At 39.6% G+C, this 144,179-nt stretch overlaps 1 protein-coding gene across 3 annotated transcripts; it reads left to right on the top strand.

Moving 5' to 3' along the window:
* The first annotated feature begins 23,326 nt into the window (after positions 1 to 23,326).
* COL12A1 (collagen type XII alpha 1 chain) lies at positions 23,327 to 133,067 on the top strand. 3 transcript variants are annotated; one of them, XM_081139997.1, is made up of 66 exons: positions 23,327 to 23,761; positions 26,730 to 26,843; positions 33,387 to 33,503; positions 35,485 to 35,628; positions 36,285 to 36,344; positions 38,488 to 38,751; positions 38,924 to 39,088; positions 39,748 to 39,921; positions 41,942 to 42,232; positions 42,437 to 43,039; positions 44,352 to 44,624; positions 47,197 to 47,469; positions 49,088 to 49,360; positions 57,849 to 58,121; positions 63,672 to 63,938; positions 64,394 to 64,586; positions 65,631 to 65,752; positions 67,495 to 67,644; positions 67,726 to 67,845; positions 67,941 to 68,105; positions 68,646 to 68,792; positions 71,047 to 71,186; positions 71,728 to 71,857; positions 73,156 to 73,298; positions 73,602 to 73,731; positions 75,601 to 75,737; positions 76,616 to 76,745; positions 79,378 to 79,517; positions 79,758 to 79,890; positions 79,986 to 80,012; positions 80,353 to 80,495; positions 82,790 to 82,919; positions 83,603 to 83,742; positions 84,346 to 84,475; positions 85,679 to 85,821; positions 86,893 to 87,022; positions 87,453 to 87,595; positions 89,230 to 89,359; positions 91,131 to 91,250; positions 92,381 to 92,527; positions 93,248 to 93,364; positions 93,519 to 93,665; positions 94,220 to 94,294; positions 95,882 to 96,021; positions 98,033 to 98,156; positions 98,272 to 98,415; positions 100,064 to 100,228; positions 101,558 to 101,596; positions 101,693 to 101,831; positions 104,060 to 104,202; positions 104,609 to 104,718; positions 108,433 to 108,582; positions 110,258 to 110,335; positions 111,687 to 111,773; positions 113,179 to 113,232; positions 114,249 to 114,344; positions 115,542 to 115,595; positions 115,959 to 116,012; positions 120,477 to 120,530; positions 122,080 to 122,151; positions 125,562 to 125,597; positions 125,703 to 125,769; positions 126,884 to 127,072; positions 127,981 to 128,049; positions 129,647 to 129,817; positions 132,023 to 133,067. In XM_081139997.1, the coding sequence occupies exons 2-66, from the start codon at positions 26,771 to 26,773 to the stop codon at positions 132,205 to 132,207; spliced, it is 9,372 nt and encodes a 3,123-aa protein (XP_080996123.1). In that variant the 5' UTR covers positions 23,327 to 23,761; positions 26,730 to 26,770; the 3' UTR covers positions 132,208 to 133,067. The 3 variants fall into 3 exon arrangements, with proteins under 3 accessions (XP_080996123.1, XP_080996124.1, XP_080996125.1); XM_081139998.1 differs by having other exon boundaries at positions 130,823 to 133,067; XM_081139999.1 differs by lacking the exons at positions 33,387 to 33,503; positions 35,485 to 35,628; positions 36,285 to 36,344; ... (10 more) ...; positions 64,394 to 64,586; positions 65,631 to 65,752 and having other exon boundaries at positions 23,331 to 23,761.
* Positions 133,068 to 144,179: the final 11,112 nt, after the last annotated feature.

Genomic DNA, 144,179 nt, shown 5'->3' with positions numbered 1-144,179 from the left:
TGCTTTTTCTTAAGACAGTATCTGCTTTGGGAAATCAGTATGTGATTAACCATTTTGACTGTTTCAGTAAAAAAAATACATCTTTACAGGTTGGTCATTTTTCCACCTTGATTTTATCCTAATGCTATCAATGATTTTTTAAAAAGATTTCTTTCGCGTTAGTTGGAACATAGTAAGAAGAAATAGACCATAAATTCCTGTCATGCATGAGGAGCTAGGAGTCTCTTTTTTTGATTACCTCTGTTGATATTTATCAATAAAAGTCTAGACAAAGGGCAATTAACAGAATCCCTTCACAGGATTGAAAGATAGAAAAGCAAACAAAATAAAAAGATACATTTCTCAAGAAGCAGTTTTGAATATCAATTTATTTTTCAAGTCTTTAAAGATATGCTGATTTCCCAAAGTGGCAGCAGCCTAGCTTAAGTAATAAATTTGTGATAATTGGTTTCCAAATCAAGCTTTTTAACTGGTAGTTTATTATGGCTGATTATTAAGCATGCTGAGAAAGTTCTGGAGGGTAGGAGTCCTAGGTAAAGGTGGTGTTAGCCAATTCAGTTCCTGGTGGAGCCCTCTTCCTGGCTTCTTGCTGTGTCCTCACATAGGCTGCTTCTGTGACACCAGAGCGAGTGAACTCTGCTGTGTTTTCCTCTTAAAAGGACACAGATCTTACTGGATTAAGGCCCAACTCTTAAGACCTCATTTAACCATAATTACCTCCATAAAGACCCTATCTCCAAATACACTCACGTTGAGGGATAGGGCTTCAACCTATGCATTTTAAGGGGAACACGCCTGAAAGAAAATGAAAGTTATTTTTGGTCCCACATTTTAAAATTTCAAGAAAGGGTTTTGACTGGCCTAGGATCCATTAACTGAAAGGTACCATTACTCCTTGCCAACATATGGCTTCTATAAGGAGCTAATGCTCTGAAAAGTTTTCACATGTTAAATACATGCATAGTATTATAAAGATCTAGTAGTATAAGTCTATACACTTAATACTGTATGCACTCAATGTGTTCAATCAAGGGTAAGTGTTAAACATACATAAAGAATACTTTTTTCCCCCAAGAATAAAATATATAGAAAATATCTTGGTAGGTGAGAGAAATGAGTTAATTGCAGAATATCTTGTTCAAGGTTTTAGTGGCAGGAGAAATAGAAATTCTGAAATATAAGGTGTCTGAAATTCATGTTTTGGCATCTGAAGATCCATTGCAGCATTTCTTGATTTTTTTGATGGGGTGTTATTGAGGGCAGGGGGAGACATGATTGGAGAAATTCGAAGATTTAGGCAGTTGCATTTAAGATGGACCAGAGTGGAGATAAAATGGCTTATGAGGAGGATGTTATACTAGACTAAACAAGATTTTAAAACATTAGGGGAAGTGAATTGTCCTCTTGAGTGAGAGTAAAGATGGCAGGAGGTGCTAATAAGGATGTATTAACAATAATGTCTTCTAAGTTAGGTTTTGTATGAGGAACGGAATATCTGCCACAAAGAGCAGAATTAAGGAAGAATGGGTAAATTTGTAAACACAACCTGATGCGTTATACTTAGATTTCTACTTTCAATAATAAGAGGAAAAAGAAAAATTGATGATGGAGACGATCTAGGACTAGACGTTATAATTTGAGTTGGAAGCATTTTTCTTCAAGCAGTGAACCCAACCTCCACATGTGAGAATATGAGAATGGTAGAACAGCTAAGAGCTGCTCAGGAGACATGAAGTGTTCAGTGCTGTGTTGTACTAGTTATGCTGAAGGTCACACCAACCTGGGAGCCGTCAAGGTCACATTTACATGAATGTCCAAATGACCGTGATTCTAAGCTCCTAACTGCACTGCTATCCTTCAAGATGTCCTAATTCATTTTTGTGTCATTGGCATATCACATATGCCCAGGAACATGATTTTCCATATTCCTCTCTTCTTCCCTTCTTGTCAAACTGCTTCACCAACACCAAGAGAAATCAACTCAGCCAGGCACTGCTCCGCCCAAGATCCAAACCTACCTCCCCGTGTCCCAGGGCAGAATTGGTATACGAGGAAAAGGGGAGCACTCTTTATGTATTCATTTAACAAACATTGAAATGCTTACTATGAACCTGGCAAGGTTCTTGGCCCTGAAGTGTATGTACATTCATAAACAGACAAAATCCCTGCCCTCAGTGAGTTATATCCTGAGCCATGCTCCCTCAGCAAGGCCTTGAGACAGCAGTTTTCTAAGCGTCTTGCTAAATTTTTGGTGAAGAAGGATGTTTCTGCTTTGGGCTTCTGTTAGCTCGTCTCCAGTAAGAACCTCATGTGCCACAGAAGAACCAACCAGTTTTAGGCACAATGTCCCAACCCATACATAGAAAATAATCGACATTTTTGATTTGTTGATGGAACAAAAAGTATTCAAAGCTTTAACTCTGCTGCATTTTCAACATTTCACATGGCTCTAGAGCAGTGATTTTCAACCTTTTTCAGCTCATGGCACACGCAAACTAATAAAAATTCTGCAGCACACCAAAAAAATATGCCGTTTGCTGACCTGACAAAAGGATAGGTATAATTTTAATTCACCCTGGATGGCTATTGTTGTGCCGTTTTTTTATATGACAATCTAAGGGAAAAGAGGTCAGTGCCCCTGACTGAGTAGTCAGGTATTGCATGTTTCAAAAATTCTTGTGGCACAGCAGTGTGCCCTGGCACACGGGTTGACAATCACTGTTCTAGAGCCTCAGCTTTGTCCTTGAATAGTTACTTGGCCTATTGTGAGGATCTTCCCGGAACAAGATAACAGTTTGTCCCCAAAAGAGTACCTAAGTAGTCACCTCTTGAAAAACAGCACTTTTTGCATAACAAGGATTTTTGGCATTTGATATATGCATCAGGATTTCAAGGTTTTTAGCACCATGTTTCAATCAGATTCAAATTCAGGAAACTGTGACCTTCTTCTTCCCTTTCCATCTCTGCAAAGAGGCTGCTCTTGATAGCAGCCTGGGGACAGGAATTGGCCCTTCCTGTGTTTTTCAGAGGTCGTTGCCTTTTCTCAGCACACCTGGTGATAAAAGGCTAGGACCCACAGGACAGGATGGTTTTATGGTAGGTCATTGTTCTCCTGGACGGGAAAAACAAGGGAAATAAAAACGGCTCAACTTGAAATGAATGTTCACAAGTCAATTCAGATTCGGTAACAATTTGTTGATGGAGTGTTTTCATTTCTTTTTCTGTACCCCCTTGAGGATCTGAGAGGTGCTGTAAAGCAGCCACGGCACCACTAGGGGGCAGTATTAGATAGGGAGAAAAAGGAAAACTTCCTATTCGTCTTTTACCATAAAATTAAATCATATTTCAGTAAAGCTAAATTTAAAAATATCAGGCTGTTGCCACTCAGAAGTTACTGTCTCTGAATTCCTATAACACTGCTCCAGGTACAGGTGATAACACCTGGCTGAGGGAAAGACTATTCATAATGACCACGTGGTTCAGCAAGTGTAACATGCCTATCTGTCGTTAGTACTGAAGCATCATCTTTCATGTCCCTACCAATCTATCATTGCCTCTCACTGAGTGCTTGATAAATGTTAGGCATCATTATTACTATTATAATGTTACTCATTGTTACATCATAGCAGAGGCTTGTTCTGATCGCTTGATCGGTTTAGTTTGGGAATCAGAAACACTGAAACCAAGAAAGAAATTCCAACACTTTTTACCTCTGGTGGATTTGGTTGGCTCCAGGGTAACCCCTCGTTGTCCTTTCAGCGTGACATACACGATGAAGGCACTGTTGGCATTGCACTGTCCAGCACAGAAATCTGAGGGTGATCCAAAATTCTGAGTTTTGTTTTAATGAAAAACACTTTACTATACTTGGTCTTTTTTGAAGTTACAGGACCAACCTTCTTAAGCTAGCTTTAACATGCCTTTCTTATTTAAAGAATATTTAAAATTTGGAGACAGGAATAATATTTTTAAAAAGCATTTATTTTGAAAAATTTCAAAGATGGGAAAATTAGAAAAAAAGAGTGTAATCAACAGTTGTATACCTACTATCTATATCAGAAAATTGTTATAATCTTGCACATATGCTTTATCTCTGTGTTTCTTTACTAAACTATTTTGAATTGTAGACTATATGAAATTTCACTCCAAAATACTTCATATTATGTTATAACATAGTAGCATTATTATGTTATTTCCCAATATACTGGCTATATATTCTGTTGCCTCAACTAACCCCCCAAATATCTTTTTTTTTTTCAAGTCAGGCTCTTACCAAAGACCATACACTATATCTGTTTGTTATGTCCAAGGCTCTTATAAGCTGAAACAGTGCTCCTCCTCCCTTTTTCTTTTGTCAATTTGTGAAGACACTGGGTTGATTGTCTTGTAGCATTACCCTAACTCCTGTGTCCTTGAACTTCATTGCAACTACAATGCTCGGTGTTGGAAGTGGGGAGCACTCTCTGACAGTGGTGTTGGGAATCTTCATGAGGTACTTATGGATTTCCATTGTTTTCAGTTTCAGTAATGATGTAAGTTTTACACGGTCACAAAATAGGACTGTGACATATTTCATAATTCCCTGTATTATCGCTTTTCATTTTCTATCATGTTTCTAAGATTTTCACAAACTTGTCTTTTGAGATTGACCCACCCTCCAATCATCTGCCACATGAGCTTCTTATTCAAGTTTGATATGTACCAGGCAGAATGTTAGAAAATCAGAGTGGCAGGGGATTCCACCAGGGCTCACCTGATAAAATAAATGGTTCAGATCATGGTTATGGCAAAACAAGATTCTGCATTGTGTTTTAAAGTTTGTCTGTTAATGTTATTTTGTAGAATACAGTTTTTGTAAGTAGGAATACTTTTAGCAATGTTCCTAATTTTAAAAAACCCCTAAAACTATACCATAGTGTTTTTGTTGTTGATTAACTAGATTGGCAAAGTCAAAGATCAGTGGGCCAGTTTTCCAAGGTAGGTGGATAAAATCAACAGTCCTCAGTTTACAACTCTCTATGAACAGTTTCCTGCAACACTTTAACAAATGCAGTTTCTAAAAACAAGTATTTATGACATCAGGGATACAAATAGAAGCCCTAAACACTAGTAAGACTGGAAAACTCTCTCCTCTTAGTCACAGAGTTAGACAGAAACTCAATTTTGTGATGACAAAATACAGAATAAGTGTAGGTTTTACTTATAATTTATGGCAACTGGTATGTACATATGCTCCATTTAATTTTATACAAAGCTAGTTGTAAATCCTGAATTTGTATTCTCAAATGTACTTACAAAAAATAACTTAAAAATTCCCCTCAACATTTCCTGCTTAAAACAAAAACAAAAACAAAAGAAGCAAATGAACACAAAATAACTTTAACATAAAGTAAGACTGAATCGAAGATATTTGGAACTTGAATAATTTATTCCCACATAGTGGACTCTGTGTCCCAGATTGAACATCATTGAATTCCTTTCCTCCTACGAACATGTGTAACATACATAAGGTTCTGTTTCTTCCTAAATGGTTAATCTGTGTCTGGAAATTTTATTTATTTTTGTGCGTGTGAAGTTGTTTTGAGGAATACTCTACTCCAGGCTCTCACTTGAATCTTTTATTCAAGGAAAGTTTGGTGAGCTTGATTGATACTGAATGGAGAGGCACTGGGGAGAGAGAAATAAGATTCCAGATGCTCATCCTAGGTGGACAAAACAATATAAAACGAATCCTCTGCTTTCAGAGAGAGAAGGAGGACAGTCTGAGAATGGCCTACCCAGACAGGCATTCCTTCCACACCGGCCTGCCTACGTTTTGTTTTTCTGCTCTTGTCTATTGGGCACGTCTAATAGCCAGGAAGCCTAGGACCAAGTTGGTGTAGGACAACCTTCCATGTTGCTAGTTGGATATCTGCATTTTCCTTCTCCTTTGGAGACCAAAAAGTGTGAGAAAAAATAAGGTCTATACATTTACTTGTTTGAAACATTGGTTATGAGAGTCTTTGTCTTAGTTGCGTTGATTTTGGCTTTATCAAAATAACTAGGGGTTAACCAAAAGTCCCGGTCCCTTCTCACAAAGACCATGACCTCTCCCTCTAAACAGCTGATCTTGGGAATGGAGGTCTGTGGAGGGAGAGTGGGAAATAACTGCAGGGGGAACGATGGGAGATGAGGGACTGGAGGTTCAGACGTCTATGGACAGCGAGTTCTGTGGACTCAGAGGTAAATTAAGGGTGGTCCAGCTGAGCAGATGACAGGAGGGCCAACCTTTAGGGTGGGTGGAGTCTGTGTTCCCTCCCCTTGAACCTGGGAGGCGTTGTGGCCGCCTTGATGAACAAAATGTAGCTGAAGTGTTGCCGTGTGACTTCAAGGCTAGGTTAGAAAAGGCCAAGCGGCTTCTGACAGTTTCTCACTCGCTAACGAAGCTTCAGCTGCCATGTAAAAGGACTCCTGAGGTCACCAAGCAGGGAGACCGCCTAGAGAGAAAGAGAGAGACATGTCCAAGGAGCCCCAGCTGTCCTAGCCGCAGATGTGTGAGTGGCTGCAGCCCAGGCTCCAGATCCGGGTGAGGAAGCCTTCAGGTGACCCCGGCCCCAGCCGCCCTGGGCGGTCACTGCGTAGACTCCGCGTGAGAACTGCTTAGCTGAGTTCATGCAGCCCAAGATCAGTGAGCAAAGGAAATAAATATTACTTTAAGCTATGTTTGGGGTAATTCTTTATGTAGCAATAGGTAATTGGAACGTAACACTAAAACATGACAGAATATGTTGGAAGAAGGGTGCTGATAACTAAACTCTCATGAACATTCTGGGAAAATGCAAACTAATTCCATTCCTGCTGAAGTGGCTGGTGCCCTTGTGAGGCAACTAGTTAAAAAGCACTTCTCTCTAGCATGTGTTCATCTCTGCTGTGTATTTGAGAGAAAAGCAATGAGATGAATTTCATTTCCCTGTACCTGGCATGGCTTGGGGGAAGTTGGGCCTGTAGGGGAGGAACAAGCTTTCCCTCTACCCTTCTGAGTTCTTGTCTGAACTCCCTGTAATAAAAGGCAGATTAACAGAGAAAAACAAATAAGTTTATTAATCTATTTACCTCATGTCTACATGGGAGATACCCAGGGAAAAATGATTAGCTTCCTGTGGTGGCTTAGAATTCAGGCTTAAAAGACAATCAAAAGGGGAGAGGAGATTTAGGTCTCTTGGGGGAGAGTAAAATGATTTTTAGGAAAGATAAATGGGCCCTTAGAATAGTAGACAAGATTTGTGTGGTATCGACTTCTCGTCTTTTCTCCTGTGACAAGAGCAAATCTTTCCTGGTGATGAAACTCCTGGACAGGGAATTTATGACAGTTGAGTTCCTTTTGGAGGATCTGTTTTTAGGCAGAAAAGGTGGATTCAGAGAAAGCCTCTCCCTGTGTTTGAGGTTTCTCAAGTGCCCACAGCTCAAACTATCAATTACCGAAGCAGCATATATAAGGGTGATATGTCCTGAAATCCTACAGTTGTATTTTGGGATGGTATATTCTGCTGCCCTTGAGGACCAGAAAGTATAAGGGGCAATCTTCTGGGCAACGCTTTCCTCCTTGGTGGAAAGGGAACCAGCAGGATAAAAGCTTCCCTTCCAGCCTCCGCATGCACCTGTGTGAGGGGCTGGTGCCTGGCATCCACTTTGCAACCATGAGGCGACAGAAACCAACTCCTGACACAAACCAACTCCTGACAGCAGAAGGGAGTGATGGGAAGCCACCAGTTCCATCTTCATTTTGCTGCTGAATGAAGTTCACCAACTTGGAACTGCCAGCCACTGGGCTTCTTACTAGATAATAAATGTCCTTAAGGTTTAAATTCCTCTTAGTAAGATTTTCTTTTATTTAGAGCCCAAAATGTAACTGATACACTTGACATAATGTTGCTTCCAAGGAATGACTAAAAAAAATTTATTTTTAAATCCTTTAGTGTATCTCCCAAGAGGTTACCTTGCAAAAGCCACAAACGAAAGCTCAAGAGAGAATGAGCACTTGACAAAAACAGGGACTATTTTGCTGTTTTTTTCCCCTTTCTCAGGATACTGCTTTAGCAAGTAGAAGTAAATTAGCGGATGAATCTTTTATTCCTCCTGTTTCTGCAAATTTTCTTGTGTAGAAGAAAATGATTTGAATCCAAAAGTGAAGCATGAAATGCCATGTCAAATAGTTACTTTTAGGATTTGGTAATCAAAAGTTGTCAGGGATTGAAATAAAATCCTTCCCTGTCTGATTTTAACATTCTGAGATGGCCAGCGGTTATGGGCTGAATTATGTCTCCCCACAGTTCATATGTTGGAACCCTACCCCCCAGTACCTCAGAATATCAGTAGGGCCCTAGAGAGGTAATTAAATTGAAGGGGGGGGGTCCTTAGGGTGGGCCCTAATCCAATATGCTTGGTGTCCTTATAAGAAGAAGAGATTGGAGGCCAGCCAGGGCGTCTGTTGATCTGAATGTGCTTCTGCAGAAGTTTAGAGAAAGCTGACAATAGGAAAGCCATGTTATAAGCCTTAAAGACACGGGAGTCATTAAGGTCCCTGAAAATGGGTATAAGAAAAAAAGAAGAGGAGATTGGGATACGGAGAGGGACCCCACAGGCGCATGGAGAGAGAGGCCATGTGAACACTGGGAAAGCAGCGGCACACAGCCTGCACGCCCAGGAGCCAGGCCGCAGGAGACCCCAAGCCTGTCAGCATTTTGATCTCGGGCTTCCAGCCATTAGAACTGTGAGAAAATAAATCTCTTGATTTAAGTCATCCAGTCTGCAGTATTTTGTCATGGAAGCCCTAGCAAACCAATGCAACAGGTATATGAATTTGACTTCTGGTGATGTAGGTTTCCGTTTCTTTATCCCTTTATTTCATCACTAATAAACGAAGGGATGAAAAAACTGCAACTCAGGAAACATTTCCAAATAAGTTCAAGTACTATGTTATACCCAGTGCCACTTCTTTTGAAGGGCAGACCATTTTTAATTGGTATCAGCTTCATCCTGCCGGTACTGTGTGCTTAGTAGATGTTCACAAATTACGGCTGAAGGCGGCATTAAGTTATTGGGCTTCCCGTTTCCCCCCAGGTCTCAATCTAACCTTGGAAAGAAGAAGGAGCCTGGAGGAGGAGGAGACTGAGAGAAGGGTTATTCGTGGAGGGAGGCCTTGGGGCCACCTCCTGTGACAGTGAGGTCTTTGGAAGGGAGGAGATGGAATAAAATTGGAGTTATTGATTTTAGTCTGTGCTTAGCTGTGAGATGATGTCAGGGACACTGTGAACACTTTACACTTATTAGTTGATAAGGAAACACTTGAAAGATTTTATTTTTGCTGAGAGTGTGAAAATATAAATTAGTGTCTTAAAGAACATAACCCAAGTTCTATTGGATTGATTCCTTTTTAAGGTTGCTTGGAGGCAAATTTGTCTCCTTTGTATAATAATTCAGGTGATTAGTCTTTGGCCCAATCATAAATTCAGTTCTCAAAACAGTTTGTTCCTAAGTAAATCGCAATGCTGTTTTCCATTTAATTTTCTAAAAAAATAAAATAGAATGGAAACGCCCTCGCTAGTATTTATTTGTTATTACATTGCAATTAATGGAAATATGTAGCTATCCCTCCCCCCCCAGGTTATGTTGATGCTATGGAAATTACTCGGGGTGTTTTCTAATAAAATAAAACAATAGATCAACAACCTTATCTAGTTTTCTCAGGTCTGTCTTGCAAAATTAGCCATCAGGACATATCTAACAAAATAGAACACTATATATGTAATAAAATGGTAATTCTTTTTTTAATCTTCACCAGAGGTATTTTTTTCCCCCTTTGATTTTTTAGAGAGAGTGGAGTGGAGGGGAGGGAGGACGAGAGAGAGAGAGAGAGAGAAACATGGATTGGTGCCTCCTGCATGCACTCCCAACGGGACTGGGGATTGAGCCTGCAACCCAGGTACGTGCCCTTGACCAGGAATTGAACCCGAGACACTTTGGTCCACAAGCCGATGCTCTAACTGCTGAGCCAAACTGGTCCGGGCAAAAATGGTAATTCTTGAACTGTGGTTCACAGCAAAAGATGCACAGAAAACTGTAATTTAAAAGTATTTTCTCATCTACTTTTTAGTGACATTTTTGGATATACAAACCTGAATTTATAAAAGAAAGCCAATTCTCTTTGATATATTGCTGTGCAAATTTGGGAAAGACTACCGGGTAAATACCGGAAAAGGCAACCAATTTCGTTTTGTGACCAAGAGTGTAGCCAATCTGTTAGAAAATGTGCCTGATTATAATATTAATGATCAACAATTAGAAAATAAACATTTACAAATAGAACTTTTTATTGGGAAATTTTTGGCACTGTCATGCACAGGAATACGAATTTTAACCTTTGTAAATGAGGAAAGAATTCATACAAAAAACTGCAGTTAGTAGAGGCAGATCCAATGAGGCATATTTGACAAGCAACCTGCCATAGATGCTTGAAGGAAGGCCTAAGATATGGAATTTGATGGGATAAAAAATATTTTTAAAAGAAAACACAGCTCTACCAAAGACCTTCCCCCCATTTTATAAATATATTATTAAATGCTATTTGCTTTTGTACAGCATTCTACCAAATTCACCTCATTATTATTATTATTTTTTAAATCCTCACCCGAGGATATTTTTTTCCATTGCTTTTCAGAGAGAGTAGAAGGGAAAGAGAGAGAGACATCAATGTGAGGAAGACACATAGACTGGTTGCCTCTCGCACACGACACAATTGGGGCCAGGGATAGAGCCCAAAATCGAGGTGCGTGCCCTTGGCTGGAATTGAACCCCGGACCCTTCAGTCTGGGGTCCGAAGCTCTAACCACTGAACCAAACCAGCTAGGGCACCTCCTTATTTTTAACTAGCTTACCAAGGCTGTAAGTGAACAACTGCATTCGGGTTTGGGGGAGGGGGCGAAGATTAGACTAAATTATCTCTTTTGCAGCTGTAAGGTTTTATGGCTTCATGACAAAGAGACCATGGCCATAATAGCCAATATTTATCTATCACTTACTCTGTGCCAGGAACTGTCTTTAGTGCTTTGTAAAGTAATCTGCAATGTTCCAGGGTTATACTGGATGAAAAAACATATGGCTCCAAATCAGAGGAAAATTTTGATAAATTCTAGTGTCCATGTTTTAACTAGAAAATGCCTTATCTCTGTGGCCCCAGTACTCTGAGGGATAAAGGGACCTCATCTTTCACTCAGGGACTCCTGATTATCCCACAGTACCCATTCTTTCCACTTCTAGCAGCTGCCACTTGAGCGCTTGAACCAAAGACTATTTCTCAGCATTCCTTCCAGCTAGGCATGGCCATGGGACTGTTCTGGCCACTGGAACAGAATCGGGAGTATTGTGGGACAGCTTGCAGGAACGTACATGCTTTGGTTAGGTGATCAGATTGTACTGTTTCCGTTGCCTCTTTGGGAAGGGATTTTTGTACTATGAAGTAACCCATCATGCTAAATGATTTCTCTGCGTCCCACAAGGATGCAGTATGACAGCCAAACAGAGTTTTGTGTGGATAATTTTTTTTAAAATGTGGAAACAATAGGGAGAAGAAAGTTGAAATCAAGCTATTAAATCAACAAACTGAAGTAAACAGATAGGGCGCGGAGTAGCAACGTAGTAGGTATTAGAAATGGAACACACCAGTGAAGGCTGTGTTGATCTTTGAGACACTGAAGAATTGATAGGCCACTGGGCTAAAGCAAAGCATGCATGTTCTTAGTATGTAACAGTCCTCTTTGTTTATTAACTTTATTAATTATCAAGATCATCTAACTTCCTTAGAAAGAACTCACATTTTAATATATCTTACTGCCACAGAATTTACTTTCTGACATATTGTCTAATTTTTTTTTAATCCTCACTTGAGGATATGCTTTTTAAAATTTTTATTGATTTTTAGAGAGAGAGGAAGGGAGGGAGGGAGAGACAGAGAGAGAAACATCAATGTGAGAGAAACGTTGATTGGTTGCCTCCTGTATGTGTTCTGACAGGGGATTGAACCCGAAACCTCGGTATGTGCCCTGACCTAGAGTCCTGTAACCACACCACAATAATGACACAGGACATTTCCATCACCCCAAAGTCCTATTTACTCCTTTGCAGTCAATCTACCCCAGCCCCAGCCCCTGGAGACCACTAATTTCTGTCTATAGTTTTGCCAGTGCTGCACTGTCACATAAGTGGAATCATATGTAGTGTATATTCCGTTGTGTCTGACTTTTCCACTGAGCGCAATGAGGCAGACCCATTTGTGCTGCACATATCAATAGTTTATTCCTATTCATGTCTAAGTAGTATCTGTTATATGCATGGTCTAAAAGTGTTTATCCACTCGATGGACATTATAGTTGTTTTCAGTTTTTTACTATTATGGATAATGCTGCTATAAATATTCACCTACAGGTCTTTAAATGAACAAATATCATCATTTTTCCTGGCTAAATACTTAAGAGTGCGATTTCTGGGTTGTATGGTGTGCGTTTAACTTTATAATGAAATGCTTACCTTTTCCAAAACAATTGTACCACTTTACACTCTACCAGCTGTATGTGCATTCTTCAGTTCATTAGTGCTTTAAAAATGACTATCATAAGTATACTTGTATTAGATTTTTGGTTTTATAGTTGTCAAATATTACTAAGTTACTAAAAAAATAAACACGTGAAAATAAATGGGTAGGTGTGCCCAAGTCTAGCTTTTTTTGGATGCTAGAGTAGAAAAATGTTGAATAAGACCCATTCCTCCCCAAATAATTCCTCCACTGTTTTAGTTAGCAATACTTGAAATTCCTTCTTTGCAGTGTCATTCCCTGCCCCGCCCCCCAGTACTGTGTTAGAATTCAAAGTCCCCGGGAAGCTGATCTGGGAGGATCACTCCATCAAGGACCATCAGGGCCATTTTGCAAAGGTCTAGCTAAGCGCTGAGTGGGCAGAGCCATTCTGGGAATGGAGAGCCCCAGTCCAGGGACGAGCGAAAGGCAGGAAGAACAGACAAGGGAGACACACAGCAACGACCAGCAACCAGGGTGGAAGGAGCCTCGAGCAAGAAGCCCGTTACTCCTCCGAGCGCTGTGGCAGTAAATACGGGTTTGCGAGCTAGAGATGCCCCTTTCTAGCCCCGTGGCTTTAAGCAAATCATGGAACCTCCTTTCTAAACATCAGCTTTTTATGTTTTTGCCTGGGATGCCGAGGAAATAATATTAGCTCCACCTGTGTCAAATGACTGTTGTGGGAGTTGCACTGAGATGTGTTGTGAAGTGCACTATATATACTTCACGAATGTCATTTTCATTTGGACAATTTTTTAAGTGGCTTTTCTGCCCTTTAAGTGGTGTCCCCTCTCAGATTCATTTACTCTCCTTTCCTGCCCCTTTAAAACACCCTGCCCCTTTAGAGTACGTGACCCGTGGCACTTTCACAAACCCCTTTCCACTACAGTTCGTCTCAGACCCAGAGAACAAAGTGGTGAGGTTTTAGATGTGACTGGGATGTGCCGTTCACCTTCAGGTTCTGTGATATGTCAAAAAATACTCAAATTGCATTTCAATGAACTCGAAGCAGGATTCAAGGTAATCTGAGACGCTGGAAGGAGCCTCCTTAGTTTCTGAGGGGATATAGTTATCCTTCTGTGACTTTTCTCTTGTCTCTAAGACAAGCACAAGCATCTTTTTTACAAGAGAAGTTCAGTCATAGTCATTTATAAAACGCCTACATTTTCCTGGAAATGTTCCTATATTCCCTTTCTATTTATAACTGCATTTGTTTTGCCTTCTTTGTGTTCCAGCATAATGTTTGTTTATATAAAAGATGTCATGTAATCCTTTCAGTGCCCTCTGATAGGAAAGATGAAATGAAATTTTAATGGAGTAAATGACTCTCGAGGGAAAACACATGTCTCTACAATGATGTCATCAGATGATGATTCCACGGCCCCATTGTTCTCTGGGGACCTGCTGTTTCCATAAGCCGTCTAGCTCACTGGATGGCTTTTCTTTCAAGTAAAGCCATTTCAGAATTACGCTAAGTGTGAGGGCCAGGAGTTAAGAGGAGCTAAGGAATTTCTGAAGACAACCGTGCAAAGGAGATTCCTCTGTGCTTGGCAGCTAGTTCTGACTGAATGGAATGAGTTAAAGTTTCAATTAAAGTCTTGTTAAATGTGATGTCAGTGACCAGCACTATTTGACACCTTGGACAGGGCTTGGCTTGCTTTTCGGCTGTCAACAGCCCAGCACAGATGTCCACAGAAGGTGGATATTTATCACTGGAATGCTCTCTATCAGTGGTAGAGTCTGCTGACCGTCCTTCACGATCCCTTCTCCCCTTCTTCCATAATAATAGAAGCTTGGAGATTTAGAGGACACATGAGTGGCCAGAATAAACTATACCATCAAGCCACCCTTGCAGCTAGATGTGCCCATGTGGCCAAATTCGGGCTAATGAGATATAATCTCAATTATCAAAGAGGAGCTTGGGGGAACCTTCCTCAGAAGACGGCAGAGATCACCATGGGATGCCCTCCCCCATCTTTTTGTTTGTCTTTTACTTTTTCCTTCTGGATAACATTTTTATGTTATGTCTTAAGCTGGAGCAACCAACTTGGACCATCTGGTAACTTGAAATAGAGGCCACTTCTGTGGAGTAATGAGATGGAAGGAGCCTGGGTGTCTGAGGACTCCATGGAACAAAGACACCGTTATCAGCTGTGGACGACCTACCTCTTGACTTTCATGAGTGTTTTAGTCCATGTTATTTCTGTTCTCTGTTGCTTGCAGCAGAGCACTTCTGATGAAGTCAGTTGCTAGTTATACGCACTTTTGTGGGTGTGGCAATGTTCTCATGGATTTCCAGAGGTGGTCTTTGGAAGAGAAACAGCAGACACTGGCTGTCATGCACCTGCACTCGGAACACATGGACACCGCTCTGGTGCTGCAGCAAGTGGACACTGGAGCTGCCTCCTTAACTTGCTCACTCTGGAGCAGGAATCAATGGCCCTGAGGCATGTGGCCTCATTAGCAGCTCTGTCAGCTGTGCTGGTGGGTGCTGGGTGGGCCAGGTGCATGTGGTTGCATATGTCACTGCCTATTTGTGGCAAGTTTTGTTTTGCTTTAATTTTAAAAGATGGAAGGTGTAGATATGTTGTGATAGGTGGCAGCCTTCCACTGCTTTTGTCCAATTTCATTCTTGAGACAGTGAGGCAATGAGTCCCAACACGTTTTGCAAAATTACTGACAGGCCTAGGAATAGGGTACTCAGAATACCGGAAAGAAGACCTACTAGGCAGCCGGTACCTGGCGCTGCTGATAGAAATATGACATTGAGCGAGCTACTTAACAGCTCTGGTTTTCAGGTTTTATAGATGAAAAATGTGGAAGTGGGTTATAGGATTTCTAAGATTTTTTTTAGTTCCATCACTGATAATTCCTATCACTAATAGATGAGCACTACCTTGCAGTTTTATTTCTTTCTCTGAAGGTATTCAATGCTTCTGTTAAGTATAAATACAATAGAAAAATATCAATATTTTCATCAGAAGAAATAAAACAAATTTTTCTTATCTTTGGATATTTGTCTTAGCATCAACATTAGTAAGAACAGAAACAAATAGCATCTTGAATGTCCTTTGGCAAGTGAAACTACCATGTTTTTGTCTGATTTAACTTTAAAGCCAATGGCAACAATGAACCAGATTCCCTCCAGGTGTAACCTGGAAGTGAGAGTCCTGAAGGCTCGGGGCTGTTCCATTTACCAGCCCCATGACCGCGGACAATCCATGTTCCCTCAGTTTGCTGGTTTCCTCATAATAATATTCCTTACTACTGCTGGCAAGACTGAACCCAAATTTAAACACCCATTTCAACCACTGATTTGAGGACCAGCCCTGTAGCTGGTTAGTCTGTCTTACTTGCCGGTTCTAGATGACCCCTCTCAATCTTCCCAGAGGCAGCTGAGTTCCCAGCAAGCCTTAGCACAGACTTCATGAACAGCAAAGGGAGCTTGGCTTAGATGAGCTTGTGTCAACCCTCACTGGCCATCAGAATTATCCAGGCCCCACCTGGGGGGTCAGAATTAAATGGTCTAGGGGTGGTGCTCAGACATCAGTACAGAAGTTTTTCAGTCTCCCTTAGTGATTCATTTGTGCAGGCAGGCTTGCAAGACTCATTAGCTTAGACCGCACAGGGGCATGGTGGCCTTGCAGTGGAGCAGAGGTGGGAGCAATATCGCCGAGCCAACCACAGAGCCCACACAATGGCCATATTGTGGAAGCCCATTACTTATCAGCCAAGACCACCTTAGCTCCAGTGTAAAAATCTGAATGAACACCAGGCCCTGCTAGAAAATGCAAAACCAGACACACAATTTCATTCTCATAGGTAGTAATAAAAACAGTAAAGGCACAAGGCTTCATTTGAAAATGCCTGATTTTCTAACTACTTCCCTGCTGTAAACATGGCCTTAAGTGTTCCTAACATCAGAGATTAGAATCTTTTATTATGGGGGTGGTTAGTGGTTTTGTTCCAAAGCTATTGCTACCAGGAAAAAAACAAAAATAAAGTAAAAGAAACCGTTTGATAAATAAAACTATACTTTTTTTTTTTTTTTTAAACTAGACCATGTGTGAGAGTTGAAATGATTTTCCTAATTTAAACAACGAGTGAGGACTTGATGTACTTTCAGCCTGATGATTCCAACACTTAGGCAGCAGATAGACAGGGGGAGGCTGGAGAAAATTGTTTAAGCATTTCCCAGATGCTTTTTGTATCACATGCAATGTTGTGTATTCAGCCACCCATGAGCAAGCTTGCAGGAGAGCCAAGGAACAACAATGCTGTCGTTTTCCCTTTGAATAACTACTTGTCGCAGAGAGTGCAAATGTGACTCTTTAGTAGTTTTTCAGTTTGCAAAATCAAAAAAACAAAACAAAACATTTCTCTCTAAAAAAAAAATCTGTATTTGAATCTCAGATACTATTTTAATTTTATTAATATAGCAGAAAGTTACCAATAAACTTAAAAAAAAAACAACCCCAAGGATTTTGATCATATAATAAGGCAATAAAAGCCATTTTTGTCACAGTCCCTTAAAACTGGCCTGCCCGTCCACTTCTCTATGGTGTCATCATTCTTTCAATCACGAAAGAATGAATGCTCGGCCATCTGAAGCTATTTTCCCATCCTCAGTTGCTAAAGCTGGTCCCCTTCCTGCTTTCACGCCACCCTAATCAGACCCTCTGTGTCCCTGCCTGGCTCTGCCACAGCCTCTCCCAGTGTCCTTGCCTGCAGGCTGTCTTCCCAGCAAGTTACTGTGCGCTTAGTTGGCAGATTAGGTTACTTCTACAAGATTTTTTTTTTTTTTTAAATCACTCTTTTGTTTAACAAGCATTAATTTTTGTATAGCGAAAAGACCATGGACTTACATGGCAGAGAGCTCTGAGTTCAGATCCCGACTCCAAACTTACCAGCAAATCCCTTGCATTCTCAGAGCCTCAATTCCTTATCTATAGCATGAAAATTAAAGTTCACAGGTTGATGTATGTAAAATGCCACGTGCAGTGTCTGGAATACATTCTGTAAATTATAGTTAGGAGATTAAATTCCAGAAACTCGGCGACTTCCAAGTTCCACAGCTATTCCAGTTGTGTTCACAGACTTTCTGCTAAAGTATCTCTGCTTTATTTATTGCCCAAGATATTTCCTATCCTCTGCTATTTTTTTCCCCCCAACTACTCATTTTGAATTTTGGGCTTAGAATGCCCACTCCTAGTCCTTTAAAGTCTTCCTCCTCTAGAAATTCTTCAGGAACCACTGTAACATACAGTGCTTTCTCCTTCCCATGGAGTCCAAACAGTTCTTATTATTGGGAGACATTTCTTCATGGGTCTCCCATGTTTCTGCGTATCTGTTGAGCAGAGACGCTGCTTTTGTCCCAAATGACCTCCTCTAGGGTATGTGTATACTAGCAGCCTTGGAGGACAGCGATAATTTCTCCCTCCGGAGCAAAGGGCAAGTCTGTTTACTGTCCACTGTAACAAAGATAATGTTTCCTTTCAGGGCAAAAGTCAAGCAGGCCTACTGTCCTTATAAAAAACTTGGGTTCCCCAAGCTCAGATTCCATTCCTGCAATGCCACTCACTGTGCACGTCAGGGTCACTGGGCTGTCTCTGCATCGCCCTGTGGGACCTGGGGAACCGGCCCAAATGATGACACTGGGGCTACCGCTGCTGCTGTGAGTGACACGCCCATGACTCTGGTTCCTTTGCGTTCTGCCAGCGCTCAGGAAACTGTAGCGTGTTGACTTGTTAGCTTGCAAGTAGGATAAAGTTTCAGACCCTTCACAGTTCCTGACAACTATTATTATTGTTGTTATTATTTGGTTGTCAAGGCTCCTAAATATATTTTCATAACAATCTCCTCTTTCCCCTCTTTTTTCTTGCCATTGGTTTGTAGAGAGATTGGTTTATAGAGAAATAGGTTTTGTGAGAAATTGATTTTTTTCCTGCGGAATGTTCTGAATGGTGGATTCAACTGATTGCTTCCTGCGCTGTCATTTATATTGTTTCTCTATACCATGTATTTTCCCCCATATTATTTTTCACATTGGTCTTTTCAGCTTTCAATTACACACTCTTTCCACACCTCTCAAATCATTGGACTTTTGCTTATGTTTATTTCTGGTCTCTGTTACTACATTTACATTTTTATGGGACCAGATTATTTTGATTTGCCTTTAAGAACCTCCAACCTTTATTAGGGAACATCACGACTAGGGTAACAGCATTTGCTGAACTAATGCTCAAGATAAAAATGACTTAACAATGAGTCTGCCCAGATGATGGCCATCCTTCCCCCACCCCCCCCAGAGTGCGCACCCCACACTGGATTTGGAGCACTCCAAAGTCTGGGATCTTGCCTGCTTTGAATACTTGGATATTGGCGCTCTGTAAATACAGCTGAATTAATTAGTGTATAAAAATACACTGTCAAGTGGAGCCTTGGTCTGGTTACACTTCATCCGACACAGGAGCTCCAACTGAGAACAATGAAACCTCTTTTCATAGTTCCTGTGACTGTGACTTCATCATTACTACATTTCAGAGTACTAAGTAGGAAGTTTGAAGACCAAAACCAAGTCTTGAAAAACGAATTCCTATGATTTTTCACATTTTCCACAGTTCTGAAAGTGTATGTCAGTGTACACATACCAACTGCTGACACACAGAGCAGTGGCCTGGCTAGATATTCTGGACCTTGTGCTACTTTGATAGTTACAAAACAGATAGATTCCAAGTCCCCTGTGGTGGTAAGCATGATTTGAACAGTGCTGAATCTTATAGAAATGAAGGAAGAAATACATGGCAAAGGGTTGCTTTCTTAACTCCTAACTGAATTTATTTCCTTTTGTCTTTTACACTTGGCTCAAGGAAGTCAGAACTAACCGAATGATCAACTCCTAGCAGCACCTGACTTTCATTAAATCTAAATAGTTTATCCGAAGAAGCTATTTTATTTAGATGCAATGTTTTTTAAAGCTTTGTAGCTTTTCACGCAACCACGACATTTGAGGTCACACAAGATGTGAGCTGGCCACCTTGTGTAGAAGGACGAATAGTACGCAGTTACAGTTTTCTGCCAGGGTTGCTCACACTCTGATGGGGGAGGTTGTTTCAGGACTGGTGAGAAGGTCTGGGGGAAGTGCTCACGAAACCTGTGGGTGTCACCCAAATAGTCCTTTTTGAAGAACCAGAATCAGTCAAGAAGGCAGAAGGAGGGCAATGCACCCCTCTTCCGCTCTTAGGGATGGCTTCAGTGTCTGGGCTCCTCAGCTTTGCTAGTGCAGAGAGGGTAGTTAGTTGTCTGTTGCTTCTCACTTTTAATGTTAAAATTTTTTGAAGGCATAAGCTCTTGGGAGATTTAAGTAGCGCATGTGAAGTTGCTTCAGGTGCCCCATGTGTTCCTTGACAGAGTTTTGAGGGCAAAGCCCCATCTTATCTTTGTATCCCTTGCTTTGAGCTTGGCACTGTACAGGCACATAAAAGGTGACCTTTACGTGTGTTTTACTTGCCTGGCTCACAGGGATCTAAAGGAGAGGATTCAGATGCAGTGTTTCTGGCTCTTTGCTGGACACTGCCTCTCTGCTTGAGAAATAGTGCAGGTGGAGCACTGCCTCCTCTCTCTCTACCCTTATCTGGAAGGGATTGTGAGGGCTTTCTTCCCTTAAACCCTTAAAGTCCACTCTCCCTACCGCCCATGTGCAGTCCCAAGTGCTGGACAGTCAGTGCAGATTCAGACCAGGTATCTCTTTCCCCCCCCCACAAGGTAAATCAGCAAGAAGATGAAAGGGAAACACTCTCACCTGTCGCTAGGAACCTAAGCAAATCAGTGAGGAGGCCGCTTTTGCCTCTAGAAGGTGAGGGCTGGGCCCCAATCTAAAGTTTGGGAAACCAGCACCTCTTCCCTTGCCTACCCAGAACCTTGCAGCAACCTTGGGGCAAGCATTTCTATAGGCGGCTAATTAAGGGGCACAAGGAAAGTGTATGTCACCTTCACACTGGTTCTTCTCTCCTGTCGCCTGTCAGTCCTGGGAATCAGACAGACCAATGACACTTTTCAAAAACTCACAACGGTTCGCTCCCAGGCTGTAACTCTGACCGCCGACTCCAGGGCTCGGCCAGCCGCTAGAGCGCGCTGTCGGACAAGAAATCTGAGCTCGGGAGCCTCCGGGAACGCAGGCGTCGGAGGGAGAAGAGGTGGGAGCCGCAGCTGGCGGAGAGGGGTGCAGCTCAGGGGTATAACCTCAGGAGCATGGGCCACAGAGAGCAGCCACACTGAATAAATGCAACCAACTCTGCCTCAGTCGAGAAATATCATCGCTTTTTTTGCAAACATTAGCGGATTCCAGGGGGACTGGATGTGTTTGGATTAGCTGGTGGATGCGTCTGTGCACTCCCCACCCGGGTGTCCCCTCCTTCCTCCTCTCGTCCTGCTCTGGAAACTTTGCGTAGGAATCCTTTCTCTGAGGGCCAGAGGACGTGTGCAGCCCTTGGTTTATATGCCCTACATTCCTTTGCAACAACTATTTGCGAATGCACTGAGTCTAAGTACGTGAGCGAGAATGCCTGGAACGGGAGAGGACGGCCGCGTGGGTCCCCAACACGCAGCTCTGGTTTGGAGACAGCGGCGCGAAGCGCGTGCTCTCGGGGGCAGAAGGCTCTTGCACCCAGTTGGCCTTCTCCAGCCTCAGCGCGGGAAGCCAGCCACTGCCCTGGGCTCCGCGGAGGTGGACTGCCTGCGCCACTCCCGGCTAATAGATGCATTTGCAGCTCTCAGCCAAATGAACAGCAGGGAACTCTTTTTAAATTAAGGATATCAGCACCCAGGGTTACATTGCTCCCTAGTCAACACCATCATCACAAATAATAAAAAAAAAAGTTGCAAAAAAAGAAGGAATGGCGCGCGCACCCCCAACCTCCACCCCGGGCTAAATGCAAATTCCGGGTTCCCCAGGCGGACGTGCTGCGGTTCTTTCCTAGACCAGGGGTGGGGCTGTGGGGGTGTGGGGGGAGGTCGCGTCCCAAGGGAGGCCCTGGTCGCTCTAGGCCTTTCCAGGCGGCGGCGGCCAGGACGTCTGCGGGTGCGCTGGGAGCACTACTGGGCGCCGGGAAGGTGGCTGCGGGGACTTGTCCGCTCAGCTTGGCCGCGGAGGCTGCCCTCCTCCCACAGGCGCCAGTCTGAGAGAGGGGAGCAAAGTGGGGCTGGGGGGGGGGGCGGCGTAGAGCAGACCAGGGTGCGGAGGCCGATGCTCTAGAGGCTCAAAAACCGTGCGCCCTGCGGTGCCAGTCAGGCGGATCGCCCGGGACGCGCTCGCGCCGGCGGCGCGCGCCAGGCACCGGCTGTGAGAGTCTGAAAGGGAAAAGCCTGCGCTGTGCGTGTGTGGGCTCCTCGTGCGAGCTGCCCAGCTGGACTTCGAGTGGGCCGTGTGTACTCGGAATGTGCAAAGGTGGCGAGTTCCACTCCCCCCCCCCCCCGGGTCTTCTCTGCCTTTGGCTGGAGGCAGCCTAAGCCTGGGGCTGAGAGCAGGGGGCCGCCCTGCAAGTTCCTGTCCTTCTAAAAGCAAGTTCGGAGACGATCACGCTTGAGGGAGGGACGGCCAAGTTATCAGGCGTCAGGTCAAACAGGGAAGAGAGGTTCACGTTGGCGACTAGACCTCCGCTAGATCGCAGGCGGTTAGTTACAGGGACGCCGCCGCCGCCTTCCCCTCCATCCCAGGTGGCTCAACCTTGCAGGGGTGACCCTGAGCTTAAAGGGGCCAAAGGGCGGAGGGCGCGTGCTGAGCGCACAGGCGTGTGCCACCTGAAGCGCTCTTCAGATGCCACAGCCTAAGAGCCCCGCGCTTCCTCCGGCGCGTCTAGTACAATTTGGCAACTCTGAGTGCCAGGCTCGCTGCTCGGGGCCAAGGGGTGGAGTGGAGCGGAGAGGAGGCGGCAAAGAGAGGAGATGCTGCTGGCAGAGTGACAGCCCCACATTTGGCCTCCATCTCTCCAGCACGGGGGGAAACTCGCTCCCCTCCGTTGCCTTGAGCCCACAGGGTTTACAGGGCAGAGCTTTTGGTCAGAGCCCTCCACTCGCGGCCAGGTGTTGCTCTGGCCCGGGTGAGACGTGTCCACAGTGGACGGAACCTGTTCCTGAACGGCTCCCCGTCGGGAGGACCCCTAGGTTTCAGGGCGGGTGTCGCCCTCTGTCTCGGCTCCCACTCAGCCTCTCAGTTCCGTCCCGAAGCGTCGGGGGAGACAGACGCGGCTGGGAAACCCATCGCGTCGCTCGGCACCGCGCGGGCGGCCGTCCGGGTTTCCAATCGCCGCTCCGAGACTGAAACGGACAGAAGGCAGCCGCGTGCGCAGACAGTTAGTTAATGGAAACGCTGTAAATCGGTTTTAAGTGCACCCAGGACGGAGGGGGAGGAAGGTGTAGAGGGTGACCATGAGGGATGGGGCCAGGCTGAGACGGGGTCGGTCACACGTTCGTGCAGCTTTGCAAATGAGTCGCTACTCTCCCTCCCATGGTTCTTAATTTAGAAAAATAAATTCATTAAAGAAAATCGCACGCACAGGGAAACCCGAGCTCCCTAGCCCGCCCCACGCGGAGGCGCGCGCGGCTTCCCTTGGCAGCGCACCGAGCTGCGGCTGTCCCCCGCCCCGCTTCCCCCCCCCCCCAGCTCCCTGCACCCCCTCCCCCGCTCCCCGGCGGGGCACTGCTACTACCGCGATCGCCACCTCACGCCGAAGGAATGCTCGAAGTATGCACACGTTCCCAAAAGTAGACCTCCTTCACCGCCGGAGGAGCATACATCACCCCGTGGCAGCCGTCCACCTTCCCAGGCGTTTCGTAACCGAGTAAACTGAGAGCTGGGAACAGCCCTCTATTAAGTAGCCCGCGGCGCGGAGCCTCTTCTCACTCGGCGAAGGCGAGCCGCCCCAGACGCGTCCGCACGCCCGCCGCCCGCTCCGCCGCCGCCGCCGCGCTCCCCGCGGCCTCCCCGCCTCCTCCGCCTCCTTCCCGGGGGCCCCGGCGCTGCCCTACTCTCGGCGGCCGACAGGTACCCCCGGAGAGCTGCGCCAGCCGTCGGGACGCGCGGGGGTCCCGGGGCGCAGTCTCCTGCGACGTGGGAAATCCTCCGCGGGACAGCCTCTACGTGCACCGCAGCCGCCCCAGGTCGGTTCGGCTTCCAGCCCCTTTCCCTCCACCCATCCCTCCCCAAGATAACGAGGGAAACTCGCTTTCTAGCCTGCTGCTTGCTCCGCCCTCAGCCATTAAGGATCCCGGGCGAGGACCGTTTGGACTTGTAAGTGTGGAGATAGATGTGCCTGGGACTTGCCAGGTACGTTGGGGTTTTGCGATACATTTGTATCTTTGAGAAAGAGAGAATTGTAGCTTTTCTTAAGAGCTGATGCCGGCGGCCGTGTGCGTAAAGCATCCCGTTCCAAGTTGCTCTTTGTAAGATGACTTTCATCTACAGATGTTGTCGACTTCAGCGAAGGGGGCGACCGGTTTTGTGGCCACCGGTCCCCTCATTGTCTCGCGACTGTAGTTTTGCCGGGGGTGCCGTCGCGCAGTCCGGGCGCAGGAAGGTATTTTGGTGACGCACGGTGTGGAATTCTTTGGAGGGCCGACTGAGAGCTCTGCAGCTCGTCCAAGCTGCCCGGGTGTGTGTGGCATCTTGAGACAGATTCCTGGTCGAGTGTTCTGGCTCGTTCCTTTGCTTTTCAAAGCATCCGAGATGGCGGGTTGGTCTAGTTCTAAGGGAACTGAGCCTTGGCCGAATTTCCCTAGCTTCTGGAAAAGGTCCCTCTCCCGACTTCTTCCCGAATGCAGGGGTGGAGGCCCTGCTCGGGGACGGTGGAGCCTCTTAGGTAGATCCCATCCCAAACCCTAGAGAGTGCAGGGATCAGGGAGTGTGGGCGCCGGGTTCGTTCACGGATCGGAGACCGGTAGCCAGGGAACAGAAAAGGTACCTCAAATCGAGCGCCCTCGGGGACCCTCCGGGGACCATTTCGGGGCTTTCCAGGAACCCCCTGCCCCCCACCTCAGCCCTGACCCTCTAGTATGCTGGTATGCTGGGGTTGGGAGGGGGCAAAATAGGAAATGAGAGCTAAACTCGCCCTTGACCGGCGAATGTCAGGATTGTGGTGGGGGATCTAGAAGGACCCCCGAGGGGTGGTGGTGGTGGGGAGGCTTAATTTCCTTTTTAAACTTTAAATTATGGAATTGGCCTCTTCCACTGGGGTGGGGAGGGGGCGAGCTGGCAGAAGGGGAGGTATCCCAGAAGACTCCCCGCCCCCCCCCAACTGACTCATTTTCATTCATGAGGGTGAAGTGGGGGAATCCTCGCTGCCACGTAGGGGCGGCCCATTTCAGACATTTATGTCTAAGAATGCTCAATGAAGTGTTGCTAAGCATTCAGATAAATGTTTTGGCTAAAAGGAGAGAAAACTTAAGGGGAAAAAAAAAAGACATATGGACAGAATGCCTGGCTGGCTGGCTGAACTGCCTGTATGTTCAGATCCCCGGCCGCAACGTGATTCATTCTTGTCACCGAACCAGGCAGCCGATAGGTGGCGCTCTAGACCCAGACAAAAGCGCCTCCACTGCTCAGGTTTTTTTTCGTAAGACTAGCGGTTTTAAGAAATATCTGCACACAGCTTTTCGGTGGGTAGCTTGTCTGCCTTTAACTTTTCGCGAGCACGACTGCCAGCGGAGTTGGAAATTATTATAGCAAAGTAAAGGCCAGATGACGGGAACAATGGGCCAGCCTCACTGCTTGCTTTTCACTGATGTAGAAGAGGGTTAGAAATGTCAAACAGTTGTTAATTAGGGAGAAAGAAATCGCTAGAGCCCTTGGATCTCCAGAGCAGCGCCAAAATTTTAATTTTGGCTTCATAAAAAGTGCTCCGGGCAAATTTGGCGCGGCTGCTTAGCAGACATTTAAAATGCAATTTACACTCAGGCTGAGGAAAGCTGCCCTGATACATTGTGCCAATAATTTGGAAAGACCTGGTTGGAGCTTGTCAGGTTTTTTTTTTTCTCAAAGAGGGCTCGACCTTTGGCTCATTTTTGGATTCCCAAGCATGAGGCCTAGTCTGTTGCCTTACAATAATTTATGTACCCAGAGTCAACTCTCTTTTTATGTTTTACCTCTGGCAGCTTCCCAGTTCAGTTCACTGCTAGCAGCTTTTGTCTCTGGATTGGACCTTAGAATGTTTTAGAAGACTCCCTTCTGCCTTCATGGATTAAGCACCTACTGTGTGCTGGGAACCACAAAAGAAGAATAAGCCTCTTTGTCTTTAGGAATTAATAATCTAGTTACAGAGTCAGGAAAAATCAGAATAAGACATATTCTCTGGGGTACATATATGTGTAATCTTCTGGGATAAGTGACCAGTTAAATGAAAAGATTAATTATTACTGAGAATTTTTATAAACAATATCATTGGGAAACAGACAAGAAAGTTTTGTCTCTTCTATTGCTCGTCCCTTTTTTATTATGTATTTTAGAATTGTTTTCCCCTAACTTTGGATAAAGGATTTATCAGATGTGAAGACAACACAGCTCGCAGGAGGGTCAGATTTCAGTTGGACCTTACCTACTTCTGTATAATCCATTTCAGACCTAAAGAGCTGCATATTTGTAGGCAGAACAAAATGAAGAAAAAAGAGAGTAAAAGAGGTTTATTATACTTTTCCAAATTACCCTGAGACCACTAAAGTACAGTTACCTAAAGAGTTCAGCAGCTAGGAAAAAGTGGCCGGCCAAATAAAATCCCCAGCTGGAAGAGGCATTTGGTTGAGTCAGGGATAAAATGACCTCTGAATTAGCCATCACCCAGGCAGGATGAAGTCATGTGGGGCCTGGTAGGGCCTTCACCCTGGATGCTAAGCTGGACCAGCCTGAGGAAAACAGGACCCTCTTTAAACTTGAACCCCCGCGGAGGGCCAGGGTGAAACTGCTCTGGATGGACGTGACCTCCGCTGCTCCACGACAAGCCCATTATGTGCTGGGCTCTGCCCTGTTGGTTATTAAGGCGGATCTGGTTGGGCCCTGGCCCAAGGCCGGGTTCCAGTTCTAACCTGGTTCTAGGCCTGCCCGGCCCGGTTCTGATGCGGCCACCGCTTCCTCCCGCAGATCCCTTCATGCGGCTGTGAGCTCCGGGGCCCAGGCCAAGCATGAGGACCCGGCTTCCCCCAGCGCTCGCCATCCTGGGCGCCGCCCTGCTCCTGGCTTCCACTGAGGCAGAAGGTAAAAAAGACTCCTCCCGCACGCTCCCCAGGGACGATGCAGAGTTATAGACCAGAAAAAAGAACAAGTGCATCTTCTTTCTATTGCTTGCTCTGTTTCCCCGCACTTTGTCTTTTCTCCAGGGGTTCTCTCCTCCAGAGAAACCCTCCCTTCTGAGGTTTGTCCGTTTCCCAGCTCTCGGGTCCAGCTCTTTCGTGCTCTGCTTAACCCATTCCGTACAGTGCTGTGTGGTCTCCCTGCGCTTGTCCCTGCGGTGTGCTGTCCACACCGCCACCCGCGCTGCGCCTGCGGAGAAGACCTGCTGGCGGAGGGCGCCGCGCCGCTGCGCCTCACCAGGACCCCGGCCACCCGCGCGCCCCGGGCGCGGCGGGCGCGCTCCAGCGGCTGGATCCGCCTGGCCTGGGCCGCCACCTCGGGGACCGCACAAAAATAAAAGACTCCAACAGCGCCGGCTCTGCGCGTCTGTGTGTTTTGTGGGGACCTCCGTCGGACAGGCGGACGGTGGCAAGGAGAGACCCCGAACCCGGGGTGTGTTCGGAAGGCCCAGGGCTGGGGCTGGTTTGGGTTCGCGTGGCTCGGAGTCGCGTGGCCCTGGCCCAGCCCTGCGCAGACGGGTTGGGTCTGGGCCAAAGTCCCCCCCCAGGAAGCCAGTGGGCACCAGGCCAGCGGGCACCACCTCCCCTCCCTGTCCTTCCAGCATCAGGTCTGAGCGCAGAGCTGGTCAGGGGCCGGGAGATGGCTGGTCTGCGCCCCCGGGTCTGCAGAATGGCTCTGAGGAGCCTCCCCTCTGAAAACGAAGGACTTTAGATAGATTTCCAACCTCACTTCTTTTTCTCCTGTGCACTTGCTGCCCTAATTTCTCAGTATTTGCCAAACAGGCCATTTCTATGCATTAACCCAACGGGCGTCTGCATGCCCTCAGTTATCACCGAAGACCCGGCAAACTAGATGCTCTTGTCAGGCAAGGTGAATGGAGCAATGCCGTAACAGACAGCTTAAGCTTCTCCTTGCTTTTCAATAAAGAGGTGCCCCTGGTGGAGTTAAGGGCACTTGTGGAAGTTCAGGGTGGGCTCTGCCTTTTCAGAGGTCGTGGGAAAGAGTAAAGCTGTTCCGTGGCAGCGCTGAGATCTTCAGACACTTTCTATTGTGTTTACTTGCCTACTTCAAGGTCGCAGGTACAGCCAATTAAGGTTAGGAAGGGCGGAGAGTCTCCCAAATGTATGGCATGTTTAAAAAAACGACAGAAACGTGCTGGCTCTTATGGGATGACTGTGTGTGAATGGAGAGGCTTTCGAGCGGCCTCTGGGAAGTAATGGTCAAATGAGGCTGCCTTTCCTGCTCCTCTCTGGGTCATCCTCAGGAAGGAATTTTATTGGAGGGACTCCGGAAACCTTACTAAAGATATTTTTAGACAATTCACTGAAGTGGCCTATTTAGTGCTCATTAAGAAAATAGCTGTTTGAAAATCAGAAAGATTTGAGGATTCGTAGGAAAAGAATTGGGTTGGAAATGATGTAAGTGGAAAAACTCAGTTCTGAGTTGGATAATGGGTGGTTAGCAAAGTGCAGTTAAAAAAGAACATTTTATTATCTATTACTGATTATTTCCATATTTCTCGCATTTTGTCTTTTTAATTTGTGTTTATTTCCATATGGTACAGCTCTTTCTTTTGCTTTCTTAAGCTGTGTCTTTTTTAGCTTCTCACCCCCCTTTACATCAGCATTTAATAATTATATTTTAATAGGATTCATTTTTTTCTTTATTCTCTAGTTTGGAGCTGTTAAATAGAAATATATCGTGAGCCACAAATGCAAGTCACATATGTAACTTACAATTTTTTGGTTGTCACATTAAAAAAGGGGAAAAAAGCAGGAAATACTAATTTTTATAATATATTTAACATAACTTTATGTATCCTAATATTATCACAATATCGTTTCAACATATAATCAATGTAGAAATTATTAGTAAAATATTTTACATTTTTTTGTACTAGGTCTTTTTAAAAAAATATGATTTAATTGATTTCAGAGAGAGGAAGGGAGAGGGAGAGAGATAGAAACATCAATGATGAGAGTCATTCATTGGTTGCCTCCTGCATGCCCTCTACTGGGGTTCGAGCCCCAAACCCAGGCACCTGCTCTGACCAGGAATTGAACCCTGACCTCCTGGTTCATAGGTTGACACTCAACCACTGAGTCATACCAGCTGGGCTGTACTAAGTTTTTGAGGTTGGGTGTGTGTTTTACGCTTGCAGTGCGTTTCATTTTGGACAGGCCACGTTTCAAGTGCTTGAGAGCCACATGTGGCTGGGGGCTCCTGTCCTGGACAGCACAGCCTCTGTGTTAACTACCAGCTAATGGTCCCAAGAGCCTGTGAAGGGCTAACAAAATTTGTGGCCAAGACCTTTCTGGGGACACTGGGCTAGAAAGCGAATTTCTTTGAAATATTTCTGTTGGGGACATTTCAAAATTTTAACTTGCACCCGTTTCCTGCTATGTCATTTTAATTTTAGTTCTAAAGTAGCCATAGTTACTTTCTTTCCCTTTTGCAATTCATACTTGTACTCTTGTATTTCTACTATTTTCCAACTGTTTTCTATTTACTTAATTTCTTATATGTTGAAAACCCAATACTTTTTTTTGATACTACTTAAAAGTTTTGGCATTCACTTTTTGCATTTCTTTTTTTAATAAGTGGTACCATTTCATCTTGTTTTCCTTCTATCTACTTATACAAGGAACTTTACTTTTCATAATATAGTAGTTTGTTCAATGGAAATAAGGGTGAAAGTGATTTTTTGCCTTTTGTATTCGTAATTTTTAGCCACAACACAGACTTTATTAACCTTGTCACTTGGCCAGTACAATGTATGACCTAGAATTATAATATATAATGAACAATTTGATATTGCCAATTCATTAGTGAGTTGAGGCCATATGCTTTAACTATCTGTGTTTAGGTTAAGAGGCTAATTAATATATGTTTTTATAATCTTATGTCAAATTTATATCAGAAATTTCAGACTAGAGAACTCAAAGATTATCTCTTCCAGTTCTCTCCTCTTCCACATGAGAAAATGAGGAGCAGAGAGGCTGAATAATTCAGTCAACTAACATGGATACTTAGGAACAAGCATAAGCAGACAAGACCCAGATCTAGTCCTGATTTACTGCTAGCTTGCCCATACTGTACTTTCTTGCTCGAAAATTGGCCAACCCAGTCAGTTTAATGAGGGAATACATAATATAATGTGTATAAATGATTCATTACTTGTTTGAAATATGAACTTTTCAACTGGCTATTTTTAATATCTTAGAAACACAAATGAAATTAACATCTATATCATGACAAAGGTTATTAAATTTATAATAGCTTTGGGTGGAAAATTTAAATTAATGCCTATTGAATATAGTAAAATCACTCTTTGCACACTTCCAAGTTCTCTACCATTAGGGTAGCATTGTTTTCAGTGTTATTATCACAAAGATTAGACTAAAGTTCTTACTAGTTTATCAAGGTTACATTTTATAGTGTTTTCTCAACTTTTTTTTATATTCAACATATTTTATATACTTACCAAGACTTTTTAGGCTATTCTCCTCCCACCTGTCCATCTTTCCATCCATCCATCCATCCATCCATCCATCCATCCATCATCCATCCATCCATCCATCCATCCATTCATCCATCCATCCATCCATCTCTGCACAGTTGGTAAACTCTTGGATGTCTCTTCCCTTTGGGTACCATGATTTAAAATAATTATTTTTTAAAAATTATGTATCAAGATAGTCACTTTAGTTTTAAAATTACTTGAACCATTGTGTAAAGTTAATTTGCCAAATTCTATCTATATCTGAATTGGAGATATCTGAGTACCATATATTTATTATTGAATAGCATCAAATAATAGTTTTTTGTAGAGTAGAGAAATAGATATATATTAATAGTTAACTATGTACAAATAGTGGTTTTTAAAGTTAATCTTTTACTCAAACATTTCTTATTCTTTACATTTAACTCAGTTTGAAAGAAAATTGTATATGTTGAGTCAGACCATGGAATGGGAGCTTTGCTGCTTATTAGCTGTGTGAACCCATCAGTTTCACTGACTGCTCTATGAAGTGAGGATAATAAGAACCGCCATGCTGAGTTGTTATGAGAAGAAAAAGAGACAATTGTTAAGTGTTTGGGGGAACACAAGATGCTGTTTGTCACAATACAAGGGCGGATGTGAATTATTTTTATGTAAAAGAAAAGATTTCCAAAATTAATGAAAATACATTTTGCATTGATTTAAATTGATAGGGTCCATTCTCACACCTACTTTGTTATCTTTTTTTTAAAATGAAACAAACCAAAAATATATAAATAGCATGGCAATCCTGAAAGGTTTTATATGTGACAAAAGTGGCAAGAAGGAAAGTGGGGTGGGCTGTCTGTTGTACACATGCCGGTTGGCCCTTCTTTCCTACTTTTGATCCCTAAGTACCACATCTGAGTTTCTGTGAACACCTTAAATTCCTCTGAAATGTTAAAGACTTTTCCCAACAGTCAATTTTTCAGTTTTTCTGGAATCCTGGTCATTTGGAAATCAACAAGGTGGGCCGCTGCTGCCCTTCAGCAGTTTTAACCTAATGTCTGCTGCTTCAGGTCAATTTCCTTACAAGGTTGGTGGTACTGTTTTTCCATGTACTGATTTTTTTTAAAAGCATGCTCAGGCCAGTTGTGTCTGCCTTTGCATTAAATTTGTCCTGAGCCATTGCTACTGGAACAATATTTTATAATGATATTCTTCATAGCTATTGTCCTATTAACATTTGTTGCATGCTTGTTATATACTAAGTGATGATGACAGCTGAACCTCGCAATACGGTTACAGACAGCAGAATGTTGGATAATTAAACTATGCATGTAGATTAATAGTCTAATCTCACTGCCTGTGTATGGATAGTAAGACAATAACCTTCATTCCATTACTAGTGTATCCAATAAAAATAAAAAAGCCATCTCCTACAGCTGTAAGCAGCAGTCTATTAAAGCAAATGGTTGCTTAATTTGTTTTACTTCCATTAAAGCGTATTAATATTACATAAATTGCTAACCCCAGTTAAATTCTATGACTCATGTCTCAGAGCTACTGCTGTATTTCAGTTGACCTCTGTGAAAACCTGCAAAGAGATTTTAATCTCTCAAAAATTCTGACTCACAAGGAAGACTTTCAGACTTAAACACTTTAAGAAGAATATTTTGAAAGTCTTCTTACTTTGTTGACCTGCTTCAAGAGTAATAATAATTTGTAATGCATTGACCATGCACTGACAGTGAGTCAGTACAATGCTGCATGATGAGGCATGAACATTGCAGAGAGAATATCATTATAAAATATTTCTGAAACGTCTTTGTGTAATGACTATTGTACATGGAGGCTTTTGTTCATTGTGGGAAACTAAAAACAAGTCAACATTTCATTGACACATGCATGATGCTGTACAGTTTTGTATGTAAACTATTTCTTTCTGTACTTTTCGATTATTCCTTTCATTGACTTCTCCAAGTTTTTATGCGCAGTCATCGCTGATCCTTCTTCACTGTTTTCTTTAAGTTCTGTAAATAAATGTCCATAAATATACATTGATGTTGTCTTTTCATAATTAACCATTGTTTTGTAGAGGACCATACTGGCATTTTAATTTAAAATGCCACTTCTAGTATGGAGTATACCTGCTGCAAAGGAAAAGAACAGTGTTGGTTTACACCTTGCAAGCATACAGCAAATTGGTGTAAACAGGCAGAATATTCCTTTTATAAACATCTGTATACCACTCTTTATATATTTATAAATTATTAACATCTCATTAGTAGCTGAATATTTTTATATGAATATGAATATACATTAAATGTATATTTACTTGTGAAATATAAGTGCTAAATTTCCTATGATTCCTCCTTTTTATTAAAGTACAGTTTCATCTCTGCCACAGATTGAGATTTTTCAAACAAAAATTAATAGCAAGACTTTGATGCAGAGAATGAACTAAAAACATAATTGATTCTTTCCTACATTATGGAAAGAAAGTATTATGTCAATGTTCTAAATGAATGTCCGTGGTTGTAAGCAGGTTGTGATATGGCATGCCTATTCAAAATGCACTCAGCATGTATTGAAATTCTTTTAATTGTTATGTGAATTGTTTGCATATGTGGTTATTTTATGTGATCTCATTGTACTTGTATGTACTTGTATCCAAACATGTTTCTATTATGCTTGATTTTGCTGGCCATTCTTGGATGACCTAGCAACTCAAGAATCAAAAGTGTTTTGTGCTGTCTTCTGTAATATGTATACTCTCTGATGTTTTGTCATATCTCGTCAGCTTTTAATTTTATTCTTATCCAACAAGATATCTTTTATATTTGTTGGAAACAAATTTATGCAAAGACAATTTAGTAAGCTTTGCTCAACACAATTCTTATTAATTAAATGGACCATTTTCTGAAGTCTGAAAATGTAACTGATATCAACTCTCTCTTTTGCAGTTGAACCACCTTCAGACTTGAATTTTAAAATTATAGATGAAAATACTGTTCATATGTCATGGGCAAGACCAGCTGATCCAATTGTGGGTTACAGAATAACAGTGGATCCTACGACGGGTAAGTTTTGTTTTTAGGAACATCAAAGATAATATAATCCAGTGTGCTTCCCTCTTTTTATTTTATTATGAGGAATCTGAGATTTAGAAAACCTGATAGATTTAGCCAGATATTTGGTGGACTCAAGTCTCCAGACTTCCAGCTAGCACTCAGTTATATTTTTATAGTGTTGAGCTTTGTTAACATGGTTTGTTGTGCTAAACTGTTGTTATTAAAAATGGGCTTTGTTTTTTAACCTGATCAGAATATTGCTGGTAATCTTTGATTTTATAAAATAGAATTTTCACTTCTTGACATTCTTCTTGAATTAGTTAATATTTTCAACCTGTAAAGTGTCAAGTGATAAAGTGAGTTGTTATACCTTATCCCGTGTCCTACACACTTCAGTGCTCAGGAAACATTGTTCTGGGATAATGGTGAGGTACTGTGACTAAAGATAAGAATTTACTTTGTGTGGATTCTGTAGATCCCAGGCTAGGATTCTGGGGGGGCGGAAAAAAAGATGGCTTCGGTTCTCAAGAGTTATATTTAGTGTTCATGATATTGCCCAAGTGTGGAGAACTAATCTCTGCTGGTTAACTTTTAGACCTAACATGAAATGGGAAAATCACCGTTTCCACCAGCACTGACCACATGGTAGGAAGGAGTCTTGATAGGCTGACGGTAGAGATAATGTCAACATAACTTACCACCAGAGCTGAGTTTGTTTATGGATCTTAAAAATACCAATGATTTCTAATGTTGATTTATCAGGGAATTGGGAAACTATTTTTTTTTTATGTTCTGAGAACTTAAAAAGGGGTCAAGAATTTATTTTTTTCTTTGATTTTTTTCTACCCATATATACTGGTAGTCAGCTAATTCATTCACTCCAAAGCAGAAAAGCAGCTGAAAAAGCATCCGCTCAGTTTCCACATGTTGTAATTACTGACAGAGCCCTGGTGTCTTTTTTTTTTTGTTAATCTTCATCTGAGGATTTTTTCCCCATTGTTTTTCAGAGAGAATGGAAAGGAGGGAGAGAATGGGGGGGGAGAGAGAGAGAGAGAGATTGATGGGAGAGAGACACGTTGACCGGTTGCCTCCCAAATTTGCGGGGCCGGGAGCAAACCCACAACCTAGGTACCTGCCCTTGACCAGGAATTGAACCCGTGACCTTTTGGTGCCCGAGCAGATGCTCTAACAACTGAGAAACACTGGCCGGGGCAAGTGTCTTCTTGTTCCATGGGGGCCCTGGTTGGTTCTACAATGTTCCACATATAAACCCAGGAGCATTTTTCAGAGTTTTATTATATCTGTTCCCTTTTTTGATTATTTATGTTTTGATGAGATTTTAATATAACTAAAAATCTTAACAGGCACTTAGCCCTTGGGAACTACTGTGTTTCCTGATTAATTTGAAATTTAACATAATGTAGAAGGAAGTATATGAATTGTTAATATGTAAGTAAATGCTAGGTATGCTGTCCCTTGAAGCGTTTGCTACTTAGTTAATTAAGAGGAGCAAGGTGCCCATTAAGGTGTGCGCCCATCTGTGTGTGGAGAACGCATTGTTTCCACACTAATTGTTTCCCTGGGGCTTGTTTTTCTCGACCCGATTTTCATCCTCTTTTCTCTTTCTCTGCTCTCCTCCAATGCATAATTTAATATTAAATTATTTTGTACTTTATATCTCATTTATAAAATGCATTTTGTTATTTATCATTAGTCTTCCAAAATAAGAAGAGATTTTTGGTTTGCTTTAATCTAGAAGAATCTGTAAGTCCTCAAACAAATATTGAATATGCTTGCAACAAGTCTATTTATTGAATTTCTAGAATTCAAAGTTTTGGTTTTGAAGAACAGTAAAACATAATATTTGGATGTTCTGAGAAATAGTATATAATGAATTTTTCAGATTTTGAGTGTATCTGGGAATTAAATTATATTGTGTTATAAGTAAAAATGTTTTGCTGCATTCATATTTTCCTTCCTATATTTCCAGATGGGCCGACTAAAGAATTTACCCTTGCAGCTAGTACCACTGAAACTTTATTATCAGACCTTATACCTGAAGTAGAGTATGTGGTGACTATCACCTCATATGATGAAGTAGAAGAAAGTGTACCAGTTATAGGCCAGCTAACAAGTAAGCACACATATACTTTCATTCTTTTTTTTTTTAAAATATGTTTATTGATTTCAGAGAGAGGAAAGGAGAGGGAGAGACAGATAGAAACATCAATGATGAGAGAGTCATTGATGGAGCCCGCAACCCGGGCATGTGCCCTGACCTGGAATCGAACCCCGATCGCCTGGATCCTAGGTTGACGCTCAACCGCTGAGCCACGCCTGGCCGAGGAGTACTTTCACTCTTTTAATATTTTTGCAGGAGATTTCTCCAACTTTCGCATTTAATCTGTTATTATGCAGAGCTAATTTATATCAGTATTAACTATTCTTCCTAGAATAGTCATTTTTATGATCCTGGCTATTAGTGGATATGAATAACTCATTCCTGATTTATAATCCTGGTCTCTGGAATCATTAGGAATGTTATGAATGAAAACTATTAAAAACATTAAAGTTTGCCAGGGAACAATGTTAATGTCTTTTTGAAATATATTTAAAACTCACTAAAAATAATTTAGTTGCACAGAAATGCTTATCCTGCTGTATTCTATGACCAGCTAGGCATGGACCATACCTTTAAAAGACAATGGTGAAAGACAATGTATTTATTTTATTTTTAGGAAGTATTTGTATGGGTTCATTTCCCTTTGTAATAATCACGTTTTGATTTAGTTCAAACAGGTGGTCCAACAAAGCCAGGGGAGAAGAAACCTGGAAAAACAGAGATACAAAGTAAGTATGTTCCTTAATATTTTTTGCTTGGATTTGTAGAAGTCATAAATGTAATATGAAGGAGATGTTTCAATTATATACATAGTCTGATCCTATTTCTATCTTATTTTCTACAAACTTTATCTAGAAGCACAGACAATGTAATAGTAATGCGTGACTAAGCAGTTATAATATCTATGTTTTGACTTTCTGGCCAATTTTTCACTCTGTTTACTAAGTATTCTTTTTATTGGGAGTCTTTTGAATTTGTGTGTGTACAAATTTTTCTGCAGGATTTTGGCAGTAGGTGAAAAACAAACCCCATCACTGGACTTAACTCATATCTCAAAGGCAAAGTGACAGAAATAGGTGGCAGCTTAGACAAATCTGAGAAATGGAAGGCTGGAACAGAAAGGAGATGCCCCTGTAGGGTTTTAAGCAATACGATTGCCATGAAAATGTATGTCCAGGTCTGTGTATATGTTATGCTCATGTTTAGGGTATTGACATGACATTAGTTAACGGCAGTTGTAGCCTTTTCCAGAATCTCTGTAAGATATAACTGGTAAGTTGGTGCATTTGTAATCAAATGAAAGCAATTTTATTTAGTGTAGGTTTTGCAGGTTCTAGCCTCCTTTGGTCTTATACTGCTTTGTCTGACTTAGTGGGATGGACCCTTAAGGGGTTTCTTGGACTTCTAATTTTGCTACCTTGTAAAAGTTGGATTTATGACCCAGGAGACAATAAAAAGATTGTGAACACAAAGTCTCCTTTATCTGGAATTTTTCATTCTTGGTCACTCTTTATCATTCTTTCTGATGTCTAATAAACTGAAATGAAGTATGCAGTTACAATGCTAGTATTTCCCCTGAACCATCAATGTTTATTTTAGATCAAAGCATTATGCCAAATATTGACTTTTCAATAGACTTAAATTGGCCCATTAAATAGTGTGCAAAAATTATTTGGGCATGCAACTTGTATTTTGCTTGCAAAAAATTCCAAGACCCTTTCCTCCTCTCCCTAGGCAAATACTTTTTTTTATTATCCACCAACTGACCACAAGAACAAAAACATCTTCAGAAAATTCACTCAGTGTTGCCTTACAAATACAGATTTTCATGAAAACCAACCTGTTCCCCTGACCACAGAGAGTTATAAAAGCGAGTCTTCGCATTTTAGTAATTTAAGGATACCACGTGCATTTTTGCTTTTGAATTAAAATGCTTTTTCCCCTCTTTGTTTAGTAAAAGTTGGTTTTAATTATCAAATTTAAATACACTGGTATTAATACGTTAAATACAAGATATTCTGGCTAACTTACATAATATTTATGCTTGCTTACAGTTTTTTAACCCTCTAGACTAACCCACTGCAAGCTTTAGATAATTATATTGTAGAATGCAGAGGAATGTTAAAAGATTTGTTCATTTCTTCAGTTCAACTGTATTTGTTTGAATGGCACAGCAATTGTTTTGTATTTATTTATTGCTAAATACCAAGGAGTAAAAAACACTTTGCTTACATATCTTTTTTTTCTTCTAAATATATCTTTATTGATTTCAGAGAGAGGAGAGGGAGAGGGAGAGATAGAAAGATAGAAACATCAATGATGAGCGAGTCATCGATCGGCTGCCTCCTGCACCCCCCCGACTGGGGGTTGAGCCCGCAACCCGGGCATGTGCCCTCATCCGGAATCGAACCCCGATCGCCTGGATCCTAGGTCGATGCTCAACCGCTGAGCCATGCCCGGCCGGGCACATCTCTTTTTTATATCTCCCAGATGTTTTATATAATTTTTACTTGGAGAAAAGAGAGGTGAAGATATAATTTATAAAAATAGGTTGATAGCATAAATACTAGGGTCACATGCTCTTGGAGAGTAGGTCATCTATTTATCTCTTCTTGAATGTCTTATTTAGCAATTTAAAGATATATAGTTCCATAAATGCATCTTCATGAAGGCACTGAAATGCTTCTATGTGTGCTAATAAAATTTTATATTCTCTTGTGCATGTCAGTTGTGGGTGAAGACCAATGTGAAAATGTTCTAATGAACAAAATGATTTAAGGAGCCAACATTTTTGCAAAGTTAGTTTGTGTTCCTTTTCTGATGGACAGATTTAATAACGCATCGTTAAAACATATCTGAAATGTATTTCAGAATGCTCTGTCAGTGCCTGGACTGATTTAGTGTTCCTCGTGGATGGCTCATGGAGTGTGGGGAGAAATAATTTCAAGTACATTTTAGACTTTATTGCTGCTCTCGTGTCTGCTTTTGACATTGGGGAAGAGAAGACAAGGGTTGGAGTCATTCAGTACAGCTCTGATACCAGGACTGAATTTAACTTAAACCAGTACTACCAAAGGGATGAGCTGCTTGCTGCAATTAAAAAAATCCCATACAAAGGTGGCAACACAATGACAGGTATGTTTCACGAATTTTGTTATTGTTGAAAATAATTGAAAGATCTGCTTGGGAAAGAAATGGAGCATTGCCCAATTATGTTAAATAATTTTGAAATCAGTCACGTAGTTTTTGACTTTAGCTGAATTGTCTAGCGCAGGGTGAATAAATCTAGTATTGCTTTTCATTTCAGGGGATGCCATTGATTACTTAATTAAAAATACTTTCACGGAAACTGCTGGAGCAAGAGCTGGCTTTCCTAAAGTGGCAATTATTATTACTGACGGCAAATCCCAGGACGAAGTGGAAATCCCAGCCAGAGAGCTTCGCAGTATCGGGGTGGAAGTTTTCTCTTTGGGTAGGTCAAGTTTGGTTATTTTCATTGTAGAACTTTTCAATACTTAATGCTTAGGAAGACGAAGGGTTGACTCCTCAGGGAAGGACACTGTTAGAAGTGTTACTGTATTTTACATTGTGGTATGAAGCCACGTCATCTCTGAGTAAAAATTCGGCCTGTTTCTCTCACGCAGCTCCCTTAGCATATGCATTAAGCGAGGCCGTATTCGTGCTCTTTGCCAGCCCTCTACTTTTCAAAGAATGCCGGGCCAGTGATCCTAATAAAGATCCTCCTTGTATTATCATTAAGTGTTTTTTATGTTTCCTGTATTATGTAATCCTTGAAGAATTTCGAGGGTTCCATCCAGCTCATTCAGGACTCTGGAAGAAAAAAGTATTATCTTTACAGATGGCAGGGACCAATGATGGCATGGCTGGGATGAGGGCCCACTCTGTTTTCCTGACTGTTCGTTTTCATCTTCGGCTGGCCACTTGATGCGAAATTATAAAATGTCTTTGTCACTTGAACAGTTGCACGTTCGTTTTAAAGGAAAGCGATTCTGGTTTATGACTGAATAAATATTTAAAAATGTGTTCACTCGTGAAAGACTGAGAAGACGAAGGCCTTTCCCAGTTCAGCACATTTCCCTTGTCACTGTATCCTTTCCTTTTGTTCCGAAGGCATTAAAGCTGCAGATGCGAAAGAGCTCAAACAGATCGCCTCCACGCCTTCTCTAAACCACGTGTTCAACGTGGCCAACTTTGATGCAATTGTGGATATTCAGAATGAGATCATCTCCCAGGTGTGCTCAGGTGTTGATGAACAGCTCGGTGAATTGGTTAGTGGGGAGGAAGGTGAGTGCACTGTTGGGTGTCCTACGTGTTGGCCCTTCCTCCTGTTCGATAGCACTTAGAGCTGGACAGCTGCCCAGGAGCAGTCACAGTTACTCCACCGTGTACTCCAGCGCGTCTCTAACTGTGTACTGCACTTGTATTGGCGTTTAGTTATTCAACTTGTTGATGTCATTTGCACTGTTTTTTCCCCCCCCTCAGTGGAACATTAAGTGATAAAATATTTCTCCCATTGTAAAGTTCCTAAAAAATCTTTTTAAAACAAGCTTGACTTGCTCTTTTTCTCTAAGACCATTTTGTACAATATTTTAAAACCAGTCAATGTGATCCTCCCGTATCTGGAAAACTTCCTTATTTTTATAAGCTACTGCTTCTGAATCCATGGGAGAAGAGAAGGCATTTCATAGCCATCCTTTTGGGCGTTAAAAAGTCATAGTTTCCATGATTGTTCTCTTAGCCTGAGAATTGACAAGTGATTAAAGATAAGTTCTAAATAGCTACATCTTCAATTACATAAACTCTTTAATCTCCAAACCCCAAGCATTTTGGCAGTGTTCATCGGCCTTGGTTCTGTTTCAGGACTCCTTCTCATTACACATAGGCTCCAAATCTTTTTCTTTGCTTTAACTGTCTATTGTCTGATTTTTTTGACTGGTATTAGTACAAAATCCATCCTCTATCCCACTTTTCTCTAGCTGACCTCTCTTGACTGAACCTTCTAAGCGTTCTAGTTCCTCTGCCTCTTCCCTGCGGGCATGCCCCAGGGGAGGCCAAGCTCCTGCTGTGCCACAGTGTGAACCGCCCCTGTCCGGGGTGCCAGCCATACCCCAGGTGTGGTTCACAGTCTCCTCTCTCTTGCTGGAATTTTCCTGCGACTTCTGCTCCCTGTACTGTCTCTGAATCGCTCAAAAGATTTGGCCAGACTTCCAGCTGGCACATCCATTACTTCCCTCCCACGATTTCTTACTTCTTCAGACATCAGTTTTATGTGATACATCTGATCGCCTTGTTGAGGAGCTGATGAGTAAACTTGTACTTGTTTTATCACCTACTTCTTGCAGGCTGACGTAAAAATTAGAACTGTATCTTCTGGGAAATTGATTTCACTGACAACATTAAAATTTTTGAAGATTTGGCCTGAAGTATCTTAAAGTACTTTATATTTTTTTGTTGCATACATGACTATGTTGTACTTTGAGTAAGGATAGAAATTCTTTAGGTTTCAATATTTGTCAGTGTGCATGTTGTAAACCATTGTTTTATCTCTCGGTGTCATAAACATCGTTGAACTATTTTTCTTACCTTGAAATAAGTGGGAATGAAACTTTAAAATAATAAAAGCCTGTCATTTTGGGCTTACTGGCTGAATTCTTGATCTTTCTTGGCATACTACAGAATATCTTTAAAGATTATATATATACAGTTTTAAAATATATCTTTATTGACTTCAGAGAGAGGACAGGAGAGGGAGAGAGATGGAAACATCAATGATGAGAGAGTCATTGATCGAGCCCACAACCAGGGCAACTGCCCTGACCCGGAATCGAACCCCGATCGCCTGGATCCCAGGTCGACGCTCAACCGCTGAGCCATGCCCAGCTGGTCTGAAGATTATATTTTTATTCTTATAGTGTTATTAAAAGGGAACACTTTTCTGAAGACTTGAGTAAGCCATTGATTTAACAAATATTTATCGAGTACTTAGCTTGATACCTGAGAATAAAGGTAATGAGTAAAATACCAAAACCAAAATGGAAATCTTGGTCCCAGAGAAGAATTAGGCATCAGATGTCCTATCATTAATTTCTTCCAAGGAGTTTCTTTTTTCCCTACACTTCTCCGCTTCCTGACAAAATCTGGCACTGAGCCTCTCTCGGTTTGCTGGGTACGGGTGGAAGTGAAGATTGGGGCTGGGCAACTTTTCCTGATACATTCATGATTAATTTGAATAAGGAGAATTAAAGGAAATTAATAGGGTTGCATCGCACTGTTTTAAATCACTGTTCTGCTTGTTTCTTTTTAGTTATTGAGCCTCCCTCAAATTTGGTTGCCATGGAAGTTTCATCCAAATACATTAAGCTAAGTTGGACTCCCTCTCCCAGCCCAGTGACTGGCTATAAAGTCCTCCTTACGCCGATGAGCCCCGGCAGCCGGCAGCACGCCCTGAGTGTGGGGCCTCAGACGACCACGCTCAGCGTCCGCGACCTCTCTGCAGACACCCAGTACCAGATCAGCGTTTCCGCCATGAAGGGGCTGACGGCCAGCGAGCCTGTTTCAATCATGGAGAAGACTCAGCCAATGAAAGTTCAAGTGGGTAAGTTAATAGGTAGATCGCTGGGCTTGGAATACGCGAGGGCCCCTTTGATAGTAGGTCTTACTGATTCAGATTTAGTTTTCAACAAAATATTTGAAATGGTTTTTTTTTAAATAAGCGCGCTTACTAAGAAAGTGAGATAGCTATATTTTAAGGATTAATTCATACTTGGTGAACTTCATTTGGCTTTCTTTCTTTTTACAGAATGCTCACGTGGTGTGGATATAAAAGCCGATATTGTGTTTTTGGTTGATGGTTCTTATAGCATCGGGATTGCCAACTTTGTTAAAGTTAGAGCCTTTTTGGAAGTTCTCATAAAAAGTTTTGAGATTTCACCAAATAGGGTACAGATAAGTCTCGTTCAGTATAGCCGGGATCCTCATACTGAGTTCACGTTGGAAAAATTCACCAAAGTTGAAGATATAATTGAAGCAATAAACACCTTCCCCTACAGAGGAGGATCTACGAACACTGGGAAAGCAATGACTTATGTCAGAGAGAAAATATTTGTGCCTAGCAAGGGTTCAAGAAGCAACGTACCAAAGGTCATGATTCTTATCACTGATGGCAAATCTTCAGATGCTTTCAGAGATCCTGCTATAAAACTAAGGAATTCAGATGTTGAAATCTTTGCAGTTGGTGTGAAAGATGCTGTCCGATCAGAATTAGAAGCTATTGCCTCTCCTCCTGCAGAGACCCATGTGTTCACAGTGGAAGATTTTGATGCTTTTCAGAGGATATCTTTTGAACTCACACAGTCCATCTGCCTTAGAATTGAGCAAGAGTTGGCAGCTATAAAGAAAAAAGGTTAGTAGTCTATTTCTAGTGTTTTTGTGAACAAAGAATTTTTGGTCTTAAAATAGTGGATAATATGCTTCTTCAGGAAAAAAGTAACTTTCCTATGTTATTGAAAACTGTCAAAATTAGTTTATTTAACTCTGAGATACGACTTTTTCCTAGACATTTTTGCTTTATGGAGTCATGGGATGTTTCTGGTCCTAGATCTTCAAGCAGAGCCAGATTTTCAACCAGCTTTATCACATCTATTTATCATATCCAGTTCAATAATCATTCACTGGGTGTCTACTGTGTGTTGGATTCTGAGCTAGGCCCTTTGAATCAAGAACATAGGCCCTTAGAACATAGTCCTGGACCTTGGAATTATTTTACGCATTCTCTTTCCAGGACCATTTTTCTTTTTTAAATGTTTTTATTGATTTTGGAGAGAGAGGAAGGGAGAGGGATAGAAAGAGAGAGAAACATCATTGATTGGCTGCCTTCTGGATTGAGCCTACAACGCAGGCATGTACACTGACAGGGAAGCAAACAGTGATTGCTTGTTTCCTGGGTCTAGTTCAACCACTGAACCACACCTGGCTGGGCATCTGGGACCATTTCTGTGCATCATTCCTTACATCTGGACTTCCCTACCCCTCCTTTTGTCATTTGTCCCAATTTTTTCAGCATTCAGTTACACATCTCATCTCTTTCATCAAGGCTTTCTTAATTATTCTAGTGCTGTAACATCACTTCCAGTCATTTGACATTCATATGTATTGCTTTGTTTTGTTGATCACTTCACACTCTCTTGCCTCCAATTTTTTTGTACCTCCCCCGAGGACAGGCTGTGTGCCTTAAACATTGCCTCTTTCTGTTTTAGTTTAATAAATATTCTTTTGTTAGGAAAAAATCCTTAATTATTACTTTGAAATAAACTGTTTACCACCAAAGATTAATATATGATTGCCAAGGATGAATGGGAACATTTTGATGGTTCATTTTAGGTCTGTTACTATTTAAAATCCCAACTATGGGCAGGCCCATTGCATTCCTGCTTTGTCTTAAGAAGCTCAAGATTCAACTTCCATTTTAATTAGTCATTTAAACATTATAACTTAATATTATGAATGGTCAAGACACACGATCAGGACCTCCTTGTAGGGCTATGAGAGGTCTTCTCTCAATGGTCACGTGTGGAATATTTACTCAGTACACTGCTCTCAATGTCCACTCTTCTCCCAAGTGATTTTGAGGCATTTCAGAAACATGTAGTCATTAAGTCTGTTTTTGCTTTATAGATTTAAACATTTTAAACTATGTCCTTTTTATTTTTTATTAGCTTATGTGCCTCCAAGGGATCTTAGCTTTTCTGAGGTGACTTCTTACAGTTTTAAAACGAACTGGTCACCCGCTGGAGAAAATGTTTTTTCCTACCACATCACCTACAAAGAAGCTACTGGAGATGAAGAGGTCACGGTGGTGGAGCCAGCGTCCAGCACCAGCGTCGTTCTCAACAACCTGAAGCCAGAGACCCTGTACTTGGTCAACGTGACTGCAGAGTACGAGGATGGCTTCAGCATCCCCCTAGGTGGAGAAGAGACCACCGAAGAAGGTGTGATGGGGTTTCTGCCCTTGTTTTCCAAAACTAGGAATTTATTGTAGAACAAAGTTAGAATTTGAAATTACCTTCTGCTTTGTGGTGCAGAACTGTGAATATGTCTGTAAGATTCAGCATCTTTAAAATACAGCTATTCATAAATCTTTTTAAAAAGAGAAAAAAAACCTTTTCATTAAAGCCCTTAGATTTACTTTGGTGAATTTGAGATTAAGAAACATAGAGAACTATTAGTAATTATGGGACGAATTCTTGAAATACAGCTTATCTAACATATTCTGTCCCATGTTTCAATAGTCTCATGTTCAAATAGTTCTGAAACTGCCTTCCTTTATCTATGGATCAGATGATAAATATATATTACCAAATGCTTTCTTTTTTAATTGTGGTAAAATTTATATAACTTAAGATTTACCATTTTAACCATTTTTAACTGTACTTTCCGTGGCATTTATATTGTTGTGCTATTATCACCACATCTATCTCCAGATTTTTTTTTTATATTGCAGAACTGAAACTCTGTACCCATTAAACAATAAATCCCTGTATCCCACTCTCCCCTCTTACCTCTACTCCTGGTAACCACTATTCTACTTTCTGTTTCTGTGCATTTGACTACTTTGGGTACCTCATATGAGTAGAATCATCCTTTTGTGACTGGCTTATTTCACTTAGCATAATGTCCTCAAGGTTCATCCATGTTGTAGCACGTGTCAGAAAATCCTTTCTTCCTGTGGCTGAATGATACTTCACTGGATATGTGAACCATGTCCTGTTTACTCACCCGTGATAGATACTTGAGTTGCTTCCATGTTTTAGCTCTTGTAGATAATGCTGCTAAGAACACGAGTGTTGAGATTTTACCAAATGTTTTAAGCATTGTTTGTTTAGATGTGTTCTCTTTGCCAGTTAGAGTTGAATACTTTCTGATACATTTCACTGCATTAGAATTTGGAAGGTACCTGGTTAGGAGGGCAAAGACCAGACAATTAATTACTCTTTAAGATAAATATAGTGACTATTACAAAAGATGCCAGTTGTTATTCTCAGTTTTTATTGGGGATAGGAGAAGAGGCTGAAACAGCACAATAAGGAATTTAAGGTAGTTACAAAGAACTATTTGCTGACGGGGAAGGGACAGGAAGTCCATCCTTAGATACTTGTGACATTCTGATGATTTCTCTGTAATGTCCACATTACTTCTTTATTAACCTGGCTCTTGTTCTTCAGCACTTTGGGTTGGGAATGGGAATATGCCTCAAGAAGGAATTTCAGTCTAAAGGGTTTTTGAGTAGAGGTAACTACATTCATGTGCACTCTAAGTTATGGCCATTGGGCTACTGCAATAGAATTGGGTAATGCCTTTTCAGTTCTATTTGCCTGTAGTGAAATCTGAGATTTAAATATTCTGTAGTCAATAAGGGCATTTCTGATGCAATACCTTCATTAAGCTAGCAATTATTGAACCTTAGACAGGTGTTAGGTACTCTGATAATTGATTTCCATGGATTATCTCCTTTAACCAATTCAATAATCCCTTTAAGTAGTCACATTTTTACCATGGGGTAATCTGAGGCTCAGAATTAAACATCTATTGGGCTTCGGAGCCAGTATTCAAATCCATTAGTTTATCTGCTTCATTTTGGGGGGCTAATTTAGTCTTTTACCTTTTCATATAAAATGAATCATGGGTGCAAATCTGCCAAAAGCCATTTCTTTTCTTGAAAGATATAATTTCTTTGTCTTTTATGTGTTGGGTATTTAGATAAACTTCTAATTGTGTGTGAGGTGCATGAAGGCATGTTACACTGCGGTTTCACCCCAGTGGGCTGGGAAGACAATAACTTTTAGTTCACTTCCCTAGTGTGTTGTCCATGTGGACAATTTTCCCGTTAAACAAATAGGTCATTTAAGCATGTTTACTGAACACAATGTCAATTGATGTTCTCATTTGGGTTTAATCAAAATTTCATTTAGTCTGTGAGTCTATGCATGCTACCCATATTGCAATTTAACCTCAAGATTTAGATCTAATTAGCATTTATTAAGTTCCTGTAATGTATTTGATCCAACACATGTATGGCCTACTTATTCTCCAAGTCAAATGACTGTGCAGATAAAAAGTGAGTGGCAGGACTGACTGGATAAGACAGTTCTTTCAAGTGGGTGAATGTGCTAGGCCTGAGTGTTAGGCATTATTTTCCTACTTTCCTGAGAAAACCTGGTAAGAGTGACAGCCTTGGTTACTAATATTTGAAGAAACAAATTTTTACTTTTGAATTTTATGTCAATATGAATTTACCATTTAATAGAGTATTTATGGTTTTAAAGGTTACTATTATATATATCTCTTTATTTGATTAAAAAGTTAATAGTCCTTGGCGTGTTTCTGGATATTGTATTTGTTTCCTGTTTCAGAATCTAGTGACTGGCTAAATGAATGCAGCAGCCAGGATGTTTTCCAAAACGCTGCTCATGGCTTTGTTGAGGCAATGCTATGACTTAGTGATCAAAGCTAGTTCTGTATTTTTCATATAAAATCAGTTTACTTTTTTTTTTTAAATTTCAGTGAAAGGAGCACCTCGAAACCTAAAAGTGACAGATGAGACTACAGATAGCTTTAAAATTACCTGGACTCAAGCTCCAGGGAGAGTTTTGAGGTACCGAATCATATATAGACCAGTTGCTGGTGGAGAAAGCAAAGAAGTAACCACTCCAGCCAACCAAAGGAGAAGAACCTTGGAGAACCTGACTCCAGACACAAAATATGAAGTCTCTGTAATTCCTGAATATGCCTCAGGACCCGGCTCTCCATTGAATGGAAATGCAGCCACTGAAGAAGGTAGAGGAAATATACTGACCACATGCTAACAACTAAAATCTTATTCTGCCAGGGAGACATTGGACAACTGTCCACATACTACAAGCCCTGAAACACTTGGTATCAATTATCTGAGTATTTTGGACTGCAGTCCTTTTGGACTTGAGCTACTCACATTTTTGACTTTTTCATGATAGAATTTATTTGTGTCATTAGAGCTTGAATGCTGTGGTATGGTCTAAATATAATTTTTAAAATATTAAATAATTTAATATAAATTTAAGGATTACTAGGGATTAAAAATCAAACTGTTATGCACCACTGAAACAGATTATATATCACTGCTTCAAAAAATTTTAGAATACTAACCTATTCTTACTTAAATGGTGTGATTTGGCTCCTAAGATAGATTCTGATATTTGTGGCCAATTATTAATATTTGATGTTATTCACTGAGAAAAATTAAGGCATTCATAATTTTCATTTTATTCCTTATTTTGAAAGTTAAAAAAACCATAACAATAATAGCAACATATTAGCAATAATGAACAGTTATTGAGCACCTTATGTGTCAGGTTCTATTTAAAGAGCTTTTCATATATTATTTTATTTAACCTTGCATAGAGTCAATGAAGTTGTTATTATTAATATTCCATTTTAAGAGGAAATTGAGGCTAAGGAAACTAAATAATAACTCAGACTCATGTTGCTAACACTCCATGTATCTGACTTTGTGGACTTGGCTGCCCTAGTGCAGACATTCACAAGGAATACCCACTCTGGTCGGCCCGCATCACTATTTCCCTCCCGGCGTAATGCAACTAATTAGCCTTTCCTGCCCAAAGCCTTGGTGGGTCCACCTGCTTTCTTCCTCCTCTCTTCCTTTTGGGAAGTCACTGCTTCCCTTTTTCTCTTTCTCTTTGGGGATCTAGGGCTTTTTATCCTGGGCATCATAAAAAGACCCAGTGACTCTTTATCTTTCTGACTTTTGGAGTAAAAGTGGCTGGCTGTTGTGTGCCCAGTGGAGAGTGTCACAGAGTTGGGTGCCTTGAGACCTTTCAGAGACCACATGGCCACTCTCCGAAAAAGTCATGAAATGTCAAACGTAGTTGCAAAGGGATGGGCAGCCCCTGAGTTTTACCCCAGGCTCGGCCTCACTTAGGCTGTTTCCTCTCTTACATATTTTTTTAGGGATAGCATTATTTTTACCATTTATCATTTTTATCACATCAGTGTATTTCCTGGCCATTACATTTAGATGTTCATAGCATTACTTTAATGAACCTTTTTCTATTGAAGATTTCTTAGAGGAATTAAAACCCACATTGTGATACTCATCAACATAGTGTATAGACATTTTTATGGTGCTTTGTTCCACTTTTAGAGAAAACCTTGTAGTTTTTTACACGACAGATTCTAACATGAAAGATTTTAACCATGGAAGTGCAGAAGAATTAAATGTCTTTTGCTTTGTTTCCTCTAACGCGTGAGGTCCAATTTAGAAGTGCTTGAACTCTATTGGCTAGTCAACCGATAGCCAATAGAGTTCACACACACATATGCATATAAAGCAGCAAAGTGTTTTCAAGTCATTTTATTAAATAATGAGTTTTTATGTTTTTGTCTTTTTTTAATGAAGTTAGAGGGAACCCAAGAGACTTAAGAGTTTCTGACCCTACCACATCAACTCTGAAATTATCTTGGAGTGCGGCACCAGGAAAAGTGAAACAGTATCTCATCACATACACCCCAGTGGCAGGAGGCGAAACTCAGGAGGCCACTGTGAGGGGAGATACAACCAACGCCGTGCTGAGAGGATTAAAGGAAGGGACAAAATACACCTTATCCGTGATGGCCTTGTATGCGTCTGGGGCCGGGGATGCCCTTTTTGGAGAAGGAACAACGCTTGAAGGTAATTGCTTGTCATAGTTTATAGAGACCTCTCAGCTTGTTTGTGATTGCATTTAGGAGGCTTAAAATGTTTTCAGTGAATGAAATCTAGAAATGTGCAATTCTTTCTCTTAAAAGAAATTGAAAAATAAGCAATCACAGAACTGCCTCTTATTTAGAGATGTAGAATATAAGCAACTGAAAAATTTAACTTGATTAGGAAGAAGTGTATTGGGGAGTTGAGTGCCCAATAAGGCCCTAGAGATGTGTCTGAAATGCCATGGGTTGGTTAAATGGAGAATAGGTATGTAACAGAGTGGGAAGGCAACTTGGGAAACATCTGTGGATGTAGAGCATTTGGGTAACCCAAGGTCACACAGCTGCTTCTATTACCCAGGACCAGATAGGAGCTGTCTGACTCTCAGTCTCTCTTCTTTCACCATGCAGGAGAGCATTCATCATAGCTTGAGAAATTTGAAAATCCAAGTTTCTGTTTGTTTTTCAACTGCCCTCTAAAATTCAGTTGCGTGTTAGAAGTTCAAAGTTAATGCAGTAGTTAGTAAGAACCACACAAGACTGGAGCTGTTTCCTTGGTTCCTTAGAGTAAATTGTCAGAGGCTTCATATCTTTTAGGATCTTTTGACATATAATGGCAGCTTAGAATGAACTTGCCACAACTACAAAGCAAGTCATGTAAGAGAGAAAAAAATATAAATTTAACTTAACCACATGAGAATGGAATATAATGTTAAAAAGAAATATCAGTGGATGGTTACAACAGTGAGTCAGTACCATAGTTGGGGGCCTAACTGGAAAATCAGGCATAGCTTTTCTTTCTTGTTATTACTGTCTTTTAGATGACTTATTAAAAACGGTTATAGGAAGGGAGCAAATCTGAAATATCTTTTGCGATGTGAAATCACAGTGATAGTTGACAAAATATCCATCAAATTTGATGGATCCAGGAATTTGGAGGGTTGTAGATGTTTTAATTAGCAAGGACAAGACTTACAGTAGGTAGTTTTGGTTAAAGCTTCAAGACTTAGTCAAGAATTAAAAACAAATAAAAAAATATTCTAATCAAAATTCTCTCCCAAATAGTGATCAAGAGTTTAATTCTAATAGTCCATAAAATTTGTTTTTAGAAGAAGATTTAAATAAAAGGTTAAATACTTGTGTGTAAAATACTGATTACCAGAAGAGTCCTTGTTTGGCTACTTAGCCATGTAAACTTGAAATAATTCCTTAACCCCTCTGAGCCTCAGTTTACCCAGCTATAAAGAGGGAATGATCATTGTTACCCCTTCTTACCAGACCTGTGGAGATCAAATGGGAGAATGTAAGAGAAACTCTTTGGGAACTATAAAATACTATATGCATATGAATTTATCAAGAAGAAATAACATTAACTTTGGACCTGATACCTAATACTTACTTTCATAAGTATTTCAGAGACATTGATTGGCTACACTAAAGTTTTGAAAATAATAAGAGCTAGAAATAGAAATTGCCTTAATTTCAGAGACATAATCTAAACAATAAAAGCATGTGATCTTTATATGTGGAGCCACATTCAAAATTTCTGAAAAGTCTTTCCTTTTCTTTTGATCCTTTGAAGTTCTCTTTCTCATGTGCTTTCCAGAGGCTTTCAATATAGATTGTTCATAGGATTTTTTTTTAAAGGATAAATCTTCAGGCTTTTATTTTTTACAGAACAGTTGTAGATTATTTATATTTGTGAAAATTTCTCCATTATAAGGAATATCTTAGAAATAGTTTAATAGTTTTTTACTTTTGCTTGTAACTTTTAACCTTCTGATGTTCTTCTGCATTTTCTTACTTTAAAAATATATTCATATTCAACCCAAATGTTCTCGATTCTAAAAAATTATGGCATTTTTGCTAAGAATAATATATAAACAAACTTTAGAAAAAACAAAATACATATTTTGATTTAACAGCAAACACATTCTGCTAGGCAAATAAAACCAGCCTCCTGATTTTTCTAGGCTAGGTGTATAGTCAAATTGTGTATAACTTTATAGCTTTGCACAAGTGGTGTAGAAAATCTACCAACTTGTATGCATGTGTGTGTGCTAGGGCACATATTCAGTAAAAAATTACCTCTAAGGGAGATACATGGGTAGTAAAATAAATTTTAAAAATTACTCTTTTTCATTTCCTGAGGAGACCAGCTAGATGATTTGCAGGTTTTCTTTAAAAATATAGTTAATTCTTTAAAAATATAGTCAATTCATAACTAAATTGTCAAAACAATTTTTCCCCCATTTGCACCAAACTCTTTACTGTGGTGAAGGATTATGCTGCCAGCTGATTTTATTAACATATTTATCCCATTGCATTAAGTGTGGTAAACTTGACAACTGTGTGAAAGCGTAGTTGTGACTCAATTAAAATAATAGAAGACTTTCGGCCCTGGTTAATCCATTTCATTTTATTGTATTAGCTCAGCCAAATCCACATACCATATACAGGAATAGGATATGATGGTAAGTGCAGGGGATGGAAAGCCCAGGGACAAAGCCAGGCAAGTGCTTTTGAGGGCTGCTGTTTTTCTAATCTGTTTTTCTCTTGGGAGAGGAGGTGGTAAGAGCCTACCATGAAGGAATGTTCCTTTCATCCAGAGGCATGGATCAGCAGGCACGAGCATTCTGTAGGTTGAAAATTTTATAGATTGCCTGAAGTGTATTCTATTCAACTCAGAAAGAATTAAAAAAATATTTAGTGTGGCGTACAACCATCCCCAGCTTGAAAATGTTCCCTAGTACTTTCTTGAAATGCAGCCAATGATCAGAAAATTCCCCTGTCCCTGGAAGAGAGATTTATTAGCACTGGCATTGGGGAAGTTCGTGGTTGGCTCTAGCGCTGTGTGAAATAGAATCACAAAGGCAGAGTTTATTACAGTTTCAGAGCCAAACTTCAGAGGAATCTGAGCACAGACCATTAGGTTTGATTTACATTGTTTTTTCCCTCCTCCTGTTGTTGTTGTTAAAGGAGATTTAATGTGCTTTAGACGTAAATGCGCTTTAAGTTTAGTAGAACTTTTACCTGTCACTGTTAGTGTTTAGAGAGAGGAAAACCTGTTCTTATAAACCTCAAAATATATAATGTCCATTTTAATTCAGAATTTTGTCACAAATGAATGAAAATTTCAGTTTGGGAATAATACAGTTCTTTTTATTTTTGAGTGTTGTTTTCTGGCTATGGAAAAGATGACTTTTCAGAATTTCCTTTGTTTGAGTTGCTATAGCAACCTGCCAGTGTCCTAGACATGAATGGCTTCCTGTACATCACACCAAGCTCACTCAGATGACATTTGAGTACAATGAGGTTTTTAGCACATCAAGGAATTCCTCTGCGTGGTGTTGAGTAACACGGGGCCCCTCCAAGATGGACTGAACAAGGCCTCTATGTTTCCCTAGATTTACTGCTGTCTCATAACTTGAAAAAAATCATACATTCTGGGTATAACTACTCTGACGTTTCCAGGGAACTAGCACAATCACCAAACAGTAACTCATATTTCCTTTTCTGTGAATTAATGGCTCATCAGAGAACAATCTACATCAAATTGGAGAGGTAACGGTTGTGGAGGAAATGTCACAGACTTTGAGTTTGAAGAGTGGTTTAATTGTTAAGAAGTTTTAAAGAACTATGTCTTGCTTAAAGTAATTAAGTTCACTTATCAATAGTGAACTTTGTCCTTTTGAATGGTGGCTTTAACTTATTGGTTGTAAATCAAGTGTGTTTCCACATGGACATTGTCCAGAAGCAGGTCTTCTGTATTCTGCTGTGGAAAGTTGGATGACTTTTGAGTAAGGCTCTAACGGAAAAGACAAATTGATTTAGAAGAGGGTTTACATTACATTTTCAATTTAACTTTCTATTTTTGAAAGTGGTATGTGAAACTCAATGAAAGCTGGCTGGAACAATCTATAAGATGAAATACAGTTTCATTTCATTATGATTAATTTTTCAGTTATCATCGTTGGCTAATTTGTATTATAATTATATTTGAATTGGATGATGATTTGCTTTCAGAAAGCAAATGGAAAAGGGCTAAGGATGTGTAGGAAAGTTACTTAAATGAGGCATTAGTTCTTTGGCCTCGTATATGGAAAAAAGTAGAAATCAACCCCTTTGGATGTTCAGATCATGAGAAATGCACCTGTCTAAATTACTTCCCACAGAAGCAGCGCGGAGATGCGTGCAAGCAGGCACGGGAAAAATGCTTTCTGAACTTATGTTAATACACTTTATAATCCAGGTGGAAATGCTGGGTATCAACATTTCTGAAACTGATGAATTTTGTATGTTTAAATCTACGATAGAAAAGCATTGTTCTTCTTAGTCCCGTGCTGGCTCTATGCTGGGGAGGACAGGGTAGAGGGGAAAACGACTGGGACGGAATCAAAGGAAGAAAGATGAAGGCATGCCCTCAGTGTAGGTGGCTTCTTTGAAATGATTGCCAGAAATTCTGCTATTAGAGGTAAAAGTAATATACAAAGTACAGGCGTGTAGTGCAGAATCATGAGATTAAATGTTGTTGAAAACAATGCCACTTGGATAAAAAGCCTGAACAAACCAGAACATCATAAAACACACATTTGTGAGTCTTGGGGCAGAGGGAAAGGAGGGACTCAGGGAGGGAGGGAGCCTTTGCTGGAGGAGAAGCGGATCTAGGTTTGGGGGAAAGTAGTGACAAAGTGGCAGAAGGTCTACTGGAGCTCATTTCTTTTGACGGCCACCATGGCTATGTCTCCCCCTTGGAGGAGCAGTAATCTTCCCTGGAGAGAGGCTGCAGACTGGTCTCATGACATAATTCCTTTCGGGTTCTTCTCTCGTTCCTCTTCCTTCCCATACACTCTAGAACAACACTCTCTCCCAAACCCAATCTAATGAAACCAAGACAAATAATCTCTTCCTGTAGTTGCTGATGTCTGAAGTTTCTTAGACTGGGGACAAAACCTATAATTCAATACGTTAAACCAAACCAAACGCCTTGTTGGGTAACACTTGGACTGAACCTCATTCACAAGAAAATGTGATCAACTCTTGAAGACGAAGCATACGGGGGGGGCAGAAGTAGGTTTACAGGTGTTCGTATGGGAAGTAATACAATAATTTATAAATAATAATATAAGAATAAGAATAATATAATATAAGAATAAACTCTGTTTCATGTACTCACAACTGTAAACCTATTTTTGCTTCATCCTGTGTGTTGAGAGCCATTTCCTTTTGAGACAGAAGGGAGGAGAGGAGAGAGTGGTGAGCATTCCATGTGTGTTTGGCATGGAAAGGATGTGATGAGAAGCTTCAATGAACTTCTTAATTCTCTGAGGGTCAGTGTATAGCCCATTCCACTACCTAAAGGGTGATTCGTTGTGCATGGCCATAGACCAGTGCAGTGTATGAGCCGTCCAGCAGTTCTGCGCAGCATCACTGTGTCCGACGATTTTGACCAGATTTGCTTTCACCACACATGTCTCTATTTTGAAGGAGCCTCATTTCAGAGTGAAAGCAAGTGTGAGGGTTCCTTCCCACACTGATCAAGCACACTTTCCAAATAAATGTCTCTCTAGGCCTCAAAGAGGGGTAGCAAAAAGAAGAGAAAAGAAAGAATTGAGAAGAATAAAGAGTTGTAGAGGAATTAGAATCACAGAGGAGATTTAGAAAGCATCAGTGGTTAGGCATCTCTTCAGATATTCCAATTTATTGATTTGAGAAAGGCCTAATCTTAGGCTATCGAGGCAATCCTATTCTCTGATTAGGTCCAGTCCAGTTATTTTGCTCCTGAGGACCCCAGGGCCCCAGGAGGTGACACAGCCTGAGGGTGGCCTGCTCAGCTGGTTACACATCTACTTTCAAGACCAGCTTGGCCAGTTGGCAGCCTGCCAATTAAATCATAGGGTGCAATCTAATTGCTTCATTGTTTTTGTAATCTAATATTTGGCCAAGCCAAGATTCCATTTTGAAAAACTTCAAGGGTTAGAGGTCAGATAAAGGTTACTGTCATGAGTATATTGTGTTTTCGAAGTTCTTGGGTGTCATGCAACAGCTGGAATACACAACCCTCTTGCTTTTTTCAGAAAAAGGTTTATCAGTGTGTTTGACAATAGTATAAACTTAATATTTAGCAGTATTCTTATCAAGCTGTCTGATATATAAGAAGCCCATTGAAATGGTTTGCCTTTCAATCTTGGCTACTGGACCGAGCTGTCTTTCTCCTTCCCTTGGTTGGATTCTATATTTCTTTGTCACTAACATGGAAATGTTGTAATGCCAGTGCCTGCAAATAATGCCTTTTTGTGACACATGCAGAAACTATAATTTTTTGAGGATTTTTTTGTAATTGAGAACTTAGCATTCACTGGAATTAGTGTTTTTAGCCATTAATTAGAACTCAGTAATATCTTTTTGTTAACATTTTATTTGTATCTTAGAAGGTGCTTTTACAGATTCTTTTCAGGACATTGATAAACCTTGCAAAGGTCTTTATTGCATTTTTACTAGTATTTTTGTTCTAGCTTTACAGGTCTTGAGCGTGTTAAAATAGTTGATTAAAATCCTTGGGAATACATGTCTAGTGATCGAGGCACCTTTTGTTTGAAGCCCAGAAATGTCATTGTGAATGTATTTTTGCTTCGGACACAATTCTCTTATTATTTTCTCATAGTGAAATCATTAGCCTCTGCTTGTGAAATTGATGTCTGTTGTCATGGAAAGAAACAATGTCACAAATTCAGTGCTGTAGAAAGTAGAGAGAAAAATGGGCTGAGAAGTACCATCTTTGGGAAGACTAGAAGCTAAAATTATTGTTTATAAATTACTCCAGTGTTAATTTGGAAGATAATTCCCACATTCTAGATATTGATATATTTTTTGGAATGTCATTAATGCAGTTTTTAGCTCATTTAAATTCAAAGTCAACTTTAAGTACAATTATTTTACAACAGTTGTTCCTAACTGCAGTTTAGGAAATTTAGGAGGAGAGACACATATGAAAAATGGCAGTATATCAGGCAAACATGTGCTGCACATGTAAAACTTAGAGACCAGTTGTGGGGATATCAATGATTAAAAAACAAAAAACAAAAACAAAAACAAAACACAAAGCTAACCAAAGAAAAAGTTTGTTTACATTTCTGTAAGTAGAGAAAATATAAAGATGTATGGCTGTTTAAGTAGCAAATACAAGTAAAGAAGACCTTTAGATGAAATTAACTTCAAGTATTGAGGGGGAAAAGTCAACATGTTCTTGAAAATAAGTATTCTTGGTTACAGTGAAATATGTAATTAATTTCCCTCTAGAGATGAAGTGCCTTGTCAGCAGTTAAAGTTATTTATAATGGAGTTAGAATTTTCCATTTGTACTTGGGGTCTGGTAGGATGCCCAGCTTCTGTTTTATTTATTTTTCCCTTCTAAAGTCTACCATATATGATTGGTTTTTGTTCACCCAGATTTTTTTTTTTTCATTTATTGTTATCTTTACTTTTTGTGCTGAAATTTAATTGTTTAAGTATGAGTATTTTTGATATATTTATTTTTAGTCTTTGATTCAAGTAAAATAATAGCCTTCAAAATTCTTGTAACAGCATTATATATCATTTGCTTGAATATACAATTACTGGTAAAATGTATGCTGTATAAGCAGATAGTTTTATATTTATGTCATACTGTGGCATAAACCCTAGTAAAGGTAGCCAATATAAAGTGACCTGTATATTTAACTTACATTTAAATTATGGAAAGTAAGGGTTTTATTGGAAGACATCTGTGCCTCCTATTAAGTTGAGGTTTCCATATTTTTCCATTTGGGTTGTATTTTTTTAATGAAAGAACCAAAATTTAGTAGCAGACATTTTCGATCAGCTAGAACAAGTGGTGTGCTTTATTTTGATGACTAATCGCTTTTAAGTTTTCCAGAAGAATTGGTGGTTTTTAGTTTCATTAGGGGTAAGCTGTATTGAAAGTTTGCACTTCTGCTTTTTTAACTGCATGAACAAATAGAATTTCCACCAAAAGAAATGATTGTTGGAATTAAGATTTGTGAGTGATTTGAAATTATTGTAAATCATACACTGAAACTGAGCTTTTAAAAATTAGATCAGAGAGGAAAAGATGATGGTACAGAAATAAAGATCTTTGTCTGAAATATAAAATTTTGGGATTTAGATGCATTTTTTTTAGAAGACTTTCTCTTAGGCATATGCTCCTTCATATTTGGATGCCACCCTTGTCCTAAAGGACCTTTCCATCTGACTGGACAGATAGGGGCCAGAGTGATAGGTAGGAATCAGATATAATTCTAAAGTTTTATTCCATCAGTCTGTTCCACTGACAGAACAAGACAGTTCAGAAGGAGAAATGAGCAACTTTAGACGAACTGAGTTTGAGTCCAGCAAGTTAGGAAGTCTGAGGATGCAGTAATATTGACATATCCAGTAGACATTAAAAAATGATTCCCCTTTAATTTCTGTTCTAGAACGTGGCTCACCTCAGGATTTAGTTACTAAAGATATCACTGACACGTCCATTGGGGCTTATTGGACATCTGCTCCGGGAATGGTTCGTGGTTACAGGGTCTCATGGAAATCGCTTTATGATGATGTTGAGGCCGGAGAGAAAAGTCTTCCTGAAGATGCAATTCATACTGTGATAGAAAATCTGCAGCCGGAGACCAAATACAAACTTTCGGTATTTGCAGTTTACAGCACTGGAGAAGGAGAACCTTTGAATGGAGAAGCCACGACTGAATGTAGGTAACATCACAAGTGTGGTTGGGTGTATTAGCTACCTTCACAAGCGACGTGAAGTTGAACTACTTGCATTTTTTTTCTTTACATGATCATTGAGGACTGAAAAATTAGAACCTTTAAAGAATGTGGTTTAAATTCAGTTCATTTAGTATCTAAAATTTATATCAAACTTTGAAATATTGAATTCCTTCCACCTGCCTGTATTTCTCCACCCCGCCCCCTTTGTGGAATGATCAACTAGATAAGAAACCCAACTAGTAAAAAGATCAGGAGCTATGGAAACAGAGAATTTGGGCACATTTATAGCTATATGACCTTGGGCAAGTTACTTCATTTTCTTTGAGCCTCAGTTTTCTAATCTGTAGAAAGCAGTTTCTTAAGAATTGTCCTGAGGATTAAATGGAATAATAATGTTTAAAGCACCAAGCAGAGTGCTTAGCCACTTAGAGATGACTGATAGATGCTAGTGGCTACTGAGACTGTGATTAATTTTAGAATCTTTACTTCTACTGTAGTTGGTGAGGTTAAATCAGAAGTCCACTCAGTTTTCTAGTGGCTCCGATTTGCCTTAATCTCATTAATATTCTTTCTTGTGAATAATTCTGAGTGATGTACCATCATTTATTATCAGCTGGCTGGTGAAGTATGTGTCCATATTTCTTAATTCTCTTTCCTAAAAAGCCATTTGTTAATCATGGGCATTTCTCAAAATTTATAGGGAAAAGTTTATTTCTTTTGTTTTGGGAAAACTTTAGGAAAAGAGGAAAGAGTGGAGAATTCTTATATTTCTTTTTATTAGAAAGCAGTGGAGGAATTGGGTGATTTTTGGGGGGCCGAAAGTAATTTCAGTTAAGTCCTATATCTAGATTTTAAGTTATTCTTAAATTAAAATCTTTAGGTCTGAGTTGTCTTAAGAATTAATCTTTTCTTTTTCAATCACTGGCAAACTCAGTTGGCTGTGTCTAAGCTTAAATTTGTGTCAAAATTAATGATATTTAAAAGAATCAAGCTCCTTTTAGGAAATTTAAAGAGGTGGAAAGGCATATCTCTCAGATATGAGAAATATGAATGGCTTACATAGTAGTAAATGAAATCTGGTGTTTGAATATATTGGCTGATGTTGTTTAAGAACCTGGCAGAAATTCATCTCTATTTTTGGCAGGAATTCATTTGTTGTAAAGAGAAGCCATGTTGTAAACTTAGGCCAGGTATGACACATAAAGCTAAATTTATTTGTGGGAGTAAAAATACAATTCACTTGGCTGAGAAATTATTGAAGTATATGTATTTAGAGGGAGGGAAAGTTTATTTTTATTTTTATTTTTTTAAAGCCTCTCCTCCATCATGTGTTCTTCCCCAAAGATTGAATTTTCAGTTATTTATTTAGGATTGAAAAACTCCACAAGGGACATGTTTTAGCCAAAAGCAAATATGGAAACAGAAATCATAAGTAATCTTTCATCTCTAAGAAGCTGAACATCTAAGAAATTTTGTTTTTCTTGGCTAAATGATTGATTTAAAGGTGGGGGAAGAGGAATGCCTCTTTTGAACTAGGAGCAGACCAGGCAGGAATGAAACATACATTTTATAGAGTGTATGCAAACTGCTTAGACATCTAATATGAGAGGAGCTGAGCACTTTTGTTTGTTCTACTAACATTTTGTTGTTTTACTTTGCCCTCTTTGTGGAAAATAAAGCAGTTTAGAAAGTACTTTGAGAAATTTGAGTCAGATGTGGTATTTAGGTGGTGGATGAATCCTAAAATGTGGATAACTGGGCAGAGTCACTAGGTCATGCTCATGGAGTTTCTTATAAACTTCCAAGGGGACATTTTGGAAGTATTTTCAGGATTGCTTTCAAACTCAGAGGCATGGTATGCGGACTGTTGATAGAAAGAAAACTGTGAATTGTGGCTAGAAAGCCAGCAGATGAGAAACTTTCTCAATAGAAAGTTTAGCAGTAAACCAGTTCTGGTTTAGCAGAGGTATGGTGGGTGTTGGAAAGCTGCTTCTGAGAGTTACTGAAACATGAAAAAAACTAACGATGTGGGTGTTATAGCATTTTATACCATGTGGCATATCTATCAATGAAGTAAAAATTGATTTTTATTTCTGAGAAGCCAACAAAGCTTTTTTAAAATTTTCCCTAAAATTCAGAGTTTGCTGTTACAAATAGAATGAGATATGTTGTACTTTATTTAACTTCAATTCCTTTATTTTAAAGAATTAATTAAAAGTCAGGAATATAATTGAAATCTTTGAAGCATTTCAAGGTGTGAAATACAACATTTCACTTATTAACATATTTAAATTAGGAAATATTTTAAAATTTGGGATTCTCTTCTTTTGGAAATATAAGTTTCTTTATAGATCAACAATTATAATATTTAAAAGTTCATTTGCCTCAATTCTGAGTTGTGTAAAATTTGTCTGAGAATTTTGTATAAAAATGTCTTGTTCTACTGAATAAAAATTTAAGATAGACACAGGTCAGAAAACATGTTTTAGTACAATCCTTTCTATAAAAGTGTTAGACACACATCAGCTTATTTGTGAAAATTTGTAATAATAACCCAAAATAGATTGTTCTCTTATATACCATTCCCCCCCCCATACTATTTTCAACACCCTATGTAAGGTCTTTACATTTTTTGTTTGAAAATATACATATTTTTTCTTTTAATAGTTCACTTACTTGAAATAATAGAGAATTGAAGATTAATCTGAATAAATTTTAATATTTACAGAAAGTAATATTCTTGCCTGAGAATTCTCTTAGTTTCTTTAAACCCTAAAACAAAAAAATTGCAACCAATTTACTCTTAGTTGAAATTACACTTTTGCATCTCTTAGAAACTGAACTCATAATCATCTATTGAATTTTTAACCTATTTTATTATTCTTATCTTAGTCCTCTATACATAATGTAGCTTTTGTTTATATGGCTGCTTTCAAGATTTTCCTTTTATCACTGATTTTGTGATGTGCCTTGGTGTCATTTTCTCCATGTTTTTTTGTGCCTAGGGGTCATTGAGCAACTTGGATCTGTGGATTTATAGTTTTATAAAATTTGAAAATATTTAGGCCATTATTTCTTCAAATATTTTATTTATTACACCCCCGTTCTCTTTAGTTACTCCAATTATACATGTATTAGTCTGCTTGAAGTTATCGCACAACTCACTGTTGTGCTGTTCTGTCTTACAATCTTTTTCTTTTCCTGTGTTACATTTGGATAGTTTCTACTATTATGTCATCAAGTTCACCAGTCTTGTTTCTACAATTTCTATTCTGCTGTTAATACCATCCTATGTATTTTTCAGCTACAGAAGTTTTGAGTCTCTTTTATATAGTCTATGTCTTTATTTAACATACTTAATATTTCTTCTATCATTAACATATGAAATATAGTTATAATAGTTGTTTTAATGTCTCTTTTGAATAATTCAATCATATATGTAATTTCTAATTCTGTTTCTATTGGCTGGTTTTTGTTCTTATTAGGAGTTTTCTTAGCTCCAAAATACCATCAGCTGTTGGATTAAACAACAGAAATGTGTTTTCTCACAGTTCTGGAGTCTGGAAGTCCAAGATCAATGTTCTGTCAGAATTTGGTTTCTGGTGAGAGCTCTCTTCCTGGCTTGCAGAAAGCCACCTTTTTGCTATGTCCACTCGTGGGGGAGAGAGAGAGTGAGAGAGCGCTCCTTAGTGTCTCCTCTTCTTACAAGGATGCCATTCCCATCAGATTAGGGCCCTCCTGTTGTGACCCCATTTAACCCTGATTACCTCCCCAAAGGTTCCATTTCCAAATACCATCACATTGGAGGTTAAGACTTTAACATAAAATTTTGGGGAGACACAATCACTCAGTTCATAACATGTGCCATATTTTTTTCTTCTTTGCATGCCTTGTAAGTTTTATTTGATGCTAGACATTGTGAATTTTACCCTTGGGGTGCCAGATATTTTTATTTTCTTATAAACGTCTTTAATTTTTATTCTGGATTTTTATTCTAGTTAAGTTACTTGGAAATAGTTTGATCTTTTAGAAGCTTTATTTTATTCTCTGTTAGAGATAAACAGGAGAAACCTTTAGTTTAGGGCTAATTTTGCCCCATTACTGGGGCAATAACCTCCTTAGTACTATACATGATATTCCAAGAATTTTGAGGTTTTGTACTCTGGTTAGGGGGAACATTTCTGGCTCTGTGGGATCTCTAGGAATTGCTTCCTCTGCTCTTTTGGGGTAGTTTTTCCCTTTATTTTGGGTAGTTTCCTCATACATAAACACTGATTAGTACTGGGTTGAAGAATCAAGGAGGGCCTTTTGCAGATTTTTGGAGTTTTTTTCTCTGTAGTACCATCTCCTCTATAGTACTTTGCTCTGCAAATTCTAGGGGCCCTGGACTCCCCAAACTCGCAAAACCAACTCCAGAATTAGGGGATACCACCATGCTCCACCTGAATCCCCCCTTCCTGTCCTGGGGCTGAAAGCTCTTTCTAAGCCATAAGCCAGGGTAATCATAAAGTGAATTCTCATTCATTTCTTATCTCTCAGGGATCACTACTATCCTGTGCTCTCTGATGTCCAATGCCAGAAAAGAGTTTTTCTACATATGTATATTTTTAAATTTTTTCAGGTTTTTAGTTGTTTCAAGTGGTCCTTACCCATTTGAACATGAGAGTTTCTCTTAGAATCAAGAAAGATTCTTTGCAGTGTTTCTTTAAGCTTTAGTTTCTTCCTATAGAAAATGCTTATGGCTTTTGAATTGCTAAGATTATTGAACTGAATTAAAAGATCCTGCTTATAAACTTTGATTATGTATAAGAAAAGGGATATATTTAGGGGTGTTCAATGACCTGTTTCTGATATAATTATTAATAATTGTGAAATATTAGTAAAAAATAATTTAATATGATTATATATTAATCAAACACTCTTTATATCCAGTGTTTCCTAAAACACTCAGCGTTTACTAATTTATTTTTAGAGCTCTTGAGATATTTTTATGTGTTAGAGCTTCCTATTCCTTTGTGTTCAGAGTCTTACATATTCATGGCAATCACAAACAAAGAACAATGTTAACTGTAGTCACTCTGGCTAGTCATTTGTGGACTGTACCATTCTTTGAAAAGACCCAAGTAGTACTTCTGACCCTGCATCCATTCATGATTTTTACTATTCCCCAAAGCATGATTGCTATAGGAATTTTTTTTACAGATGGAAGTATAATAAAAATTTTAAAAGCTCATCTCCGGAAATGAATGTTTTCTTTACTAAGGCCTTTAGAATGCAAATAGGAAATTTGTGCTGTATGAACTTCCATTTTTTATTTATTAGCCAGTAAAAGAAAAAATAATCTTACTGTGATCTCACTGAGATTAGGTACACATGCCATCATGAATTTATGAGAGATCGTGATGTTAGGCAAGAGAGCAGTGTACATATTTAAGAAGCCGCAGATGAGTTTATTTTCACGTGAATGGGGAGGTGAACATTTATATTTTCTTTCAACATGCTACACATTGTAATCTTTTTTAATCTCACAGTATCCAAAGATTCTAAAACCTTAAAAGTGGATGAAGAAACAGAAAACACAATGAGAGTTACCTGGAAACCAGCACCCGGGAAAGTCATCAACTACCGCGTTGTGTACCGCCCCCGTGGGGGAGGAAGACAGATGGTTGCCAAAGTGTCACCTGCAGTCACCTCAACAGTGTTGAAGCGACTTAAACCCCAGACCACATATGACATCACAGTCCTCCCAATTTACAAGACAGGAGAAGGAAAGCTTAGGCAAGGATCAGGAACAACAGGTACAAAACAGTCATGTTTTTGGGAAGTGTGTCATATTTAAGGAAGACTTTATACATCCACTTTATTTGTAAATGTCTAAAATCAATTCTGTAATAAATTAAATTAGAATCATTTGATAGATGACTGATGACATGTTATTTTTACCAATCAAGCTCCTGGTAAAATGATTCTACATATCAATGTTCTGATGCTAATCTAAAATTCTGCATTGTAAGAGTTATTTACACTTCCACTTGAGTAGCAATCCGTTAATCAGCATTTTTGTTGCATATTGCATCTCCTGCTACTAGACTTAACTTTCTTAAAAATATACATTTTGAAGTGTAAGGTTTGTGACGATTCTCATGTATGTCACTTAGCTACATCCAATTCAATTTATTATTATAGGGGCTAATAAAAAAACCCCAAAGCCTAGTCTTATGGATAATATTTTAAAATCTTGTTATCTTTACAGCTTCTCGATTTAAGTCACCCAGAAACCTCAAAACATCTGACTCAACCATGTCAAGCTTCCGAGTGACTTGGGAGCCTGCCCCTGGGGAGGTGAAGGGTTATAAAGTCACGTTCCACCCGACAGGGGATGAAAGAACGCTGGGAGAGTTAGTGGTTGGACCGTATGACAACACAGTTGTTTTGGAGGAACTTAGGTAGGCATGAACTATATTTGGTTTGTGTTAAAAGATGAATAACTTGTGTAAATTAGTAGGCCTGACACAGCAGAGTTGCCCGTAGAGTGTTTAAAATCAGCTGAAGTTATTTTCTTATTCTCGGTGCTGGTGTAGTTGAGAGGATTCAGAGGCTAGCAACAGAATTTAGGCCTGAGCAGATTTTGTTGGTAATGTTATAATGATTTTTGTTGTCAAGTGATCAGGGATGGCAGTTTTTCGATAATATCCTATTTTTTAAAAATTAACATCCATATCACAAGATTTTACCCAAAGCAGCTCTTCCCTAGCAAGCCCTGTGGCAACATGGGGGTTCCTGTGCCTTCGGGAAAGGCCCAGGTGACTCACACTGGGCTTCCGAGTGTGAACCCTCTTCTGGGGTGGGCCGTGGGAGAGAGAAGGCAGGACCTGTGCTTGGTGCCAGCTGGCAGGATCGGGGAAGGGTGAGCTGATTGAGTCTCGCTTCAGGCTATGCAGTGGAAAGCAAGGAAATTTGAGTTTGAACAGCACCCTACATTCATTCAAGTAGAAAGAATGGACTACTGTGCAGTGCCTTTTTGAAAGTTTGTTTGTTGCAGCCATTCATTCAATGATATTGAAGTCTATATAAATGCTTGCTATTTACTTGATAAAGAATAGGAAGGACGAAGTTTACTGGGCCTACTATGTGCCAGGCATCGTGCTAGGTGCTTTATGCTACCTTGCAAGGTACATTTAAGTTATTTCCTTAAAGCCCATGCTTAGAAGCAGTAATGGTGCAGAGCCTGATCCTTCCTTAGACATGCTCAGTGGCCTGGTGGGATGCTATGTGTGATAGAAAGCAAGACAGAAACTAGCTTCCCTCGACTCCTCACTCTGTAAGCTTACTCTAGAATGTGATGGATATTACTGTTCTTCTCTTGCACAGTTACGCATTATAACATGCTTTGAGTGAAAGTTTGCAAATTAAGAAGAGTATCTTTAACAAAGCAAAAATGCTACTGGTGGGCCAATTATACATACAGACTATATGTTTTCACATTTCAGGGCAGGTACCACCTACAAAGTAAATGTTTTTGGAATGTTTGATGGAGGAGAAAGCTCACCACTTGTTGGACAAGAAATGACAACCCTTTCTGACACAACTGTAATGCCAGTTTTATCTTCTGGTAAGAAGCTGAGTTACATTTCCCTGGGAAACCTCAGTATTATGAAATTATTTCAAATATTCATTGTTAGGTTAATCATACAATGAAAAGTGACTATAAAAATTTTACTCTAAAATTTATTTAAATAATTTACATACTTAAAATTTTCCTCCAAAATCCAGCTAAGCATACTTTTTATAATATAGTTTTAAGGCTTTGCTTGTCAACATTGCGTTGATTACAAATTACTATGTTATTTAAAGATGAGTTGTATGATAGGTCGATAATGTACATTTTCTCTCTTCTTAATGACCAAAAGGCAGTTTTATTTTGTTAAAATAATGGCAGAAATGACTTATCTGGGCTGAGCAAGTAGAGTTGGGTTACATTATTAGGTGGGAACCACAACTTGGGAAGGAAAATGGTAACATAAACCCTTTAGACATTTTTGGAATTGCCACGATCACAGCTTTCAGGTACATGAAGCTAGTTTTGAACATTCTTAGAGGTGCAAGTAGTGGGTAGAATTTACTTCTAAATATTTTCCATCATTTGCTAAAAAAAAAAAAAAAAAGAGTACATCTGGGCCCTTTAAGAGCAGGCTTGCGAAAGCTTAGGTGCTTGGAACGGTATTTGGGAATCCGCAATCCTGACTTCGTGTATGATACACGATGACAACTTTGCACTGTGATGAGCATTGCGTAGTTTCCCCCCAGTGACTTCTTTTTGTAATATAAAGATCAGATGCTAACATGGCAAGAGGTGGGAAAAATCATAGCTGGTAATGTAGGCTCCTGGAAAAGAGCATTTGAAATATGGTGTGGACAAATAAAGTGTCAGATCTTGCTATTTTGCTTTAATGTTCTGTTGTTTCTCCTATGATGATATTAACTGACTTGTATTTTTATTTTGTAGCTTGTGCACTGAGGATATTGGGATTATTCTCTTTCCAAAGCACCCTAGCTTTGTATCAGTGTTTGTGCCTGTTGTCTCTATAGCTCTCAATTTGTGTATTTGTTTGCCTACTTTTTCTAAATTGTCTTTCTTCTCTCTTGATTTTTTTTAAATGTGCAGACTTTACCACCTGTGTTTGCTCAATTATTATGCATAGCAGATAATTAAGTAGTTAATAACTATATAATAGCTATCGGGTTTTAAAACAATAATCCTTACTTTAAAAAGGTTTAATTTTAAGAGTTATGTTCCTAATCTTTCATAATATATACAGTAGTTATGTGGGAGCTTAATTATTTTAAAAGATTTTTTGGCTCACTGAAACCTTTTCTAGCTTACACAATTTATCAGTTCATCTCATACTTGTAGGCTAATGACCACTGAATATTATAGAAAAATGCAAATCTAATCTTCAGGTCACTTTAAAATGTTATTAAAATTATTAATGCCTTGTAGTTAGATGACTGTACATTCTCATTTATTTCAGCTCTTGAGTTTGTGAGCCCATTCAAATTTATGATGATGGTTGAATTTAAGTCTCCAGGGTCTACAACTGTGGCCAGGAAATATAGTCAGAGATGAAGGAAAAATTTGCCACTGAAATAATCATAAGTGGAATTGATGATTCTTACGACTGTTTTTGAGGTTAATAAATCACATGGACACATTTTCAGTGTCTCAAATTCCAAAGCTAGAAAACTGAAAGTTAGGCAACACTGAGCATCCAGGGGTGGCGGAGGTGTGGCTAGGAAGTAACCCCGCTGAGAATTTGCCTCTTACTCTGCCATGTCTCACAATTGCCATGTCAGGGATGGAGTGTCTCACCAGAGCTGAAGCAGACATTATGTTGCTGGTGGACGGATCGTGGAGCATCGGCCGGGCAAATTTCAGAACTGTGAGGAATTTCATTTCTCGTATTGTGGAGGTCTTTGAGATTGGCCCGAAAAGAGTACAAATTGGTAGGTCCAATGATACTGAAGACATTTAGACATTTTCATTATGCTCTTTTCTATCTGCTAATGCCAATGGTGTTATTTTAGGCCTTGCTCAATATAGTGGGGACCCCAGAACAGAATGGCAGTTAAATACTCACAGAGACAAGAAGAGTTTGTTGCAAGCTGTGGCAAACTTACCGTACAAAGGAGGCAATACGCTCACAGGTGAGTCAAGATGGTGCAGTTGAATTTTGGCTCCTGCTTTTGGTCAAAGCTTGTGGCTAAATAATGATGTGATTCTCTTTTTAAAATCCTACTAGGCATGGCTTTGCATTTCATTCTCCAACAGAGCTTCAGAACCCAAGCTGGAATGAGGCCTAGAGCTAGAAAAATTGGCATCCTTATCACTGACGGAAAGTCACAAGATGATGTTGAGGCACCTGCAAAGAAACTCAAGGATGAAGGCGTAGAGCTGTTTGCTGTTGGTAAGCACTGGAAAGGCTAGCGACGCTCTCGGCCTTGCAAAAGCGGAGGATATTTTTGTAGTTAAAGATATTTTCCGAAGCGTGAAAAAAAAGCCACATTTTCTCCATCACATAATTTATGAAAGTCATGTGCCAGGGAGTTAATTCATTTTCTCCTTGTGATGAGACAAAATTACATGTCTTCCTGAAAGAAAGCAGTGGCTCAAGGGGACAAATGTACTCTTAACAGGATTCTAGAAAATTCCTCTTTGACTTTCCATGGCACCGTGTTTAGTTTTGATATCCAGCACTTTACTTTTCAGAAAAAAACATCGAAGAGGCACTTTTTGGTGAAAAATTGATGCTAGAAGCATTTAGAAGTAGTTAATTCATAATAGCCTTCAGTTTATATTATTTTATGTTTCTTTTTTATAAGTATAGGTAGGTAATCTTTTTATTATTGAGGAAAATTATACATATGTTCTAGTTGTAGCATGTATAATTTTCATTTCATTCTATTATTTTTTCTTTTAATTAGTATATATCCATTTTTTTTTTGAGGTATTAAAAATGCGGATGAGCTTGAATTAAGGATGATTGGAACGGATCCTGATGAGATCCATGTATACAATGTGGCAGATTTTGAGTCCCTCTCCAAGATCGTGGAGGACCTCACCACCAACCTGTGTAACAGTGTCAAGGGCCCAGGTAAGGTCAGCCCAGGGTTTCCATCCTTAGCACTGTAATATTTTGGACCCAATAATTCTTGTTTTTGATGTGGGGAGGGGACTCTTTTGTGCATTGTGAGATGTTTAGTAGCATTCCTGTGCTCTGCCCACTGGAAGCCCAGGAGCCATCCCCTAATTGTCACAACTAAAAATATCTTTAGAATTTCCCTAACGTCTGCTGAGGAGAATACTGCCCCCAACTGAGAATCGTTGGTTTAATCCCTGATTTGTTCCTGATGGCGTCAAACTAGAAATGATTTCTAGCTTCTTTGAGGATACTTTTAGTTATACGTTCCTGCTCGCACGTGAACACACACACACACACACACACACACACACACACAGATGCTTTATTTCCTAGTGTATACATATTCTCGTGTAAAACATCTTTGCTCTATAATTATCGAGTTTCTATTAAATGGCTGTTCCCAGATTTTGTTTTCTAAAATTTGGTAACATTTTTTCCATTAGAAATGAAAGAGGGGTCTTATATATGATTTGCTTTGCCTCCGCTATAGATTTGATACTTTGCACTTATAACTCTTAAATGTACAGAGACATTATAATTTTAGAGTGTGGACTTTTAGAAATGATATAATCTGTCTTTACCTGTGAAGAAACAGGCTTAAAGAAATTAAATTGCTCAGGGTCAAATGGTTAAAGATATTTGTAGAGGTCTTTGAAAAGAAGTAGGTATTGATAAGGAACTAAGATTTAGAAATAAAGTTATGGAACTGAATTTGTTGTGACAAAGGGTAGAGCAAAATGATTATTCTCCATATAAATCACAGGACAAAACACAGTGAGCACCAAAATTGAAGGGCTTTGGAAAATTAATGACATTATATGATAAAAGAGTATTTTAACTACTTGTAATGCAATGTAGATTATGGTAAAGATGATCTTTTATTAATTTGTTCTGGTTTTGGAAAAATTGGAATGAATTTAACAAATAATGTGGTAAATGGTTCACATCCCTCGGGCGCTGGGGATACGTTTATTTGACTGTTCCTTCTTGAGTTTCTAGCTACAAACTTTTGCAGATTTTCTTTTTGGATTTTGAACAACAGACTGACCTTTTCCCTGGAGAAATGGACCAGCCAGGAAGCCAGAATTTGTAGGCTTCTGGCTCTGGATTAGCAAGAGAGAGTTGTAGTTTTATTTAGTTGGAGAGAGCTTTGAGTAGGGATGAAAACATCTTTTATCTATTTTCCTTTATTTTTTTTTTTGTCAACTATGTAATAGTTGCATTCATTCTAGTTTCCCAGACAGTAAAATTGCTTGATAATTTTGTAGGCTTGATTATGACCCAAGTACAATAAAGGTTAGGATACTAAGAATGGAAATGCTTTCTCCAGCTTTGGCTTGCAAAGAAAGTAGAAAGAATTTATGTGAGAGTGATTTGCCATGCTTGTGGGGTCACTGGATTAATTCTCTTTAAATTTTTATTTGGCACATCTTTTTAGTGGTCATATGGATCTTAATATTTCTATATTCATTGATATTTATTCCAGATATTGTTCTGCGCTTGTCATTTCACTTATATCTACTCACAGAGAGCACAATCACAGTATGATATTAATAAAATTTTAAAACCTTGTTGTTTTTTCTCTCTCTTGAGTACAAAAGTGGTTAGTTTCTCTTACTACTGAGCTAGGTCCTATAGGGGAACCAAACATGAGTAAGAAACCAATTCTGTTGTCACAGAGTGCAACCTGTAGTTAAGGAGATAAGACATGAATACAAATAAAATGATGATGAGGGTAGTGACCTTGGGTGGTGCTGATAGTGATAATGACAATGGAACTGTCAGATCCCAAGTCCTTAGCTATTGATTAAAAATTAAGATTTATGTTGATTATAATTATTAAATTTATTAGATTATAAATTGATTACAAGGCTAAAGAGGGGAGAAAGTACCAAAGGATGATTCAGAGGTTTTGAGACTAAGCGACTGGGAAACTGGTGGTGCCATGAGGAAGAGTGGGACCAAGTTCAGTGAAAGAAAATGAGCTCAGGTTTGAATTTCCTGAGGCTGAAGACACTCTAGTCACCCATTCAGGGACACCTTATGGGCAATGGGCCTCTGTAATGATTTACTGCAGCCATTTAGCATGTGAAAGGATGTGTGTAGAAGCTTAATTTGGAAGCTAATACTGTTCCATTCTAATTTCAAATTTCATCACCTTGATGCAATAGTGACAAAAGTGTATGTACTTTATTCCCACGTGTAGGTGACCTGGAATCGCCTTCTAACCTAGTTATTTCTGAGCTGACTCACCGTTCTTTCAGAGTGAGCTGGACACCGCCTACTGACAGTGTGGATAGATATAAGGTGGAATACTACCCAATTTCTGGAGGGAAACGCCAAGAAGTGAGTAGCCAGCACCTACAGTCCACTCTTCCTGATGTGCAGGCCGGGTCCTCCTCATGAGGGCTCTGAGAAAAGCGCTGGGTGAGGAGCGAGGAGGGCGCAGAGTGGTGCAGGCCTGAGTCAGCAGTGCTGCTTGCTCTTTCTCACTGGGCAAGCACTTCCATTTGGGCTTAATGAAAGGCAAAGAGCTTTGCTTAACGTCTTATGGTGTCCAAGAATTGATGAATATCAATATGATTTTTAATTAAAATTTAATTAGAGGATACTTGATTGGTTCACGAGTTTATACTCAGATCATAGAGTTGGAAGGGAACATTAAAAATGATCTAGTTTTACCCACTCATTTTACAAATATGGAAACAACAGCTGGGAGAATAAATTATATGGATTGTCTAAGATTGTAATCTAGTAGTTTGCAAAAACAAAAGACCATGGTCTTACTGAAATATAATTTCTAAGCTCATTGCAATTAACTACTTTATAGTAGAAAAGAGGGAATTGATTGTAATACTTGGTTATTGTTTAAAATTTTCTCCCCTAGTTTTACGTGAGCCGACTGGAAAGTAGCACAGTACTGAAAGATCTGAAGCCTGAAATCGAGTATGTTGTGAATGTGTATTCTGTAGTAGAAGATGAATATAGTGAGCCTTTGAAGGGCACAGAAAAAACCTGTAAGTCTGATTAAAAATAAAATTTTGTTGTTTTGTTTTTTTAAGACAAAGAGGTGTCAGTCTTCCAAATCGTTCCTTAAGTCAGTATCCATTCAACAAATATACTGAGTGCATTCTTTGTGTAAATGCTCAATAAATATTCAGTGGTTTTCTGCTCTTACGGGCTGCTCCTGCCATCATGAGACCCATCGGTGGAATGGCTAGTCATAGCCGTTGATATTGTCGAGGGCAACGTACCTTTCATAGAGTTATTCACTTCTTAAGGAAAGATACCATGTAGGAGGGGGACTAAGATTAGGAAGAGAAGCTATACAGAGATGATCTGTTTTCATTCTGTTGATGGGTAGATCTTTCTGTTGGCAATGAGATCTCCCCATTTTCCCCCCCTGGCCTTTGGCCTTTGGCCTCTACTAGAGAAGTTCTAATAGCATTGACATTGAGTAGAGCTTTTAAGAGAGATGTTCCTCATTTCTATACCTGGTAAGGCTTTTGAGATCGTATGAAAATACTCTTTCCTTCTCCCATCTTCTTGGCTGGCCTCCAGGGGAAAGGGAGGCCACTTACAAGGGAAGGGAGTGCATATCACTCTCCAACGCAAAAATCAACTCTACTTACTGCACAGTTCCTTAGGCCTTTATCCCTTCTCTTATTTCCTTTCATATTAGACCACAGGAGATGGGAAATAATGTATTTCATAATAGGCAGGATTAATTTGATAATTCCTTAAAAATTTAAACTCAATCTTTGGACAAAAAAATAGAAAGCTCTATGGATTTTAAGTGAAGAGGAAACTGTAAACCTTTTACTTTGCCTCATGGGCTTGACTTCAAAAAGTCCATAAATCCCCCAAGTTCCAGTTATTAATATGACACTCTCAGCTATTTTTTTTTCTAAGAAAGGTGAAATAAAATACTATGTTGGTTACTTATGTATGAAATTCTGTGATTGAAGAATGGAAATAGTCAAATTAGAGATGTTCCAGGAAAAGAGATTAAAATCTCAGGAAGTTGGTATCTATTTTCGTTTCCTATGGACTCACTGGATTGTTATTTGAAATTTAAACTTTCTTCCTGCTACGAAATAGTTGTAACATACAGTCCTGAGTGTGAGGTAGCAATGAACAATGAGATTGAGGTTTTGGTGGGAATGGAACGGATGATATTAACTCTCATTGATTGCTCACAGCAACCCATTCTCTATTTAGCATATACAAATACCAATAAATAAGTAGGAAACAGCAATTAAAAAATGAGCAGAATGACAGGAATTAGCTGATGTCTGCTTTTGCATTCCAACAGTGCCTGTCCCTGTAGTCAGCCTGAATATTTATGATGTTGGCTCTACCACCATGCATGTGCAGTGGCAGCCAGTGGGAGGGGCTACTGGTTACACTGTGACATTCGAACCCATCAACGCCACAGAACCAACAAAACCCAAAGAGGTGGGAGATACTTGTTTCTTTTTCATTGGGCCTTCCTGAGACTTCACAGTTTTAGAGTCCTTATTAACTGCCGTTAATTATTAACTCACTTATACCTTTACACATGAAACAGAAAAATAGAAAATTAGATTTGTGGGCTATGATACATTTTAGAAAACATTGGCATGAAAAAGAAAATGCAGTTCAGAAAAATTAAGAATAAAAGTTGCGTTATAATCAATGGGCTGTAGTAATTGGCTGTTCCTAGTAAGGGGAAATGTTTGATTTGAATGTCTGATTTCCTCTCGGCATGTCCATGTGCAGATGCGTGTGGGGCCAGCAGTCAATGATGTGCAGCTGACTGACCTCTTTCCCAACACCGAGTACAAGGTCACGGTCCAGGCCTCCCTGCATGACCTCACTAGCGACCCTGTCACTGCTCGGGAAGTCACCTGTAAGACACTGCTAATTTTGCTTCTTTCCTATTGCTGTATAATAAAAGTTCTTTAGGATTTTTCTTTTACCCAGTGATACTAACCATAATTTGACTATTTGTGCATAAGTTATAGGGTTATTACTTATGGCAATCAAATTTGAGAATTAAGATTAATTCTAGACTTATGGCAGTATCTTAGATTGATTCTAGCATTTACTCCCCCCCCCCCCCCATTTAGCATGCCTGATACTGAGATGTATCTTATAATCAGTGTTGTCTTAAAATTGTTCTTATCCAGATGTCTATCAAGGCACAGAACATAAAACAATGGTACATCTTACAACTGATGTTGTTATAGATCCATGAAATACAGTTGGTGAGAATGGAATGTTGGCTGAGTGTGGTTTTGGAGGAAGATATTCCGTTTAAGATCAAGATGTTCCAAATTTTTATCAAAGTAGAAACTCTATGGCACATATGAATAAGTTTCAATTAAGTGAATTAATCAACTCAATCCAAAAACATATTCATCACCTATTACACTCCAATCACTGTGCTAGGGGATGCACCAATAATAATACAAAGCAGCACAGAGTGCATGGATTCCTTCCTGGTTTGCACTTCTCTTGTGTGTGTTGATCAGCCCTTTTTGTGTTTCCTGTTTGTTTCACTATCACTTTTCTTGAAAAGTGACAATGATTACACTTAGGGCCTGTGCCTGACCTAGCTGGGAGTTTGGTTTCATGCTTGTTGAGGTGAGCATGCTGGGATAGATGATTGGCTTAAATTTGGTGTGTTTTGGCCTACATTCCTAGGGAAATAAAGAAGTTGGAAGGAATCTTCAAGGGGAAAGGGGCCTGAGACAGAAGCATGATGGGGCAGAAAAGAGAAAGAGCCCCTGCTGGGTAGGGCCATATAATTCATGGACAAAAAAATAATCCTCATTTATGTGCTAGATCCTGTTTGGAGCTGGTGGTTTCATGGAAATGAGTTAGTGGCAGATGGAAAGAGTTGGGAGCCAGCCAGGGATGAAGACGTATTCTGAGGGACCTGGGAAGAAAGATCCATAGTGGGGTGGAAGACAAATGTGGCCATGGATTGGGATATAGGGCTGGACTTTAACAGTGGAGGAAGGGAGCACAGATAAATAAAAACATTGAAGGGATGGAGGTGCGGAATGGAGGTGGCAAGAGAGATTCAGGAAGAGAGATGTAGAGTTTCAATGAGAGACAAAGGAAATTGGTTAAATGGGCAGCTAGAAAGAGTGAGACATGTTCATATAACAAAAGAAAACCTCTTCATTAGTGATCCTCCTCCCTGTTCCTTTTAAGGTAAAACTTCGTTTGACTTGGTAAAAATTTATATTTTGTATTTTCTTCTAACCATTTAGGCTTCTGTGGATGTTCTTATCAGCTTATTGGATGCTTGCTTTTGGCCCATCTTCATTCTTCACCCCCTAACCAGTTGTTTTTCTATCACATTCTTACGGGAGCTTGACTCTTTTGATTTTGTTTTTAATCTTAATCAATTTAAATAGTTGGCAAAGAAACATTAGCGATACATTTATGGGGAATTATGATTTATTATAGCTGAGCAGCAACTAAGAGCTTATTGAAATAGAGTAGAAGAAATTGACATGTAAATGAGAAGTAAAGTTGTCATAAAAATTTTAATTTATTCTATTTTTTAAAAGCCTTCTTAAGAATAATTCAGCTCTACCTGGTAGAATCATAGTACTTTTATCATTGTAACAATTTTTTTTTTTTTTAGTTATTTTGCCACACACCTTTAAGTTTTCTCCAAACAACTTCTTGAAAGCTTGTGTGGATTCTTTAAAGTCTTGTGGTTGAGAATCACATCTGGACCTAATTTCTCATGTATCTCCAGTGCCTTTACCCAAACCTCGAGATTTGAAGCTCACAGACGTGACCCACAGCACCATGAATATCTCCTGGGAGCCTGCGCCTGGAAAAGTGCGTAAATACATCGTTCGCTACAAAACACCAGAAGAGGAACTCAAACAGGTAGGCTGGAGGTTAGAGCAGGCTTGGAGTTATTTGTTTTCCTAGGAGGTTTAACAAAAGAGCCTAAACAATATAGTTAACAGCATGTTTTGAATATTGTCTTTTTATTAATATAGTATTGAAAAAATTGTTATATTAATAAAGCACTTTTTGAATATTGATAATATATTGGACTGTCTTCCATTTTATAATTTCTATCTTATTGTTTTTCTATTAGCCACTGTCACTAATTCACCTTCTAGATACTTAACTGGTGTGTGTGGAGTTGGGATGGGGTGGGGGAGAAAGTACATTCTTGATGTATGTTGGCCGTTTTCTCTGGGAAAGTTGCATTAGTTATCAAATATTTTTTGACATCTGACTATATGTATCATGGGTAACAAAATATAAGCACCTTTGCCCTTAATTATTATATAATAATAATCTCAAAAATATCACCCAATCTAGAGAGTTATACAATCTAGATGGTATTTCCTTTTCATCTAGATGCCTTATATGGTGCTCTGCATTCTATGATTTACTAAAAAATATCAATAATGTTTCTAAAAATAAAAGCTAGCAACAGGATGTCGGGGAGTTTGTCAGATAACAGGAAGATAAGACAATTGGAAAGGACAGAGAGAAAGGATGAATATGTTGTTAGAGGAATGTCATTTTGACAGTGAATGCTTTTGAGTAAATGTTGGGGTGTAGAGCTGTTTCCATGACAACCTGATTCAAAGTGGGAGAAAACTGAGTTTCTGGACTCATGCAAATTGGAAAACGTTGCTTTTTTTGGTACTACTATTCTTATGTTCTTGTGCCGAGAGGTTCAGTTAACAACAGAGAGATGTCAAAACTCAACCCTTTGTAAAAATAGCTCCATTGCTCCATTATAGGTAGAGGTGGACAGGTCACGGACCAGCACCCCTCTCAAAGACCTCACCTCACAAACCCTGTACACAGTCAGCGTTTCTGCCGTGTATGATGAAGGGGAGTCTCCCCCAGTGACTGCTCAAGAAAAGACCCGTGAGTTGTGATCATGCTTTATTGGGTCATTGCATTTCTTAATGCTATTTTTGCCAGTATTTAATAATGTTTGCATTCGTAGGTTGTTTTTCATTTATTTTCTTCTCCTCTTTTACCTTTATGTCTATTTCTTTTATAATTTTTATCCTACTGTTATTCTATTAGCCACTGTCACTAATTCATCTTCTAGATACTTAACTGGTATGTGTGGAGTTGGGATGGGGTGGGGGAGAAAGTACATTTTTGGTGTATGTTGGATGTTTTCTCTGGGAAAGTTGCATTAGTTATCAGATATTTTTGACATTTTACTATATGTAAAGGGCTAGCATGGGTAACAAAATATAATCACCTTTGCCTTTAATAATTCATGATTTTGTTGTGGAGATAAAGTTAGTTAACAATACATGGGATCATGTAAGGAAGGTGAGGTATGTGGCCCTCAGATTGTATGCATTCAGATTTCAGAGGAAGGGTAGACTTCCACAGTGGGAAGGTGGGGAGATACAGAACACCCTGCCTCATCCCTCCTTCCCAGCTCCATTCTGTTGCTTCTTCCAGGGACCCCAGTTTCTCTCCCTCTCCTGGTACTTTCATAACATTTAACTCAATTATTATTGCCTGTCGGTCTTTTTTATCTATTGTATTTTCCCTTTGCTTCTTCCTAATGGAGGTAGAGACATATTTATTTCGTTCTACTTTGTATCTTCAGTGCCTGGCGCAGTGCTCAGTCCACAATTTCCTAATTAAATAGTAGTTAAGAAATTCTGGCTAGAGCCAGCAGTGTTCCGATGAAATGTAATGGGAGTCACACATGTAATTCCAAATTTTCTAGTAACCACATTAAAAAAGGTAAAAAGAGGCAAATATAATTTATTTTATTTTATTTTAATTTAATTTAATTTTTTAAAATGTATCTTTATTGATTTCAGAGAGAGGAAAGGAGAGGGAGAGAGAGACATAGAAACATCAATGATGAGAGAGTTTTCATTGATTAGCTGCCTCCTGCACACCCCCACTGGGGATGGAGTCTGCAACCCAGGCATGTGCCCTGACTGGGAATCGAACCGTGATCTCCTGGATCCTAGGTCAATGCTCAACCACTGAGCCATGCCCAGCCAGGGGCAAATATAATTAATTTTAATACTGTGTTTTATTCAACCCAATAAATCCAAAATATTATTATTTCAACATGTATCAGTATAATTATTGATATATTTCACATTTTTTAATCATAAGTCTTCAAAATCCAGGATGTATTAATTTTACACTCACAGCATATCTCCGTTTGGACTAGCCACATTTCAGGTACTCAACAGCTACTTGTGGTTCTCATAGTGGATAGCACAGGTCAAGAGAATGTAAGTGACTTGCCTGCCTCATCCAGTCATCTAGCGGTAGGGTCAGGGCTATAGTCGATAACTTTTACTTCCTGTACAGTAACTCCCTCACCAGAGGCTCAAAAGTTTCTCTTTTAGTGCCCAGCTGTCTGTACATGGTCAGGGCACCTTGTGAAATGTCACAGCCTGCTGCTCCTGAACATCAGTGAGTCTCCACTTCTGCTATTTCCTTACCATGTGGGATCTCTTAGCAATTTCCGTTGCCTTCTTGACATCAGCGCTTACCTGGTAAGGGTAGTGGCCAGAGACAAAAACTGATGCATATGAGCAGACTGACAGCTTTGCTAAACCTAATGTGTAGTAAAGAGAAAAGTCAGGGGAAAAGGCTAGTGAAAGCAGGGAATTTAGCATATGAAGTTAATACTTTCAATATATGTTTTTAATCCTTAATAGTTCCTCATAACTCGTAGATCCACCCAAAGTGCACCCTTAACAGATGTTTTGACGGCAGTTGTGCTTGTGAAAGTGGCACCACTCTCTGTGTCTCAATGGGCCTTTTCATTGTAATTATAAGAAAAAACGTTCTGATGGCTCTGGGTTTTGTGGCGTTGGCTTTGGTTACCAGGAGATAGAGGACTAATTGACAGTGAAAGTTCAGGGTTTGGGGCAGACATTCCAAACTGCCTGTGCTGCAAACTAACCAGTGTGCCTGATGGATGGAGGGGATTTTCACAGGGACTGCCGCAGTCATCAGCACCCCACCGTTTTGCCTCTATTTGGATAGGGGCAGTTATAGTCTGCTTCATATTGTGTTTAAGGTTAGTGACCGCAGGAAAAGCTTATGAACGGATTACTAGGATCATAATATTTCATGGACCATGAAGGTGCACGCACTCTCTGATATTATACGCCAGACTTTCTGCTGTGTGTTCTGTGTGAAAGAGCCTATGGCTTTCATTAGATTATCAAAAAGTTTGAGATGCAAAGGATTAGGAACCACTGAATTAGAAAAGTATTACTAAATATTACCTTTTAAAAAATCACCATTTTAATAGAATATAATCAACTATAAAAAATAATAATCACCAATTATATCCATATAATACTTCCAGTTTTCAGAGCTCTCTTTTGCATTTATCTTTCAAATGAACTGAATTGGGGAGATATCTGCTTCTAAGCAATGTTTTCAGTCAGTTTTTCCATGTCCGTTAAAGTGAAACAAGGCAGTTTTATTATATTAAATTAATTTTGTAGATAACATTAAAAAAAATTAGTCCTGCCTTTTCTCATGACAGACATAGTGCCAGCCCCAACAAACCTAAAGATTACTGACGTAACAACAGAGAGCTTCAGAGCAACTTGGGATCACGCAGCTTCGGATGTGTCTCTCTACAGAGTAACCTGGGCGCCCTTCGGAAGCTCAGATAAGATGGAGGTAGTGTGAACTCTCTTTTCTCTCTATCTTTTTTTTTAGTAAGGATACGAAATCTTGTTTGAAATAGGTATGACCTCTGTTGCCAGAAAAGCATCCTTTCCTACTAGTGATATTTGAGTTCATGGCATGAATGAAAGCAGGAACATCTGGCTAAATAATGCCAACAAGCTGCCGTTGAGTGTATGATATACATGGTGACTTCATTTGTGTGAATCTGTTTTCTCTTCCTGTTTCCCTAAGACCATCTTAAATGGAGATGAGAATACTTTGGTGTTTGAAAACCTGAACCCGAACACTCTCTATGAAGTTTCCGTGACTGCCATCTACCCTGATGAGTCAGAAAGTGATGGTTTGAATGGCAGTGAGCGCACATGTAGGTGTTGAGCCTTCAGACCTTGTTATTTTAAAATTAATTTTAATCAAGAGCTATAGCTATATTAGTAATATTTTCCCAAATTCTTCTTTCAGTGCGTGTGGTACCCTTACCTACACCAGGTAAGAATTGAGTTTTCTGAATTGTATGCATTGACCAAATGATGAATGAATGAATGAATGAATGAATGAATGAATGAATGAAAAGTACCGTTAAATCCATTGCAGACAGGCCTTTTGCTTTTAAATTTTAAGTTGTTGATTGGGACCTATTTTAAATAAGACTTTGCTGAAAAAACTTTGCTTAGCTAATATTTGTTAAGGAGTTATTTAGGATTCAATGACCAATTTAGTTCTAAACCTAGAGGTATACAGCTCTATTGATTTCCTAGGGAACAGTGCATACTTTGTGGGGAGGCATTGTTCTGTGTGCTTACTATGATTCTCAACAATCTTCTTTCAGCTCCAAAAAGTGGCCCACGAAACCTTCAGGTGTACAACGCAACATCTAACAGCTTGACCGTTAAGTGGGATCCTGCTAGTGGTCGTGTGCAGAAATACAGAATCACCTACCAGCCTTCAACAGGCGAAGGCAGTGAACAAACGGTGATTTGTTTTGTAAAAACTGTCACTTGGACAAATTCTACCCTTTCCTCTTCAAACTTCTTTCACCCTCAGTATTTAGTTAGTTATACTTATTATTTTGAGAGATGCAAGATTTGCAGTATTGGATGGAAATATTTGACTCCATCTATGATAGAGACTCAGTGGACGTTTTCATGGGAGACGAGAGTTGCTTTTCACAGTAGCCTCACAGCACCAGACATGTGCCTCAGTGCATCCACATTTCCCTTAAAAACTATTCGAGTTGGATTATTCATGAATATATCTAGATTTTTGAGTCTGTTTAGATTTTCAATCCCTATCTTAATGAAGTGCTGAAAGTTCCCTAAATCTGCATTATTCTGTTTTTTTTTTCTGTTTTTGCATGTCATAAGGTATCTCTTAGATCTGGTGTTTCCAGATCTGCATGCCTGTTCACCTAATTTATACTATTTGTCATTTTTATATTTATCTAAATGGAGGTTCCTGAGAAAGATGGTAGGACTATAAGCTCAGCCTTCATCTTTTTTACCTTCCCAGTCTGTATTTAACAGAGTCCTTGTCCGTTCACCTTGCTGACTTTAGTGGTCTGTCTTTGAACTTTCTCCAGCTTTGTTTTTATGAGATGTGACTAGAACTGCACACGTTATTCTAGCTCACCAGGCACCATGATTGTTACACAGATGGGGGGATGCTTTTGGTGAGGTCCAGTATTTTGTTGACTTTTTGGAGGGCTATAATGTTTCCTCATGTAGCTTTAGAGAGATATGAGTCATTAACCTTCAAACATCTGACTCGCTGAGCTCTAACAAGAGGGTCATATGTCTTAGTTTAGAGGTGTTAGCAGAGGTAGATGTTGGCAGTGGTTAAAGTGGGTTTAGCTGACCCAGAAATCCTCCCCTCCCCACTGTGACTTTTGAGTTGGTCTTTTGAGGTTTCCATAGAACTTGACTTAGGTAGTTTGATACAATTGGATTGAAATATGTTTATTTGAGTTAAATAGGTTATCAGTAATAAACTATACACTAACTGGAATCATCTGGCTTTTATAAAAAGCAAGACACATTTGATAGATTGATATTTTAATGTCAGAAACAGAACTTCCTTTGTCTGTGCCAGGCCAGATTTAGGTAACACTGTGTAGCAAGATAAACTTGACCTTAATGTGTCTCTTAGCTGATGATCCCTTAAGGTTTGTTACTGTTAGGGATCTTTTCATTTCAATGCTAGTCCATCAGCTAATCAAAGGAATGAATCACTGGTGCTAGAATTATCTTGGAGAGCTGGAGAGAAGTAGGCAGACACCCTTCTGCTAACTCATAAGGCTAGTTCTATGAAGTAGATGTTTTCAAATTTGTTAAGTATCAACGGCTTGTACTGACATTGATACTTTTTCTCATCACCTAAATATTAAATTTATTAAAATTAGTCATTGTAGTTCAACTTGCTTCTGTTAGGATGATTACAGTGCTTCACCGAGGTTTCCTCTGGAATTGGAAGGATGGGTGCAATGTAGGAAACATCTGGACTGTGCTAGCACATCCAGCCATCCACATGTGCACTCATTGTGGGCAGCCTGCCATTTTCATGCGATTTTAATTAGTATGGCACAAACATCTGAATTCGGTAAACTGTTAACAAATCATACAAATTTTCTTTCAACAAGATAGCTAGATGGCCTTAAGCAATGAGTAAAAATACTGCAAACTCCGTAGTTGGAGGAAATTGAAAAAGCATCATACCACATGGAGACAACTGGGAACTCCGGCCTGAGTGTGTCCTGGCAAAGGGGCCCATCACGTAGTTTACACAGCTAATGCTCTTAGAGTGGCAGTGTTTTGGGGGAACGCCAAAAGCTTTAGATCTTTTGCTGAATCATTTTAATGTGTTTCTAAAACAAATAAAAAACATCTGTAAAAAAAGTAAGAATAATACTGAATGGTGTGGAGCCTCTAATATTATGCAAGCCTTTGCTATCTCAAAGTTCCTTTGCAGTTCACTGATGATTAATGCCTTTGTGGGAAGAAGTCTATGAAATTTCTCAGTGCTGGCGACGAGCAAGTTGAAATATCTTTTTGAGGTCACCAGTGTGAGGCTTAGGGTACTTTTTGTGACTTAAGGTGCATAGCTTATATTTAGAATTATACCACAAGATATCTTCTAAACCTTCACTGTAGTGCGTGTTTCCAGATCTTGGCAAGGGTCTCTCTCAACAGCTCCCTTGTAGAAAGAGCTTTTTCTAACAGATGAGTGAGATGGAGAGAACAAGGCTAACACTTACTCCTGTTTTACTCAAGACCACAATAGGAGGACGACAGAGCAGTGTGCTCCTGCAGAAGCTGAAGCCCGACACTCCTTACACCATCACCGTGTCCTCCCTGTATCCTGACGGTGAGGGAGGTCGGATGACGGGAAGAGGCAAGACCAGTAAGTGAACCCAGACTCCTGTGTCTTCTTTATTTTTTTATTTTTAAAAAATATATCTTTATTGATTTCAGAGAGAGGCAAGGAGAAGGAGAGAGAGAGAGAAACATCAATGATGAGAGAGTCATTGATCAGCTGCCTCCTGCACGCCCCCGACTGGGGATCAAGCCCTCAACCCGGGCATGTGCCCTGACTGGGAATCGAACCCCGACCGCCTGGATCCTAGGTTGATGCTCAACCACTGAGCCAGGCCTGGCAGGGCCCTGTGGCTTTTTAATAATTGCAATTGGAATGAAATCTCATCTTTATCTGGAAACACTGGGGTGACACAGAGTTTTGCTAATCTTCAAAAATGCATTGAAAAGAATATTGCTTTTAATATCCTTGTTTGGAGTTAACTCTCTTTGTTTGTGGAGAAAGACACTTAATATTTTCTAGGATTAAAAAAAATGCTCTGAGGCCAAACACATCTCATCTCACCACAAGATACTTGTGGTGAGATGAGACATGTAACAAATTATTGCAGACATTCTTTCCTTTATTCACTACTTCAACAAATATTTGAGGGGTGCCCACGGTGCAGTGCCTGCTATGTTCTAGGGCTCCTGGGAGAAATCATTGAACCTGCGTTTCGTGTGTGTTTGGCTGTTAGGATCACACTGTGATGCGATTTCTGTGCATTCCAGAACCTCTGAATACGGTGCGGAACCTAAGAGTGTATGATCCGTCCACCAGTACCCTGAATGTCCGCTGGGACCATGCGGAGGGAAATCCTCGTCAGTACAAGCTCTTCTATGCGCCAACAGCAGGTGGTCCAGAGGAACTGGTAATTATTTCCTACAGTGAAAAATTCATGTTTGTTTAAGCTGTAGCTGAATGATTTAAAGTGGAGCTAAAGGCGTTAACTGATTTGTTTTAGCATCGATGACGTGTATATTCATTTATTTATTTTTAAATTTATCTTTATTGTTGAAAGTATTACAGATGTCCCCCATTTTCCCCCCATTGACACCCTCCATCCTGCCCCCATCCTTACCTAGGCCTTCATCACAGTATTGTCAGTGTCCTTGGGTTATGCATAAATGCACATAAGTTCTTTGGTTAATCTCCTCCCACCCCCCACCCACAACTCGACTGAAAGTAGGATAGGACCTTAGTGCCTGGGTGATAAGGGGATTGCGGGGAATTGGGGCTGGGGGAAGTAATCATTCCAGAGGTTCAAAGGGGGAGCCTAGGGTGAGTGTAGGGGTCTGGAGAAGTCTTCATAACCTCTTGTAACAATTTGTATGAGGGCATTATATTCCAATACTGCAGAGCGTGCTTCTTGACTTGGTCTTGAGTTAGGATTTTGAATATTCTATTGTTTGAAGTATTATTTTTTTTTACATTTTTTTAAATCAAGTGCTTTATGTTTTATTAAAATCTTTAGGTACCAATTCCTGGGAATACCAATTATGCCATTCTTAGGAACCTGCAGCCGGATACCCCATACACTGTTACAGTAGTTCCCGTTTACACTGAAGGTGATGGAGGACGCACCTCAGATACTGCAAGGACATGTAAGAAAGCAGAAAAATCTAGCCTTTTCATTATAAATTTTGCTTTTCTTTATAAAAGCCATATAGGCTCAGTGAAAAAAAAATTAGAAATTTCAGAATAATAAAGTAAAAACAAAAAAGTATCCATAATTCACCTCCTAAACACCATCAACTGCTATTATTTTAGTGTATGAAATAAAAAAATTATAATGGCATTTGTCTTTTGAAATGATAATTTCAAGATTTATAGAAGTGTATATAATCATTAGTATACAGTCATTGGTATATAGTCATTGGTATACAGTCATTAGTATACAATCATTAGTATGCCACTTTGGTTATTCTCTTCCACTGATAAAAATTCATTGAACTTTGCTCTGTGCTTTATAAATCTGTGGGAAGCCGTGCTTTGTAATCGGCTGTCTATTGTGAATTGTTGAAGCCTGTTCAGGACATGACTTGACTTGATTGCATGTTACTCTGGTTTGCTGAAGAAGTGCCTTTGGCATTAAAAATCTGCGTGCTTTCCTTTGCCTTTAACATCTTGAAAACTACTGTATAATGGTTTTACTTTTTTTTTTTGTAGTACTGCTTAAAGGTTTTTATATATACTTATAAATATTTCTTTAGCTTTAAAAATATACTTTCTGATGGCTGAAAGGAAGCAAGTATGGATGGCTTCTTTTAGTAAAAGATCAGTGGCCTAGAAAGATGATGCTATTGACTAGGTTACAGTTTGGGGTTAATACTCGGATTTAGTTTATGTTTTTCTAAGTCCCTGTTGGGCAGATAATTGAGAACTGGGGATCTTATTTCCTGTCTTTTGCCTTTAATTTTAATCATAGAAGACATTCATAGAATTGGAGCCACTATAAAACTCCTCCTCTCTGTCTCTCCATTACCTATGTCGGAAAACTGAAGCTTCTTTTCCAGTGTTTTATTCTTTATCCCTTGTCTCTTTACGGCCAACCCAGTATTACTACAATTATTAGCTTGTTTTTACAGGCAGCAACCTTGCTTCCATATAGATGAAGGCCATAATTCACTAATGTTGGGTAAATCTGGATTTGGATAGTTTAAATCTGCTTTTGTATATAGATAATTAGGAGTTTAAGGAGGAGAGTATTTTGTCCTTTTATAGAGTGTAACGTCTGGAGAAGTGATAACAAAAGCTCAACATGAATAAACAGACTTAGAAATATGCGTTGGCTTTTCCTTCCGCAGTGGTGAGAGGACTGGCGAGAAACGTCCAAGTGTACAATCCTACGCCCAACAGTCTAGACATTCGCTGGGACCCTGCCCCGGGGCCCGTGCAGCAGTATCGCGTTGTGTATACTCCTGTGGATGGCACGCGACCCTCGGACTCTGTAAGTAACTTTACCGTCTTAGAGCTCAGCAAGTGAATTTTATAGATTCTACTACGCCTCCTGCATGCTGTTGGCCCAGAACAATAGCCAGTTGTTGGAATGGCACCGAGTCTCAGGGAAACTTCGTTTCCTGATGAATGTAGCCTCATGTTTGTGTCATGTCGAGTAGCTGTGAGAATGCAAACCACAGACATGCCAGAGTATAGTGATGAAATGATTGCTTTTGCTGAATTAAGGCAGGTGTCTTAATTATAAATTAGTTAGCAAAAGTTAATTTTGGGGAAAGTGCAAATTAGCAATATGAGTTAAAAACCCCAGTAATAAATGCAAATCATTGCTAAACCTTGTCAATGTGGGCTTTTGTTTTAAAGTACAAATGTCTTATTATAAAACTGCCTTAGAGCATCCCTTCATACAAATTGCCCAATTTATCCTCAATTCATAGTACCATGTAGTTTTGTAAGTAGATTAATAATTTAGAAATCAGAAATTACTAATATGAATAAGGACAGTATCAGAACACATAAGAAAAGTAAATTTATAGACTAACATTATTTACAAGTCTTTATAAAAATAAACAATAATGATGAACAAAGATAAATGATGAACAATACATGTGTTTTGTAAGAATATCAGTCTGCATGTCCTTGTGTATATAGGATATATTCAGACAACATTGTCCTTATCTATTGCATAGAGTTGCTCTCTATTTTAATACAAAATTTCCCCCTCACCAGTGTAGAAGTCTCACGTGTATCTAACTTCAGGGGGAGTGTTCTTCGGGTTACTATCATGAGCCATGGATGTTATATTTGATAATTTTTACCATAAACATAAATGCAAGATTATTGAAGCTACTGAAGTCAAGTGGGAACTAACTTTGGAGAGGAAATTTTTGAGGCTAAATTACATCTAACAGTTGTGGGCAGATCTCAGGAAGAAGCACAGTAGTTGGCCTCTGACATGTCTGGGCTCAGCCTCTTATTATCAAAGTTATTATGCTGACTGCTAAAAGACTTGGTAAGCCTTTGGGTTGTCATCAGGCAGAATTTGGCATTTCCTCCCCTGCAGGTTGTGCTGCCAGGAAATACCCGCACTGTGCACCTGGAGCGGCTGATCCCGGACACACAGTATTCCGTGAACATCGTGGCTCTCTACCCGGACGGAGAGGGGAACCCCAGCCCCGCCCAGGGCCGAACGCGTGAGGCAGAAATCCCCCCCCCCCGCCCCTGTTCCCTCCCCCCCAGCTGGTAGGGCTCTCCGAGTGCGTGAGCAGTGCTGCTTAGCAAACACCAGAGCTGGGCCTCTTATCTTCCATTAAACAGGAAGCCGTTATAGCCGTTTCTTTCCCAGTCTGTACATTTAGGTTCAAACTTAATTTTATGTCACTGGAAGTTTGGTATGTAACCAAGCTCTGAAATGTAGCACTTTCTACGGTTAATGTTTTCACATTAAAACCATAGAAGATGTGTGTTTTATCATAGGGAGTAAACACCTTAGTGAATGGTGAAACACTTGAAAGTAACTTCCTTAATCTGACCCAGTTAAATTCTTTCATACTCCTCCCTCCATCCCCAGATCTGTCATGCTCACAGGCAAGCAAATGACTCTGTTGTATTTTATTTGTTTAGAACCTCGAAGTGCAGCAAGAAATCTGAGAGTCTTTGGGGAGACAACCAATAGCCTCTCTGTGGCCTGGGATCATGCGGATGGGCCAGTTCAACAATATAGAATCATTTATTCTCCCACCGTTGGAGATCCAATTGATGAATATGTGAGTCTGATTCTCACTTATTTGAGCATTTTGTAACCTGTCCTGGTCAGAGGGTGAAATTAAGCTTTCTTCTTTAGGACCTTGCTAAGATTAGAGTTGAGTCCTTGACTCTTGTGTGTCAGCTACATTCTACATGACTTTCTCTGATGTGATATTGGGACGTCTTGAATGTGCCTAGTATGGCCTTCCATACTGCAGAAAATCGACATCTTTGGGGCTTATTTTTATTCTAAATACAGGTTGAAAAAACTCTCTTATCTCATGAAATGCATATTTCTAATCATCTAATTACACCATAGGAATTAAGTCTGGTGAAACATGATATAAATTATTTTGAGCTACCTAAGTTAATGTTCAAATGCTGTGACTGTTCAAATCTTACCTTTTCTTTAAATAAAATTTACAAGGTCTTCCTTAAATAGCCATGCTAATTGATCTCTCTTCTCTCAAAATTTAATATTTTTCAGCATGCTTTGGTTTTGGAATATACATACTCTAATATTAGCTTCAAACTTTTTGAGTGTCACCTTTTATCTCCCTAGAACCAGATTCAAGTTCCTTATAGCATAGCCTTCACTATGCATATCCATTTGTTATGTATGGAAAAAGTCAGCACTTCCTTTAAAATTCAGTGATAGTTGAGTGGAAGATTACACGCAATGCTGGTTGTAAAGTGATTTGGTCTATGGTTTGCAGCCATTTTGCTACATATACTCTCTTAGATCATTCTCCTTCCATTATCACTATATTATAAAATATTTCATCTATTTGAACTTGATATATTGAGCTTTAATTTAAGCCCCTGTTTTTATTAATTTGAAACACATGTAATTGCCATTGAGTGTTTCTTATCAAAATGAGACAGCAGTGTTGCCGAAGCAGAGGTGCTCATGCCTTAGTGTTTGTTCAGCCTTCCCATGTACAACTATGCAGTTTCCCTTCAGTTTCTGAGAACTGTAAAAATAGAATTTCTTCCCCCAATTCACCCTTTTGTAAGCAAGAAACTCTATTCAGGGAGTGACTGGCAAAAATGATTCACATTGTTTATGGAAGCAAAGCTTAGGGTTGAAAGAGAGACTGAGAGATCTAGCTGATTCCTTTCCTCTTCCTGGAGGTAGTTTAATGTACTTTCCATTTCTTCTTCTTCACCTAATTAGTATTAGCCAAGCTGCTACTCTTGAGAGCAGAAACCCTCACCAATGTATCTCCAGTGGCTGGTGCCATGCCGGGCTCACGTGGGCGCTTGGTCCATATTTGTTGAAGGGGTGCACAGAAACGTAGCAGGGACCGTGAGAGGTGGAGACGAACGTACCACGGAGCGCTGCAGTCTCAGTAACCGTCCCGAGGCGCTGTGGGCAGCCAGTGCTTCCACCCTCAGCCTCCTGCAGAGGGGCTCCGTCGCGGAGCTGCTAAATGGCTAATCTGGGATTGGAGCCCAGATGTCCGACTCTTAAGCCGTTCTCCCCCAGTGTGCACACGCAGTGGGGACGACCTGCCTTCCCACGAGCTCTTGTGTGACAAAAAGAAAATATGGAGAAAACATTACTGTTTATGGGGATCCATGAAGCAATATTGTCTTTTGATCTGGAAGTCCTCTAGCTGATAATAAACTTATGATTTAACTTCCCCTATAGACCACAGTCCCAGGCAGAAGAAACAATGTGATATTGCAGCCCCTGCAGTCGGACACGCCATATAAAATCACCGTCATTCCTGTTTATGAAGACGGAGATGGTACCCATCTAACAGGAAATGGGAGAACCGGTAAATGTCTTTTACCTTGTACAATCCTTAAATGTTGCCTTCACCAGTGCATCTCAAATACCACGCTGGAGCTGCGTTAACATTTACATTAGACATGGAATCTTGTCAAAACGATATGAGAACAGAACTTGTATTTTCACTGTTTAAAGGTCCACTTAAAGAAGAAAAAGATGACAAAAATCTGCATATTTTGTTTTGCTTGAGATAGTTTTATTTCTCCTTTGGAAAACCATTGCGTATTCTTTGAATATTGTTTTTGTTTGTGTGGTATCAGTTAAGCCTGTAGCTGTTAACTCAGCCAGTTTAATATAAGCAAGGAACACTCCATCATGATAGAATCTTAAGTCAGATAAGTGAGATGATTAGCATTTATCTTCTCTCTACAAATGTAGCTTTTTTTCTTTCCTTAAAGTGTATATTTTTTCTATTGTACCAAGTAATTTACAAAGAATTACCAGTAATTCTGGCCCCCCTTTCGAGGCTACACTGGTGACGGTTGCTTAAGGTTTAGAGCAAAGGTTCTCCAGTTTGGTTGCTCATGGAATCACCTGAGGAGCTTTAAAAAATGCTTTGCCGGGGAGCCGGCCCCAGAGTCACTGATGTAACTGGCCTGAGGTGTGGCCTAGGCCTGCTGATGTTCTAATGTGCAGCCAAGAGTGAGAGCCACTGCTTCAGCATAAACGCATGCTAGGCTACAGGTGTGGTTTCGGTTTCTTGTAAATATTGGCATTCCCTTTTTTCATTTTGTTCAGCATGATTTGAGGATCCTTACTACACTCAGTTGCCGGTACTCTTTTTGTGCTTAAATGATCTTGACAACATTACAGAATTTGGGAGAGGTACCATTCGAGAGCTCTTAAGAGAAAAGCAGGACTAGAATTGTTTCAGCTCAGTCGCTCAAGGCCAGAAATTTATATATTTATTGATGTCTATTGTCTACAAGGGCTGAGGCAATGGCGACTCAGTTTAGTGATTATAATTTAAAATCAAGATGATTTAATTTAACAGCTTCTCATTTTTTATTTTCCTTTAGGTTTTAGAATGTATTTTGATACTTTTCTGGGGAAATGGCATATTTCAGAATTTTATGCTTATCAAGATATATAAAAATATCTTTCTTAGATATTGAATTTTCCAGGAAAGCTCAAAGCCATTTCTAGTTTTTCTTATGAAAAAGTTTTCAAGTTGAATTCCTTATTTGTGTAATTCTATGAGTAATAACTCAACAACTACTTAACATACTGCCTAACAGCGTTGGTTTTACAGCATGTGGAGTTGGAGGCAGTGCCTGTGAAGGTTTGAGGATGAACTCTGGGTTATGTGGGTGGAGAATAGAGCAGTGCTGGGAAAGAACACATTTTAGTCACTAGCTAGCTGTGTAGTCTTGGGCAAATCATATCTTATTTATGTGATAAGGTGGTTGGACGAGATAGTGTTTAAATTGCTTGTTGGCTAAAATAATCTGTAATCTATAACATTCTAAAAGTGGTATGAGATTTCTTATTTTCTTTCATTCTGCATCATATAACATACCAGCTCTGGGAATCATCAGCTCCTGAGTCCATTTGAGTTTCAGTTTGAATTTGGAAAACCCCTAAGCATTCTGTTGAACATTTAAATAGCTTTTGTTTTCTGGATAAGGAATTTATGGGATATTATTAAATTTCTTTCTTGGGGATGTACTATCAGTATTTATAATTGATACTCAAGTTCTGTGTTCTCCCTGTGTGTCCATGCAAGGTCAGTAACGTGTGCCAATACTTGTTTGCAGTGGGACTGCTTCCGCCTCAGAACATACACATCTCTGACGAATGGTATACAAGATTCAGGGTATCCTGGGATCCTTCACCCTCTCCGGTTCTTGGATATAAAATTGTGTATAAACCAGTGGGTAAGGAAGCACCTTTATCATCATAGACATGCACTGGAGAGTTATTTGGGTATGAGAGTATTCTTTTTCCATCTCCAGTAATTAGATTCTACTGACCATTCAGTTATCATCTTAACTCCTCTTTGATCAGAGGTAATGTTTCCAGAAATAGCATTTTAAGGCAATGGTCTCAAGTATCATTGTTACTATGGGTATAGGTGAAATTCTTATTAATTTGCGTGACTAAAAATTTTACCTGGTCTGTAAAATTGTACCAATTGAAGGTGTTTTGTTCAGACATCCTATGTGTAATTATGATTATGAATTAATGTGTATTTAATGAATACAAACTTCTGTATTTTTCCCATTATATCAAGGTTTTATTCCATTTGGGGGCATACATATTTTAGCTTATTTATGACAGGCTTGCTTTGAATGTCCCATTGATATTTTCACCTAAATGGATATCACCTTTATTAAATTATTTGCTGTATTTCTATGTTCTGTCTATATACTAAGAACAGTGGGGAAAAATATTCTGTGTACCATATATGCTAGGGCATCTTCCATGAACCCAGGAATGGCATGAACTTGCTGAAATTTCGTAGAAAATTTTCCTAGAAAAACAGAGGGTAAGACAAAGGGAAGGTGAACTTGAGTAAGAAATGGAGAGAGAACTTAATGGAGGAGTTGCTGTCAGGAACTGAGGACCTTTAGTCACTAAACTTATGAAATGAGGTCCAAGATGGATGTTCTTAGATCATCTCTACAATACATTGAAAAATGTTAATTTAGCACCTATTATGTGCAAAGCACAATGCTGGCAAAGTGAAGCTTAGAGAAGAGGCTTGAGACTCTAAGGTAGCTGATGGTGTGACTGACTTGCTCATTAAAGGAACATTGATTGCCTCCCGCTACATTCCAGGTACTGTGCTATGCTTTGAGAGTCAGAGGCTAAAGAATCCAGTCTCTGCTTACTGTTTTTTCTTCACCATATATAATGTGGCTTGTGCTACAGTGAGCAAGTGCACATGGGGCCTTGGAATAAATGGTGTTTGTATTATCATTTTAAGTTAAGGCATTTTGATTTTAAGAAAAATTTGAGATTAGTAATGACATATACCTATGTATTTTTGTGATTGTTATTAAAGGTTCCAATGAGCCCATGGAAGTCTTTGTTGGAGAAGTGACATCTTATACTTTACACAATCTCAATCCCAGCACCATCTATGACGTAAATGTTTATGCTCAGTATGATTCTGGACTCAGTGTCCCCCTGACGGATCAAGGCACTACATGTGAGTCATGTGTCTTTCCATGGTTGTAAGAAAAAGTGTAGCACAACTTACCAGGTCAGCCCGTTTTAATTTTATTTCTTCTTAACATACGCACGTTTCCTCTGCATTAAGTAAGTGATCAGCTAAACAAATTGATAGGTAATATAATTCAGTATACAAAAATATATATGATGAGATATATTTAGTTCACAAAAATACTGTATTTTGACTTCGAAAGAAAAATTATGATTTCATTTCATCATGAATGATCTGTAGAATTAGAGCTGGGATGTTATGTAGTTTTTCTTTACATTTGATGTTAAAACCTATATTACCCAAATACATTGATTTAATTGAAAGTTTTCACAGAAATGCCATGCCTATGATTTAACCCAGATAGATTTTGTTGTCACCAATTGCTTTAATAATGATTTAAAGACTTAGCAGATTGCCTTTCAGGATATCTCTTTTTCCATGAGATGTCTTTGACATTTGTAGTGTTGAGAGGGCCTATGAAGAATTTCTTTCCTCTTGAAAATCAGTGATAGAAAGGGAGACCTGTTTTGTCTGTACCACAGTTTCATGTATGTTTCATGTATATTTCTTATAAGGAAACACAGCAAGATTTTAGAATTTTTTTTAGCCATAGTGGATGTTTTAAAATTCCGTTATGATTTTTAAAAAGTATGTCCTTCTGCTTTTATTTACAAAATAAATCTATTATCTTTCTTTATTTTGTAGTGTATTTAAATGTGACCGATCTGAAACCTTATCAGGTCGGGTGGGATACATTCTGTGTCAGATGGTCACCTCACCGGGCAGCCACCTCCTACCGGCTGAAGCTAAACCCTGCAGATGGTACGTGTGCAAAGCAAGAAGGAGCTGGCGCTCATAGTAGCAACATTTTTAACTTCAATAAAGAAGATGCCATTTTGTTTACAAAGTTATGTATAAAATGTCTTTCAATGTAATGGATGATGACATTGGCATTCTCCCTTGTTGGCATGATCAGGAACCCGAGGACAGGAAATCACAGTGCGTGGATCCGAAACCAGTCACTGCTTCACTGGCCTTTCACCAGATACTGATTATGGCATCACTGTTTTTGTGCAGACCCCAAACCTCGAGGGTCCCGGGGTCTCTGTCAAAGAACACACCAGTAAGTTTTTGAGTAATCTGGGATGTCTCTGGAGGCTTCAGAATGGAATGCCCTTGGGGTGGGAGAGGTAATGGACTCCTGTGGGGGCCCTTCTCTGAATGAGCAGCAGTAAGATGATGCAGTGATGGCCGGTTCTAGAAGGTGGAGGCTCTGGCTGGTTCAGGAGCTTTACCTGCAGGAAGCCCATGTCCTCCTGTTACAGTTTGTGTTAGTTTAAGGAAAGGGCGAAAGGAGGGAGATAATGACTCTAGCAGACAGTGAGAAGCTGATATGCATCTCTATTAGTGACTTTTACTCCTTTGACCCTATCTGAAGGCCTTACGAACCTTGAATCTTGAATCACCCTTTGAATCTTGGCTTTGCTTTGTGTAGCTATAGCCAATGTTAAATGACTATCGATGATACCAAATTTGGGTAAAATAGAATTCCTAGTGTGTCTGTGCCAATGAGACTTGATATGTCATCAAGGATTTAAATTGCTCTTAAAACTTACCTTCTGTGATATGAAATGTGCACATACTGTGTTTTTCTAATTATTATTTTTAAAATTCTAGCCTTAAAACCAACAGAAGCCCCTACAGAGCCACCCACACCTCCTCCCCCTCCCACAATTCCACCCGCTCGAGATGGTAAGTACAGCTGATTTGGCAATTTAATAAGTAAGAGGGGATTTATCGCCTTCTTACTTATGCAGCCGATACATCATTTACAATTGATACAGAACATTTTTTCATTTATTACTCTTATTGAAAATTAGATTAAAAGAAAAGATTGCCAGTCATTTGTTTCCCCCTCCAGGCACATTTTGATGTGAATAGAATCAGTCATAAACCACTTTAGCTCTTCAGTTGGAACTTTTTCCCCTTAATTTTGCAGATCAGTGTCTCACAATACCTTACAAAGTCCCTGGTCACAGGGCAGGCATTTCTTTCTGAGGGCTGCTGGCATCAGTAGAAGCCATGGATCTTTTTGTTTATATCTGCAAGCTAACTCCTGGGCCTTTGGCTTTGGAAGTGCCGGTTTCTGACCTGAGAAGTGCCCTGGATTACACAAAGCCAGAACATTTCTATTTACTAAAGTCAGAGGCATAATCGTCACTTGAAACACTCACTATGAAAGCTGGTCTCTCAGTAATTTGGGGCAGTTCTCTGTGCTTTATCAAATTAAGTTTAAACTAATTAACTACTGGTTTATTTATTCCCCCACATGCTGTTTTCAGAGTTTAACTGAAAGCATGTCAGATTTTAAAAGTATTTTTCTTTTATCTTAGAAGGCTCTAGACTGCCACAACTTCTTTAAACCTATTAAATAAGATAAAAATTAAAAGTGTATTATTATAGGGTAAAACAATAATGGGTTTCTTTAAATTAGGTTGTTGAAAGAAATTCAGTAAATAATCTTGGCTCAAGTTTTTTTAAATACTTTATTTTGTAGAGCAGCTTTATGTTCACAGCAAAATTGAGCAGAAAGTACATGATGTTCCCATATATACCCTGCACCCTCACAGGCACAGCCTCCCCCAGCATCAGCCTCCCCCAGCCGAGTGGCACATTTGTTACAATCCATGAGCCTATATTGACGCATCATTATCACCCAAAGTCTATAGTTTATATTTGGGTCTACTCTTGGTGTTGTACATTCTACATGTTACGTTTTTATTTTCAGAATTTTTTTTAGCCTCCAAGTCTGAAGATTCAATTAAAGATATTTATTTTATTTCATCCCTTCCTTCCCTCCGTATAATTCTAGTGACCTAATTTAAAATTAAAAGACACCTTATTTGCACCAAATCTTTGATAAGTATATGCAACATTTCTGAACTGTTATGTTCTGGACCTTGTTGCTTTTCATTTCATTTCCTCCTCATTTATTATTTGAAGCTACTTGGAGAGTTCCATGAGGAAAGAGCATATATCTAAAGAGATGAAGTAATTAATTCCAGAGCAGAAACTGAGGGCCGATTAGACAGTGCCTCTCACACTTCATTGTGAGTAGGAACCGTCTGGGCATCTTGTTATTGCTGATTCCGATTCAGGAACTCTGGGACAAGGCCCAGGATTCTGTGAGTCCAAGAGGCTTCCCAGGCGATGCTATTGCCGCGGAACCACACTTTAAGTATCAAGGTGTTAGACTACATTTCTCAGTTGTGTAATTTCACTTGAATGATTCATGAGATTTGGGGCTTCCTTTGTGTGTTTTTTTTTTTATTTCTCCAGTATGCAAAGGGGCCAAGGCAGATATTGTATTCTTGACCGATGCCTCCTGGAGTATCGGGGATGATAATTTTAACAAAGTGGTAAAGTTCATCTTCAATACTGTGGGAGCCTTTGATGAAGTCAATCCCGGTGGAATTCAGGTCGGTGTCATTTCATAGGTGGATATTCACTTGTAATGTCTTCTGTTTCCCTCGAACTTCTCTTTTCAAGCAGAAAGGCTTTTCAGTATAAATTATGTTTTGACTTTTGTTATTTGATATTTTCATTACATATATATTTTTGGGAGGGAGTTGGGTGTAAATGATAAATAAGCAGAAAAATAAATGTTTCTTTAGGTATTCTCTTTGGCTAGATGATATTCTTGTTGAAGAATTTAGGGGATTCTGACTCTAACTTCCTGCTTAAAACTCTTACAATGATACACTTCCATAAAAGGTCAGCTGATGTTCTGGAAAGCAAATGCATTGTGATTGTCACACTCTGTTAAGTCAGAGGATTCAGTGATGAACAGTGACTGGAGTGGGCGTGTGGAACCCCGCCGTCCCCTCTGTCATGGCATTGCAGATATTACCTTGATCAGAAGAATGGCCATTGTTGAGTCAAAGGATATTTCATTTGTTTTCCTAAAATAACTACCAATTATCTTGCTGTGAAATTACTCCAAAAGTATTTGTTTTACTGGAGTAGGAACTTAGAGAAGTTTATCTTTCCATGAGAGGCTTCGAAGAATAGTTCACCATATAGATGTAACTTATCTGTAAATTTGAGAATCTCCTCACTACTCTCAGTAAACCAATGAACTGAATACTCAGGTTCAGTGACTCTAAACTATTTTTTTTGGTGGGGAGCAGGGTGTGTATGTCTTCCCAGGCTCCCATGAGAATCTGATAAAAGCTATTATTAGCTATTTCTTGGATTCTGCAAACTTGAAGATCCACTTAAAATTCCACCCTTTCTGGAGAGGCTTTCTCGATGGCTTTAGGCATTCCATGCTCCTGAAGGATTTTGTCTGGATTACTGTTATAGCAAGTGTCACTTTGTATGGTCATTACTGTGGCAACTGTCTTCTATCTAACTCATTGACTCCTTAAGGCAAAGGACTATATTGTATTATCCTTCTTCTGAATTTTTTTCTTTCCTTCAGTCCTCTTGATGAATTTTCTTCTTTACTTTGACAGCTTGTACTATTCATGTGGCATCTTAGAGACATTATGAAAATAAGAGATTTTAACACAGACCATAAATAATTTCATAAAGAAACCATGTCTTCTTTTATGGAAGAGTACTTTATGGAATAGAATAAATTTCAAATCCCCAAATAACCCTGTGGATATTATTCCAACCCAAGAAGAGTAAAAGGCCAGGCCAGTTATACTCTCAATTTAATGTGTCAACAGCTAAGTCATTTTCCCTTCCTTTTAGAAATTTAAGGTATCTAATAAAAAATAATAAATAGCTATAATATTTTATTAACTTCTATGTGCCAGCTACTTGGCATACATGATTACTGCACATGTCTTTAAAACAACCCTAGAAAGTGAGTATAATTATCTCCATTTTTTTCTGTTGAGGAAACCAAAGCCCAGAGCTGTCGGGAACTTGCCCAATGTCACAAGACTATTAATTGGCAGAGCTAGGATTTCAGTCCAGTGATTCCTGACTACAAAGTCTGTACTCTTTCCACTAAATCACACTGCCACTAAGTTTGTGATGAGTGCTGTTTATTATCACACATGCAATATTTTTATATTACTCTAAAGAATGGATGTGGTCAGTGAGAAGGAGCAGTTGACTGTGAAACCAATTGCTTAGCAACATTCGAGTTCAAGATGGTGCCTTCTCATTTTTAATTTTGGAACCTCACTGCTCCCTGATTTTACCCATCCTTTCCTATGTCCTGGAGAAAGGTACCATGTGAATACAGTATATTTACATTTTAATATCAATTATTGTTAATTTCATTGAAGATTAGAAATTAGACAACTTAATGAGACAACAGTAGTCAGTGTTATGATACTAGCTATAAAGAACTTATAATACAGTCAGGTCTGAGACACTTTTTTCCCCCATTCTAAAACTAGAGGAATCACTCGAAAATTGAAACAGAAAAAGAGATGACTTACCCTCACCAAAAACCACATTTTCTTTCAGGTTTCATTTGTGCAGTACAGTGATGAAGTCAAGTCTGAGTTCAAGCTGAACACGTACAATGACAAGGCCCAAGCCCTTGGGGCCCTCCAGAATATTAGGTACAGAGGAGGAAACACAAGAACAGGTACAGTTGATCTGAGTATATGTAGTCCTTCACTCTTATCAGCTGGGCATGGCTCTTGGCATTTGGATAGTTTGCATTGAGATGACACTAAAATGTTTCTTGCCACACTATACAGGTAAGGCTCTCACGTTTATCAAGGAAAAGGTCTTGACCTGGGAGAGTGGCATGAGGAAGAATGTCCCCAAAGTGCTGGTTGTGGTCACAGACGGTCGGTCACAGGATGAGGTCAAGAAAGCAGCTTCTGTCATCCAGCAGTCAGGTAAGATCAGGTGTGAATGTGATGCCTTATGATTGCACTAATTATTTTCACAGTTTTAAATGTTCAGGAATGATTGCAAGAAACCCCAAATTGCTCATTTTACTTTATTGTTCCTTTTGAATCTGTACTTCATACTCTTACAAGATTAGTTTATATTTAATTATGGAATGGTTTTGTAATTGCTCAGAAATAACATGGTGTACATTCTTTGTGTAAGATGTGACTCAGGGTCTGTCAATGAGAAAACTAAATTTCTCATGGCAGCTGGAAGGCTACAGAATGCAATAATGGGATGATCCTAGGGCAGACTTCCTGCCATAGCAGAAGTGAGTCTTGATGCTGGTTCCTGTGCAAGGAGAAACAAAGGAAAGCCTTCACTTTAGCACAGCCCTGCAGATGCAGGCTCAAAGCAGATTACTGAAAGGTACACTGCACAGGAGGAGCAACCAGGCCTCAGAGACATGTCTCTGGGATATATCTTGGCAACCAAACATCCTGAGTGCCTCCTGGCAACACTGCCCTTTGGATTAGTTATTTACCATTATTAGAGATGAAACAAGGTCTTTCCAGAACTTGCATTAACACCCTCTCCACAACACCCCCAGGGTCCAAGGTGGACATATGTTATGCATTATCTATTGTAGTAATTGCAAAGTACTTGGTTACATGGAATTGCACTGATCTTTTCATAAATTATTGCTACTATGTTATGCACTTTGAGCAGATTTCAGCATATTTCCTGCTCCTAACTGACTTAAGTTTGGGGTTATGAATGCTTACTCCTAATGTTACCTTATTCATACCTAATTATGTAACTAATTCCTTACATAGTTATTTTTTTAACAGTCAAATCAAGCTTTTCGAGTGAAAACCTTGTTTATTTATATTAACCTAAATAAATGAAAGTTAGTGCCAGTGGGAATTGTAGATTCCATTTTAAAAGTGAACAGAATGCTGCCTTTGAGCTTGAGTTTGTTAAGAATCAGTTTCAAGAGTCAATAGTTTTTATTAAAGAAAAATCTTTATTGTTGAGAGTATTACTCCCCCCTCCCCAGTTGTCCCCCTCCACCCGAATCCTGTCCCACATCAGGCCTTCACCACCTTATTGTATGTGGCCATGGATTTTGCATATAAATTCTTTGGTTAATCTCCCCCCCCCCCTTCCCCCTTCCCTCTGAGAGTCTTCAGTCTGTTCCACGTTTCTATGCCTCTGGTTCTATTTTATTCACCAGTTTATTTTGTTCATTAGAAGGAATCAAAATTTTAAATGAGCCCATTCTTGGTTTCTGAGTCACATAAGCTTAAAATGTTAATGATGCCTAAAAGAGCTGTAGAATTCATGGGCATATCAGGACTCTAGATCTGTGGCAGGAAATGTGCACCATGTTGTATTTTTCTGCTATGAAAATGTTTGCCTTGTGTTAGGGCTTTATTCTAGGAAATCCAATTAATTAAATTTTATAAGCCAGAAAATAGGAAGACCTGGAGAAACTACATATTCACTAAAGAGAGTTTATGTCAATTAAAAGGACTTGCTGCATACACTGAGAAAAGACAGCATCGATTCTAAGATTTTATTTTGAGTTGTTTAAACAATAAAAGACGGGGAACGGGCTTCGTCATTCACTCTGCAAACGCTGCTTCTCAGGGTTCAGTGTCTTTGTCGTGGGCGTGGCTGACGTTGAGTACAACGAGCTTGCCAACATCGCCAGCAAACCCAGCGAACGGCACGTGTTCATTGTGGATGACTTCGAATCTTTTGAGAAGATAGAGGACAACCTCATTACCTTTGTCTGTGAGACTGCCACCTCGAGTAAGTCACCGTCCACATGGGTTCATAATCTCACTTGTTTTGAAAAATAACTCCTTGGGAGGCCATTCCCTGTCTCATATGGGATCAAGTCTGTACATAAATAGATCCTGGGAAATCCCCAGAGAACCTGATGAATCATTGTTCCTATTGAGATTGTGCTCAATGTGTGTTTGTCAGAAGCCCATTTTAAGCTTTGAAGATGTAATATATTCCTTATATGGAAATCAAGTGTTTCATACATGCTTTTCCCACCATCCCAGTGCCTGTGACATTTGAGTAAATTAATCGTCAGCTTTAGGAATGCATTTGTAGAAGCATTGCCGTGAGAGGAAGGTTTTTCCCTGTTAGTAATCAATTGGTATCTGTTCTGTCAACATGCGTGCTTTGAGTAATGAAAAAACTGACTTGTACATGTGTGCTCCACAGAAATTCATTTGGCTCCCATTTGTTTTTTTGGGTGTAGATTTTTCTTGTTATGCCAAGATCTGAAGTTCAACTTTTAAAATACAGTGAAGGTTAAAACATTGATTATTTTTGTCAATTTATCTTCTTCTCCATCCATTAGCACTGGTTCTTGGTATTAGATTATGGAGACATTTATGTGGTTAGTCTAGACTCTTGATCCTAGGCAGGGCTATGCTTTACAAGTGTTACATTTTCCCCTATTAAACATTATATTAGAACCTTAGAACTCTGGGAGAGGTGGCAACAGTCAACCATGGTCAGTGCTTTACTATGAACACTGATCTTGAAGCTCGGAAAGGAGCCGTACAGGTGAAAGGTGGGTAGGGAGCTACAGTTGTCTCACTTCCACTCCTGGTGGTCCTGAAAGCCACTCTCTGGTAACCCTGCCTCCGTGGGGCCACGGATGAAAACTACTGGACACTTGTCATTGTTACCAGATGTTTGGTAGGTAGCATGAGGCTCTGGGGAGTGGCAGAGAAGAGAAGAAGGTTGGATAAGGGCAAGCTCTTCTTGCTTTTGCAGAAATCTGGAACTCCCTGAATAAAAAAAAGTTCTTTGATCTATTGTAAAACATCTGAATTTTCCCCCCTTTAATTGTATTTTACTAGTCTTAAGAACATTGTTGAATTCTAACTGGACTGGAGATCGTTCATAAAACATTGTTAACACTGGCCAATAGTATAATTTCTCCTACGCATGGGAAGTGTACAGGAAATCAGTTATAAACGATTAGATCGATGTTTGTTTTTATAAACGTGTGAGCAATTTCATTACTTGATATACGTATGTAGCTACTTTCTGTCCATATACACTGTTTGCGTATTATGTTGGTGAATCATACTTAAAGAACACTGTATTTTGCAGGTTGTCCTCTCATTTATTTGGATGGCTACACCTCACCAGGTAAGATTGACAAACTTGGGCTAATTTTATTTCTGGATCTAAGCAATAAAGTAATGTAAATGACCTCACTTCAATATTTTCTCTTCTAATGTAAAGGCTTTAAGATGCTTGAAGCGTACAACCTGACGGAGAAGAATTTTGCTTCGGTCCAGGGAGTGTCTTTGGAGTCAGGGTCTTTCCCCAGCCACTCCTCCTACAGGCTTCAGAAGAACGCCTTTGTGAACCAGCCGACCGCGTAAGTGCGACCACAGGAGCTTCGCTTGCTCATAATGGGCCAGGCGTTTTTTGAGGCTCTTGGAATCTTTGCTGACTTCTTGGAATCCTGGAACTTTAGATTTGTCAGAAGACTCCTCAGGGATGACCTAGCTTCATTTCCTTAAATACGTTTGGGTGAAGTGTCTCCCACCAGGTCGCCCAGGAGACGGAGACTCCAGCCGTGCTCTTCTCGCACCTGGAATCTCGTGCTGGTTCTGCAGCACTGTGGGTCCCTGGCCCCTCTGAGTCTAAGGCTGGGATCGCAGCTCTGCTTTGTCTAAGGAGCTGTTGAAACAGGAAGGCAGCTTGTTATTGGGAAGGTTTCCCCCTGGGGCAGGGGGCCGGTGCAGTGAGTGCGGGAGGAGGGCCGCGTCCTTCTGGGCGCCTCGGGCCCTCGGAGATGAGAGGCCGCGCGCAGCCTGCCGCGAGGCCCGGGCGCTCTGCTGCGTAGCTCTAGATGCTATTTTACTCCAGGAGAGTTTGCACCTGGGACCGATAACCAGACCATGTATTTTTTATTCATTAGAATGAAAACATTTTAATCTTGAGAAGTATGCGTTTGGCAACTTAGGGGGAGAAAAGAATACGAAGAAATAAAGCTTCCAGTAACTTAGCACAGGGTCAGAAAATGCTGCCTGAAATTCGAAACGCTCTGGGAAAGCTGACGGAAAATTCAGACTAAAACCGAAACTGATTTCTTTTAAGGAAGCAGAGATGGTATTGTAGTTTGGCCGCACCGTGAGTTCCTGACTCTTGGATGGTCAGCCACACTGGGCCCCGGTGTTAGTTGTCTCAGTGAACCTTCCAGCCCTGTGCTGAGCTCTCAGGCCCCTCGAGGTCGGTACCTACCTTTCACCCCATGACAGCCCGCCCGAGTGTCAGGCTCATGGCCCAAAGGAGCGCCAGTGCAATTCAATTTTTTTTTCACTCGTTGACTGAGAAAGAGGAAGAAAATTGGGCAAGGTTAGACATCAATTAATACAGAGAAGATATTATTTTTAACATGGGATATTATGAAGATAGTAGGTTTTTGAAGACACACAAACTATTATTCTAACTTGCCCAGACACTTGTTTTAAGAAGCAGGGCAGCATTATATTCCAGGAGCACCAGTGGTGTGGTGCAAGGACTGGAAACCTCAAGAGACACTGGGCCCTCTGTCAAAATTCATGGAAGAATAGCTTCTCCTCTGTTGAAGAGTTAGTGATCAAGGCCTTTTTTCTACCTTTATTTCTAAAGATATATATATATATATATATCAGATATATCCATAGATATAAGGTTCATCACTTTAAAACGTTTATCACTTTATTTCTAAAGGTAGAAAAAAGGCCTTTAGTGCTTGTTCTTTTGATGTCTTTCCTAAAGTTTCTCCTTCTAACATGTTGCCAGATTATTATAAATGACTTCTAAGACTACCCATAATGAGATTATGGTCCAAAGATTTAAAATATTCTCTGTTTCTGATGAGAAACCCTTATTAATTAAATGGTCTCAGACAGAAAACCATCAGTTTTCCTTCAGTGATTCCCTTGAATAACGATGGACTCAGTTCTTGGAGGCCACATGGAGCCACATTTTTCTGTGTCTAACAGCCTTAGAGCAAAGAAACATTTCCTTTTAATTGAATTCTATCCTTGTCTTACCACTAAATGTTTGCACATGTACATGACTTCAACATTTATGACTGGTTTTATTTTGGGGAACATGTGAGCTTCTGGAGATTATTTGAGCTATTTTTTTTCAAGGAAGAAATTTGGAAGTGTGAAAACTGTTGGAGAAAGTGAGGGAGAAATTAAAACCTTAAGCCATCTTGTGACCTCATACCCCTGACACTAGTGAGATTTATTCTCTTGAAATTGCATCCATAGATATAACGCTTATCACTTTAAAATTATTATGTAGTTTTACAATCGTTTATGTGTCTAGAAAAAATTAATTATTAGGACAAAAGGCCACTTGTGAATTTCCCAGACTCTTGTGACTTTATCAGATTAGAAATAATCTATTACTACTTACATAATGGACCTTTAGTGCTTGTTCTTTTGATGTCTTTCCTAAATTTTCTCCTTCTAACATGTTGCCAGATTATTATAAATGACTTCTAAGACTACCCATAATGAGATTATGGCCCAAAGATTTAAAATATTCTCTGTTTCTGACGAGAAACCCTTATTAATTAATTCATTTATGTGTTTTATCTGACAGAGATCTACACCCAAATGGACTCCCTCCTTCCTACACGATTATACTATTGTTCAGACTCCTCCCAGAAACCCCCAGTGACCCTTTTGCAATTTGGCAAATCACAGACAGAGACTACAAGCCACAAGTTGGAGTGATTGCAGATCGTAAGGATTTTTATCTGATTTTAAGGCACATGTGTACACATTTTGATTATATTTTCTCTTTTTTCTTAAAGAACTTCTGAATAGGCAGAGTGGGGCAAAAGTAGGTTTACGGTTGTGAGTATACAAAACAGTTATTATTGTATTATTATTTATTAATTATTGTATTATTTTCCATACAAACAACTGTAAACCTATGTTTGCCCCACCCTGTATATATTTACTTGATATATGCTTTTATGTTTAAAGTTTTTAAAATAGAACTTATTAGTAAAAATTTTCTAATTGTTTTATCTCAGCTAAAACCATTGAGTTTTTTAGACACCTCACCAAAAAGAACCATCTGTTAGTACTTTCAATATAAAGTATACCATGCATGTGATTTATAATAATTATGTGTTAATTACAGCTTCTAGCAAGACATTATCATTCTTTAACAAGGATACAAGAGGTGAGGTGCAGACTGTTACATTTGACACAGAAGAAGTGAAGTCATTATTTTATGGAAGTTTTCATAAGGTAAAAATATTATCTAGTTATTTATAAAAAAAAGAATATGACTTAAAATTTTTTAATTAATTTTATTATTTGTTAAAATGTTATGCTAACTTGGTAGAAACATAACTATCATATATATCTTTTAAAAATAAAATCTTATGTTAATATCTTTTAAAAATTCGAATCATGGGGTATACATAACAATGAATGCCTATTTTTTTCTATCTACTATTTTATTGTGAACCATTACATCATTTCATTTCCAAAGCTTAATTTTTTTGATTATATTTTAATTGATGGAATCATTATTTTATAGAAGTGCTTCTGCTTGCTTGTTTATTGTAAATTTACAGACATGCCAGTATAAAAGTTATCATTATATACCAAAATAATAAAGATAAATGTTTATATGATTAACACTTACATGAACACACTTATGAATTTTCTAAAATATCTTATTGAAAGTTTTAAGATGCATTCTTATTGTCTGTTTTTGTTGATCTTAATTTTTTTTGTATTTCAACATCCAAGGATAATAGAGACTTCTTATAAGGCTCTTAAAAGATGATTAATTGACAAGAGTACTGAAATTCAGAATATTAGAAAGGAAAAGAACAATCTAGGTTAGGGATGGACTTTTTAATAGTATTTCTTCATCCACTGGGTTAGCAGGAGGAATACCTCTGGTTGCACAAGTCGCCTAAAATTTCTCTAGCATGACAGTCAGACAGCTAGTCCCATACATAGAAGACAAATATTTCCAGTTCAATCTGATTCTCAAGTGAAAACTGAAGACCTTTTCTGTGTTTGAGTAGATTTAGCTGTATTCTTGCTGATTCTCTTCCTAAGAACTTGGCTTCTCTCCAGAATGTTTTTCTTATCCATGAATTAAATTCTTGGTAAGGATGGCAAGAGACACTTCTCATGAAGCTTGACGAGGCTTCATGATGTGCACATTAGTGAGAAGCAAAATGCAATGAAGGAAAACAAAGGTCTTTGAGCATAATGGCATATGTTGAGCATAAAGTCAACAGTTTATTGACTCTCATGGTGAAGTGCAGTGAAATAAATGCCTCACTGGGAAAGCAGACTGTCATTTGACAAATATTACCAGCTTCAACTGCTCCTTATCTGGTATTAGATGTTGAATCTGGCAAAGTACTTAACAAACTTTTTAGGCTCATTGATACACCTGTTAAACTTACATTTGAATAACTTGCTAAAAAGGACTGTTTTATTTTTCCTTCCATACCTACTGAAGATATTAGAAATTTAATTTTCTGCTAACCAACTGGTAATCATTTCAAACTTTCACTGAATTCTTCATTTTACTTGAGAGAAAAAAAAGGCAATATTTTGCAGAGGTCTACAGTCAAGTATTGCAAATCAAGATAATTACTTTTGGGCATTCCTTCTTTATTTGCCTTTATAAAAAGGTATTTGTATTCTTAAGATTTTCTTCTCCTGAACTCTGTTCTCTCCTCAAGTTCTCTAATTCTTTGAACCTACACTTATTTATTCTGTCAACTCAAGTACCAAGTTCAACCACTATTGGCTGTTTACATTCTTTATTGATTCGAGGATTCAAACCTTCTTTCCTTTTCTACCGAATCTGGGAACTGAAGTCCTTCAGTCCTTGGGATAATGAGTAGTAAGTATCCCCAAAGCAGGACATGAGTGACAGTGACACTCAGGGGGCCCTTGGGAAAGAGGGGATGGGCAAAAGAGCTTAAGCAGGGAATGGCAGCCAGCTATGGCTTCTTGCAAATTCTCTTGAAAAGTTTTTTTGTGTCTCTAGTCTATTGTAACAGATGACATATATCCAAGTGAGAAATTTATAGTAAGAGGAAAAAGTTGAATAGATGGAAATTAAGTTTTAGGGAATGGCAGAGCTTGGGACGGAAGATGAGTTGACAAGAGTGTTCCTATTTCTTTCTGCTGGTCTGTGACCAACAATATTTCACAGTTTGGAAATAGTGCCGAAGCACTTAGGACAATGGTCTACAGATGAAGAGCCCACTGTGAAATGTAATTATACATGTGTTTAAATGCAATAAAACATATGGAAGAGATTGTAGCAAAATATGTTTTTAACATGTGTTTCATATGGTTGGCCTTGAATGACCAGTGTATTTGGGATAATTTTGTTACAAATTAAAAGTTTTGACTTTGAAATAATTCTTCTGGATACAATAATTTTTTCAAATTCTTTGCAATATTTGCTTCTGAGATTGTTCATAGAAGAGCCAACAAATAAGTTTTAGTTCTTTTAAAAATTTTTTAATTGAATTTATTCGTTAATAAAATTACACAGGTTTCAGGTATACAGCTCTACACTACATCATCTGCATATCGTATTGTGTGTTTATCGCCCCAAGTCTAGTCTCCTTCCATCACCATTTATCTCCCCTTTTTCTTCTTCTACCTCTTCCCTCCCCTCCTTCCCTCTGCAATCACTATACTATTGTCTGTGTCCAAAAGGGTGAAGGGATTAAGCAAAGAAAAAAAGTTTTAGTTCTTATTAGATAATAAATGTCTTGGGAATGCTTCTATGATGGTGTTCTTGAATTCAATGTTAGATGACTGTGCTGTGGGCATTTAAAGTTTCTTTATTTTTAGTAAGCTATGTATTGCTTTTATATAAATGCAATATGTAATTCATATTTACCACTTACAGACACACTAAATTAGTGTTTTGGTGGTGATTCTCTGTGGGAAAAATAACTACTGTTTAAAAAAACCTCTAGAGATTGTTCTTATGTTTATTGACTCAAAGCATTTAAGGGAACTTCTGTTTCTTTTAACTTGGAGCCAAACTTTTCAAAATAATCACTAAGTGCTTACTTAAGTATTTGCGCTGTGATAAGTGGAAACTATCGGCAAAACTATAAACTCAAAGATTACCTGAAACCATTCTTTACATTGTTGAAATACAAATGTTTTATTAATTATCTGTACTAATAGGTTTCTTAAGATTCCTAGTGTCTTTTGTATCAGAGAAAAAGTAAATCGACATAAGATTTTTTACTTATAAGGAAATGGAATCTTGAACCTATTGATTTCCAGAGCTGAATCGCTATAGAAGACATATGTCAGTTCTTACTGTGTTAGGTATTTATGTGATGTGCAAGTTCTTTCTGACAGATTAAGAAATAAAGTAGCCCTGGCCAGGTAGCTCAGTTGGTTAGAGTGTCGTCTGATACACCAACAAATGCACAAAGTAGAACAAATTGATGTTGATGCCTCTCTCTCTCTCCCCTTTTCCCTCTCCCTCTCTCCCTCTCAAATCAATAAATAATAAAAAGGAAATAAATTAAAATTTCAATTTAGCAAAGTCAGTGGAAGACATTCTAGGCTCCTTTTTACTGACTATAATAACATACTATTGATTTACTAACTGGTATTTGAATAGTTCTTTATAGTTTACGAGTCATCTCATCTACTACATTATCTCTGGTCATCGCAGTAACAGTACATGGTGGGAAAATAAGAAATGCCGCATGTATACATGGCTGAAGGAAACTGAGGCCTAGAGAGGTTATATGCGCCGTTTGATTTGATGTTAATAAGGGACCTGCCACTGCAACCTGGTCTTGGATTTTTAGTCTAAGACGCTTCATTTGGAATGAGAATAGCTTAAAGAACGCGTTTTTAAACCTGTAATCTGAAATATGAAGAAGTCAGCCAATTTTTTGGTGCTAGAAAATTTATAATGGAAACAAACGATCTTTTTAGGTTCATATCGTAGTGACCTCAAAAAGTGTTAAGATTTACGTCGACTGCTATGAAATTATAGAAAAAGACATCAAGGAAGCTGGGAATATCACAACGGATGGTTATGAAATTCTTGGAAAACTACTGAAAGGGGAGAGGAAATCAGCCACAGTAAGTAACAGAGTTTTATTTTTCTTGGTACCTTGTGTTAAGATTGAAATGGCATATTTTAAGTAAGAGGCAACATTTTTTTTCTCAGTGAGTTTTAAATTGTTAAATTTCTTGTTCAGATTGAAACATTGGAAAAGTTACATTCAGAAAATATGCTACTGACAGAGCATAATAATATGCTTTATTGCTAAAAACAAAATAAGATGTCAGGGCAACAGAGAACATCATGTCGTCATCTTGAAACGGGCTCAAATTGGAGAGTGCAGCACAAATCGCTGCCAGGATAATCAGTGAAATCTAAAATAATTCATTTTTTATTCTTCAAAGAGAGTAACTGCTAATACAAATTTGTGCAGTGAGGACATGAAGCGTTTGTGGACATTGGCTGCGCCCATCCCTGGGGCCCGTGCTCCTCGCAGAGGAGCCGTCCTGCCTCCGGGGGTCCGCGTGGCCAAGCGGCCGGCTGCCCGCGTGAGCAGCAGGTTCGCGGGCGCGGCCGAGGCAGGAGCCCGCCAGCCCTGTTTACTGTGCTTTCCAGTGACACAGCTTTAAGTGGACCTGTTCACTGCACCAGGCTGTGTGAACCTTTCAGTTCATAGTAAATGTCGATCAATAATCACAGAGTTCTAAAAGCAAGTCTACTATCTTTGGCTTCTGTTATTTTTTTTAGAATTACATTTACTTGATTTAGCTTTCTTCCATAGACAGAATTTTCTTCTAGATTCTAAAGTGAAGTTTTTATTCCACAATGTAAAAGCAATAAGTGCAGGTTTCATGTAATTGTGATTAAAATTCAGAGTATGTAATATTTGAATAGAACAACTATGTCAGAGTTATAATAGTTATATGTAAACAACCTTTTCCTTTTTATTAAAAGAGTTTAATTTTTTAAATGTAGGAAGATAGAAAGCATATACAGTTGGCCCTCTGTATCCGAGGATTATGTGGATTCAACTGAGGACTGAAAAAAAAATTCCAGAATGTCACCCTAAGCAATGCAGTATAACAATTATTTACATAGAATTTACATTGTATTAGGTATTACAAATAACCAAGAGATGATTTAAAGTATATTGGAGGATGTGTGTCGGTTATAGGCAAATGTTAGGTTATTTTCTATAAATGCTTTGAGCATCTTTGGATTTTGGTATCCCTGGGGGTCCTGGAACCAATCCCTCTGCACATACCAAGGGAGGGTATCCTATATTGAAATAGTCATAAAAATTATTAGTCAGCCTCTAGGTAAGAATTTATGAAAAAAAAGCATCAAGTTTAGAACAAATGCAGAATGGATTTTGAAATTTTACTTTTCTACAAGGATAGACTCTTAAAATTGATTAAAATGTGCATTGTTTTCAAATTCTTAAAGAAATAAATTCTCAATTAAATAAAGAAGTTAATGTTCTCTTTAAAAAACAAAACTCAATCAAACATTTCATTTTAGCCAAGGAAGTGAATCAGAAGTGGGAATTTTCACACATGCATTTGCTTTCTTGTCTTTTTCTCTTAGGCACAGGCATTTATGTTCTTTCCTTATGAAGCAAGGCTCCCAGTGCTCTCAAGGGCTTGTACCTTGAGACAGTCTATGTGAAAAGTTGGGAAAGGTTAAAATGTGGAAACGTTAATATAAAATGTTTCTCATGCATCTTTAGCTAATGTTGTTGGTTGTTTGCAGTTCCAAATCCAGAATTTTGACATCGTCTGCAGCCCAGTGTGGACCAGTAGAGACAGATGCTGTGATATTCCCTCTAGGGTAAGTAAAACGGAATGGAAACCTGTCTCAGTTTTATTATTCTCCTGGGAGTAGGGCATCCGGAGGTTGATGGTCTGGGAGAGGAAGTAGCACTCAGCAACTTCTTCTCCAGAATGCACGCATTACTGTGCACACTAATCAGCTACCAGAGTTTGGCCAGTGACCCTAACTTCGGGAGCCAGGAATGCATAAGACCCATCTGTAAATTCTCCCCGACAGCCAGGGTGATTATGCATAGTTAGAAAAGTCCTGCTGAGTCAGCACGTTTGATACACTCACTGATCGCAAGTCCCTTTTGTTTGTAAAATCTCAGCATTTTATAGAATACGCCTTCACCTCTCTGGATATCTGAAGTTTATGACTAACCATATTTATTTTTGAGACAATGACTCATCGCCATAGTATCCGTGTCAGTGGTAATGGTTACAAGGTTGAATGCTGATGATGGATTTGAAGCATTTGGCAAGCAATAAGCTGCATACATCCACAGGACGAGTGTGCATTATTTATTCAACAAATATTAATTGAGCACCTATTATAAGCCAGGCACTATTCTATGTGCTAGGGTAACAGCAGTGAAAGGCAGGGGGAGAGAAAGAATTAACAAGTAGGTATAGACTGTGTTATCAATCGAAAAGTCCTAAGATGAAAAACAAATCAGGGTAAAGGGATAGATAGCCAGGTGAGAACCATCCACTCTCAGTGATAAGGTAAGATTTAAGCAGAAACCTGAATGAAGTGAGGAGAGGAAGTAGCACTTAGCCACTTCTTCTCCAGAATGCACACATTACCATGCACACTAATCAGCTACCAGAGCTGTATTATCCAAACAATGTGGATAATAGAGCCAGAGCGAGAGGGAGCTGTAAATACAAAGGCCCTAAGGCCACAATGTGCCATTAATATCTGAGAAACGTTAATTAGATCAGCCGGGCTGGAGCAGAGTAAATGGAGAAGGTGGTAGGCAGTGAGCCGGCCAAGGTGGTGGGGTGCTGGTTGGCAGAGCATGTCAGGCCTTATAGGCCATGGGAAGGACTTCAGATTCTATGCTACATGAAATGGGCAATTTTCTAACACCAGATCAGAGAAAATTGGATTAAATCACCAGTGGTCGAAGTGGTGGTTTTGTGAACATTTCTTTGTTATGTGAGGTTTCCTAAAGTAAGTGTAAAATAAAGACATAAAGGAGCAAAGAAAGATTCAGCGTAAGACTATTTGTGATGACGACTAAAAAAATTATTTCAGCAAGTTGGGAAACAGATTTCCTTGTGTAAACAGGATAAATAGAGGTGGGGATGGGAAGTCGTTTTTACCCTCAATTCATACGTAAATGTTCTTTTCAAAATTTCAGAGAGATGAAGCAAAATGTCCTGCTCTCCCAAATGCTTGCACATGTACACAGGAGAGCGTTGGACCTCCGGGACCACCAGGCCCTGCGGTAAGGAAACTGAAAAAGTCCTAGTTTTTCCTGTTAGAGCTTTGGAGTAATAATTCCTTTGCATAAGTGCTTCTAGCCATCTGTGTTTTCTGGGACAGAGCAAGCCACATTGCAGACCACTTTTGTGGTATGTTTTGGTGGAGTGATTCAAGGAGAAAATTTGAACACATTTCTCTAGACATGCAGGAATAAATGTAATTGGCTTAGTATTCAAGAGCATTTCTCTTAAAGATGTGAATATGGGTTTCCATCTGTAATCACATGATTTTGAAAATTCCTTACATCTCCTTAAAGCCTCTTGTATGTATGTTATGGAGCCACAGTTGAGCGGCCGACCTGAGGACAACTTGTTTAGATCAAGGATATGTGTACCTCACATAGCAGACAGCTCATGAGAATAACATAGAAAGATGTTACGTATGTGATGATATCATACACTCTGGATGAAAGTATTGGAGTTTAGAGTAACTTGAGTGAGAAGACTATGTCTAGGTCTATTCATGGGGGGAGGGGAGACCAAGGAAGTACAAGGCGAAAGATTGAAGATTGCAGTGATATGTCTCATTAATCAATGTGGAACTGTTTGCTCTAGTCAATCCAACATCTGAGCTCAGCTGATTTTGTGAAGTGATAGTGATACCTCTAGACCCTATTGGCCTTTTTTAAAAAAATCATTAATTAACATAGGAACAGCTCAGAGATTGGCAGAACAACCAATTTTACTACATGTGGGTTATAGCAAACAATGTAAATTGATTTTAGGTTTATTACAAACCAGCTTCTCCTATACAAAATCAAAATGTCACTGGAATTACTATAATTTCTATTAATAGTGATTTACCTGATTTATATTTGTAATAATAAAATTATATCCCAATGTGACTTAGATGCTTTTGAGAAGTAGACATTTTTTTCTCTAATTGTAAGATAACATTACTGGATTTCACTGTCATATTTATTTCTTCTTCGTTTAGTAGTCTCTGAATTCCTGTTACTAAATTATGTATTCTGAGATTCTGAGAGATTCAAGAGACTCTTTTTGTGTATTGTTTTCCCTGAGGAATGGATGCATATAATTCCAAAGCTGATTTTTGACTTTACTGTATTTAAATAATGCTTGCTTTTCCCAGTAAACCTCAAATTTTCAAATAAAACTTCAAGATTTGCTAACAATTAAAAAGGTTTAGAATGTAAAAATTAGACACTTGGGATGTACAATGTTTTGAAATTCCATTCCCCCACATATTTGTATGATATAAAGTATTTACTTCAAGTATTTATTAAGTAACTGCAGAAGTACTGATTGTCTGGAGAATACGCTGCTTCTTGAAACAATTTTTATATATCAACTCTTCCCCACTTTCCTTGCATTCACCCTAAAATGTGCTCTTACTATGTATTTTAGGGAGGACCTGGTGCTAAAGGTCCCAGAGGTGAAAGAGGTATCAATGGGGCAATTGTAAGTATATTTTGGAGTGCATTGGAATTTTTATCTATATGTTGAAGTCGAGTTGTTCAAATTTTTGCTGAGGGGGTATGTGACCTTGAGCAAGTCAGTTCATGTTTAGTGTGCCTTAGGCAATATAATTACCTCTGTCTTGTCTTTGGATGTTAAAATGATGGATCAGAGAAAGGAATGTACAGGGCACCTCACTGCTGTAGGAACTGCACACGAACATCTGCAGAAGAACCTGTGGGCTCTGCTGTAACATGGGGAAACAGAGGGGACCCCCCAGTCTCAATCAGAAGAGCCCACAGGCTGCAGAGCCCCACAGGTAGAGAGCTAGAGAGGGCTGGGAACTGTTCTGCTGCTCTGCTTTACACCTGTCTCAGACAAAGGGCCGAGCAGCCACATGTGCGGTCACTGGGGGTCACCGGCCCATTTACCAGTTTCACACTGGCCTTCCATGAAACAACTCAAGCTTTTGAGGGGGAATATATTATGACTGTAATGTGTAGCTTTTGTCATAATCTCACTAATGATAAGCTAACCCAGTTAGGAAAGGGTGAGGCTGGGATGCTAACCCAGGTCTGTCTGACTCCAAGATTGTGCCCCTTCCACCTTGACACATGGCAAAGAAACTCCAACACAGAGTATGTACTCAGTGGACATCTATTCTTTCCTTGCTTGATTCATATACATATTGGTTCCAGAAATAAGCCCAAATATAAGAGAAATCAGGACTAGCTTAAAATAAATCAAATCCACTAACAGTTGAACGTTGATCTCATGAATACATGAATGTAAATATGTGAACAGATTATATTCAATGTATCTTACTTCTTCAAAAAATCTACTTCTAATAGGACTTTTGGAAATTTAAGTGTTCTTGTGAATTTATGTCATTTTCAATTGTTCTTATATGAAGACTTATACGATGGTATCTTTGAGTTAGGAAGGCAAGTTTCTGACTGATGTTAGCACTGGCTGAGCATTACATGACCATGTGGTTGTTTCTTCCTTGTGTATTTTAGGGGCCCCCTGGCCCTCGTGGGGATTCAGGTCCTCCAGGCCCCCAGGGTCCTCCAGGCCCCCAGGGACCCAACGGACTCTCTATTCCGGGGGAACAAGTAAGCACAAAGGCTTTCTTTGTTAAATGAGGATGGTGGATTAACACTAAGTCTAATTGAAACATTTCTTACTACGTTTTGCCAAATTCTAATGTTTTCTCAGAGAGCTCAACAAAGTTAGTCATTGAGATGATTTTCTATGATGACTGTGATTTCAGATACATAAATAGTATATGTAATAATATATAACTGTGTAGACAAAGTTACTGCTATTTATTTGACCTATAACATTTTTTAAATAAATAATACATATGTTCTTCAACATCCTGAAAGCTCTGAAGTTGCTTTTGATCTGTGGCAGCCATGGGGTCTTTTTCTAATACCTAATGACCTCAAGGCAAGCTTGTGTTATTTATCTAGGTCACTACTTCTTTGAAAATTTTTAAATAAAATGTTTACCTTTGGTTCCAAACACAAATCTGAACTATAAAAGATGTTTTACCTTTTAAGACTCATATTTTATTTAATGAACTTTTTTCCTGTATCTTAAGATAAAGCAAGTACAGTACATGAATAAGAATATGGTAATGGAATAGTTCTTAAATTTAAGTCTAAATTCCTTTTTAAGAAGATAGATAGTTTTTTTGGCATTTAAAGAAAAAAGTTTATATTAGATATAGTCAGAAATGAGACAGGTTAAGGAACAGGCGCAAGAGGGTTGAATGCATCTACTTTTAGCTTCTTATGTCCAAAAGAAAGTTTTAGGGGCTTTTACTTTTTATTTTTTTACTACTACTATTAAGTTGCTCAGTTTTAATTAATTCACCTTTGCTTTTGTAACAAGTGTCTTCAAGCATGTAACAATAAATACCAAGTTACGGTATTTTCTTAGAACATTTCATTGAATATCTATTCAAATTAGCACCCAATTAAATATATTAAACACAAAATAGCCTTTCCCCTTCAAATTCTATTTCTGTGAAAATCCCTTATGTTAAATGATGTTCTTTTAAAGTCGGTAGATTATCCCATAATTTTATAAAATTATCCCATAAAATTATATGTACACATTATAATATGGCATTTGTAGTTTAAAGAGTGAGCATCAATACAAAAAATTATTTATTCCTCTCCCTTCAAAAATATTCTTACATTGGATTTATGAAGTGATGGAGAGTTGGGAGATGACTCACGTCTTCCGTTTTCACTTAATCTCTGTAAAACGCCTGGGAACTGTTTTCCCGCTGCCTTCTCTAGGGTCGCCAAGGGATGAAGGGCGATGCTGGAGAGCCAGGACTTCCAGGCCGAACAGTGAGTTGTTCTCGAAGTTACCTTTTCTTTCACTTGTCAAGTGTTATTTGAAAAGCTGCCTTTGTACTGCCTCAAAAGGTGAAGCCAGGTTAAGCAGCAGAGCAGAAGCCTGGCTCCGTCCTTCGCATTATTTCCATTTCATGCTCTGGTCTTCATCTTCAAGTCTGTGCTTGGCAGTTCAGGAACCTGTTTGATGACTAAACACCTAACATAGGGCTGACACTGTGCTTCTTTCTAGTTTTCTGTCTCTTTTCAGAGCCCCCTGAACTTTCGGTCTTAAAAAAGTGTTTTGGGGAATAACAAGTATCTTTTCCCACACAGAAAGAATATTAGTGTTTTACTTGTTTGTTTCTTTTCATGTAGGGAACCCCAGGACTCCCTGGCCCACCAGGACCAATGGGACCTCCAGGAGATAGGGTAAGTTTTCCTAGGCAAGCTTTAATTATGTTGAAAATGAGACCACATTGCTGCTTATTAATTAAGAACCTGCCACAATTCATCTGCATGGCTGGAAGGCAGAGTTCACGTATGTTGTGGAAGACTGAAAATCGATGATCAGTGGACCAGCCAACATCAGATCAATCTCAAGGTCTATGAAACAAAATGGTGGGACTTGAGGAGAGTTTTTGAAGTTTTAATTTGGGAAATTTTAAAAATTTATCAGATTTAGAAAAAGAAGCCCATAAAAGGAATTTCAGCTGATTAGCAAGAGATTTAAGAATTCTACCAAATTGTTTTAAATCCTAAAATTAAAATCTTTATTGTGAGGCAGCTTTTATGTAACCCTGAGAGTAGTCTTTACTTTCAGGACACTTTTTATGAAGTTAGCACCTACTCTCTACATCTTTAGAACTCAATACCACCTCTAGGCCTTGATGATGGGATAGATAACTGGCATTTAGTAGGAATTTTGCTCATTTGTGGCAGCTTTCAGGTTTGCTCTTGACTTATTATAAAAAGAGTGCAGGAAATCCAGTCCTTTCTAGGGTAAGTAAATGAGAAGCACAGTAAGCATGGCCTCTCTGCTCTATTCAATATTATAGAAATATTTGTTTTCATAGAAAATCATGAATTTTTTTTTTGTTTTGTGTGTTTTAAAAAAATTTTTTTTTTTTAGATATATGTCTTTATTGATTTCAGAGAGAGGAAAGGAGAGAGAGAGAGAGAGATAGAAACATCAATGATGAGAGAGTCATTGATCGGCTGCCTCCTGCACACCCCTGACTAGGGATCGAGCCCGCAACCTGGGCATGTGCCCTGACCGGGAATTGAACCCTGATCGCCTGGATCCTAGGTCGACGCTCAACTGCTGAGCCACGCCCGGCAGGGCAAAAAAATCATGAATGTTTTAATGAGGATTTAGAGTTGCTCAGAACAAAGGAACTAATGACTTTTCAGCATCCTATGGTTTAGACAACAGTCTGAGAATAGTCTGTATTCTAACTAATCAAAAGTTAAACCATATGATTAGCAGCAGAATCTGAGAGGGCCAGCACTGTAATAACTGTCATTGAAAACATTGGCTTGTTGTCCGGCCGGCGTGGCTCAGTGGTTGAGCACCGACCTAGAATCAAGAAGATCGCTGTTTGATTCCCGGTCAGGGCACATGCCCAGGTTGTGGGCTCCATCCCCGGCAGGGGCCGTGCAGGAGGCAGCTGATCAATAACTCTCATTATTGAAGTTTCTATGTCTCTCTCTCCCACTCCTTTCATCTCTCTCTGAAATCAATAAAAATATATTTTAAAAAAAGAAGAAAAGAAAACATTGGCTTTTTGACTTTAATACCTCTCAGACACCACTGGACAGAAGAGGAAGGTCATTCAGATGGAGCAGAGATTTGCCCAGATAATACCAAATGGTGGATGATATGCTAATGAATTTTATTTGCTCCAATGCCTACTTTTGAGTTTGGGGGAGAGAGGTTAAATAGAAAATTCCTTGGGAGTCTGGTGCCTGGAGAGAGAGAGAGTATGTCTGTGTGTGTGTGTGTGTGTGTGTGTGTGTGTGTGTGTGTGTATGTGTGGGTGCATTTTTTCTGACTCTTGAAGATGGAATTAGTTTTTTTGAATTCTTATTTTAAAATAAAGGACAATAGTGAGATTGCAAGAGTCAGTCTATTCAATTAGAAAACAGCAAAAATGCAAGAAATGATGGGCTGACTCACTTGCTGCTGCTACTACTGAGGCCTTACAGGGCCCATCGCCTCCACCCAGGGCGGGCTTTGTGCAGATATAGTGTGTTGCCAGGGCAAACCCCGCTGACATGCTCTCTTTGAACTGGCAGTTAGGCAGCCATTACCACTATCTGCTCTGAAAAACGAGGGAGTAAGAAGGATTATGTTTTTCTACTCAAATTCTAATCTGAGAATCCAACTTTGTGGTGAAGCCACCTAGGTCTCCCAGGGTGAGAGAACTTTTCAGAAAATCATTCCCCTCTTTTCCAAACAGCCTTGTGCACCTACCCACCACTTAGTTTTCTACAACTAATACTGAAAGTACAGTGCTGATGGAACATAATTTTGGAAAGTTAGGTAGACTTTGGGTATAGGCATCTTAGCTGAAAAACAAAAAGAAAAATAAAAAAATAAAAGAAACTTGAACCCTGTGGTGGAAGAGAAACAAAGAAAGCTCAGGAGAGCAAGCCCAAGGACCATGGTGGGGAAGGAAGATTGTTACTAAGGTGGAGTTGGTAGGAACAGAATGCATGGGTTGTCTTCAACAGGGGTGATTTTCAGAAGGAGACACAGCTTTGGGGAGTGTTAGAAAGTAACAAAAGAACCATAGGTACAGGTATCTAATATGTGAGCATCTATGAAGACAACCATAGGATCCTTCAGCCCCCCTTACACGGGGGGAAAGCTACAATAGCTGCTACAGCTTTGAAAATTAAGAATAATTTCTAGCACAAAGTTCTGCTGCTGCCTCAATGGGTAGCCCTGCTGAGGACATCAGAATAAAATTCTTTTCATCCCAACTTAGACAAAAAGATAAATACTATATAATTTTATTTATGTATGGAATCTAAACAAAGTTGAATTCAGGGAAGGGGAGAGTAGAATGGTGGTTGCCAGGGGCAGATGGAACGGAGCAGTGGGGAGATATTGGTCAAGGGTACAAAGTTTCAGTTATGCAGGATGCGTTAAGGTCTGGAGATCTAAAGTAGAGTATAGTGACTATAGTTGGTAATACTATATTGTATATTGAAATTTCTTAATAGAATAGATCTTAAATGTTCTCAGCACACTAAAAAAATAAACGTGAGGGGATGTAATTATGATTATGGTGATTATCTTGATTGTGGTAATTATTTCACAATGTACACATATATCAAAATATCACCTTCTACACCATAAATATATACATATTTTTGTCAATTATGCCTCAATAAAGCTGGAAAAAGAAAGTGTTCTTAGGCTGACTGAAGGAGGGTTATTGAGAAATATGATAGTGAAAGAAAGAAAGAAAGAAAGAAGGAAGGAAGGAAGGAAGGAAGGAAGGAAGGAAGGAAGGAAGGAAGGAAGGAAGGAAGGAAGGAGGAAGGAAGAAAGAGAAAGAAAGAAAAGCATGTTCTCTGTAGCATTTGGAGAAACTCAGATGGAAGAAAATCCGTTCAAACTGTCCAAACAACAATGCTACCGGCATAGTTTTGCTTCTTAAGTGGCTCTCAGAAGCAATGTTGATGTTACATCAGATGAAGTTGGAGCCTGTTTTTCATTAAGCAGGATTAGATCTTCCAGAAAACAGTCTGAAATTTTTATCTCTATAAGTTTCTGAAAAAAACATTCAGGACCCTATAGTGGAATATTCCTAGCACAATTTTAAAGAAATAATTTAAACTTCCTGTTGTAAAATCAACGGAAGCATGGGTACTTAATGCAGGCAGCGATCCAAATGTTCTTGATTTTTGCTGGAATCCAGGAATATGGGTGAAATGATCGCTCTCACTCTCTGCAGAAAGTGAGACAAACATCTCCTTCGACAGAGGAACGCAACAGCCATAAAAAAGATCTGACTCAGAAATCCTCGGCTGGATTTCAGAGACCTGCTGTTGGGATGGATGTTAGCTGGGTAGCAGAGTGACTCACCCAGGCAGAGGCCATTTGGCGCTGCGTGGAGATGGGGCCCGGAGCCAAAGAGCGAGGCTGCGTGGAGAGGCCCTGCGCTCCTGGGACGGGCCTCTCCTGCCCAGTCAGCCGGGCACTGAGGCGGGCCTGCCTTTCCTGTGACGTGAGGAGAGAGGGGCCACTAAGAAGGTTCAGAAAGGATTGAGGCTTTCCTTTGTTTAGAGTGGAGGGTGGTTAAGACGGCATGGAGGCGACGTCTTTCTGGGTGGAGGAGAGAAAGTCACCAGGAGTGGAGACTTCAGTAGCCCTGCCCTGGCCATTGCTCAGGGAACGAGCAAGGAGCTTTCTCGCTGGGTGCTTGGCCTCTCCTTCCTCTGTCCTGAGACCACGTGCTTTTCTCAGCAACATGCCTTCCATCCCATTTTGATCCTTCCTGGGCCAGTTTGTGGCCATGCACTTTGCAGTAGAAAGGGTTAGTTTTCCTTTAGATTTCTTTACTCTCTTACAAAAGCAAAAGCTAGTGTCTTCAAGAAAGAAATGCTTTCTTTCAGAGATTAGTTTAACTCTTAAAATGATTTTATTTATAACTATGTAAATGAATGAATATAGAAATTAATTATTTAGTAAAAGGCATTAAGTTAAATTGGAAAGTTTTGTGGTGTTTTTTGTGTATAGTTGTCTTTATATTGCAAGGTTACTTGCAAATAGCAAATTGGGTGAAATCCTTCACCCTTCATGCTTAGCAACCTGTTTAGCATTTTTCCTTTTCATTTTCTCATTATTTCACTAATCCGTAATTAATTTCATTTTTACAACAGGGCTTCACTGGAAAAGATGGTGCAATGGGACCCAGGGGTCCACCTGGGCCACCGGTAAGAACAGAATGGGTTCCATTGTTGTCCCCCATCCCCACTTTGCTAGGGAAGAGTTTGGTAACCTGGCTTCTGAGGTGCATTCCATCTGTGCTGTAGGGTACACCATTGGTGTTGCTGTTTGTTTTTATTTCCCTAATTCAAAATGGGTTAGAGAAAGCAGATGTGTTAAAATACAGGGGTTTTTTTGTTTGTTTTGTTTCATCAAATTATATTTGAAAAATAGGAAAATATTCCTAAATAACTTGGTCACTAACTGTTAGTGCTTTAGTTCCTTCCATCCCCACATTGAGTGGTGGAATTTTGTGATCTTACCAGTTACTTTCTGTTATACAATTTAAAGAATCTGTGGCCTATGATATTTGAATTTTAAGGACATTTATTATTGAATAGCTATCAGTCATTCTGTGGAAGTTTTACCCAAAGATCTAATTAAGATCTTTGGGAAAAATACTGAAGACAATGATTTTGAAAGTGGCATCTGTATACCTGTTTCCAGGTGAGATCACAGTTAAACTGTTTGAGATGATGGAGGTTTTCATATCTTGTGGCAGGATCTGAAGATTCAATAGCATATGCTAAAATAATCTAATTTATTTTTAATATATATTTTCAGGTAAAGGGAAGTTTTAATGTATAGTAAACTTTCATTTAAAGTATATACTACAGAGCTTAAAATTTGCATAATTGATAAAATAAAGGATTAATTATTTTACCAAATTTGATTATTTCATTTTAGAGAAATTTTAGGCTTTAGAACATAATGTATTGGTTAGTAGATATTATATACAGGGGAGGACAAAAGTAGGCTTGCAGTCGTTCATATGGAAAATAATACAATAATTAATAAGTAATAATACAAGAATAAACTGTTTCATGTACTCACCACTGTCAACCTCCTTTTGCCCTACCCTGTATATTCTCCTAAAATATGGCTGAAATGTCTCAAAGCTGTGTTAAAAGAAACAAGGAGAAATTCTAAGGTTTTGATGGGGTGAAGGGTGCTGATATGACAGGAGAGAATGGAAGTGTGGAGAATGCACCAAAGAAAAGTGAATTTCTAGGCTGAGAGTGCAATTTCCAGCAGACAGGGGAAGACTCTGCCACAAAGATGCCCAATTTAGCAAAAAACTGGCTACCTTCTTAATTTCTTTCCCAGCCAAAGTTTTCACTCCTGTCTTTTGCTGGGTTGTCTGGTTAGGTAATAGAAATACACTAAACAACAGGAATTGCTTTCTGCAGATTCACTTTGTAACCTATTTCTTGAGATCACAGTCTGTGAATTGTAAAACTGATTATATATGTATATATTTTTTCAAATGGTCTAAAAATATATTTTAGAGCTGTAAAGTCAATAAAAATTGAATGGGAATTTTCAGGATTTCCCCCCCCCCTTTATGTTAACTTAAAATTTGGTTTTACTCTTCTTTGATATGTGATTATATGCTGTTTCATTTAAAAACTTTTAAAGTTGGCCACTTTGTAAGTTTATGTTAGATGGGATTTTTCTTTCATCATAACATTCTGTTTCCTGACCTGTGTGTTGTAGGGAAGCCCAGGCTCTCCAGGAGTCACAGGACCCAGTGGGAAACCAGGAAAGCCCGGAGACCATGGCAGACCAGTAAGTGGACAGTTTACATGTCTGGAGTTATTTCACTGCAGCCTTCAATCGTGGGGAGACTGAAAGGCTCTGGCATATTTTTGTTATCTCTGCTGTAATGTGCTTGAAGCATTTGTTGAAATTATGCTAAACCAATGGAATTAACTTGGTACTAGTTCTAAAGTTTTTCTCTCTGAGTTAGAATATTCTGGGATGAAAACTGTGGTTATAGGGTTTCTTTAAAAGGAGAAAGGGATTATGAGCCAAGACACATATTTCTGCACTACATAAACGCTCCAAGCTGGGTCAGCAGGATGATTCTGTTTCTTTTAGGAGTCATATGCTGCTTAACACAGAAAAATACATGATGATGGTGCACAGTGCTTCCATATGTAGTGTCCAGATGTTACCCTTTGGCAGTATCCTCCAGCCAGCCACTTGCTCTCTCCTCTTTCCTTTAGGATGCTAAGAACATTAGTCCCAGAATTAAAAGGATTGATCTAATCTGCTGTTTTACATTTTTATATTGCCTAATTTACATCCAGTTTAACTTTCCTTTAGTCATCAGGTGTTTTGGTTAAAATAGCCATTGAGATGGTATTATGTGTATCTGGTATTTTCAAATTAGCATCTCCAAAACTGAATTTGAAGTTCTTAAAATGTCCAGAAGTATTTGTAATGACAATTGGGCTTCACATACTTTATAAGTTCTTCCTTATTTTATTTATGAAGTGTGAATTGATCTCATCTAAATAGAATTCTGAAATATAAAAAGTTATCTTAAAGATAATTGAGTCCAACTATTAGCTGTTCTTTGGACTGGACTTCTGTTTTCTTAAGTATTGTCCAAGTTACATGAACCCAAGTTTAAAAAATTTTTTAATGTTATGCAAATTTAGAGTAGAATCTTTATATGACATGGGTTGCCTTCTTTGTTTACATAAATTAAACAGGCAACATAAAAATTAAAGGACTCCTGATATACTTTATAATCTGTGTGTACCCTAACACATGCTTTTATTACTCTTTTCCTCAATGAATTGTGGCAGAAACTTCACAAGATCAGTTTAAAGTACATGGAGCTCTTCTGCTTATTCAGAAGTCTATTTTTTTTTTTTACTATGATCCAATAAGAGTCTCATGTAAGATGATTACTGATGTAATTGATGGCTGCAGCTGGAAACCTGAAGGAAACCTGTACTTCCTTGACTTGAAATGTGATCTTAGATACTGGCAATAAAGATGATTTCTACAACCCCTATATACAAGAACAATCTCAGAGCGGCAGCAAATTAAAAAACAACAAGGACACTGGGAACAATATCAAAGAAGCAGTAAATGTAAAAAAAATTAGCTGAAATTTACATAAGACTCCAAACTCAATAATAATATTGTTTCTATAACAGTGTCTAGTACTTCTGGCAAAGGGAGTGCCAAACTCCAGTTTATCTAATGGTTATAACTTGTAACATTTATTTGGACCTTATAGACCTTTTTCCTTTTACCTTTCTTGTCCTCTAAGGTGGCAAATAGCCTCTTCTTCTCTTCTCTATTAAATCTTACCTTTAATTTCTGTACGCCAAACTAGCAGATGGGTGTATAAAGGTGTTAGCAGGGAGCTTGGCTCAATCAGTTAGCTTATGTCAGCGATTTTCAACCCTTTTCATCTCATGGCACACATAATAAACTAATTACTAAAATTCTTTGGCACACTCAAAAACATATTTTTTGCCAACCTGACAAGAAAATAAGTATAATTTGGATTCATTCATACCAGATGGCTATTGTTGTGTTGGCTGTTGTCATTTTTTTATTTGACAATCTCAGGAAAAGAGATCAGTGCCCCTAAATAGTCAGGTATCACATGTTTTAAAAATTCTTGCGGCTCACCCAGTTGAAAATCGCTGGCTTATTTCATTAGCTGTTATAACCAATTGATATCTTCCTGCTAACTCAGAGCACCTGATGTTGCACAGTGGATGTTTTCAAGAACTGCTTGTGGAATATTTTTATTCATTTACTCAACACCTATTTGTCTAGTGCCCAAATGTGCTAGTCAATGTTTTAGGGTCTGGGGATATACCAGTAAACAAGACAAAGTCCTTGCCCTCATGGAGATTCTAGTGGGGGACATAGACCAAATATTTATGTAAATAAATATTTCTGGTGATGATGAGTGACATGAAGAAAATAGAAACAGACTAAGGGTTAGAGAGTAATTGTGGTGGTGGGGGACAGCTATTCTAGATACAGTAGTCAGAGCCTGTTGGAGGCGATAGAATGAATTGAGGAAGAAAACTGAAGAGCTGTGGGAAGAGGATTCCAGGCAGTGGGAACAGCATGAATAAAAGCCCTGAGTGAAGAATGAATCTGGTATATGAAAGGAACAGCAGAGAGCCCCTGATATCCAAAGTCAAGGGAGTGAAGGGGAGAGAAATGAACGATCATGTCAGAGATCTGAGCAGAGGTGATCATGTGGACCACCTGGCCAATGATAAGGAATTCTTTTATTCTAAGTGTCCTAAGAGGCCCTTGGAGCCAAAAGAGTGATATGATGTAATTTCCCTTTTAAAAATATCACTCTGGCTTCTCTGTGGAGAATAGACTCTAATGGGCAATTCACGAAGCAGGAAGACTTGGATATTGGAATAGTTCAGGCAAAAGTCTTAGCGACTGTAAGATGTGGTTTGGTTTGGGATATATTATCTGAACATCAGATTTTTCAACGGTTTGGATGTTCCTTCTGTGACAGCAGTTGGCAGCCTGGAAGTACATTACTAAAAGACAAAAACTTCTTGCACTATAAGGAAAATATTTTCCAGGATCCTCTCATGGCCCGTGAGAGGCCTGACAGAGCAGGGACAAATATTCTGTAGTTTGGATGTGGCACCACCATTTGGATTGAGTTATTTAATAAGGGAGACATGTGGCTCTTTTTATACTCAATGCACACAAAAAATCATTGGAAGAAGTTAAAGATATATGTTTAGTTAAGGAATTGACAAAAGCCCAGTGGTTCTTCCTAGAACTGAATCTAGATGAATATCAAGGAGACTCCACAATAACCAGCTGAGTTACCCAGCCATGGTGATGTAAAAGAAAATATAATGGTACCAAGGGCAATTTACATATGTATTTCAGTTCCAGACCTGTATTGTGAATGGCATCATAGAATGTATGCATAGTACATTTCTAAATTGTTATCATCAGATTCACATCTCAGTACTCTTTTGGAGGTCATGTGCTTTAGAGAGAGAGAGGTGAGGGAGGGAATTAGATTGCTTTTACAGACAAGGACAGTGTAAGACCGATGTAAATATGGTGTCATTTTGCTAATTCATTAAAAAGCAGATCTTCATTATCATGTTTGTTCATGAATCATTTTAGATCATGTTTGTCACTTTCTCACATATGAAATTCCTATATTTCAGGGTCCATCTGGATTGAAAGGAGAGAAAGGCGATAGAGTATGTATTTCTTAAAATTTGACGTACATTTATTTTGTGTGTAAAACATTGAAGTCTGAAACTAGAAATAATATGCTAATGATTCTCATTGATTTAATTAACAAGGGAGACATTGCTTCTCAGAACATGATGCGGGCAGTTGCAAGACAAGTCTGTGAACAATTGATAAGTGGTAAATTTCTTTCTTTTTAATGTATGAAAAGTTTTAATTAATTGAAGGAAAATGCAAAGTTTGAGTCATAAAGTTTCTAAAATGTATGTTTCTATTTCGTTTTTGATGATCTATTTTTATACATTGTCAATTTTGTAGCCGGTTAGATAAGGCTAGTGATATTGTAATGATTGTCATTAAGATAAAATAACAACTCAGGATAAAATAGAGCCTGTTATCCTTATATTTGGTTTGATACAAAAATCTTATCTTAAATGGGCTTTTCAATTTCCATATTGTGGGGTTTTTAGTGATCTTCATCTGGCTACATATGGAAGCTGCAAAGATTGGATCTTTTACGTTAAGACCTATAAGTTATTGTATGACTTTAAGGAAGGAGGCCCACCCAGACTAATCACAGAAAGGCCATTTTGGTGGGGACATTTTTATTGCTTCTTTATTTTCACAGACTCTTCTTATTTCATGAGGCCTATTAAGTTTATTAATCAAGCTCAGTGCCTGAAAACCAAGTGTGGCCTTAAACTCAGGGTTCCTTCTTTCAGAAGTTTTTTTTTTTTTTTTAATATTTTATCACTATTTCTTGAAGTGCTGTCCTGGGGAACGCCTGCATTAGAATCACCTATGTTGCTTAGAAATTAGGGTCCCTGGGCCATAGTCTAAACCTGACGAATCGTCTTTGGAGATGAGGCCCAGAAATCTGTATTTTTCAACATATCCCACAGGAGATTTCATTTTACACTATGTCCTAATTACTGTTGTTTTATGTACACACAAGAATGGTATCATTACGTAATTTAAAAAAGGTTCTCTGTTGAGTGACATCATTGGGCAAACCTCAGGGCTTTCTATCAGAGCTATATTAAACTTTTACAACTCGTTTATGTTTATAGTAATCCTTGTGGCCTACTTGGTTGGTATTTTGTGAAGACGTTTATCAGAGATCATTTTGTCCTTGGTGACTGGAGAGTTTTGTTTTATTTGTAGGGTTATAATTGTAATGTTTCCTGGGCAGGGGAGGAATAGAGACATATTTCACTAAGTACTAAGAGGAAACAGTTTCACCCTCTCCTCCCTTATTGGGTTTCTTATTAACAAGCATCATTTCTATTTGTAGGTCAGATGAACAGATTCAATCAAATGCTCAATCAGATCCCGAATGATTACCACTCCAGCCGCAACCAGCCAGGCCCCCCGGGCCCCCCGGGTCCTCCGGGCAGCGCAGGAGCCAGAGGAGAACCAGGGCCTGGGGGGCGACCAGGCTTCCCTGGCACCCCGGGCATGCAGGGGCCCCCAGGGGAACGAGGTAGGTGTTTCTGGCTGCTGCAGGAGCATAAAGGAAGGAATCTGCAAGCATAGTTGCTGGGTGATGTTAAAAAGTACTGGGAAGACTGAACTTGGCAAACTACTTTTGCTAGTCTTGTTTGGACATCCCCAGAAGAGTCCCTGGACCTGTCTTCTTTAGGTGGCCACAAGCCACAAGACTCCGTATCTTAGAAAACAGAAAGATTTCATCAGGAGATCTCAGTAAAGATAATGCTAATTTCTGGTTGCTGTTGTTAATGGGCAAACTAAGCCAGGCACTAAAATCTTATTGACTGGCAAGAATTGGGCAGCAACTGAATGCATTTAAGCAGCCCTACAGTTTTAGATCCAATTTTTTTTTTTTTTTTTTTTGGTTCTTTTATTCAGAGCCTGGCACAGGTTTTGTGTGTTTGTTTCACTTTAATTTTATGGTAGATAAGTGTAACTGAAGGAAAAGAAGAAAAATAGGATTATCTGATTCCAGATGTTTCAGGACTCTGGGTACCCATTTTTGTCAAAGTAGCAGTTAACATTTTGGAGAAAACTCAGATGGTTTGGATGCTGTACTGATAAGGTTACTAAAGATAAGATTTTTTTTTTAATGAGTTATAACTACTTATTTGATTTCTGTTTGTAATAACTGTTTCTAAAAATATATATTAGATGTGTTTATTTTCTTCAAATAGTTTTTCCCCTGATGTGTAGCCAGATTTGTTTCCTGGCCATGAATCTGGAATTACACAAAAGTCTAGAAAGAATTTGGCTTAAAGAGTGAACTTCTGTGAAAAATTGAGTTCTGCTTTCACTTAGGGAAATCAATTACTTGAATCAGGTATTATCAGTTAAAATGAAGACTACATGTTTCCTGGTCATTTTCCTCCTGTGCTTTATCTTTTTGCCCTTCCTTAGGTTTACCAGGAGAGAAAGGCGAACGGGGTATTGGGTCTCCAGGGGCTCGAGGGCCGCCTGGCCCCCCAGGTAAGTCTGCTGGTACATAAAATAATAAACGGTGTAACTACTCAGAGATCACACAAGCTCCCAAGAGATTCACAACCTCATCATGTTAGCTTCAGGCATGGCTATCATCATGGTGTTTTTATATTTTAGCAAGAAGTTCAACTTGTATAACCTCCCCATTTTTATGTTCCCTTTGCTCAAAAAATGTTTGCATGTGTTCTGTTAAGTGTTCACTGTAACTTTAATATATGATAATATGAGTTTCAGTGACACAGAGTGTTGCTTTTTTCTTTTTTCTGGAATTCCTATTTGTTTTGTTTGGCCTCATAGCTTTTAAGAATGGTGTAACTTCCTGTTTTTTCTACTATTCTTCAAGGCTTTGGTACGAGATTGAAAAAAAAAAAAAATTCTCATTAGAAAGCCCAAGACATCACAAAATTTCACTTACAGGTTCTTTATTGATGCTTTGGAAAGGAATAGTAGTTGTTGTTTTTTTTAATAACACTTTATTAAATTTATTGGGGTGACCATTGTTAATATGAACATATAGGTTTCAAGTGTGGGTTTCTATGTTATATGATCTGTATATTGCTCAGTGAGCCCACCACCCAAAGTCTTATCTTCTCCTGTCACTATATATTAAGAACCCCTTCACCCCGTTCACCCCCCACCCCCTACCCCCTTCCCTCTGGCAACCACTACACTACTGTTTGTATCCACAAGCTTCAGTTTTATATCCCACATATGAGTGAAATCATATGGTTCTTAGTTTTTCTGACTGACTTATTTTACTTAGCATAATATTCTCAAGTTCTATCCATTTTTTGCAAATGGCAGTGTTTTTTCCTTCCTTATGGCTGAGTAGCATTCCATTGTATACATGCACCACATCTTCTTCATCCAGTCCTCTATTGAAGGACACTTTGGTTGTTTCCATGTCTTTACTACTGTGAATAATGCTGCATTGGACATAGGGGTGCATATATCTTTGCAAATACATGTTCTCAAGTTTTTCAGGTATATACCCAAGAGAGGGATTGCTGGGTCATACGGTAGTAGTTGTTTTATGCATTTCTTTTACTAGGTTGAAAATGAAATTTATTTTCTTCATTATAATATCCATGAGACCCTTGCAACCAAGGTGAACCCTAGCGGTTACATCTTTACATTTATATTAGCCATAAGTATCACTCGGTCCAGAAATAACATTGCTTCACATAGTCTGGAGGTATGGAGCAGGCACAACCATGTTTTCCTGGCTGTCTAATGTGGCTAATACAGCCATTCCTTCAGGTAGTCCTATCTCTGTGAGAGTAGAAACAAATCAGAGAGCTCATTGATATCTTGAGCTTGGCTTCATTCTTGCTAAGTCAGTTTTCTTGGAATAAAATCATTAAAGTAGTTGGATTTCTGGCATTAACTCTTGATGAATCACTGGTAAGAAAGTTCCACACATTGGTTCATATTGGTAATTTTGTAAGGAAATACTTTCTTACCATATACTAGTGAGCTGTCTAGTTTTGAGGCAGTGGAGGTGCCAAAGTATTGTTGGCTACCTCAGGAGATGTCAGGAGATATATTTGACAAGAGGAGAAATACTTGTTTTAACCCATACTAGGTCCACAAGGAGAATCCAGGACTGGTCCACCAGGGTCCACAGGTTCCAGAGGTCCTCCTGGCCCCCCCGGTCGCCCTGGAAACTCAGGTATCCGAGGACCCCCAGGTCCTCCTGGATACTGTGACTCATCCCAGTGCGCCAGCATCCCATACAACGGGCAAGGCTATCCAGGTACGTGGTTGTCATTGTAGGAACCCAAATTCACCTGAATAAAAAACCTTTATGGAAATGAAGTCCATAGGATTGAAGGAAGATTGATTTGAGTATTTCTTGAAGATAGCAACTCTTCCAGTTGTGTGTTTTAATTATGTAGTAATATTTTTCTCTTTCAAAGCATAAAACATTATTTCACTGTTAGGAGTCGAATAGTTATTTTCTCTCCCTCCCACTATTTCTGCAATTACCAAATCACATCATAAAACTCTCCTTATTTCCCCGGAAGTTCGAAGGAGGCTACCAGTTGACTTTTTTTCCCTAACCTAAAGATTGGGAACAGTGATTTGTTGAATACAATTGTAAAATGCTAAGAATCTTATATATATATATTTGTTTTGGGAAGCTAACGTGTCAGCAAACTACTGTTCGATAACATGATGCAGACAACTGAAAATAATTCACTATCTCACACTGTCTGTAGAATTAATATTTATAAAATCTGGGATGTAATTCTTTTAAAGAGTTAGTAGTGAAATTCTAGTGTTTCAATTCTCTTATGTCTGATTTTGGGAATGTGGGGCCAGGGGACATGCTGATCTGGAAATAAGAAAGTCATGCTGTGGTCAGCGGTGACCTTTTCATCAACGCACCCTCAAGCATCTTGCAAGTTTTAAAAATGATACTGCTATTTGATATGGTTGGCTACTAGCAAATAGTGCATGAGTAGTTGAATATCTAAATATCTATATATCTATATATTTATGTGAATACTTGTATCTGGCCAAAGTTATAATTAAACTTAATGTAAATTTCTCATACAATCCATTCATAAAATCATAACTTAATGCTTTATAATAGAAACTTAAATTACCTCTGCCTTATGGTATGTGCAAATAACTGGAAATATATGGATATATATATATGTATATACTTTAACCATTACATACTTAGATGGATGTGTATATATGTTTTTTGCGTAGTAATTCAACTTTTAAAACTATCATCTTTGACCTGTTTCAGGTTCCGGCTAACAAATTTTCTAAGTCGCCAGTGCTGCTTACAGTTTGAATACATGAAAATCCTGTTTCTGAGATGTTTGCGCACATGCTTATTAGGAAATGAGCCTGTATGGAAATCTCACCACAGATATGGTTAACGAACCGGGTCAACATCATAAAGGAGGGTGGGGACTCTATACTAACTCGAATGAAACAAAAGCAGTGGTGTTAGTCTATAAGCCCAATGCATTTCAGTAATAATGTAGAAAAATATTATTTTTAAAAAAAAAGTTCAAACACACAGCCATGAGGAGCCTCGGTTGTGAAAGAGGCGCATAATAAAACTACTAACCAGCGGAGATCGTGCCATTTTGAGAAAAACAATTAACCTGGTTAAAGAGAAATGTCTTATGTAAATAATAAACTAATTGTGGCTTGTAAATGATTTGTATGTGATCTTGTCCACTAAAATCACTTAACAACTCTACAGTAAGCTTCTGCATCCGAGCCTGCTGCTTGCTCTGTGCTGTTATAACACCGAATGGAAATCTCCTCATCTCTTGCTTGTTAGCGATGTGTCTGATTCAGGGCGTGTGTCTCATGAGTACTATTTTTTTTGTACGTGTACTCTCATTTGGGTTTTGTAATTGCAATTTTCAAACCAAAGTTTTATAGTCACTTTTTTTTCTTCCTGCTTTGCTGTAGTCACTGGTGTTCCTCACCCACCAGCTGTAGCTCAGTCTGTGGGGAGACAGCCACGGACAATGTCATGTACTGTATATTACCTGGTGATAGTCCATGTTCACCTCCAGAGCTCAGTTTCTAGGAGCCAACACTTCCCCTCACCTCCTCATCTTTCCAAACTGTTCTTTGAATTGAGGAGTTTGAAGTCATGAACAGGTACTTGGGGATTTGCGAAAATCCTACCCAGGTTCTGCGTTTACAGTCCTTTGACCCAGTCTGACCCTTCCCAGGTATTTGTGCAATGATTGTATTTACTGCTGGATCTTTGAAGGTTTTTTTTTTTTTTTTTTAAAAGTCCGTTACTTTATTCGAGCATCACCAAATTCTCTATGCAAATGCTAGGAATCAGGACATTGTAATTTATATATTTATAGTTCGGAGATTAAGACTGGAGCGCCGTCGCCTCGGGTGATGGCCTAGCTTTTGCTGTGTCTGTGCCTCCCGAGTCATGCGGTAACTGTAATGTTGAATCGGACAGAGCCGTACGTGCCCGAGGGCGGGGCCTACCTGCCCGAGCGCGAGCCCTTCATCGTGCCCGTGGAGCCCGAGCGGACCGAGGACTACGAGGACTACGGCGCCGACGAGCCTGGCGACCAGCACCCGCCCCACGCGCGCTGGCGGCGCGCCCTGCCCCGCGCCCTGCCCCGCGGCCTGGGGCAGTGAAGCCGAGACGCCCGGCGCCGCGGGGGGAGGTGTGGAGATTAGCATTTACAGGTCAGATAGAGCAGTGCACGTCTTCTCTGCGATGTTCCTTCCGGCGTTGCTTCACCCAGGAGCCCCCCTCTTTACTGTAGAGAACCCTGTTTCTGCGGGAAGCCTAGCTAGCTGCACGCAGTCCCTAGACGTCTTTGCTTTCGCCCTTGAAATGCTTGCAACATACTTTGTTCACAAAAGCTGCAAGGAGAGAACGTGCCTTGTGCCTTTCGTACGCACAGCGGGCAGCCTCAGTGAAACTCTTAGGTTAAGCAGTAAGTCCTGGAACCCAGAACTACTGTATATTTCGAGAGGGCAGTTTATCTTTTCCAATGCTTATTTGCAATTCAATTACACCGTGGTTCAAGTAATGCTCCTCCTAAAACCAAAAAGGAGGGAAAGGTCAACTCCGTTGCAATTATTTATCTTCCTCTTCTATCATCTGTTACACATTATGGCATAGAATGCTCTTATACATCTCCTTTAACAACCACAAACCTTAGGCCATGTAGCTGAAATTATTGTATCAACTGGATACAATTTCATATTGCCTTAAACCTCCTTGTTTTAGACACACTAACATTTATGCCAAATTGCAGATCATTCTGCAGAGAATGGAATTGCATGTTTGTGTTGTATATTTAGTACGAACTTTTTTTTTTTCCAGAACATGTTTCTTAGTTATCAAAAGCAGTTGGAAATGTTTGCAAGACTATGAACATAGAATTGCTGCTTTTATATTTTAACTGCAGATTGTGAATTTCACTGCCTTATATTATTTATTTCTGAAACAAAAGAGGCATTTTTCAATAAAACTACTGAAAATTTGACTTGGTATGCTTTTTTCTTTGAATGGCCTTTTGGACTGTTCAGGCGGTTGTTACAACAAACAAGTTTATATCCTTGGATACGGTTACAAATCTTGCTAATGTATTAAATTATGCTAAATAACTTTAGATTTTTAATGATATGGTGAAGTCATAGAAAGAGAGTGGTGAGAACCTTAAAAAGCCAAGCTGATTCCAAAGGCTTTATTAGGAATGTAGAGGATGTGTGGGTTGGTGGAAAAACAACTAGGTATCCTAGGAGACCCCAAACAACCAAATAACCTTTAACAACCCACATGATTTAGTATGCGTTTAACCACTTTCCTATACCATACTTTACTAAGTAGCATGTTTAATTGCAAAATGGAAAATCCCTTAATGGAATCTTTTACATTTAGCGATACCTTCCTTTTGCGCTTTTACAAATGCAAATAACATCATTCTAAATATTAAAGAAAATAATGTAAAAGTTCGTTTGAAAGAACCAATATCAATTGAAGAGAGAGAGGTAGTGATGGAAAATTTTCCCACGAGCAAAACAACCGAGTTAAATATTTCCTGGAAACCGAGATTGAAAGAAATAGACAATGAGTGCGCAGTGTTCACCAGCATTCATCTGTAATTCCCAGCTTGTACACTTTTAAAGTTAGAAGAGACCATGGAGATCATCCCCGTCCAATTCTTTGCTTTATGTAGGAAGCAGACTCAGCTAATCAGTATGAGAACAAGACTAAAATTCGAGGTCTTGTGGTTCTTTACCCTGTTTTACTGTTAGACGCTCTCCTCTCCTCTCTCCTTCTCCCTTCCTGGGAACACTTACTCTCTGGGTAGGAGCTTTCAAACCTCAAATTCTATGGATTTATTTTAATTCATTTCTGACTCACTTGGGCTTCTGATGCTCCTTGATGAAGAGCCTCTGCATCAGGAGCGTGAAGATGGGTTTGCTTCCTTGTCACTGACTCGGCTAGTTCCAAGGCCACACAGGTTTGAGGCACAAAGGAATTCCAGCTTCTTTCATTGGTAGACGTGGGTTTGATTCCTGATGTTGGCAGTCACCTTCTAGTCTCTGCTCAGAGGGGAGATGAGGGGCCCAAGCCATTTCTAACCAGGATAAGCACAAAATTAATAACCCGTCGAGATACATGTTGTGATTTTTATTCTCATAGTCTATACTTCCTCCATAATGAAGTTTGCTGAATCTTACGTTAAAATAATTTTTGTCACCCCCGAGCGAGAGCACACTGACAAGTGAGCGGGAGAAAAGGCCAGATAGCCTGGCTTTAAAAACTAATGCTCACGCCCCACAAAATCAAACTTGTAGGTGCTGGTTTATCTATTCCAACTTTCTTCGAGGGAGTACTGAACAACTTGAAACGCTTTTTCTAGCTCTTTAAATTTGGAAGCATTATAAGAAATTTATTATTTATCCTTTATACTGGAAGCTAGGGCTCCGCGTTTTAAGAAACTAGTTTGAGATACCTGGGGAGCTTTCAATAAGGGCTACAGAAGAAAGGTTTCAAAATTTCAAAACAGCACTTAAGTAGATCCTGAGTATTTTTATAGAATATTTGTGCAATGATACTAAAAAGTTAGCAAACTTTAACACATATATTTTCTCAGATTTGTACGTGTCTAACTTTGAGCCTGTGAAGAATTACACTGTCTACGCAGTTGCTCAAAATCACATTTTGTTTTTTGTACAAATAAGGCCAATGTCGTTTTTCCGGAGTATTTACTATTTATTATATCCGTTGCACTGTGTTTGGCACATCAGATTGTTCCTCACTTGGTTTTAGTTATAGTTTCTCCATAGCAAAAAGGGGTTTGATGATACTGTCCGCATGTGGTCTGAGTGCCTTATGCGGCATAACCAAGTAAACAAAGAATAGCTGTGGCAAATCTTTTATTTTGAAGGGCAATCTTTTAAATACAAATTAATATTGATCCCTAAGTCCCCTTTTACTCATGTGTAGAAAGTGAATTTCGGTGTGAATGTCGAAATGGACATTTATTAACTTTTTCACTCTTAGATCCAGGCTGCTAAAGGTTATTGGGAAAAAATCACAAGGACTTGCTTTCAGGGGAGGACCTATCGGCTGGTCACTTACAGACCCCATCTCCAGCACTGATCTCTTGCCCTGTCAGTATATCCAACTGTGTGTGTACCCCCTTGAAGTTCCACAGGCACTTCAAAATTTACACATCTGGTATTTGTTAGGATTAGATTCAGCTGTGACTGACCGAAAGGCAAAAAATAACAGTGGCTTAAACAAGTAGAAACTTCTTTACTTCTCATGGTTTAAGAAGTCAAAGTCCCAGGCTTCTTTATTTATTTTTACCTTTACCCAAGGATGTTTTTCCATTGCTTTTTCAGAGAGAGTGGAAGGGAGAGAGAAAGAGGGAGAAAGAGAGAGAGAGGGAAACATTGATGCGAGAGAGACACATTGATTGGTTGCCTCCTGCACGCACCCTGCCCGGGGCCGGGGATCGAGCCTGCAGCCCAGGTACATGCCCTTGGCTGGAATCGAACTGGGGACTCCTCAGTCTGCCGGCCGATGCTCTAACCACTGAGCAAAACTGTCTGGGGCCCCAGGCTTTTTCTATTTTGCTGCTGTGCTTTTTGTGGTTTCTTGGGTCAAGTTAAACTTATGGCCCAAGAGGGTTATTAAAGCTCTATCTATTATGTCCATATTCTCCCTGCAGGAAGGAAGGAAGAGTGAAGAAAATGCCACCCCTCCTTTTAAGTACACTTCCTGGAAATTGCAAACACAACTTAAAACAACAAACTTATATTACATACCACTAGCCAGAATTTAGTCATTTGGCTACATCTAGCTACAAGCGTGAAATGTTATCTTTATTTTGGGTGGCCATGTGCCAAACTAAAATCAGCCACTCTGTTATAATGTAAGAGGGGAAAGAATATTGGGAGTCAGTTCAAGTCTTTAGTCTTTCACACAGTGTCCAAATCTAAACATATCTCCCCCCAAATCTGATTTTCCTTCATTGTCCCCACCAACCACCAAGTTCCTCGGGCCTGAAATTTGAGAGTCATTGTAAAGTCTTCCCGCTTTCACTTCTTACATCCAATCAATCAAGTCTGGCTGATTGAGCTTCTACATATATCTTAATCACCCCACTGTTTCTACTCAGTTTCAGACTCTTGGGATTTCTTGTCATGACTATAATAACAGCCTCTTAAATGGTCTCCTTTCTTGTAACCTCAGCCCCTCTCAAATAAGTCTTCCACACAGATCAGAGTGATTTATCTAAAATGCAAACCCGACCATGCCATGAGCCCCTCTTAACATTCTTCAAATGGTATATAGATTTCTCTGCAAGTCTTGACTCCATCTGTCAATTCCCTACTCCTCCTTTATCACCAACCCTTTCATTGGACCATCTGGAATTTCTATTCCATTTTTTACAAGCTTCTCCACATCCTCAGCTTCTTTAGTGAACAAGCCCAGCACCTCTTGACAGGCCCCTGAAGATTCTGCAGAGACCGTGCTTCCCAGAGCTGGTGGATGGAGACCTGTCCTCTCCACTCCTCACGCTGTTTCCAGACCAACAATCCTGCATTTTATAAAACACCTTTATTGTTCAAAGCTTATACCCAAATCCCATTACTATCATCTGCCCACCTCACCGTCACTCCACCCCATTCAGAAGAGGCTTTGGTGCTTTTATCTACCCCAATACCTGCCATCTTCTAAGTGCCTTAACCATTCATGTTGGATAACCAATTTAACACTATCTCAGTTATTTGAACTTATCGTTAAAGATTTAAAAAAAAATTTTTTTTTTACTCAGTCTCTCCAAGGTCTTACCTTGGACTCGTGTCAAAGTGCCACTACTTTGAAATCGCTGACTTAGGCGGTGCACTCTTCTTGGCTTTCCAGCTCCCCTACTCAGGCATCGCCACTGACGCACTGAGGCTGCTTCCAGCTGCACCGTGAACTCAGCGCACTGGCCCTTCCATGCCCCCCCCCCCCCCAGCAGCTCCTCCTTGTCTTCAATTCCTTAGCCGACTTGGACTCCTTGTCTTGGTAACATATGCAGTTTATTGAGTAGCCTGAACTCCAAGAAGTACAAAACTAGTTTCATTCCTCTTTCTTCACTTCCTTCAGTTACGTTCTGTTCTATAATCCTTTATCTCCAGACAGGCCCCACTGCCTTCAGGCCATTTCACGCATGACTACTCCAGTCCGATGCAATTTAATCCACTTGAAGAATTTAGCCTCAAATCCAACTCCTACCTTAAAGCGACAATTTAGGCTTAGGGCCTGGACTGCAGTCAGTAGGCTAGCTCTTTCCCTCCGGCTTCTTCAGAATTCAGGTAGGAGGAGAAAACTAGAGAAAAAGGAGATAAAGGTTTTCCCACTTACAGGTGTCACTAGAATCCTCTCCTGAATGTCAATACTTACTGTGTGGCCGGTGCCCAGATGCTGCACCTCTTGTTGGGTGTCTGTGTATGTTTTTCAGAGGGGCATGCAGGGGCCCTGTCTACTGCCCAGTTATATCCAAAATGACCTCTCCCAACTCCTATTGAGCTTTTGTCCCTCTGGACTTCACAGCTATTTGCTACCCAGGTCCTCTCCCCTGACCTGAAATCCTCTTAGGAGGGATTCCGGCAGGATGGCTGAAGTCTGGCTACTTTCTGAGTGCTTGTTTGACCACAGGAGACTCAAGCACCCTGATGGAGCCAAATGAAAGAAGAAAGTGTCCTCACAAACATTCCCTTTCTTGCCGCCTCCCATTCATTTCTCCCTATTCAAGCACATAGGCTCTCAAGTTAGGTGGGCTTTTGTAATAAATGTTCACCCATGGAATACCATGCCCTTCCTGAAGGCACCCTCAGTCTCTAGGAGTGATTTTTTAAAAGCTTCTCTCATGTCTCACTGGGTGAAGGCCTGAAGTGCTCTTTTGATAAGGGAAGGTAAAGGCCACAACTTTCTGCTCTGTGTCCATGATCACCTGCTTGAGTGGTTTCTTCATTTTGCACATATAAGCTGCTTGGGGGTGATGGGGAGATAGTTTGGATGAGCCAGTTCTTAGAAGTCCTGAGGGAATGTGCTTTATGATTCTCTTTGAATAGGGGTGGTACTTAATAGTTATTTTTTTCTTTATGGCCATTTGTTCACTTCTGAGTCAAAAGGCAAAGTCTTATTTAATATCGCATTACTCAAAAAAACCAAACTTCCTCGCTCTCAAATCCTTTAGTCACACTCATGTATTAAAATCCTACCTCTAGATTATCCCAACTGCTTGTAATCTCCATGACTGTACCCAGGATACTGAGCATAGTTGGAGAAAAATCACCCATTGGGGAGGGATTGTTATGTTTGCAAATCCATATGGCCAACTTCAGCTTGCCTGTCAACAGCACTGCTCAGTGATTTTAGTCATATTTTCAACTCTTTCCAAAAATTTTTGAACTTCAATCCTATGCCTCACTCTGGTTATGAGATTTCTTGCTACTTCTCACAGAAGCAGCTATTTCATGCAGGAGCAAGAAGCCAAGCTGGAACCTTGCTTCTCTAACACCAGGGCTGCAAAGCCATCTGCTTGTGGACCAATCCTTCCCTCCTGTTTCATCTCCTCTCCTTAACCTCTGGGTCCCTTTTTATTTCTTCCACAAATATTGGATTAAGCACCTACTAAGTGCTGGGTGCTGTTAGAAATGATGCTGAGGTTCTATAATGAACATAGGAAAACATAGACAAAGTCCCTTCCCTCACGGAGCTCACATTTTTAGAGTGATAGACAGACAGCAAATAAACAGGCAAACATGCTCAGTGAGAGGGTGATAAGTGCTATGAAGGGAAATAAAGCCAGGATGAAGGACAGACAATGCTGAGTGTGTGTGGCATGTGCACTGGTTTAGGTAGAGTGGTGAGGAAATGCTCATTTAGACAGAGACCTAAATGAAGGGTGGCTGAAAACATGAGACTCAAATCTGGCTGATAATTGTGCAATCTGATGCTTTGTAATTATGTAGATTACCAGCCGTATCCCTAGAGCTGTAGCTCTTGACCTTTACATACATCGGAATCACCTGGGAACTTAAAAAAAAAAAAATCCTTAAGTCTAAGTCCCACCCTCATAAATTCTGGTTAATTGGACTAGGGTGAAACCTGCTAAAAAGGATTTTAAAAAGCTCCCTAAGAAATTATAAAGTACAGCTAAGGAGCTAAACTACTTTCTAGATATTCTGATTCAGCATGCTGGAAAAGGGGGCCAAGAATATGTATATTTTAAATATATTCTTCAGGTGAGTCATACGATCAGCCAGGATGGGGGACTCGTACATCTCTGACGTTGGATATCATTTTCATGCCAAAACTATATTTCTAGCCCAGTGCATTCTTCTGACCTTTAGGCACATATATCCAACTGCCTTGGTGCATCTCTAGTTGGACGTTTTACAGACATTTGAAATTCAAAGTGAGCAAAGTGAAATTCCTCATCTTCTTTTCCATAGGAGCTTTTTACTACAAGACATTTCTTGGTCTTGTTTTTTGTGAGTGGTACAACCACCTCAATTGCTTAAAACTGGGAATTTCCCTCACTTCCTACAAACAATCCATTACTAAATCTTTCTGATTTTTATCTACTAAGCATCTTTCAACTGCTCACCTCTCAGTACCTCCACTGCCCTTCTCTTCCTCTAGGCCACATTGTCTGGTCTGGATTTCTCAAAGGTCTTCCATCTGATCTGTTTCCAGCCACTCTTATGTCTGTCCCATCCATTTTTCTCTCAGCTTAGCAGATAAAATGATTGTTAAGAGTGCAAATTTGGTCATATCACCGCATTTAAAAAAATCGTTTAGTGGTGTTTCATTCAGAAACCTTATCAAGTCTCTTATGACATCAAGGATTTGGCCCTTTCCTACTTTTTGATGTCAGGACACTTCACTTATCTCAAAATTTTCCCAACTGTACTAGACTTCCTGCTCTTCCACTTCATAACCCCGAGCCTTCATGGGCTCTGTTTCCGTTACCTAGAACACACTATCTTCATTTGATCACATACTATTCACCCTTTAATTTAATGCTGAAATAATCACTTCCTTTGGGACACCTGTTCTGTCACTTCCAAGGTTCAAAACGTGCATCAACCCCCTTACTTCCCGTTTGACACCTTCTTTCAGACCAGCCGTTCCTTGTTCAGCGTTTGCCTTCCCTGCTGGATGGCAAGATTCTATAAGGGCAGGGACCATGTTTATTTTGTTTACTCCTGTGTTTCCAGCAGCCACTAATGTGCTGGTATTTAGGGGGTGTTCAATAAGTATTTGTTGAAGGACTAATTTCAGGTGAAACAAACTCTTTTCCTTGAGAGCCTAGCAAGGGAGTTGGGAAGGACGCTTGGTAACTGCTCACAAAGAGCACTTTCCTCAAGGAAGGAGGAGAGCAAAAAAAAGAGCGTAATAATCAGGGGCAAAGTGTGTACTTTAGGGTAAGACCAGAGAATGGAAGGCACACGGAGAGAGGTTACATCTGCGGGGTTGTAGGGAGAAGTATACTGGCCAAGCGGACTGCTGAGGACACTCTTGGAGGTCTATGCAAACTCAAGCTTGTTTTCCAAAAAGCCATAGACCTAAATGCTACAACCACAAGGAAAGGTCTTCAGGTCACAATGCAGAACAGGAGCAGGGAGTTCTTTGGATGGAGTTGTCATCACTGAGTCCCCAGTAGAGAAAACTGAACCATAGCCTGAATAATTGACCTAAGAAGAGGGATCACAACATCTGTACCCCAGATAGAGGAACAGGAAGGCCCAGACACATAGGGAGGAAACCATGTAATGATGAAGTAAGTATCTACAGCCAAGGAATGCCAAGGATTTCTAGCAACTACCACAAGAGAGAGGCATGGAACAGACTCTCTCTCAGAGACTCCGTAAGGAACCAACTCTGTCAACATCTTGACTTTAGACTTCTAGCTTCCAGAACTCGAAGGGAATACAGTTCTGTTTTAAACAACAACACAAAACACCCCTGTTTTCCTTGATATACCAGGTTCTATTTGAAATATCAAAAAAGCTGTATGAAGATGGAGTAATTCACATGTAATTGAACTTCTTTATGTCCACTTTGTTGCGGAACAGGGGAAAATGCCACTGGGATCTTTTTCCCCCTTTGTTGAAACCACCGATGACAGGAAGGCTCGATTACTCCTCATTTTGGGCTGTTACACAGTTGTGCTTTTTTTTCATAGTACTAGCCTCTTGCTGGAGAAGATCATCAAGAAGACGTGACTGTTGGTTGACCTGAAAGCTAAACTTAAGCAATCGGAGGCTCCTCACCCCCACCCCCACCCTTATAATCTATGGTCCTCCCACCATTCCCACACTAGGAAGTGTTTCAAGGACACAGCCTTGAGAGAGTAGGGGCTTGCTGAGAAATGGGTCCTGGGAAACACTGCCTTGGCTATGGGCATCTCTGTGGGAGGGATGGCCCATGTGCCAAAATGCCTGTGGACCACTGCGTGGGTGCAGAATGCCCAGAAAACTCCCGCTGGTTGATGTGCTTGTTTGAGGAACCACGCATAGCACACTGCAGCCAAGAAAGGAAGCGAACAGCTGCCTCTGTGGGCTGGTCTCTCCCGTGGACAGTTCAGCTGGTCCCTGATGCCCAACTAGAGGCTGACGCTCGAGTTAGAAAGTTGGAAGGAGAGGTTAGCAAAGGACGTGTGGCTGTTTGCTGCTCTGCAAGCTTCAGGCTGGCAGACAAGCTGGGGGAGCGGGACAATACTCTGGAGACTCCAGCATGCCATTTTTGCAGGGCTAGGAGCTGCAGTAAATTGAGCTCTGAGCATTGTGACAAAGCCCGGTTGGGATGCTAAGAGGTGGGATCCCTGGGAAAGTGAAGAGAACAAGGAGCAGAATGTGGTGACTGACAGTGAAATGGACACAGCTCCCTGAGCTGTCTGGCCCCTAACACAAAGGCAAGCAAATGTCCAGCCAGCGCTGCAGCCCCCAGTTCAAGAAACGTTCATGATGAGAATATGCTCCCACTGAGCTTATCGATATGGCTGCCAAGTTCCAGCTCAAGGCCAGTGAGAATATCCAGGCATGGTTAGTGCAGCTATGGGAGGGGGTGGGGGTGGAGCATGGCACTTCTTTGATTGACAGGAGGCAGAAAAAATGAGCGACATCACCCTAGGCCTGCCCTCCAGCAGCTTCTGCGTGGCACTGGGGGAGGGAGAGGGGTTAGCTTCAAGGCACTCCCTGACTCATAGGCTGCATTATTCTAGCCTGCTGGGAGGCTTGGACCAATGAGGAAGATCTCCCTGGGCACATGGCACCCTGAAGATCTGTAGACAAGGCACAACAGATTCTCAGGGAGTTGGGAATAAGACAGGCCATCTATGACCCTGTCTTTGAAGGCCCTAATCAGGCCACATTCACTGCAGAAATAAAAGCCAAAATACTCTAGTCTGCTCCCAGGACCTGGTATGGGATGCTGATAACCATGCTAAGCCCTGTTATGGGACAAGACGTTTATGATGTTGGGCTGATCAGAAAGCCACCTTTGAGAAGGCAAAAGTACTAGCGAAGCAGATTAAAGCTCTGGGCCTCTCCCAAGCAGGGCTACCGTTTGAGTTACATGTGTCTGTGACTCTGGAAAGGGTGGGTCAGGCACTGTGGCAGAGACAACAGTAGGACAGAGTACCCCTAGGATTTTAGCCCCAGCTCTAAAAGGGGGCAAAACCCCAATATACCTCTGTAAAGCAGCAGCTCCTAGCTGTGTACACAGCACTCCTCCAGGTAGAGCCTCTCACAAAGGACAGCAGATCATGGTAAGAACTTCTCTTCCTACCAACGCCTGGATTGAGAATATGTTCCATCCTCCCACGTCTGCCAAGGCTCAAAATCACTTTGACTAAGTGGCATACCTATTTGCAGCAGAGGAGCACCCTGTCTACCAGCTGACTGTCTCTGGAAATGTGTGTGCTCCTAGGCCCTGTAGATACTGGTATGTAGATTCTCCCAATGCCCCCAACCCTGTTCCTATGGCCACCTCAGCAGCCTGTAGAGAGGGAGTGTGAGAAATTCCCACTGATGCCTGATGTACAGATGGGTCTAATCAGGGCAATGCATCCACAAGGACTGTGTTGCTATTCATCCCAACACTGACACCATCTGGATGGAAAAAAGAATGAACCGCAGAAGCCAATGAGCCCTGGCTGTTAACTCTTTGCACTGACTGTTGGGCTGTTCTGAAGGAATCCACCTTTTGGCTTGGACAATGAGAAACAAAGGGGGAGGTGATCATGAATAAGCCCTTGTGGGGTCAGGATATGTGGAACGACACTTGGATTTGCCTGCCTGCAAGAGCCTGGGGCAGTCCTCACTGTCTTCCACATCCCAGCTTGCAGGTGCTGACACCCCTGACAATCAGGAAGCCGATGCCCTAGCTCAGGTACAGCCATGACATTGACGCCTCAGAAGATACAGTAGATTGGGTGAAAGAAAGAATGGCCACCATACTGCATGAATGGGATGGCATATTGCCAAGGATATGTCAGATTGCCCTTGAAATACAGTGATTTGGTTACTGCAGTTAACAGCCTGTCCTGTGTGTTCTAAATAATGTCCAAGGCAAACCGCCAAAGGAGTCTGAGGCCATAAGTCAAAGTTCCCATCCAGTGAGGGATTGCAAATTGGTTATAATGGCCCCCTCCCTCTGAATGAGGTTCTAAATATGCCTTGGTTTGTGTGGACACTGCAAATGCACCTGTCCTAACCCAAGCTTTTCCCTGTCACCATGCAAACCAGTCTGCCACCATTAGGGGGTTAGAGAAGCCGAGTACCATGTACAGATACCCTTATTGAAGAGACAGTGATTGGGGGTCAGATTTCAAAGGTTATGATATGCAAAGCTGTACAAAACAACATGACATTCGATGGGGGTTCCATCTCCTCTATAACCCACAAATAGTAGGGTTGACAGAAAGGAATAATGAAATATTAATGAACAGATTAAATTACTAACAGATAAAACCACTTTGCCTGGGTAGACTTAAGTACTATCCCAGGCTTTAAGACATTTGAATAATCAACCAGGAGGAACTATTGTTCCATATTCCAGACTGGGGACCCCTAATCCC

The sequence above is a fragment of the Miniopterus schreibersii genome, assembly GCF_964146895.1.
Source record: "Miniopterus schreibersii genome assembly, chromosome: 6".
Taxonomy (NCBI): Eukaryota; Metazoa; Chordata; class Mammalia; order Chiroptera; family Miniopteridae; genus Miniopterus; species Miniopterus schreibersii.
Note: the sequence above shows the minus strand (reverse complement) of the source record. Positions and strands in the feature narration are given on the sequence as shown.

Bases quoted from the DNA above. Each gene is read 5' to 3' on its own strand.
- COL12A1 (XM_081139997.1), top strand. From the start codon at position 26,771: ATGAGGACCCGGCTTCCCCCAGCGCTCGCCATCCTGGGCGCCGCCCTG. The intron at 71,858-73,155 runs GTAAGTCTGATT...GCATTCCAACAG, and splicing joins GAAGGGCACAGAAAAAACCT to TGCCTGTCCCTGTAGTCAGC. The intron at 93,365-93,518 runs GTACGTGTGCAA...TGGCATGATCAG, and splicing joins GAAGCTAAACCCTGCAGATG to GAACCCGAGGACAGGAAATC.